Source organism: Canis lupus, chromosome 3, assembly GCF_011100685.1.
Source record: "Canis lupus familiaris isolate Mischka breed German Shepherd chromosome 3, alternate assembly UU_Cfam_GSD_1.0, whole genome shotgun sequence".
Taxonomy (NCBI): Eukaryota; Metazoa; Chordata; class Mammalia; order Carnivora; family Canidae; genus Canis; species Canis lupus.
The window spans coordinates 30,837,196-30,976,069 of record NC_049224.1 but is presented as its reverse complement, the minus strand read 5'-3'; the positions used below and the strand labels follow the sequence as shown (position 1 = coordinate 30,976,069).

At 40.8% G+C, this 138,874-nt stretch overlaps 1 protein-coding gene, 2 long non-coding RNA genes, 1 other non-coding gene and 2 pseudogenes across 14 annotated transcripts; 2 read left to right on the top strand and 4 right to left on the bottom strand.

The window, feature by feature from the left end:
- Positions 1 to 4,169: 4,169 nt before the first annotated feature.
- On the bottom strand, positions 4,170 to 10,230 carry LOC119871178. Its single transcript, XR_005356879.1, has 3 exons — positions 9,896 to 10,230; positions 8,233 to 8,414; positions 4,170 to 4,965 (listed from the first exon to the last, which is right to left on the bottom strand). It is a non-coding gene; the product is annotated as an uncharacterized LOC119871178 (long non-coding RNA).
- Positions 10,231 to 21,885: 11,655 nt separating this feature from the next.
- On the bottom strand, positions 21,886 to 59,232 carry POC5 (POC5 centriolar protein). 9 transcript variants are annotated; one of them, XM_038532522.1, is made up of 13 exons: positions 58,520 to 58,675; positions 55,798 to 55,893; positions 47,962 to 48,103; positions 45,616 to 45,702; positions 42,944 to 43,149; positions 41,384 to 41,560; positions 38,968 to 39,072; positions 37,187 to 37,366; positions 34,569 to 34,722; positions 32,248 to 32,525; positions 25,458 to 25,634; positions 23,233 to 23,377; positions 22,334 to 22,460 (listed from the first exon to the last, which is right to left on the bottom strand). In XM_038532522.1, the coding sequence occupies exons 2-12, from the start codon at positions 55,879 to 55,881 to the stop codon at positions 23,261 to 23,263; spliced, it is 1,707 nt and encodes a 568-aa protein (XP_038388450.1). In that variant the 5' UTR covers positions 55,882 to 55,893; positions 58,520 to 58,675; the 3' UTR covers positions 22,334 to 22,460; positions 23,233 to 23,260. The 9 variants fall into 9 exon arrangements, with proteins under 9 accessions (XP_038388448.1, XP_038388447.1, XP_038388452.1 ...); XM_038532520.1 differs by lacking the exons at positions 23,233 to 23,377; positions 58,520 to 58,675 and adding an exon at positions 59,214 to 59,232 and having other exon boundaries at positions 21,886 to 22,460; XM_038532519.1 differs by lacking the exon at positions 23,233 to 23,377 and having other exon boundaries at positions 21,886 to 22,460.
- LOC102155286 lies at positions 34,729 to 36,255 on the bottom strand (annotated as a pseudogene).
- On the bottom strand, positions 47,475 to 47,579 carry LOC119871390. Its single transcript, XR_005357487.1, has one exon. It is a non-coding gene; the product is annotated as a U6 spliceosomal RNA (small nuclear RNA).
- LOC100682947 lies at positions 58,774 to 80,346 on the top strand. Of its 3 annotated transcripts, none has more exons than XR_005356876.1 (5): positions 58,774 to 58,989; positions 67,887 to 68,226; positions 76,045 to 76,089; positions 78,546 to 78,602; positions 79,049 to 80,346. It is a non-coding gene; the product is annotated as an uncharacterized LOC100682947 (long non-coding RNA). The 3 variants fall into 3 exon arrangements; XR_005356874.1 differs by having other exon boundaries at positions 58,774 to 59,144; XR_005356875.1 differs by lacking the exon at positions 76,045 to 76,089 and having other exon boundaries at positions 58,775 to 59,144.
- Positions 64,481 to 65,622, top strand: LOC100682710 (annotated as a pseudogene).
- Positions 80,347 to 138,874: the final 58,528 nt, after the last annotated feature.

Genomic DNA, 138,874 nt, shown 5'->3' with positions numbered 1-138,874 from the left:
GCAGTGACAATGGTATCACATCTGCTCCCTGGCTGACTGAGATTATGAGGTGCATCCTGATCTCAGATGTGTTAAAACAAGACGGGAGTTAGAATTGGTGGCTTAAGACCAAAAGTAGCAACTGCGGACAACATAATGAAAATGTGAAGATATGAAAGTGAGCCTCTGTGATGCCTGGGCCAAGTCGGTGTTCCCTTTGGAGCAGAGAAGCCCACTGGGCTAGTCCCTGGACCTGTGCACCCAGAGATGAAAAGCCGGTCCCTAACTGTGTGGGTCAGGTCCTGGCTCCATAACTCATCTAGATAGGTGATCCTGGGTTCAGTCCTTAGCCCCTCTTAGCCTTAGTTTCCTCATCTGTCACATAGCTTCATAAGGCCACAGTGAGGTTTATTTTATTTATTATTTACTTACTTCCTTGAGGGAGAGAGAAAGAGTGCGAGAGAGAGCAAGCATGCACAAGACAGAGACAGAAAGAGTGAGTGCATAGAGGGAGAGGGAGGAGCAAGGCTCCCTGCTGAGCAGGGAGCCCAACGCTGGGCCTGATCTCAGAACCCTGAGATCATGACCTGAGCTGAAGGCAGCCACTTAACCAGCTGAGTCACCCAGTACCCCCATAGTGAGGTTTAAATGGGGTGGCCGTATCACACACTTAGCACCGAGAACAGTGCCTGGCACACGGTAAGCGTGCAACATATGGCATCTGTTGTTAATCATTGGTGTGATCTGGTGCAGTATATGAATTCATGGTTATCTTTCATATCAGTGGTGTATATTGTATCCTTGTTTTATTCTCTTCAAGTTTCTGGGAGAAGTTAAGCCAAACTTTCACTTGAGGATCATGGATAAAAATAGAGCCTTCATTTGTTTACTTTTGTGGCATTCAATCTTTTCTGTCCATCTGGCATAATGATGATCAGGTTTAATTGGTTTAAACCTAGTTAAAGAAGATCTCAGGACTTTGGTCTTTTTGAATAAAAGCTATGAGTGATGTGTGAAAACTAAAACAACAACATGAATTACCTATGGTAAATCCTAGTTGTGATTGTCCTTCACAAACCAATATAGAGATCGAGTCCTATAGAAACAGGATTTATTGAAGTCTTAGTCATATTCTGTTCTAATACTTTACTACTGGAATTTGTGCACTTGGATTTCACCCACCTTTTAGCTATTTTTGAGTTAGGGCACATTGGAGAGATCTCATAAGGTCCAACAAACTGTAGTTGCAGATTATGTGAAATTTCATCTGCACAAAATAATGACTAGCAACAATATTAGCCTTCTGGATAAGGCCCATGATACTCATACGGCCTTGGGCTGCCCTGTTTCCTGTTGTAAGCTGTTGCCAGACTAGTTGGAATGACCCCTATGAAGATACTATAGAGGAGTTGTCTCTAAGCAGTCTTGGAAGCAAACTCCTCTATCAGTAAAGAAGGTTTGGGCGTGCATCTGTCACATGTACACTTATGATTTAATTAATACATTACAAAACATATACCAGAAATATACATTTTAAAAATTCAAGGTAAAAAATAAATATAAATAGTAGTTCTTGTATTTTTTCCACACTGAAATGATTATTTTGGAGATATAATTTTCTTTGTGGTCCTATGAATATATATTTTTATTGGCTGCTCAGAGTTCATTTGACTATTTTTCAGCTCTTGGACATTTATTTCCTTTATTTCATTTTTCTTTTCTTAGAAGTAATGCTGTCTTGAACCTTTTGTATAAAAACTGTAGTCTGAATTCCTCACTATTTCCTTTGGGTATATTCCTAGAAGTAGGATTGTTGGGTCAAAGGTATAAATGTGTGTTAGACTCCTGATATTTTAAAGATGTGCATTTTTTCCTTCACATATTTTTGCTAATGCTTTTCCCACTGTGGTTTGCCATTTGGCATCTCTTTTCCTGGAAAACGAGAAGGCATATTATGAGGATAAATTCCTCTGTAACAGACGGCTGTCCCAGGCACTCAGGTAAAGCAGCCTGGAAACCGTTTTTCCGGCTCATTGGGATGGAAACATTGGTTCCATGTTTTTGCATTCCTCTTAACATGATTGTTCATATCTAATTAACTACAAGTAAAACCTTCTGAACTTAACCTAATGCATTTGTTAAGTAGAATAATGCCCAAGGGGGCGGAAATGGTTAGGGGATGGGAGGGAATTCTGCATTTCTTCCCAGTATTTTTAGGAAAGAGTTTTCATGAGGAGGGAGAGTTCTTCACATATTGTATGATACCAGTTTTTTCTTTTTGTGTTTTGGCCTAAACTAAGCTCTTACTTTGTCCTACTAGCATTTGTCATAATGAGTTTCAGGAAACCTAATTACTGTTTTTATTACTGTTTTTTTTTTTTAAAATGACACACATCAGCTTAAATCAGTTTTAAACATGAAAGCTGTACTTGGTATAAATGTGTACCATTTGTATCTGTGTATGTTTTTGTATATTTTGTACTGCATTATGAGTATTTTGTGATTGTCTTGCTCACTAGGTTGTTCCCTTCTTGTGGGCAGAGTTTGTACTATTCATCTTTTCAATCCCAATGCCTTTGCCCAACAGGCAATCAGAGCCTAATAAATGTTTACTGGATAAATTAATAAAGATTAGGAATATAAATGGTGGCTGGAAAGCCTGAAATGAGGCAGCATGACAGGATAGGTAAGGGTGCAGGCTTTGGAGCCAAACAGCTGAATTTGCATCCCGGCTTTGTCACTTTTCAGGTAAGCCTTAGCTTCCTTATCTGTAAAATGGGGTAATATTAATCCTGACCTCACAGAGTTGTGCATTTAACTATGCTACGGCATATAGTCTTGGCAATATAAGTTGGCATAGAGATGCTCAATAAATGCTATCCATTAAGGGTAATGCATAAAAGGTATAGAGAAAGTATGCTGTTTCTCAAGTAATTTCATTCTATGCCAAAGGGCAATTCATTTAAATTTTTTCCCCTTTTTTTTAGAATGGAGAAACACTGTTCTTTCTGGCTGTTAAAGGAGGCCATAAACAGTGCAGCAAAGTGCTTCTGGCAGCAGGAAGTGATGTCAACATTCCAAATAAAGTATGTGGCCCATGGCGTGTTCGCTCACATAGTGGAGGCGGACTCAGAATGTTCTTTGGGCAATCTGGTCCTGAACTGATCCACTCACTAACCTTTTGTAGGATTAATATTCATAATTTGCTTTATTTGAGGTAAGAATTAATGATTTACCTCTGAAATTCCCCTAAGTATTGTCTCCTTGAAAGCATTGCCCTTCTTCCTATTTATTGGGGAAGGAATAATTGAAAACAAGGGCAAAAGGATCAGATAGTTGTTATTACTTCTCACATACAGAGACATTCTCATTCTACCTTGTTTTCTCCCTAACAACCGTCCATGCCTGGCTTATACACAGTAAATGCTGAAAAAAAAGCATTATTGTGTAAAAACCCAAGAGATCAGTCTGGGGCTTGAAGAAGACACGATGGTGTGTTCTAATAAATATAGAATGCTTTTGTGTTTAGACATGGTGCTAAGGTGTTTTATCCCTTATCTTCATTTCTTGAGGAAGCATATTTAGAAAAGTTAAAGAACTCATTCAGGTTTATCCGACTAGTCAGTAGCAATGGTAAGGATTCAGACCATTGTGATGGTCTTGCCTTTCAGGTGGTTTTACTTTCTTTTTCTATTTTTCTGAATAATTTTAAATTACTGTGAAAATACCAAAAAATGTGAATAGCACCAAAGGGTATATTCCAACTACATATCTTAATTTCACCTCCTCAGAACTAATGTGATTAATAGTTGATTTAATCTAACAGGAATTTTCCATGCATTTATATGGACAGTGTGAAGCACACACATGGGTAAGTACTGACACCACATAAATGGTAGCACACTAACTACATGGACCTGCTGCTCTACACCTTGGTGGGGTTTTTTGTTTGTTTTGTAAGTGCCAGTATATCTTAGAGCTTTCTCCGTATCAGCACCATGTACAGGCAAACCTTAAAGATATTGTGGGTTTGGTTCCAGACCATTGTAAAGAGTATTGAAATAAAGTAAAATTAATTTTTTGGTTTCCCAGGGCATATAAAAGTTATGTTTACACCATATTGTGGTCTGTTAAGTATGCAATAGCATTATGCTCCCTCCCCCCCAAAAAAATAAAACAATGTACATACCTTAATTAAGAAAAACTTTATTGCTGAAAAAGGCTAAGCATCCTCTGAGCTTTCAGAAAGTCATAATCTTTTCACTGGCAGAGGGTCAGGCCTTGATGGTGGCTGCCAACTGGTCAGGATGATGGTTGCTGAAGGTTGAGGTGGTTGTCACAGTTTCTTAAAACGAGGCAGCAGTGAAGTTTGTTGCCTTGATTGACTCTTCCTTTTGTGAACCATTTCTCTGTAGTATGGATGCTGGTTGGCATTTTAACTCACAGTAGAACTTAATTAAAAATTGGAATCAGGGACGCCTGGGTGGCTCAGTGGTTGAGCGTCTGCCTTAGGCCCAGGGTGTGATCCTGGAGACCGGAGATCGAGTCCCACGTCGGGCTCCCTGCATGGAGCCTGCTTCTCCCTCTGCCTGTGTCTCTGCCTCTCGCTCTCTCTCTCTCTCATGAATAAATAAATAAAATATGTAAAAAAAAAAAATTGGAATCAGTCTTCTCAAACCCTGCCCCTACTTTATCAACTAAATTTATTCAGTATTCGAAGTCCTTTGTTGTTGTTTCAGTAATCTTTTGTTTTTTGTTTTGTTTTGTTTTGTTTCAGTAATCTTTATAGCAGCTTCACCAGGAGTAGTTTCCATCTCAAGAAGCCACTTTCTTTGCTCATCTGTAAGAAGCAACTCCCCATCTCTTAGTTTTATCACAATATGGCAACTATTAGGTCCATTGTCAGGCTCCACTTCTCATTCTATTTCTCTTACTATTTCCACCACATCTGCAGTTACTTCCTCCACTGAAGTCTTGTGCCTTCACCTTGTTAAAAAAAAAAAAAAAAAAAAAAAAATATATATATATATATATATATATATATATATATATGTAAGATCTGTGCAGTGCAATAAAGCAAATCAATAAAACAAGGTATGTCTGTAGAAACAATCCATTTTCAAAAGGTACAAAGGTAAACACTAGGATTGGTAATAAAGTCCCAAACTGGTAATGTTTTATACTCTTATATTCTGCTGATGGAAGTGTACATTTGTACAATGCTTTTGAAAAGCAATTTGTCTCTTTCCTTTCACCCAGGCTTGAAAAAATTCTGTTAAGGGAATACTCTTAAAAAGGGAAAAATCTACATGGATTAGGATAGATGATCAAGTTACTTCCAATAGCAAATACAACCTATCCGTGCCATGAATTCTAGGAGAAAGCCAAATAAAAGTTTGGTGTACCTTTTTCTTAAAAAAATTATATAGCCATTAAAAATATTACTGATAAATACTAAATATACTGCAATATAAACATGTTCATGATGGAATAGTAACAGAAAAAAACTATTTGTATGCACATCTTCACTGTCTAAAACTTATATACGCATGGACAAGATTGTGAGAGAGAGTAGAAAATAAAGATACTGGTGAGTTGATTCCCGCTGGAGTTGCAGCTTATTTATGCAGTAAATGAACACCACGTTAAGAATTCATGGGGCCCACGAAATACTCCGGTATAGAGAGCTGTGCTGGTTTTCAAGTGTTCACAGGTGCCTCCCTGCCCCCAGTCTACAGCCAGCCTGGAGTTCCTGCAAAGCCTCCCTCATTTTCAGGGTCCTGCTGGCCTCACTCCTTCGGCTAACTCCGTTGTTCTATACACACTCCCCCCTTCTGTACCATTCTCTTTAGCCTCCAGAGAGGTTTTGGTTCGTGATGGCTTTCACATGCTCATAATCTCCCCACCCAACTAGGACTGCAGACACTGCGTTGTCCTTATCCTTACAGCCTCGGCCTCATCTAGGCAGCCTGGAAATTGTCCTGAGTCCATTTTCCAGCTTTTACATTTTCTTGAGTTTTCCCCTGCATTCATCAGCACACTTCCTGGATCAATAGCCTCAGCTCCCACTGATTGTTCATACCTGTCTCCGCCTAACCCGGTGAAGACCTGGGGGGAACAGGGAGTGTGCAACAAGAAGCCAGCAGTATGGACATGTTACTGTGGGGAAGTGTTAGGCTTATTGTGCTCTTCCATCTGTAGGTGACTGCTGTATTTGATCTCAGAAATGCTTCACCTCTTGACAGTGATTAGTCTTTCTGCCTAGGAGATTGGTTTTGTGCCCCAATGCACACAAAGGGAAGGGGTAAAGGACTGGGCCATTTCTGGGAAGGTAATTGGAGATTATGGATTTAGCTGACAGCAGAGGCTTCCACCATTTGTGTTGGATGTTATGCTGCCTGGAGTTTGGGCAGTAGGTTTCCTTCAGGGTCATACTAAATGCTCCTGCTCCAGTGAAGACTTTTGTATGCCCAACAACTTATTTTTGGAGGCCCTGCCCTTACATCTTATCAAACATATTTAAATGCCCCAATATTAAAAAAATTTTTTTTTGCTGTAAATTATTTTTAAAGGTTTTTTATTAGTGCTTTGATAATCATTTGGCCATGATAAAGTCTCCTAATATATGATGAACTCTGGTTTCTTAGAACTCTGCGTATACTTGAGAATTTGAAAAGGCGAAAAAATTTAACCTACAAATTGTTTACAAATGTAATGAATATTTTATGACTATTACATTTAACAACCAATGAGATATGAATATGTCAATTAAACATTCACTTAAATTTCACTGTTTTCTTTTGGTATCTTGGAATCAATAATTTTTTTGGTAAAGGTTTTTTTTTTTTTAAGATTTTATTTATTTATTCATGAGCGACACAGAGAGAGAGAGAGAGAGAGAGAGAGAGAAGCAGAGACACAGGCAGAGGGAGAAGCAGGCTCCATGCAGGGAGCCCGACGTGGGACTCGATCCCTGGTCTCTAGGATCACACCCTGGGCCTAAGGCTGACGCTCAACCGCTGAGCCACCGGGAGGGAACTGCCCTGGTAAAGGTTTTAAACATTTCTTGGCTCTTAACCAAGAGCCAAGGTTTAAAGGTTTAAAACATTAAAAAAAAAAATGTTTAAAGGTTTTAAACATTTCTTTGGCTCTTAAAAAATTCTGTAGCCCTACACATAATGCCTATAATGCCTCTGGGTAAAATGCCAGAGTCCCACAGCTCTTCGTACTACTTCTTGGCTTTGGATTCTACACAAGCTTGTTTCTGATTCAGATTTTTCTCACTGGGGGCACTTGTTACCATTCTGATCTCAGTCCCAATGTCACCCTATCCCAGAGGATTTTCTTGATCACTCATCAGAAAGTAGCCATCCAGTTCTCCTGATTTACTTTGTGTTGTTGCACTTGGTACTAGCTATTCCTCTACTAACATCTAGTTCTAGTAAATGGATTTATTCTCAGTCTACAGATTTACTCATCTGTCTGCCAAGCTATAGGTCAACCGATGGTCACGTCTACTGCAGTGTAATATGGGAGATCTTGTTTACCATCATAGCTACCCGCTATCTAAAATAGTGCCTGGCACATAATAAGTGCTCAATTTTTGTGTGTGTGTGAAGTGAGTAACATGATAATTGATTACTGTATTTACTAGCTCATTTACTAGCTCATTTATCCTCTCAATATTACAATGGCTTGAGGAAAAGAGGTAGGAGGGTACAGTCAACAGAATAAAGCCCCCTCACTCCAAGGATGTCCACATCCTAATCCTTGGAACCTGTGGGTAAGTGATGTTACAGGGCAGACCAGGATTTAGCTTGCACACAGTATTCAGGTTGCTAATCATCTGACCTTAAGATGAGATTGTCCTCAATTATCCAGTTGGACCCAATGTCATTACAAGGGTGTTTCAAAGTGGAAGAGGAAGGCAGGTGAGGAGGTCAGAGTGATGCAAGGTGAGAAGGCCTTAGCGCACCCTTACTGGCCATGAGCCACAGGGTGTGAGCAGCTTCCACAACCCGGAAAGGTCAAAGAAGTGGATTTTCCCAAGAGCCTCCAGAAAGGCCTTTATTTTAGACGGGTGAGATGCAGTTCAGACTTCAGACTTCTAGAATTGTAACATAATTCATGCGTATCATTTAAGCCTCTGAGCTTGTAGCAATTTGTTATCAGCAGCAATAAAGACTAATACAGGGAGTTACATCCTTTTGTACCGATGAAGACCAAGAAGCCCGTACTTGAGAGGCCACTTACCCAGGGTCGTAGACATTTGGTAGCAGCTCAAGCTGGCGTCCGGGTGGTCGCGTGTACGGGTCCTGTCGGCCTCTTAGCGTTGCTCCCGGGCCTGCCCACTCCGTGCGTGGCTGGGACCGCGGCGGGCTGCTGTCGTTCGTGGCTCTGGGGCTTGGGCTCGGCTACGAGGGTCCCCTCCGGGTCTGTTAGGGGTCGCAGTCGGACGTCAGCCGGGACTTCGGTCATTTGAAAGCTCCAACGCGCTGGGTGTGCCTCAGGCCCGCCCGCCCGGGTTCACGGGCCGCGCAGAGGCGGCCTGGCCGGGGCGCTCTCCTCCAGACCCCGCCGGCGCCCCGGAGCGGGCCGGAGAGGCGGGGTCCTGCGGCGGGGATGGGGACGCGGCCCGCGGGGGGACTTGCGGGGTGCGGGGGGAGCCTCGGCCGGGCGGGGGCGCGGGGTGCGGGGGGAGCCTCGGCCGGGCGGGGGCGCGGGGTGCGGGGGGAGCCTCGGCCGGTCCGCCTCGTGCTTCTTAGAAACAGGAAACAGGGAGGTGCCTCGGGTTTGCCTGAGGCGTGTGTTACCCACGACTCTACTCTTATGGGAAGTAACCAGGAGGCTCTCAAAATAACCCAAAACGTGTTGGATTTTCTTTTCTTTTTTTTTAATTATTTATGATAGTCACACACACACACAGAGAGAGAGAGAGAGAGAGAGAGAGAGAGAGAGAGAGGGCAGAGGGAGAAGCAGGCTCCATGCACCGGGAGCCCGACGTGGGACTCGATCCCGGGTCTCCAGGATCGCGCCCTGGGCCAAAGGCAGGCGCCAAACCGCTGCGCCCCCCAGGAATCCCTGGGTTTTCCTTTCTAAATAGTTCTCCTCCGTCACCGCATTCGCTGCCGGGTGATGGGGCCCCCGCCCGCCTCCCGCGGCTCCGCGCAGCTTCTGGCGCGCGGCCCCCAGGGTGGCCGCACGGACCCCGCCCCCGGGGCCGTGGCTCCACCCGTCCGTCCGTCCGTCCGCCGCCCCCGGGGCCATGGCTCGGTCCGCCCGTCCGTCCGTCCGTCCGCCCCCGGGGCCGTGGCTCCGCCGGTCCGTCCGTCCGCCACCCCCGGGGCCGTGGCTCCGCCCGTCCGCCCGTCTGTCCGTCCGCCGCCCCCGGGGCCGTGGCTCCGCCCGTCCGCCCGTCTGTCCGTCCGCCGCCCCCGGAGCCGTGGACTCCTCCCGGAAAGCCGAGCGCCGGGGGCTTCGACCCTGGTGCCGTGGGGCTGGCCACGGGGGGGCGGGGTCCCCATGGGCCCTGCGCGCGGAGTTCACGCGGGAGGAGCCCTTTCTGCTTTTGGAGACTGAGTCTAATTTTGAGAAATAAAACCTAAGGGATGAGTTTTAGAAAGTCATTAAAGTCCCTGAACTAAATGACTTCTTTGTGTTTAAATGCCGAGGCCTGCCGCGGCGGGCCCGCTGGGGTGCGCGGGTGCCCCGCCGCGCACGAGGGTCCGGGGAGGGCCCACGCGGCTCCGCAGGCGGAGCGCTCGCTGCCCCTCCGCCGAGTCCTCTGCTTTCCTCGGGAAGCGCCGCCCTCTCCACATCCCGCATGTGCTTTGAACCACTTTTTCCTCCAGAGCTCTCCTCACAATTTGTATATTTATATTGTGATTTAAAAAAAAAAAAATCAGTATCTCCTTACCCCACTCGTTTTGAAGATTCCTGAGAATGGGCCGTGTTTGCCACCGAATCCCCACCTCCTGAAAAGGGCCCGCCCCCAGCAGGTGTTCGGCGTGTAGTTCAGGAACACGTGAGGGGGACGGGTGGGACCCGACTGCTGGAGAGCAGGTTTGCTGCACGACCTTGGGGTGGAGACAACGGGAACACCTGCGATGGGCCCCGTAGGAGCAGCTCAGCAGGGCACGTCTGCCGAAGGAGCCGCCCTTGCTGTGAATGATGAAGTCAGAATCTTTTGGATTTGAAAACTGTTTCTTGGGATCCCTGGGTGGCTCAGTGGGTTTAGTGCCTGCCTTCAGCCCGGGGCATGATCCTGGAGTCCCAGGATCGAGTCACACGTCGGGCTCCCTGCATGGAGCCTGCTTCTCCCTCTGCCTCTCTCTCTCTCTGTGTGTGTGTTTCTCATGAATAAATAAAATCTTTTTTAAAAAGAAAAGAAAATGTTTTTCTGCAGCAGAGGAGGCCCTTGTCGCCTTCGCCATTGGCAGCGACCGCATCTCGGTGGGAAGCCCCTTGGGTGCCCAGCATCAGCTGAGCCGGGTACCTGGGAACTGGATGTACTTCCTTACAGTTCAGCGCACGATGGGATTAGGGGTGGTTCTGAACAAGTTCAAGTTGCCCTAAAAATTTCCAGGCGGAACGCACGTATTTTCCTTACTCTTTTTCTTCTGGGACCCCCACTCCCACTCGTACACACTGTTGTGCCCAAGATTGTGAATCCCAGAAACCACCGAGGAGCCGACACCTATGCAAACACAAGGGGGTTTATTTACAAGCTTGAGCTTGGGTCCAAGTATACCCCGACCCAGCAGAGCAGGGACTTGGACCCCGAGACTAAGAGGTGTAGCAGCTTTATAGGGGCCAGTGGCCCATGGGATACACAGAAAGTTGCACAGTCATGTCGGTCCACACGCAGGTGGCCAATTGAATTACATCTTACCCTATAGTATCCATTTGAGCTGGCCTATTACTTTGGTCAGAATTGGCACGCAGTTTGGCGCCAAAACTGTGGGCACAAAGCAGGGTTACATTGTTATGAGCCAATTTCCGATTAGGGAGTGCCCAGCGGCTTGACTGTGGGGGGGGGGCAGCGCCTTAAGCAATAAGCAGGTCATGTGGGGGTCATACGGGAGGTGGCAGGTGTAGCACAAAATGGAATCAGTCCTGCTCTGCTTGTCCAGGGGTAGGGGATTTTTGTTAAATTTCCTGGGTCCCACACACGCATGCGGTTCAGACACACACCTGGGGCTCCGCTAGCGCATTGTTGACCCGCTCGCCTTGAGCAGGCCCAGCAGCTCCCATAGAGGAGCAGCGCTCCAGGGCCTGCAGGGCCCTGCGCCCGGGGCCATGCCCTCAGCGTGCCATGCAGTGGCTGGTGGCCCCTTTGCTGCAGCAGGAAGCTCGGTTTCTCCACTGGAGACTGCACATGTGTCTTCCCTTTACCCAAAGGCAAGAGACCTCTTGGATCAAAAAAAAAAAAAAAAAAAAAAAGAATCGCCCACGAATCCAATCCCTGAGCGGAGTGAGGGCCCCGTGAAGGCAAACCGCGGGCGCGCTGGGGCGGGGGCGCGGGGATCACAGCCCGCTCTGGGCCGGGCGAGGGACAAGGGGGACACGCTGCTGCGGGAGCCCCCCCGGAGCCTCTGCCGGACGGGCCCTGCGGCGCCCCGGGCCCCAGTTTCCATCCCTGGGGAGCCGGGCGCGCCTGGGACCCCCGCAGCCCCTCGGTGCCGGCAGATCGGAGACTCCTGCAGCCTCCCGGCCTCCCAGCCTCCACACTCAGGGCACGGGGACACCCTGCGCTGGCGGACACGTGTGTGTCCGAGTGTTTTAACACCCCAGGTATTTCCTCATGGGCACAACCTTTGCTTCACGCCCAGAACTCACGGATGATTTCATCACCAGAAGGGGCTGGATCCCCCGGGGAGATTGTTAGACCGCCCCCTGCTCACAGGGGCTCACAGGTGCCCACAGGGGCCCACAGGTGCCCACAGGGGCTCACAGGTGCCCGCAGGTGCCCACAGGTGCCCACAGGGGCTCACAGGTGCCCGCAGGTGCCCACAGGGGCTCACAGGTGCCCGCAGGTGCCCACAGGGGCTCACAGGTGCCCGCAGGTGCTCACAGGGGCCCACAGGTGCCCACAGGGGCTCACAGGGGCTCACAGGTGCCCACAGGTGCCCACAGGGGCTCACAGGGGCTCACAGGTGCCCACAGGGGCCCACAGGTGCTCACAGGGGCCCACAGGTGCTGTCAGGTGCCCACAGGTGCCCACAGGGGCTCACAGGGGCTCACAGGTGCCCACAGGGGCCCACAGGTGCTCACAGGGGCCCACAGGTGCTGTCAGGTGCCCACAGGTGCCCACAGGGGCTCACAGGTGCTCACAGGTGCCCACAGGTGCTCACAGGGCCCACAGGGGCCCACAGGTGCTCACAGGGCCCACAGGGGCTCACAGGTGCCCACAGGTGCCCACAGGGGCTCACAGGTGCTCACAGGTGCCCACAGGTGCTCACAGGGCCCACAGGGGCCCACAGGGGCTCATAGGGGCTCACAGGTGCGCACAGGTGCAGGCTCGCTCACCTCAGCTTCCTGGCGTCTTGCCGGCGCCCAGCGTGTAACCGAAGGAAAACATCAATAAGCTAAAAACGTACCTTTGTTTGTGATGGCCCCTGAGAAAGACACTCTTGTTGACATTTTTGTTCGTTCCCGGCCCTCGAGGCTCCCAACGCCCGGGTCGGTGGAATCTTAGGGCGGCGTGAGGTTTCGCAGGAGGCGGCGGCGGCTCCCGAGTCCTTGGGCCCGCCCGCGCAGGCCTGTCCCTGCTCCGCGGGGACAGCGCCGGGCTCCTCGCGGCCGCTCCTGTGACCCTGGGCAAGTCGCCTCCTGTGTCTGGTTCAAGACTTGGTGGCTTGGGTCAGACCATAAACGACATATTTCTTTGAAACACTGTGGCCCTCTTGATAAGAAATTCTTACCCCGGAAAGGAATTTAACCATTTTCAATGTACAGTTCAGCGGCATTAAGTCCATCCCCATCGCCCTGCAACCGTGGTCACCATTCATCTCCAGAACTTGTCCATCTTTCTAAACTCCAAGTGTGTACTCACCAGACACCAACTCCTCATTCTCCCCTCCCCGCAGCTCCTGGGAACCACCACTCTACTTCCTGTGTCTGTGGACCTGAGTACTCTGCTACCTCTATTAAAAATCATTTTTACCTGAAAAAGAAAAAATAAATCATTTTTAATGGTTGCCGACTAAGCCAACATATGAATATATCATGATTTTTAAAAATTTTCATTTATTTATGATCGTCACACACACAGAGGCAGAGGGAGAAGCAGGCTCCATGCACCGGGAGCCCGACGTGGGATTCGATCCCGGGTCTCCAGGATTCGCGCCCTGGGCCAACGGCAGGCGCCAAACCGCTGCGCCACCCAGGGATCCCTATCATGATTTATCAAATGAGTCTCTTTGTGAAGCATGTAACCTCCTTTCAGCTTTTCACTGTTAAAAATACCATTGCGGTGCATGTCCCCTGTACCTATTCAAAAATGTGATCTTGGGGCACTGGGTGGTTTAGTCAGTTAAGCACTCTGCCTGTGGCTGAGGCCATGATCCCAGGGGTGTGGATCGAGCCCCTTATCAAGCTCCCTACCCAGCGGAGGGAGCCTGTTTCTCCCTCTCCCTCTGCCCCTCTCCCCACCCATATGCTCTCTCTTTTTCTCTCTCTCAAATGAATAAACAAAATATTTTTAAAAAACAAAATGAATTTTTAAAAAAGTGATCTTAGTCTATTTTCCCTTATGCCCATATGGGACACCTTAACTTTCCCTGTGTCTTTTCATTATGCAAGTGTTGTCCCCTCCTTAATGTGCTTAGATTACATTTTTAAAAAGGATTTTATTTATTTATTCATGAGAGACACACAGAGAGACAGGGACCCAGGCAGAGGGAGAAGCAGGCGCCCTGCGGGGAGCCCGAGGCAGGACTGGATCCCGGGGCTCGGGGGTCACCCCCTAGGCCGAAGGCAGACGCTCAACTGCTGAGCCGCCCAGGCGGCCCTAGATTAAATTTTTGAAATTTTTCATGGCAGAGGCAGCAGACTCCTTTGCATGTTGCTGCTGGTCTTGGCAACGTGGAACTGGTGGAAATCTTGTGAAGACAGGCTGTGACCTGAAGGTCGTTGATAAGGTCAGTTCGTGGGCTTCACTGTGTTCGGCTGAGCGGCTGTGAGGCACTCCCCGTGGGCTGTGAGCCTGGAGCAGGAGCCCTCGCGGGCCCCTTGGGAGATGGACACACGCTAGAGAAACCTCGGGTCCTGGCAGTCAGTAAAACATCCTGATTTTGGCCGAGGTATGTAGGTATTTTACTCTAAATGATCAAATATGTATGTTTTTAAAGATTTTATTTATTCATGAGAGACACAGAAAGAGAGAGAGAGAGAGAGGCAGAGACACAGGCAGAGGGAGAAGCAGGCTCCATGCAGGGAGCCTGACGTGGGACCGATCCCAGGTCTCCAGGATCAGGCCCTGGGCCGAAGGCGGCGCTAAACCACTGAGCCACCCGGGCTGCCCCTCAAATATGTATTTTTAAAATTAGAATTACTTCTTAATCTTTGGGAAAGATTATAAATTCACTTGATCCCAAAACTAAAAAACATAATCAGTAAAAGTTCTACAGTAAAAATGTCCCACCCACCTCTGACCCTATTTGTCTGGTTCCTACACTACTCTTGCCATGTGGATCTATTGTCATAAATTTCTCTGTTCTTTCCAGTTTCTTTACGCATAAACAAGCGAACATAAATATATTCTTATTACATTCCTTATAATTACTGCCCTGCATTTTGCTTTTTTTCCTTTAAGTATATAGAGTGGAAATTGTTCCATATTAGTTCAAGGAGTTTCCTCATTCCTTTTTATATGGTTGCACGTGGGCTGTGGTATGGACCTATCCTCATTTGTTTAGTTCTCAGCCAGTAGGCGCTGAAATTGTTCCAAGGTTTTGCTATTATGAACAGAGCTGCAGTGAACAAACATAAATGTGTCTGAGCTTGTTCTGACTTAAAAATTCTTCAATTGAAAAAAAAAAATTCTTCAATTGTAAAATAAACACAAAATTTATCATCTTAACCATTTTTAAGTGTACAGCCCGGTGGTGTTAAGTCCCTTCACACTGTTCTGCAACCAGTTTCCAGGACTTTTCCCGGCTTGCAAAACCGAGGCTCCGAAGGCCCCGGCTTCCCCCTCGGTGCGCAGCCCCTCGCGCCGTCCTGCAGGTCGGGCCTTGGTGCCTGGCTGCTCTCACCGCCGCTTACCCGCGGGCAGCCGCATGGGGCCCACGGGGTCGCCCTGGCATCTGGGGGCGGGCCCTGGGTGCCTTGCACCCCTGCTCATTGCAGGCACCTGCTGCGGCGGGCCCGCCTGGGTGCCTTCCCGGGGGCGGGGGGCCCCGCCCGGGTGGCGGGCTCCGGGGCTGCAGCACAGCCCGGTTCTCGGCGACCCCCTGGTGCCCCCGCGGCCCGCGCCCCGCGCCTGGTCCTGGGTCGGGCTCGTGGGCCTCACGTCGTGGGCTGGAGGCAGAGGAGGCTTTGCCGTCCTCCACGTGCGGGCCTTAACCGCACCACAGGCAGGGACGCCCGCCCACCGCGGGCAGCCTGGGGCACCGGGATGCTAAGGCGGCGATGCCACCCATGGTGTCCCCGCGGGGACCACCCCTGCACCCCGGTCCTTGACCTCTGGCCCCGGGTGACGTCACCCACGGTCTCCCCCGCGGGGACCACCCCTGCACCCCGGTCCTTGACCTCTGGCCCCGGGTGACGTCACCCACGATCTTCCCGCGGGGACTCCCCCCCCGAGCCCCCCCTCCCAGGCCCCGTAGTGCCCTCTCGCGTCCCAGTTCCCCCACGTGCTCTCCGACCTGCGTTGGCCCCCACGCGGGTACGGAGCCCCCCGGGCCGGTGCGAGCCGGGATCCGCGGGACCCCAGCCCCTCGCCGTCCGGGCCCAGGGCCTGGCACAGGCTCGCCCCGCCGTGTCGTCAAGAGGAGGCACCGTTTCTGCTCCCACGACCCCGATGCCAAGGGCGCGCGGCTGCGACGGTGGATCCACGTGCGGGTGGGACAAAGGGGCCCGGGCCTGGGGTCCGTGGGACGTTCCCCGAGGCCCGTCCTCTTGGCGCGAGGCCCGAGGCCGCCTCCTCCCCTCGGGCGGGACCTGCGTCCCCGGCGGCCCCTCAGCTTCCACTCGGCGTCCTTGCATCCTGGCTGGGGGGCCAGTAGGCTGGCGCCAGGATTCAGGTCCTGCATCCACTCGAGAAGCCCCGGTGCGTATTTGGTGGAATTTATAATCGGGTTGGCGTGACGACAGCAACACTCACAATCCAAACACAATCCAGGGTACCGGTGCTGGCACTAAGGAACCAAGCCCCGTGGGCTTTTTAAGCGAGGAGTGACACGTGGATGGTGATGGTGAAGAATCAGCTTGGCAAGGGCAAGATCAGGAAAGGCCAGGATTCACCTACAGGTACATTCTTCATGGGGACGGTTTGCGCTCCCTGAAACACCTGCTTCTCTAACAGTCTGTCCACCAGGCTCCGTCCCCAGAGCTGGGGCCCTCCTTTTGTGGCACCCCCCTGCTCCCACACACCTTGGCTGAAAGTAGGAGCCTGGGGGTCCCTGGGTGGCGCAGCAGTTTGGTGCCTGCCTTTGGCCCAGGGCACGATCCTGGAGACCCGGGATCGAATCCCACGTCGGGCTCCCGGTGCATGGAGCCTGCTTCTCCCTCTGCCTGTGTCTCTGCCTCTCTCTCTCTGTGTGTGACTATCATAAATAAATAAAAATTAAAAAAAAAATGAAAGTAGGAGACTGTTCTGTTTGTAAATGTGAACTCCTGTTGCCAGAGACCCATCTCAGCACTTCCGCCCGACATCTCTCAGGGGTTAGGGATCCAGCGAGTATTTGCCCAGAGAAGAATCCTGGCCCTGGGATGCGAACTTCCAACAGAAACTGGAGGGGCGAGATGGCACACGTTCGCTGCTCGTAGTGTGGTTGACAGACAGCAGCAGCAGCAGCTGGGTGTGTATGAGAAGCGCAGATCCCAATCCCAGACTGAGTGGGACTCGCACTGGAACAGGATCCCCAGTTGAAACACGCATCTGCCGTGCGGGACACGGCACAGCGGGGCCGCTTGAGCCGTGGAGGAGAGTTGCACACCTCAGCGGTTGTTCCCTACTGTTGGGCAGGGACCCCTTGCTTGATGCCTTATCTGAGCCTCTGGTCTGTGTGAAGCACAGAAGGTGCACGGCACGTGCTGGAGGGAATCCAAACTCTGGTCACCCTAGAGAACTTCCAGGGAGGGGAACTGGAAGGGCTTTCATTCGCTGGGCTTCCTGTCCAACGGCCCTCAGAAGAAGAATGAATCGCAACCACAGTCATACAGAAAATTCAGTTAGAATTAAGATCACAATAAAAGAGACCTCAGCACGTGGTGTCTCACCTCTGACTGTATGTACTTGGCACAGGAAAGTGAAGTTTCTGTGAACACGGCCCAGGGCTCTGCTCATCTGGCTGCACGGGACCCTGATGACACCGGCCGCTCCAGCCAAGCTTCTGTATGAAGAGCTGGTCCACGCACATTTCCCAGAACTACCCGGTGAGTTAGTTTCAAAATAGAAGCTCCTTCTCCCTCAAAATGGTGGGAAGACAGTGAGCAGAACAATATTGTCCATTAACAGCAACAGCCCAGTTTGGGGAGACCTACTGCTCCTGAAGAATATGCAGCTCCTGGGGAGGGATTATCAGTGGATGCTCCTCCAGGGAGGATTATCAGTAGATGCTCCTCTGGGCAGGGATTACCAGTAGATGCTCCTCTGGGCAGGGATTATCAGTAGATGCTCCTCTGGGATTATCAGTAGATGCTCCTCTGGGGAGGATTATCAGTAGATGCTCCTCTGGGATTATCAGTAGATGCTCCTCTGGGGAGGGATTATCAGTAGATGCTCCTCTGGGATTATCAGTAGATGCTCCTCTGGGGAGGATTATCAGTAGATGCTCCTCTGGGATTATCAGTAGATGCTCCTCTGGGGAGGGATTATCAGTAGATGCTCCTCTGGGATTATCAGTAGATGCTCCTGGGGGAGGGATTATCAGTAGATGCTCCTCTGGGGAGGATTATCAGTAGATGCTCCTCTGGGATTATCAGTAGACGCTCCTCTGGGGAGGGATTATCAGTAGATGCTCCTCTGGGGAGGGATTATCAGTAGATGGTGATCCTGGGTGAGCCTCCGTGTTCTCGGCGTCACTCTCCTATTGGGCGTTTGACAAAGTGGAGGAGCATTTCTGTTGCTGTGTATTCGAGGCAGGGGGTGGAAGGGTTGTGTGGGGCGTGGGGAAGCAGAGAGCGCAGGAATCTCAAGGTTCTAGGAGAGTTTCCACAACTAAGCGCGGTCCTGCAGGTCCTGCTCACAATGCCGTTTCCCCTGCTGGGGAAACCTGCCAGTCAGGGTATTCAAAAGCAGGATCTCTAGGTGAAGAGAAAAGAGCAGACAGGCTTTTACTCCGGCAGCTTGGGTTTCTGCTAAGAACTGCTTGCCAAGGACTGCATCGCCAGGGAAGGTGCTTTCAAGACCTATCGATAGATTAGGGCTGGGGAACGCTCCTGTAAGGATGGCCATTCAAGCAGAGTGTAGGCACATCTGCTGTTGCCTGAATTACACTCCGCAAGACTGTCAGGCGTGGTAGGTACAGGGATGACATCTCCTCCCACGACCTTGTCCTCGAGCACCGGGATTGTTCCCTCAACTTTAAATTTCCTGGTTTCTAGAAAAGAGTAAGAATTCTCAGGGGAGACTAAGTGGCAGCCCCCCGAAGTGGTGCAGGATGTGCTTGGGCGAAGACCGTAGGCCTGGGCCTCAACGCCGGCGCTAGCCTCACTGGGCCGGTGCTCTACTTTACGAACTAGAAAATGGTCTACGTCGAAGAGTTGTTGTAGCATTACGTGAGTCATAGTACCTGGCACATAGCAAGCGCTTAATAAATGTTACCTATTAATAATAAATGTTATCCTATTTTTTCCAGAAAAGATCTGTCAATTCAAAAACGAAACGGACTCGAGGTCCAAGAAATGTGCAGTTTCATAAACGCATAAAGAAATTGTATTTGATTTTCCACTCTGCACTGTCTTTTAAAATTCAGTTCATTAATGCCGTAAAATTCCAGTAGTAGTGTGGACTCCCAACTATGAAGATGATGATGACGGAAGCTCTACCAGATGGAAAGACCGTATTAGTATTTGCCAATTACTGAAATGGAAGGTCAATTTTTTTTTGACTTACAGCCAATGGTATGATTTTTGCATTTCTGCCATTTTTTATAAGGTTTTTAAAATTTTTTTTTAATTTATTTATGATAGTCACAGAGAGAGAGAGAGAGAGAGAGAGAGAGAGAGGCAGAGACATAGGCAGAGGGAGAAGCAGGCTCCATGCACCCGGAGCCCGACGTGGGATTCGATTCCGGGTCTACAGGATCGCGCCCTGGGCCAAAGTCAGGTGCCAAACCGCTGTGCCACCCAGGGATCTCTGCATTTCTGCCATTTGATGCAACATATGTGATAGCATAATCTAGGTTTTATACTGTTTGTTGTTTTTTTTTAATGATGGTAGGAGCAGCATCCTAGGATATGAAAAAACCAAGGGATTTAGAATACATAGACATGGTTTTACTCATGGTTTTGCCACTTATTAACTGTGAGCCTTTGGGCATACTAATATTCAAGCTCTCAGATCTTCAATTTCCTTCCTTACAGAGGAGTGTCTCTCCCACAGGAGCGGAGATGAAGGTTGAGTGCCTGGGAAATGCCTACTCTCATGCCCAGAGCCCAGAGTATTGAAATCATCCACTGTTCATTATTTCCCTCCAGTGAGAGAAGTACCTTTGGAAATGTATAGTTACTCTTGGCTTTAAATAACACCTATAAGTAGTATATTGCTTAGATAAGACCAGAAGTGTATACCAATGTTGTTTCTTTTTAATCTCTTGGTTATGTAATTACAGGTGATTTTTATTTTCTTTGTACTTTTTGGTACTTTCCAGGGTTTTTTTTTGACAATCAGCATGCAGTATGTTTATAATCTGAGAAAGTTGTGAAATAAACATGATATCAAGTATCAATGTATATCAGTTTCTGTACACCTATTCATTATAATTTAAGGCTCTCCATTCTCAAATTCTGACTCTAATTCTATAAGGCCAGAGATAAAAGTCTTGAGCAATAGGAGTCCAGTTATTCTATCATAAATTTAGTTTTACATCTCTGTCTCATGTAAATGGCCCCCTTACATTTATGAATGTTTAAAATAAGTAGTATGTTCACACGAGTCCAAAAAGTTTTTAGAGGGACGCCCGGGTGGCCCAGCGGTTGAGCGCCTGCCCTCAGCCCAGGGTGGGATCCTGGGGTCCCAGGATCGAGTCCCACATCAGGCTCCCTGTGTGGGGCCTGCTTCTCCCTCTGCCTGTGTCTCTGCCTCTCTTTCTGTGTCTCTCGTGAATAAAGAAATAGAATCTTAAAAAAAAAAAAGAAAACGTTTTTAAGAAAAGTATTCAGTGAAAAGTCTAGTCCCCATCTGTTTTTCAATATGAATATGGCTGGTTTCCACTGACCATGCTACTTACTTCCTCTTAACAAATAAAATACATACTCTTCCTGTAGGAGTGTTTTAACTGTGGAGTTTAACTTAGGTTAACACTATTTGGTTCTGCCTTGGACAATATACTTAAAGCTTAAAAAGATGCCTATGATACTCTTAATTACAATATTCATAATATGCCCTTTCATTTGTCCATATAGTTATGGCTTAGATACTGAAAACCACTCTCAGTTGTCATCTAGGTTCCTCAAAAAGCAGAGCCTGAGATTAAAGTCTATGAGTAGCTCTTTTTTTAGGGGTGCAAATCCAAGGAAGCAAGAGTGAGTTGAGGAAACAGGGAGAGCCCAGACTGGGGTAAAATACCAAACTGGCAACCATTTGGTGTTAAGCATAACTGATTATATGACTTTCAGGGTACTCTATTCTGACAGAGGCAATGGACACTTCAGGGCAGTTCATACAGGGAAGAAAGAAAGGACTGATCTGTTACCACAACTGGGTGTTAATTCTGGGCTGCGTAGGAGTAGGTGCCAAGTGGAGCCTACAGTCTCCTGTGCGTCTCACAGAGTGCATGGTGCAGTCATAGAGAAGAGTGTGGCTGTGGATGGGTAGCACAAGAAGTGCTGTTGGTTTGCGTTTGTTGAAACTGATGAGGAGCTGTTTGCCACGGTGGTAGCTGGGCAATTCAGAATAAGGATCTAATACGCTAATTCTCTCATTCTTTACTTCAGAAAAGCCTTAGTGTGCCCTCCAGAAAATGGGATGTCTATCTCACATTTATTCTCTGTTCTATTACAACAGAACGCAGTAAGAAAAACTATTTCCTATAATAAAGTTAGAGCATAGATCACGTTCAAAGTCAAAGAGGCTTCTAATTAAGTCCATCTAGTTCTGCTAAAGATATGAAAATTGAGGCTCCGGATAAATCCTTTAGAATTTGTTTTTATGTAACCCAGAGTACTGGGTGAGATAGGAGGGGAAGGTAGATGTCACTGTTTCACAGATGGGATCCTATTATTCATGAAATTAAATGTTTGGCCCAAGATAACCCAGTCAGCTAGCAATAAAACCATGAGAAGCCTGGTCCTGCTTTCCTCAGTCACTTTTACCCAGCTGGCTTCCTCCTATTGGCCAGCCTCTGAAAAGTCTCTGCCAGGCCCAGAAGGTTTGCTGAGTTGCCCAGTGCTATACCCACCCCCATTTAACATTAACATTATTCATAGGTCTCACCAATTCTCATTTTTAATTTTAACAGTCTTAGGAAAATGAAAACTAATATTAATATATTAATAATAATCACAAAGACTTTGTGATACAGTATCATTATTACTCTTTATTTTTAAAATAAAAATACCTTAATTAAATCTGTTTAAAATAATTTTTTTAATAAAGTTCTCAAAATTTATTTAATAACACTGGAAATGATTTAGCCTTTTGGAAATAACATTGAGAAAACAGGATTTATACACTTTTATGGTATAATCAGGGACAGGCTGAACTTATTAAACAAATTAAGTCGCTTTTTAAAAAAGTTTTACTTAATTGCTTAAATTAAAAAATAACATTAAAATAAGCCTACATATAGTTACAAAGGATGGTATGACTTGAAAGAGTCTCTTGTAATTTTGAAAAGATGAACATGATGTATCCATGGTGTTCTAAGAAGATGAAATTTTAAAAGCTAGAGACTTCAAATCCTTGGTAAAACCAGAAGAATTAAAAGATCTCAATGTGCATATTCATTTTAGTCAACCACTTTTATGGAGTGAATGCTTGTGAGAGACTGGGTGTGAGTTGACCTGGTTCCGAGGGACCGAGAAGCTGAGGTACTACTTTCAGGATGAATCGTCCGGGGATATTTTGCTGCAGCAGCTTGAGGAATGGTTTGCTGAAAAAGTTAAAAGTCTACTTTAACAATCCCGTAAGATTACACACATTAAGTGCCATTTCATTATATATAATTTAACCAAACAAACATTTGTTAAGCATCCAGTAGACAGAGGCAGTAAGCTAGGGAGGCAGCCATGAGAACAATTAAGCTGTGGTCCTTAATCCGTAAGTTAGACTCATGCTCAATACTCAGTATAGACCTACCTTGCAGAGGGTCACATAAGGAGCCGTGGGAGTCACTCCACAGAGAGGATTCCAGGGGAATCCTGAAATGTCCACAGAGGCCAAGTACAGAAAGGGACTTTATGGTGTCTGGAAGAAGGGTCAGCCCCAAGCCCTCCCTCCATTCTGGTCAGTTTTCTCCTCCCTGTATCTGTGAACACACGGGGTTCAACCTCAGGGAACAAGGGGGAAGCTCTGAGGAATCCTGCCTGGTCCTTGCTTCAGAAAAGAGCACATGTCTCCTACCTCAGCCTGGCTCACCTGGGAGCTGACTAAACCTTTTATGATCATACAAGCGAAGGTATTTCCAGCAGCCTGGTGCTCCTCAGCATGGATTACAACTTTCTATACAAATAACTGGATGCTAGGGACACACACTGAGAGGAGGATACCCATGCCACGTCAGAGCTCTGGGGAACATCTGGGACGTGAGCATCGAAGACTCAGTCAGGGTACAACCTACACATGTGTTTCACCTACACATGTAATATGTGCAAGTACAGATTTTCTAAGTACACATTACATGCATACACACGCATGAGACGTACCAGTACAAGGATTCCCTATACTCTGGGGCTACAACTTCCAGTAGGCAGCAGTGGAACTCATTATCCAGTCGGCAGGCCACGGCACTGAGTGGTGCAGGCACATTCCTAGTAGAGTCTTCCACTTAGAGGAGTCCTCTTTAAAGTACTTGAAGTAAAATGATATATATCTGACCACAACATTCACTATGTATTTTAAAAAAACCTTTTCTTAAAAAAATAATGAATGAAAACTCTTAAAGCTGTTTGTGACATTCCGCTTTAAGAGTTCCTCCTTAAAGAAACAGAAAAATAATTTCCTGACTGTAAGGTATTTTACAGAACTATTTCACTGTACGTAAGTAACTGGATAAGCATTACAGGTGGGGAGATCTTCCAACTAGTAAGAAACTAGTTGCCAACCACCTAATCCGACCCTGTTCAGAGAGCGATTTCTCCTTGGGGACCTGGGCTACAGGAAATGGAGAAACAGATTCACCCTACCACTGCTTTCATGATCTACAAAAATATGACCTAGAATGAGGGAGCACAGGGAACAAGCAATTATCCAGCAGATGGGGCTAATGTGTCAGAAATCCATGGTTTGTTAGGAACAGCTGTTTCCAGTAGTTACAGCTCCCAATTCTGGGGATAGAGGGAGAGTACAGAGGACTGCTCTAGCTGTCTGTCATATAGTCCCACTTAGGGAATAACGGAAGCAGTTGACGGCTGTCTTGTTCACAACCAGTTGCTGGAGAAGTGTTATAGACAATCAGCAAAGGGCAGCTGGGGAGGGAAGCCTCAGAGGAGTTGTCTTTTATTTCTTTGGTTTTTTTTCCTCGTAGAATACAAATTCCTATCATTAGTACAAAAACAAAAGGCTGCCTAAATTAAAAGTAAGCATATATGTATGGTCTCTTTATGCCTTCATTATCTTATAAATGGATAGTCCCTTCTCTATACACATATGTGCTGGCAAAAATAGAAATTAGTTCATTTCTTATTTCTGATAACTAATCTCACATATTCAAACATATGTCGAGAAGTCACCTAAGGACTTCAGAGTCTCTGCAACCTCTGAAGGCTGATACTCCTCCACCTTCCATATCCATCTGGACTTGGTGCCTCTGTGTCCGTCTTCCACTTTCCTTTCCTATGGCCATTCTTTACCGGAGGCTAAGTTTAAACAATCTCTCCAGCTTCTCTTAATCATCTAGCAACCATCTAGTGCCCAGAAAGAAAAGGATGCAAAATCATTTCACATATATTTTTGCTAATATTTTGACACAGTAAGTAGACAGGAATGTTGTCTAACATTGAAAATTTATGTACGGAGCATTCTCTTTTAAAATCAATTCTTGTTTCTCTTTAAGGATGTGATCTTATAACTTTCAAAAAAAAAACTTTTTGAGAAAATTGTTGATTCATATGCACTGTTAAGAAATAATACAGCAGTATCCCATGTACCTTACTCTAGTAATTTTCAAGTTCAATATGCTTATGATGTTACAATTTATAAAATACCTTTTAAAAAAATCTATATCTCATTCAATTTTTACATTATCTCATTTAATCCTGAATCCAGAAAATAACTGTAGGAGCGAAGTACTCTTAACATTCCCATTTTACGCAAGAGGAAATGGAAGCTCAAATCTTTTACTTGATTTGTATATAATCACAAAGGCAGTAAATAGCAAAACTGAGGCACTAACTCAGGCTTTTTTATTTTTGCTTAAATTCCAGGCATTTTCTCTTATTTCACGTGAATTAATTACAACCTGAATTTCTTTTTTCCCAAACTACAAATATGCTGACAGTTGTACTGAAAAAAGGGGAAGAAGACTTAAAAAGAGCAAAAATTAAAGACTATAAAACTATAGGGAAGTATTTCTTGTAATTAAATACCTGCTGCATAAGTAGCAGATAATGAGTAAACAGTTTTTGTCTCTTTAAATTAATGAGAAATCATGTATAGGTTTGTTTTGGTCACCAACATAGTGGATTACTTTTTGGGTTGATAATTTTTACACTGTTGAGAAGAAATGTTTCTGAAATCAATTTCCTAAAAGAGCAAAGGTAGATTTAGAGCAGGTTTGGCAAAGCAGAAGTTTTATAAAGATGATCATAGTAAAAGGTAGACTAAGAATCATCATAAATTTTCATCTTCTCCTCAACATGTAATTTGTTTATTAGTCTATGAACTCTGAGGAAAAAGATTTTTTGACAAATGTCATCAAATATGTACTCACCACTGTGACTGGATGATGTTTCTCCACAACAACTGAGCTCATGGGAGGAGAAACTCCCATTATAGCTAAGCCGCTGCTAATTCTGTTTTTTGAGGCAAAATCACATCTCCCTGTGATCCGGGCTGTAATTGTTCTTCCAGCTTTCTGTTGTGCAGATGTCACAACTCTGGGCACATACTAAAAAACCAAAGAAATAACCAGCTGGTAGAAAATCCATGGCAAAACATATAGTACTGTTGCTTCTGTAACTTATGAGGAAAATATACAGGCATTAAAAACTAATTGTAGGGACACCTGGGTGGCTCAGTGGTTGGGCATCTGCCTTTGGCCCAGGGCGTGACCCCGGGGTCCCGGGATCAAGTCCTGAATCGGGACTCGTCCCTGTGGGGCGCCTGCTTTTCCCTCTGTCTCTCTCTCTCTCTCATGAATAAATAAATAATATCTTTAAAAATAAAAATTGTATATTTAATCAACTTTAACACGGAAAAAAATAAATGAGACAAAAAGCCAAACATAAAACCAAGCACCCCAAAACACCCCCTTAATCTTGGGTGTACCCACCATTTTATAAACTTTTAAAAAACTCTTTATTTTGAAATAAATACAGATTCATAGTAAGTTGCAAAGATAATACAGAGAGGTCCTTTGTATTCCTCACCTGGTTTCCTGCCATGATTACATCTTATCTAAGTACAGAATTATGATGTCAAAGCCATCATGTGTACAATGCCTTGGCTAACAGATCTATGTCATTTGAACACATCTACATTCCTGTAACTATCACTGTAATCAAGACACAGAACTATTCTAGCACCACAAAGGTCCCCCTCTTGTGACCCTTTAGAATCATATCCATTTCCCTTCCTCAACTGCCCCTAACCTTGGCAACCATTATTCTGTTTTATGAACACTTTTGATCCTTATGTATAATTAATATTATACACATGCTTTTCATTAGACATATGCTTGTGTGCTCTTTTTTCCTATTGCTTTGTTAAATTTTTTTAAGATTTTATTTATTCATGAGAGACACAGAGAGAGAGGCAGAGACGCAGGCAGAGGGAGAAGCAGGCTCCATGCAGGGAGCCCGGCGTGGGACTTGATCCCGGGTCTCCAGGATCACACCTCAGGTTGAAGGCAGCCGCTGAGGCACCCGGGCTGCCCATTAATATATTTTCTCATGAATACAGAGACCTGCTATAATTTTTAATGAGAGGTTTTAATACCAATAAAGTACAGTTTATCTAACTCAGTTCTTTTCCTATTATAGGAAACGAATTTTTGTAAATGAAGATTCCTTTTCTTTTGAGAGCTATTTCTGTAGAATATTTCGCAAAAATGAGATGACTGTATCAAAAGGTAATGTCAGCTTTTACAGCTTTTGTTACTGCTGGATAATATTCCAGAAAGTTCCTATCAGGAATAACATATATATTTGATTTAATTTGTGGTTTCTTATTAATGTTTCATACTTACAGTTCATTTTGTCAACTATCCATGTTCTTTAATTACTTGCCAGGAATGGGTATTACTCTCAAAAATGTTCAATGGCTCCTAATGAATGTTTAAGGGCTCCTGATACAGATACTCATCTCATAGTATTTTTCCTATTTCGTTTTATTTATTTTTCATGCACATAAATTTAAAAAATTATCGTTAATTTTGTCATTAATTTCTTCCATAATTGAATCAACCAGCCTGCTTTGGACAGCTGGGATAATTATACTCTTCTAACGTTTATTTATTTGGGTTTAATTTATTAAAACATTTAAATTTCAGTGTGAATTATGAATCTAATTTTCCCTCTAACCATAATTTTTCCAAAATCATTATGAAATAGTGATCTTTGTCCATCTGAGGTATCATTGAGTTCTTTACATATCTGCATCTAGCTACAGATAGTCATCAGCTATATACTGAAGGATGATGATAATGGGTTCCATAAGAAATGTCTCTGGGAAAATTAAAATGATAGAATATTGATGTGTTGGGAGGACTCTAGGAAAACAGCGCTCAGTGAGGTTTTGTAAATCCTTAGAGTTTGGATTTGAGACTTAATTATAGTTGCACAGAAAATCAAGCAGAGACAAAAATAAAGGAATCAATTCCAAGAAAAAAAAAAAAGTTGTACCAGAAAGGAAATGTAGGCATAGTATACATTTGTAGCTTAGCTATATTTACATATCATAAATTTAACTTAATGCAAATATGGAATATCTGTATCTAAATATGTAAAGTGCAGGAGCACCTGGGTGGCTCAATCGGTTAAATGTCTGACTCTTGATTTTGGCCCTGGTCATGATCTCAGGGTCACGAGATGGATTGCCATGTAGGGTTTTGTGCTGAGCGTGGGCCTGCTTAAGATTATCTCTCTCCCTCTCCTCCTGCCCGTGAGCTCTCTCTCTCTCTCTCACACACACACACACACACACACACACACACACACACACAGTGGATGGGGGAGGGGAAGGAATCAGGTGGTATCAAAAGGCCAAATTCTTTCATCCATAACAGGAAACAGATAATGTCTGAAATTGATGCATGTGGATATAATGATATGAGCATATTTAGGGAAAAAAGGTGAATAGAAAAAACAGCTAATAGAATTTAAGGAAAGGGATTTGGAGGACTGTTTCTCACTATAATACTTGTAGAAATTATTTGGCTATTTAAACTACATTTTTATGGATCTTATGAATTTAAGGAACCAAAATGCAGATCCTAAGATATTTACAAATATATATTTGTAGACTGAATTCATGCTTCTGACCTTCGGGAAACTTTATTCTATTTCTTATTAAATATAAAGTATAAAAAAAGATTTTATAAACTGCCGAAGAGCCTTAAAAAACATTTTAAAATGTAAAATATAAAATTAATTGCTGGTAAGAGTATTTTTATGAAAAATTAAAAACTGAAGTACAATTGAGCTGGTAACCTTATTTCTGCCCAGTCACATTTGAGGGGTATAAACACTCCCAACCATAACAGCTGTTCTTACTTGGAGGATGAAAGAGTGAAAGAAAAACTAAGTAAGTTTTGACTAGGAGATGTGTGGAATAAGAAAATTTAGAGTAGCTGGGAAAATGCTCATGGCTGAAACCTTCACTCAGCCAGTTGAGAACTGCTTTAAAATGCCTTCAAGGGATCCCTGGGTGGTGCAGTGGTTTGGCGCCTGCCTTTGGCCCAGGGCGCCATCTTGGAGACCCGGGATCGAATCCCACGTTGGGCTCCCTGCATGGAGCCTGCTTCTCCCTCTGCCTGTGTCTCTGCCTCTCTCTCTCTCTCTCTGTGACTATCATAAATAAATAAAATCTTTAAAAAAAATAAAATAAAATGCCTTCAGTAAGGGGCGCCTGGGTGGTCAGTTAAGCCTCTGTCTTTGGCTCGGGTCAAGATCCCAAGGTTCTGGGACGCAGCTCCACATGGGGCTCTCCACTCAGTGGGGAGTCTACTTCTCCCTCTACCTCTGCCCCTCCTCCCCCTCTCAGCTCTCTTTCTCTCTCATTCTGTCTCAAATAAATAAAATATTTTTTAAATAAAATAAAATGCCTTCAGTAAGATGAAAATACATACTCCAGTAAAGAAAAAAAAAAGACTTTAAAAAGAAACCTTTATATATTTCTCTGAATTAAAGAGTTGTCTTAAATTGACTTGCATGTTTATCAAGTCCTCTTTTGGTTTTCAAATGGTATATTCTATCATCAGATTGCATTGCAAGTTTTGTTAGATTCTTGCTTTACTTGACAAAGACTGAAATGGGAAATTACAGAAAAATAATCCACTGAGTGTAGCTTATATAAGAGAAGGCTTAATTACAACCTGTAAACCCATACTCAATTTGGCTCCACATTAAAAAGTAGCAAATTAATACACACTTTTGTTTGAGCATAAAATAATGTGTAAGATATATATAATTTTTAAAAATTTCCTGCTTTACCTGACTTTTTAACTGACTTTTTGACTAAATGACCACTTACTGGTCCCAGTCATGTTGAATCTCATTAAATTTATCAGCTTAATTGACTTCGAAAAAATGCTATAAAAACGGAAATTCTAGCTTTTTATACCCTATCAATAAAAACAACAAAAGGATTCAGAAAGAAAAGGGAAATGACATATTTTTAAAACTCAATATTTGTATCTTAATATTTGACAGAGACAAAACCTGATTATTGGTTAAGAAACAGGGCACTGTGACCAAACGGTCAAAAGTCTGAATACCAGTTCTATTACTTCTTATATCCACAGGCAAGTTACTCACTCCCTCTCTCTAAACCTCAGTTTCCATTTATAAAATGAGGAAAGCTGTCCTAGGTGCCTAATGATACCCTCTCACTTTCCATTCAGATGAACAGGAAAGTTAAGAGGGAATCTTTACTGAAGAGCTTAAAAATCCAACTCTCAATTGTTGAAGTGTCAAAAGAATAAAGTGTCACCTACTGTCCAACCTTGTGAACTGCAATGTATTTGCTTGTATAACTGCCTGATGTTTTCTTTGAAGAGTGCTTTCCTACCATGAAATTCTGGTATTTTATTTAAGAGTGAGGGTATCTGCAGAAAGGAAAGAATTTTATAGGTGAAGGGGTTATTTTACTAGGATTACTAGGATTATCTTATACTCCTTTCTCCAGTTGTTTCCCAGGCTCTGTGGTTTATTCTCTGTACACACCTCCTACTAAGTCTGGAAAAAGTTTTTTGAACATTCATAGGAAGACTCTGTGATTAAAATGATAAGAAAGATAAGCAGGCCTAGCTCATAGATCTCTCCTTTCCCACTTCCAACACTCATGGTTTCACATTAGGTAACTTATCCAACTAATGTACTTGTTTTTAAAAAGAACCATAATAACAAAAGTAGGAAACAAGACACATTTGAGGTGAATCGGAATCTGAGTTCTGTATTTATATACGGAAGGAAGAACACCAGCATTACACTGACAGAGTGATTTACTTCTGATTTTCTTCTCCTCCTAACTGTAAAGGCTGTATTTATGGAACAAAAATTGAATGTGTATCTATTAATGAAGAAGGAAGGCTGGAAGGACTCTCTATACAATATTGTATTTTTCAGGTTTCAAAGACTTCAAAATTATCTCAGATGATCAAATTGTTTCAAGAAATAACAAGTAGAGGGGATCCCTGGGTGGCTCAGCAGTTTAGCACCTGCCTTCGGCCCAGGGCGTGATCCTGGAGACCTGGGATTGGGTTCCACATCGGGCTCCCTGCACGGAGCCTGCTTCTCCCTCTGCCTGTATCTCTGCCTCTCTCTCCCTCTCTGTGTATCTCATGAATGAATGGATGAAATCTTAAAAAAAAAAAAAACACACAAAAAAAGAACAAGTAGGTGTTAAGCATATTCATGCATTCTGTTCTTCTGTGCATGTTCAGGTTTATATATAAATGTACAGATGTACAAATGGTGTAGTCGTATTTGAAGGGAATTCTGAAAGATCTAGGTCTATGTATTTTATCTGAATATGCAACAAAAGACAAACCAGAAATTTAAACAAACACTCACTGTGTTTACTTAAATGAGATCATCTGTATAGGATCACACTTGAAAATGTGTAATCATGAAAAATTAACACAGTTGAACATATGCGGAGTTGAATTTTAGTGTCTTATTTCAAAGTCAAAACTCCTTCACATACTCAAATTTCCCTTAACAGCTTTATTCTTTTAACCTCTTTGAATCAAGAGCAAAAATGATAAATAGTAGATCTCAACATATTTCTCCCTGAAGTTAGTAGCTTTCAAAAGGCAGATATTCACGTGAGCTGGAACACCCAGGATGACCAGTTGTCTGGCTGACTCAGTGCCTTCTTTCGCTGCAGAGAGTGGCCCGGGGCAGTGGCACCTGGTGACGGTCAGCCAGGGAAACCGTAAGACACAGAACCCATTCCGCCATCCTCTGTCCTCTCAGTGGTTGGGGTTGGGGAGGAGAGGGACACAAGCAAATCCCAATCCTCTCAGGAGCTTTATGAAACTACACGTGCCTTTGTGCCTAAGCCAAGCCAGAGCAGGGAAGGTTACAGTGTTGTTAAAAAACAGCCCTGCAGAAGTGAGCCCGGTAGGTAAGTTTGGACTGAATCCTTACTCCCTTTGCTTGAGAACCATGGTTTGAAGAATACAGGATTAACAAGAAGCCCAGGAGTCAGAACCCTGACATGCTTTGTCTATAACTCTTCTAAATTAGCTTGATGAATTCCCCTTCAGGCAAGTTCTCACACAGATACTCCGTCCCCATTCAATCTTCTAGCTCTACGTACTTCTCTTGAAAGTAGCTCAGTGACTAGGAAAAACTACTCCCATCTTTATTCTAATGTTTTTCCAAATGAAAACCTAACCAAATCAAGATGGAGTAATTACAGAGTTGTGTTAATGATAGATCTGCATCCAGGAAAAGGGAAAGTTGTAATTGAATACAAAATGTACAAAAGAGCCATTAATCTTCTAAGCCCTTGAAAATACCCACTAGGGTTCCCTTAATAAAAAAGTCCATCATCAACTCTTTCTCAAATTTATTTTTCCTGAATAGTTCTTGAAAATGGGAAATGAGAAAGTTATTTCTGTTTAATTATCACTACTATATTTGAACTTTCAAATATTATTTTCATTTTAAATTGTTTTAGCCACTTCACATATTAAATATTTTCTGTAGCTTGGTCTAAATATCATTAAGACTTTTCCTCCATGAGAAAATATATTCTAAGTTAAAAAATACCCAATATACAAGCAAAGTTTGAGCCCCTTTCCCCATGAGGGCACCTGTATTAACTGTACTAACCATTTCTTCTGGTGCAGCAGTAGCTGTAGGTCCAGCGCCAAGAGCTGCAGAAACGGGAGGGTGAGTAGAGGAAGCGGAAGCAGGCCCAGCAGAAGAGATGGAAGCAGCAGAGGGAAAAGCAGCAGCGCTGGCTGCTCCCATGGCTGCTGGCGGTGGGGACGGTGGCTGTGCAACTACTGAGGGCATCGGAGGGGCCAGAGGATCCAAATGAGCAGAATGTTCTTTTCCTTGAATGCCAGGGCCATACTCTTCCTTTTTATTATTTGTGAAGTCTATCCCTACAAATTACAAATTCATCAAAATTCTTCCAAGCTAAGGTTAGTCTTATGTCCCCCAACAATGAAACTACATAATAGCTAAAATTTGGTTCTAAAGAAAATGTAGAAACTTATCACGTACTGCATACAATGTTTAGCTAATATAGTTTGTCATTATTAACTGATTAAGTCATTATAATAATTTGGTCACATTAAGTCTAAGGATTTATGTTCTTTTACATCATTTCATACAACTGTCCTGATCAATGGTCTGGTATTTAGATCTGTAGAATTCTTTTCTGCTATCACTATACCCTCTCATTTCCATCTAATGCTCCTATTCAAACAAAATCAATGTATTTTAAACTTGATTTTTCAGCAAACCATAATAAATCAGTATGTAACCCTAAAATTTTTACCTTTAACACTGTAAAATATAAAGCACAAAGTAAGGTATATTTGCATACTTAACTGACTTCAGTGACACACTATATAGTAACCTTCTCTCATAACTGAACCTTACCCTTAGATCAGAGTGAGTAACATCGGCTTCCAGATGTTGGAGCAAAGGGTTTCTTCAAATTTTAGATTTGAAGAATTTAGATTTGAAGATTTGAATTTAGATTTGAATTCTAAAACCCCCAGTTTTAGAATTTGGTTAAAATTCCCACTTAAGACTACACCTATGTGGCACCTGACACCAGGGTGAGGGTTTGGAGATTCAGTCACTGAAACGTTTCAGAATGTCTGAACAGAGGGTGTTATACAGCCCTACATTCAAATGGTCTCTTCCCATTGGAAATTTGGGCTTCTGTGTAAGTCCTTCTCTCAGGCTACCTTTACATAAAACAGAGTAATAGTACCTCATTAACAAAGTTTAATGAGGGACTATAACGCATAGATCCTTTGAAATCCTTTGATGAGAGGGACTAATTCAATATAAAGCAGTGTTGACAATTAAAAGACCATTGATTGGAGAAATCAAGCACTTCTTTGGGTATTAGCAGGATAAACTAGTCTGCTCTGAGATTCTAGGATTCTAAGTTTCTAACCTGCATGTGGACCACACACCATGGTTGCTTCAGACAAAAGTTCCTTGCCTTAACGGCTACCATCCACAACACATACAATTTAAATAATAACGTTTGAAGATGTTTTAAAATGAAGGTACAACAACCACAGAAGTTATTCACTGGATTGGAATGTTAATGGTGTTACAAAATGAAACCGACTCATTGATAACTGTGAGTCTCAAATACGATTTAATTATGAGGATATACTGTAAAAAATGATCATGTATTTACATAAAATCGGCTAATATCATTACTATCATTAATATCATTACTATCATCTTACATATCAAAGTATTTTTTTGTCTTTTAAAGAGCTTCCGATTATATTTCACTGCATTTCCACAAGAACCCTCTGTGAAGCAGGTAAGAAAGATTTACATTGTCTTCTTTGTTCAGAGAAGAAAACTAAAACCCAATAAGGAAAATAGGCCTTGGTGCACATTACTGGCAAAGATTCTAGCCACGTGCTAATAATCTAAGCCCTGCTGAACAAACACCCACATAAACCACACAGATCCCAGCTAATACATGGACTTCTCTTCTTAAAATAAATTAATTTTAGTTGAGGCCTCTCTTACATTGGAGACAAGCAATTTTTAAAATGGGAAGCCATGACTAGATAAATCTTTAATAAACAAAATAGCCCAAGGCACTTGGCAAATTAATTAATTAATTAATTTGTACTTGAAGGCATTGAAATTATTAGTTGAAAGAGCTTTAAATTGTTTTACATTCAAAACATCATTTTAACATTGAGCCTAAACACTTAAGAATTGAGAGTTTACTTGATCAAATCTAAGATACCATAAGTAACCAAAATGGAGTGACTTTTCATGGCAGAATTGAATTGGAGATGACACCATCAAGTAAGAACTGTACCCGGATAAGACACAGTCACTGCAGAAAATTAGTACCACAGACCATAATAATCACTGAAATCTCCTCAAATCCTTTTTGAAAGTAGGCAGAGAACCTTAAATAAAATACTAACCTGTATCACCTCTGTTTTGAAATATAGTCATGGCTTCGAGATTTAATGCACAAACTCCCCTCATGAAGGCTTTCTTCATGGAATCTTCAAAATGCTCTTTTTCATGCTGCATTCTTTGGATCTCAGCTTTTGCATTTTCCAAAGCTCCAGATAACTAAATAAGAATTTTTAAAAAGATATGGGACACAAGGAAGGATGTTAATTATTAAAAAAATAGACTTACTCTGTGATGTTATTATTTTTTTTAATAAAAGGCAGGCTGTGTTTTTATTTAGAGTCACAAGCAGTTAACTGACTCAAAATGACTCCAAACACAATGAAAGCATTCTACTTCACTCCATTCTGAGTCCTAGGATGGCCCCGACTAACAGGCATGCTGCTTGGAGCCCATTCACAAGTTTAGTTTCTCAGTGAGGGCAATCTGTGACTATGTGATTGGCCAAGTAGCTATTGAGCATGGTCTCAACATCACTGGGGATTATCTTGTGTACTTGGTTAACCAGACTCATCAAGCAGCAGGAGATATTGTCAGTGGATGCCTTTCCCAACAGCACATCATCTGTATACTGCAACGCTGTGCTTAGGACATCCTAGATGTGAACTGATGCCCGTCCTACCTGCTGCAAATTGATTGACAGTCTGTACACTTGGTTGGGGCTAAAACAGGTCTTCAGGATCAGGTCAACTCCAATGTGTTCAGTGTCATAATATGCATATTCCACTGTCAAGGTGTGAACATCACCCCCATGGTACTCCCAGGGACACCAATTAAAGTGCTGACGTAGGCTTTGGTGCTCATGTGGCCGTTCTGGAGGCTCCTGTCCACAGTGGGGTGAATAGGGACAGGGACTTTCCTGCCGTAGTACCCCTGGATCAGCACAGGGTACTCTATAATGTCATGGCCTGTCGGGTACCAGCACAGGATGAGCTCTTCTGGAGAGACTGTTTAATTCATACATACTCTCAGCGAATTTAATGTCAACAGATACCTCATCTTTTGACTCCTTGTGAGGCACTGAAAAGCAGCTATTAGTGATTTCCACTGAATGCTTGTCAGCGGTTCTCAGCAGGGTCCTAATAACGGGCAGCACCCTCGTTGCATGGTGGCTGTCCATGATGGGAGGCCAAAATGGCCCAAGTGCAGCCAGACCACACAGCTGCAGGGGGAAGGGATAGGCAAGGGGCAAGGATGCCTGGGAGAGCAGGAGTGGGGCCTAGACCAGAGTCACGGTCCTAGCAGCTTTGCCATGGGGTCTACAGATGAGGCTGGAGGCAGCATTGGAGTTGGAACCAGCGCCAGAGTGGGAGCTGAGGCCAGGGCTGCAGCTGGAGTGGTGGCAGGAGTATTTGCTGGTGCTGCTGGTGTGGCCATCTTGTCAAGCTGTGAAGTTATTTTTATGTGACATACTAAAAACACTTTACCTCTTCTGCTCTGTATCTCAGTTTATTTTAAAAGATGCATCTTATTTTTACTGTCTCCATCAACAAACCGTTTTCATTCCTAACCATAAAATCAAGGTTCAAACAAGGGGAATTTCATACCAGTCCCACCAAAGGTTGCTGATGTGTTTTAATTATACAAACAGACATGTCATTTCTTAACATAAAACCTTTTTTTTAAAATTTTTATTTATTATGATAGTCACACACACAGAGAGAGAGAGAGAGAGAGAGAGAGAGAGAGAGGCAGAGACACAGGCAGAGGGAGAAGCAGGCTCCATGCACCGGGAGCCCGACTTGGGATTCGATCCCGGGTCTCCGGGATCGCTCCCTGGGCCAAAGGCAGGCGCTAAACCGCTGTGCCACCCAGGGATCCCAACATAAAACTTTCATAGAGAATATTAAAATACCGATCTCATCTCTTCAGAAAAAAAATACCTAAGTGCACTATTAACAGAATTTTTCTTCCTTTTTTAAAAAACTGTTATCCATAGAATTCAAAGTGCAGAGGGACATCAAGCACAACACTCTTTCCCATAGACCAAATTAGAAGAGACTGCATTTCTTTTGCATGTCATTTTGAATTGCAAAAATTTGTACAGTAAATCTTATTTTTAGCGTTAAGAACTTAGTTCTATAATGGAAAAAGGTTTTTCTTTTAATATTTGACTTCCAGAGACCTACTGCATTCTTCACTATGGTTTTTATTTCATTTTGGGTCTCAAGTATTTTCCCTTGGAAACAATGTTTATTAATAAAAGTCAATGGGAAAATAATTTTAATTTATATGCAACTGCTTTATATCAACCTTATCAGAACATAATTTACTTAAATTAACATAAGGATATACATTTTTGTTTTGGGTCTTTACTTACAGCTCAATAAAAGCCAAATGAAGCAGCAAAGGAAAGCATGCTTTCTTAGAAACATAGGATTCTATAGGTGATTTACATTTCCAAGGGAAATGGATATGCTAGAGATCCAACAGAAGTATGGAGTTCAGAGAATTATGTCTGAGGGTCCAACTTACTAGCGTTCTTTGCCAGGAAGTCTTGTTTGAATCTGTAGGGCATTAAATGGAACTGGAGAAATGGGTTACTCTGCTGAACCATAAACTAACGGGTTTTTATCTTTTTAATTTTTATTAAAAGAAAGTGAAAGTATGAGAAAAAGTTTACCACAGCAACTCTGGTTTCATAATCATTGGAAAGCTGGACACAAACTTCTTCCGCTCTTGCCTGACAAGCTCTTTCCACCACATCTTTCCACTGCTTCTGTACTATGGATCGCCAGCCCTTCCAGACTTTCTTCAGTAAAGTTCTCTGGAAGTACTGGTCAGCCAGTTTACCTTCGTAGACCTAAATGAAAGTAATACGCAACCTCAAAAACACAGTGGTCTGGTAAATATATTGGCAGTGACGTTAAAAACCATAATGTAACACTGTGCTAAGCAGTGTACATATGTTATCATCTAATCCTGTGTAATCACATTATTCTCATCTGCAGACAGGAGGACAGGCTTAGAGAGGTTAAATAACCTGCCCAGGTCACACAAGTAGAAATGGAAAAGCCAGCCTTGTCTCACTTCAGAACCCAAGCTCTCATCCTTATATCATCCTATATGCCACCAATCAAGTTAGGAGTAAAAAAAACAAAACAAAAACAAATGAAGGAAAACTAGTAACTTGCCCACTGGAGGTAGGAATGTATAGCAACTTTTACTTGAAGGCAGGTCTAGGCGAACAACAGAGAATGGCTGCAAGGCAGAGACGGTGGTGGCTGTGGCTTCAGGTGGCCACCACTAGAAGAAAGGCTAATTTAATTTACACACTTTGCCATCATATATAGCACCAAATAGATCCAAATAGAAACCTATGCCAGCCTTCTTTTATCAATGAAGTTAAAGTCTTTGGAAAAAGTAGTTCCAATTTCAATTTTCTTAAATTTAAAAAGCTATTCAAAAAACTGATGGCAGCCGCAACTATTTCAACTAATATTTAAACATAATATATTCTCATTATTTCACTTGGTAAATAACTTTCAAAATATGGCATGCTCATTTAAGTAATTCTTTTCAATATGATTAGCATAAATTAATCTACTGGGATTAATAAAAAAAAAAAAAGAAAGAAAGCACTAGAAAGTATCCTTCAAAGAGAAATCCTATTCCATGATAGTAGTAGCCTTTTCCTTAAGTATTAATCTCTTAGAAGTAAACTCACAGAGCTCACTCCATGGCTCACATGAGCATCAAATAAAACACACACACACACACACACATCCATTCTGTACACTCTTGAGTCTCCATACTTTGTATTCTTGTTGGATATACATGGATTCTCACTTTTCCACTTCTGATACAGTAATTTATTCTTCTTAGTTCATATTTGCTCTGCTACACTGATTTAGCTCTGATTTAATTAAAATAAGATGTTCAAGTGTAAATTATAAACAAACTAAAGATAATTTTTAAAAAGCTATACAGATATGGCTTTTTTGGTTCTCTGAGGCAAGTCTACAATAGACATTTACACAATTTTATAATATATCAATATAGTACTTCCTCTTTATGAAAAGGATATATTCAGGCATTTCTGAAATAACAACAAATAAGAAGTATATATGTTAAAGATTATAAATTCTTTCTCCACATCTGACATTAAATTTGTTGAAGGGGTTCCATGACGAGGGCATCTGTAAGTCAGGTATGATCCTTACTAACTTTATTAAGAAGGAAACCATATAAATCAGTCTATAAAATATGAGGGTTTTTTCCCCCAAAACTATACCAAAATCAAATTCCCTTGAAATAAGAGCAATATTAAATTATAAATTCATTTTGATTTATTAGAAAACAAATCTCCCTTTGACTTTAATAAGAGCGCTAAAATGTGATCCTCAACTGTTTTGAGTTCAGAAGTCTAATATCTATCAGTTATCATTTTGTTTTTATACTTACATCCTGTCTGGATTTAACATGGCCAATTCGCCAGTGGAAGAATGTTCTCATCAACTCTATCCTTTCCTTTTGTTTGCCTATGGCATGCGACAAGCTAGAAATCACCTGAAAACAGCAATTAACCCAATTATTGCGATGTTATAATAACAGTAATTGGTAAAGTAACTTGCTTATATATCAAAAAAATGCCCTAGAGAATTCCTATATGTCACTAGTCTATTCATCCAGTTAACCTCATTATTATCTGTAAAAAGACCAAAAAACTTGACCACATGAATGTACTATGTATCAATGAATGAAGGGGAACAAAAGAGAACAGTAAGAGAAATCTTCATTATGTGTATCATGGTAATCCTCAAAAAGTTCACATATATGAAAATTAATATGGTCATTGACATTTAATTCAAGAAAGATAACTACACATTTGAATATTTTGCTACGTATACAGAAAGTCTTTGTTCACTAGACTTGAGGGTAGGACCAGGTTTTAAACATCTTTCTGGTCTCTAAATACCTTTGGTACCTTGGATTAGAAGTTGTTCAATAACTGTTTAAGGATTTTCTGGATTCAACAAATTCATTAAAGCAAACAATAGTTATCCTATAATGTTCTTTCTCAGGTCTTCTTGTTCTTTAAAAAAAAAAAACCTACAAAGGTGTTTAAATCCTAAGATATCTTGTATCTTCCCTTAAAAAGAACTGAATAACTGAAATATATATTTTAAATTGGCCACCTTAAAGCAAAATTTAGTAAATTGGGCATATTTACTTTATTTTTTTTTTAAGATTTTTAAATTTATTTATTCATAAGAGACACAGGCAGAGAGAGAAGCAGGCTCCCTGCAGGGAGCCCAATGTGGAACTTGATCCTGGAACCCTGGGACCACACCCAAAGGCAGACACCCAACTGCTGAGCCACCCAGGCGTCCCTATTCTGGCTTTTCTTTAAATTATTGTCAAAAGTGGAAAAGGGCACACATTCTAAGACATTAGTAATATTCTATTTCTCGAGCTCTATGGTGGCACACAGCTGTTCATCTTATCTATTTTCAAAAATTGGACACATGTATACTCTTGTGTGTGATACTTTGAAATTAAAAAACATACATTTAAAATATTTTAAAATCTTACAACAGAATTTTGAGGGGAACAGAGAAAATGACTGACATTTAGTATCTACTGCTTCAAAAAAGAGAACTATATAAAATGTTTGATTTTATAGGATACCCTGAACATTAAAAGAAATGCCTCAGAGGCAGAGGGAGAAATGGACTCCCCACTAAGCAAGAAGCCTGATGCAGGGCTTATTCCTAGGACCCTGGGATCATGACCTGAGCTAAAGGCAGACATTCAACCGACTGAGCCACCCAGCACTTCAATAAATACATATTTTAAAAGATATATTATCTTTATTTAGTTCATTAAAACAGTGAATGCTACATCAGCAGACAAGGTACCATCCTCCGGGGTGGGGTTAGGGTAGGAAGCGGAAGCAGTGGATATATTGCCCATTCTGCTTTCTTGAAGGTGCTGTTGGGAGGCACAAAATTAGCACAGATCTGAACCTTACCCTCTCATTCTTAAGAGGCTAACAGAAAATGAAATAAAAAGTATTCTCTGTGTGGGGCTCCTGGGTGGCTCAGTCTGTTAAGCGTCTTGACTCTTGATTTCAGCTCAAGTCATGATCTCAGAGTGGTGACATCAAGCCCAGAGTTGGGCTCCTCACTGGGCATGGAGCCTGCTTGAGATTCTCTCTCCCTCTCTCTCTGCCCCTCCTCCCCTTCACCTGTGTGCATGCTCTCTCTCTCTCTCTCTCAAAAAACAAATGCTCTGTGTCTATAATAAAATTAAAAAGACTTCATCAATGAATAAAGACATATCACAGATAAAATATGAGATACTTAAAATGGCCCCTAAAAACACGGTTTAAAATGTGGGTAATGCTGGTTCCATGATGTTCTCTTAAGAGCAGTTCAGGAAAAAAGACGGAAGGAAAAATTAAGTGTTCTGACATTTAGCATGCACTTTTATTTTTATTTTTTAATTTTTAAAAAATATTTTACTTATTTATTTGAGAGAAAGTGAGCAAGAGAGAGAACATCCCAGGACCCCAGGATCATGACCTGAGCTGAGGGAAGATGCTTAACCAACTGGGCCACCCAGGTGCCTGTAGTATGCACCTTTAAAACTTCAAGCACATTGAAGCTGATGACAAAGATGAAATGACATGACCCTGGAATGTTTAATAGGACAAATATGTCTTATTTCTGTGCATCTACTTTTTTTTTTCCAGTTTCTGAAGCAAACTTCCCTTTGTATCATGTATGACTTGAATACATTTAAGTATTACTTGGCATTTATTACCTAGCAAGATTTTTACTGCATCTCACTTAAAAAGAAATATAAAAGTGAAGACCTCATCTTTTCTCCCAATGGAGACTTCATAGGCTTTCTGCAGCTCCTTCAAGCTGTTGATCTGGTTGCACAGTTGTTTTAAGTGTGCTGCGTGTTTTTCTTTCTCTTTTTTCATTTCCATTCTGTGCCAGTCAATAAAATTAAGTCTCCATTTGCTTAGTTCAGATATGATATTTGTCTAAAAAATAAATATACCAGCAATTAAGCAGTTTAATATTGCTTCTTAAAATTACACTGAAATTAAGAAATATTAAAAATAATCAGAACAAGCAATCACATTAAGAGCTATTTATAAAAACCACTAATGAGAACCTTTGTAAGTTCAACCGTCACGGCTCTTCTCAGTTCATATTTGCCATACTAGGGAAATGAATTTTTTTCCTATTTTAAGTTACTCTCTATGAAACCTGGTTGTCCTTTAAAAAAAAATTCAAGTCTCCTCCACCAGTAAACAGATACTTTATTTATTCAGGACTTTAATGTCCATATTAAGATGGAAAGAAGAAATGCAAGGGTTATGGCCTAGGCTCAGCCATAGGACAGGAAGTTATTTAGATAGAGGCGGACAATGGAAACCATGGGGATTGATGCTTTCCTCCCCCACATTATTTATCACAAAGGCCACCTTACAACAAACTGTTAAGTGTGGTCCCTTTTCACCCTACTAACTACCTTAAGTAAAAATACCAAATCATCATGTTATCAAAGAAACTGGGTGACAATATGATTAACAACGTAGAACAAATTAGATGACTGGCTACTCCAATGGACTTACACCATGACTGGAAGCATGAAACCTGTTCCAATGGAAGAAATGGTAAAAATTATACTAAAGTATTATTTCTAGAATTTATGGTTTCAAATAATAGAGAAATATAAATGCCACAGAACTCTCATTAGAGTAATTTCACTGTGAAGGTGAAATCAGTTTTCTCAAACTGTGTCTCAGAAACACTGTCATCTTCTCCATTATATATTAAATAGCAAAACACCCCTGCCATTTCTATAATACTGTTTTATTTAGAGGCCAATAATATCACCAAAATAATCAGTTTTTATAGACTTCTCAGTTACACACTATGGTTGCTTTAATAAGCAGCTATAAAATGAATATATGTTGCTAAAACTGGATGCTGTGTTTCAGACAAAAAGAGACATGATATGGTAAGGGTTCGATAAGGGTCTCTGCTACACATAGGCTGAGTCTTTAAAAACATGAGAGAAATTCAGTGGAACCTGCAGAACTATTCCAGCAACTGTTGAAAAGTATGCTATTCAAAGTATGGGTCCTGAACTAGCAGTGTCAGAGCCTGTTAGAAGTGCATAACCTCAGGCCCTGGTCAAGACCAACAAGGACAAGCTGTAGCTTAACAGGATCCCCAGATGATTTGTATGGACATTACAGACTGAGAATTGTAAGATTTAAAACACCGGACTAATCTTCTCAGGAAACTAAAGACTTTTTTCACAAAATCTTTTGATTCAAAGAAAAGAACGATAGTGGGATCAAGAGCAAAACTGTTATACTACATATTAAACTGTAATTGAATAAGCATAATACCTTAAGTCCTGAACTCCAAAGATCAAGTACATTTTCCATCTTCTGAAGGTTTTCATCAGAAATAAGAAAATCGCTCACAACGATCTCATGGACGTCTGCATGACTAGAAATAGACCCTGGTGAGGAAGAGTCACCTAAGAGGTTAGAACTGAAAAAATCCATGACTGGGTGTGAGGGCTTCCTTGGTGATGACACTGGTGATGACCCTGGAGAGGAGGGAAAGGTGTGGTGGTCAGGCTGGAGAAAAGATAACCCAAATGTAAGGAGTTCTAATAGAGGGTAAGATGTCAGTTACCTACAGAGGTGGAGCAAAATGCAGAGAAATGACCTTTTAGTGTACTTTTTAAAGATTTTAAAATTTTATTCATGAGAGACACACAGAGAGAGAAACAGAGACACAGGCAGAGGGAGAAGCAGGCTCCTGGCAGGGAGCCCGATGTGGGACTCAATCCCTGGACCTGGGATCACAACCTGAGCCAAAGGCAGACGCTCAACCACTGAGCCATCCAGGCATCCCGTTATAGTGTACTTTTAAATTGAACTGAGCACAGTCTGAAATTAATACTGTAATTTCAGTATTGTCACTGATTCAGGACTAACCAGCACAAGGTGCCTCCTATACTCCCTCCCCACAAAAAAGGACCTCTATCCCAAACAAAGATACTTCATATATCCAGGTCCAGCCTGAGCTAAAGTTATTCTCATCTGCATCACCATATTAACATTTACTAAGTGCTTGCTATGTTCCTGTAATAGTGTTAGAAAGATGAGCTCTGGGCAGCCGGGGGCTGGGGGGGGGGGGGCTCGGCAGTCTGGCGCCACCTTCAGTCCAGGGTGTGATCCTGGAGACCCGGGATCGAGTCCCGCGTGGGGCTCCCTGCATGGAGCCTACTTCTCCCTCTGCCTCTCTCTCTCTGTGCCTCTCGTGAATAAATAAATAAAATCTTAAAAAAAAAAAAAAAAGAAAGAAAGATGAACTCTCCTATTATATGCTGCCAAAAGAGTCAGGCATTACTATCTCCACTTTACTGATGAGGAAACAGGTGCAGAAAGAGGCAACTAACCAAGGTCCTGGTGGTTGTATATAGGTGATTATTACTTCACGTAAAACACTGGTATGGGTTTTAAAACCACCAAAATTCAACTCTATAAGTAGAAAGAGACTAGTAGTTTAGTTGTATCAGATAATCAGCTGTAAGGCACACTGTTAGCCTTCAACATATAGGTGAAAATATATACACATCTCTATATATATCCATATATACATAATTCCCATCCTCTGCCCATAGACATGGTGGCAGAGTGGGGGGTGGAGGTAGGGGTGAAAGCCAGAGCCAGAAAAACTGGCATCTACCTTTAAAAAGCACAAAGTAGGAAAGGTTACTATTTTATCACAAATGCACGTTGGAATTAGAGACCGTTTATCATTTCTCACGTATTTTGCTTTTCTTAGGAGAGTCCTGATAACCAAGATTAAAAGGCCCCCCTGTCTTCCTTAGTGAATGAGATGAGTCAAACAAAGGTAAAGCTACTACAGGAACTTACTTAAAAGTAAACCAAGAATGTTTTGCAAAAAGGATAATCATTCCCTAATATATATTTTTATATAAAAAATTTATCAACAAATGGTTCAGGCTAGTCAACTATGAGACACTACCTACGTATTCTGAAGAATAAACCCAAAGAATAAAGTAGAGTGACTGAGTACATGAATGTTCTCTTTCACTAACAAGAGTTGCACTTGTGGAAAAGCAAGAGGCTCTGCTTTTTAAAAAATTTTTAAACATTTATTCACCTTTTACAAAATAGAATGACCTAAATGAAGTACTTGAAATATCCCTTGGGGAGTACAGTGCCCAAGCCTTTTATTTACAAGTGAGGAAATAAAGGATAGAGGCACTCTTTATGTGGTGGCTTAAATGGCCTATATGTCATATAACATCGAGTCACAAGGCAAGCAAAGTGTCCTATTTTAATTATTTCAATCATTCTATGTCAAAGAAAAAGTTTCAATCTGGTACTAGTTTGCTTTTATAATCTCTGTAACACAAGTTAATCTCTCCTTTCAACAAAGAAAAAGCAAACTTCAGGCTGAACCCACCACCACTAGCAGTATTCAACCAAAACTTAATAATTTTGTCTGAGTTGCTTTTTACCGACTGTTTTCTATTTATAAAAAGGGTGTATTAGTTTTATCCTATAATCAGTAATGACACACACCAATTTTCCTTTTAATGAATTTAAGCTAAAAATAAATATATCTGAAGAAAACCAAAAAATGATAGAACAAGTGATATAAAGATAGGACAAAAATCATTAAGTTGGTACACAAATGCCTGAATGTTGGGAAATAATGCCCTGGTTCATAAAAACACTTAAATTGGCCAAGCTCTCTGACATTCCATTAATTCTTTTAAAGTATTTGCCTGCTAACCTAGCAGTTTTAAGAAAGGATGCCATACACTATAATACACTAACCTGTCTTAATTGTACTATTTTGGAATTTTATGAAATTACTTTAAATAAGATTAGTTAATAGATTAGCAACAGCAACATTAAAGACTCCTGCCAATAAATAATATGGTGAAATTATTCCTCTTACTACACAAATAATATTCACCAAACCATACAATGTTATATATTAATAAAAACAAAGTAAGGCAAAGGCATACCATCTGTCTTTGAATGACTTGAAATATTCAAATCACATCCTTTCCCAACTTCCATCCTTGTTTCTCTTACTACAGGGCTATTTCCTGCTGAAAAGAATTAAAAAAATTTTTTTAATTAAACCAAACTACTCATATCAAAGGTCTAATGACACATAGCTAATTTAAGAAGGTAACAGTGTCTACAACTTTAGAGCAAGCAAAATACAACTGCTGGGGATACAGGGACACCAAGACAAAGAACAAGAAGAAAGAAAAAGTCTGAGACTAGAAAAAGTCTTACTGTATCACTAGTTAAGCTCAAATTGACCCACCAAACAGAGCTGAAAGAGAATGCAGCCTACTGCAGCATTTAGTCCACGCTAAGAGACTAAGTGGATGACTGGCATTAGAACTTAGGAGCTACACTAACAACACTGGTTGTTTCCAGGGGCCTGGGGCTTTTCACTAGCTGCAATCAAACTAAAGTGACACTGGTTCCCCCAGAACAGGGACTTAGTCAATACACGGCAGAAAAAAAAACAGAGGAAAACTTCACTAGAATGGCTGTGCTGGAGGCTTACAAATACTCTGCCAACTTCAAAATACACCCTGCTTATACCAAGTAACAGCAAATGGGATGATAAATGCATATATTCCAACCATGGCTATGTGTGAATTGGGATATGTAAATTCACTGCCTGCTGTGAGCTTAGATCTCGAACTCTTTGTGGAAAAGGCAGAGTATGAATGAATGAATACTAACTTGCATGCTACAGAAGAACAAGGGTTTTATTTTTTTAAGATTTTATTTATTTATTCATGAGAGACAGAGAGAGAGAGAGAGAGAGGCAGAGACACAGGCAGAGGGAGAAGCAAGCTCCATGCAGGGAGCCTGACGTGGGACTCGATCCCGGGTCTTCAGGATCACACCCTGGGCTGAAGGCGGCGCTAAACCGCTGAGCCATCCAGGCTGTCCAGAACAAGGGTTTTAAATTCCAATTGATGTCCCTGAAAGGCTGGCAAGCCGGGGCAAGGAAAGGACTCCCACTTTGTGTCTCTGGGAACAACAATACAGTAGGACTGCAGCCAGTGGAAAAGGAAACAAGCTTTTGGTAGAGGCACAGAGGGTGAACACATGGATTGACTATTTACATATTTTATAAGAGTACGCAGCACTTTGGGTTTGCTCAGTAGGAACTACAGGCTGAGGTCAGGATCATGGTCAAGATCACGATGTAAAATGAACAAATCCCAGTGTCCTATCTCTTGAGGATCAACTAAAATTTAGGCAGAAAATATTCAGTGTTAGAATGTTTCAGTGGCATGTTCTGCCCTTGATCCACTGCAGTAGGCGGAGGACAGACGAGCAATGAAAACTCCAGGTCTACAGAGGGAAAGGAACCAAATATCAGGGCTGCAATTTCTCAGAAACCCAAGAGCCTGCTGACTCCGATTAGGCTGCATCATGTGCCTTCAAGGAGAGATCCTCAGAGTTATGCCTATTGTTGACAACCGCCCATTGCCAGGGCCATCTTAGGGGACCTTTCTGTGCCCTTTTAAGTAATATTTACTTAGTGAGCTGTTTGGAATCTTGCACTTTAGTGAATAAGGAATGGATAGGTGGAAGGAGTTTTACCCTCCTTTCTCCAGCTTTCATTCATCTATCAATATACATTCTGGTTTGTGTTAGCTTTCAGTACTGTCACTGACATAGTCCAAAATGGGTTCACCTTTGTGGTGATTTCAAACAGTCTTCCATACTCACAGAAATGCTACCAACCATGCCCCAGCAAAGGGCAGGTATCAACAATAGGCATAACTCTAAGGATCTCTTCTTAGAGGTTTTTTTTTGTATATTTTTTATTGGAGTTCGATTTGCCAAAAATATGGAACGCTTCACGAATTTGCGTGTCATCCTTGCGCAGGGGCCATGCTAATCTCTGTATGGTTCCAATTTTAGTATATGTGCTGCCAAAGCCGAGCACAACTTAAAAAGTTCTGAGGGCTACTTATGGACCACCTTTAATTTGGGGCCTTGGACATTTAGTTTCCAAGGTAATCCTGGTATCTAACGATTGGAACAAGCAGAGGTGCAGTATACTCCACTGAGGAATGTACAATGACTACTGTGTTGCTTTAATTATTATTTTTCATATAAGTAGCACTCAAACAAAATTCACATAAAAATCCAGCTGTCACGTAAGAGAGAGAAACACATGAAATGGAAAAAGTTCCTCCAGATGATAGTGATACACAGGACTGACTGAGAAGAATCACTGGCGAAACATTTTCACAATCATAGGTCAATAGCATTAATGAGCTCAGTAACATCTTAAATTAAGAGATATCTTAAAAAATATACATAACCTTGATTATGAAGAATATCATCAATTACAGTAGGAACCCTAACATCTGGTACCACTTCTCCCTTAGAATGACATGGCTGTGAAGCATCTGATTCAATGTTTGGAGTCACAATGGCATAACGAAGCAGTTCTTCATATTCTTCCTATGAGAAGCCAATAACAAAGAATATATTTATTTTAACACGTTCAGGCAAAGAACAACAAAGACACAGTTAAACATGTTCTCTACTTCAATTCTCAAAATAGCATTCCCATGTCATAAGCAATGTGTATTCCTTAAAAACAATAAAATCCAACAAATAAACCAATCCAAGTTTCTTCCAGTGATAGTACCTTAGTACACAAATTCCTTCGGCGTGTCTGTCAATTTAGCAGTGGTGACACCAATTACCTAGTGTAGCTGCCTGAAGCCAACCAACAGCTACAAGACAGAAGAGCCCTCCCTCAACTAGCAGCTGCTTGCAGGCCGGCAGAGACACCATTAGCCACTTCTCTGCTTTTCTGAAACTTAGTTTGAAGATGTTGCTCCCAAAGACTCCACAATAGGATAGTCTAGGGATGAAAAGTAGTTTTGACTCTGCTTACTGACAGCCACCATCCAACAACAGCCACTCAGCAACAACTCTGGGTCTCTCTTCACAGTATGAAAAGAGTATAAGGGAAATACTGGAAAAGGACAAATATTGACGATAAAGAGACCATGAATGTAAACCTGTTTCACTCTATCTGCTGGCACCTTCATAGCACATGAGAAAGGAGCGATAAAAAAGAGGATTACGAAGTGTAGACCTTACAGAAATTCCTCAGGCTTAAAAAAAATAAAAAATAAAAAAAAGAATTTCCTAGCGCAAATACTTAGCTATTTCTTTAGCCAAATCAAAAAATGTTATTTGTGAAGTAAAAAAGTATACTGGAATTTAGTCTCTATTCACAAGGTATTGGTATGATGTAATCAATATTCCTCCTAAGAAGCAGTTACTTTTAAGAGTATGGCATGGACCCACAGAATATCTTTGCATTAAAAAAATTGGGGGGAAGATTTTCAAGAATGTTAAATGTTATTATTCCATGGGATTATTCTGTGTTAGTTTTTCTCCATAAGAAGTTTAGTTCAGATACAGAACTATCTTCTCAATAGTCCTAATTGTCTTATTATCTGGATTCATCTTCAGTATGAAGATAACCGATGCTCAAAACTACCTCTTTGAAGGGTCATAGTCAAGACCTGCTGAAGCGAACTGAGTGAATTGTCGAAATCAATGAATTATCTTTAATAAAATCATTATATGGTATATGTATTGGAAATTAGCAATTTTTACTCTTTCCCTATGATTTTCTATGAGTAAGAATATTTAACTGCCCACCACACCCAAGTTTCCAGCCATGGTTGTATCACAGTTAGCTGAAGTAAGTGTCTTCATGTTTCCCAAAGGAAACCAGTCCCTCCCTATGAGAGTGAGAAGCTGTGCAGCAGCAAATGACTTCAGATCATGTTACATGCTTATCATATTACAGAGTCTTAGCACTTATTCCAAGCTTGAATCTTTCAGGTGTTTCTTGCATGATTTTTATATTACGAAAAGTCTGAAGAAGCAACCAATTTTGTTGGTGATTCCACACTGAATCAAAAATTTTCTATAAATTTTTTTTATGGTTTTGATCAGTTTATTTGAAGAGGAGATACATTTTTAAGAACCTACCAATTTTTTTTTCTTTCTTTTAAAAGATTTTTATTTTTTTTCATGAGAGACACACAGAGAGAGGCAGAGACACAGGCAGAGGGAAAAGAACAACAGGCAAGGAGCCCGATGTGGGACTTGATCCCAGGACCCTGGGATCATGCCCTGAGCCACAGGCAGACGTTCCCACTTAACCACCCAGGCGTCCCAAAGAAAGCTACCAATTTTTCATAATGCACAGAGAAATTGAATCACTATGGTATACACCTGAAACTAATGTAACTCTGTGTGTCAACTATACTCAAAAAAACAAAAAAGCTACCATTTTCAACCATTTATGTTAAGAATCAGAATTTTCTTAATATCATGTAGCCCAAATAAAATACAGATGCAAAAAGGTCACTTAGGCTTATCAAACTATGCTGGTCTTCTATCATTCATCAATGTCAAATCTGCATTTATAAAGGCAGCCTCATTGTTTTTGCTAACTTTGTGAGAAGTAAATGTCACAAATTTGGAATTTATAACATAAATCTACACAATTATATTTCTGCTTTAACCTTTTCCTATTGGAATTTGAAGCAAAATTGTTTGAAAACAGGGTTTATGCTGGTAGCTGTTTGAAAGCTGCTGGTCTTTAGGGTAATTAAATGTAAAAAAGTGACTTGGTTTTAGTTTCAGCCTTGATCTGCATATTTAATATAGATTACTTATATACAGTAAATTTAGTTACAGCAAGCTCAAATTTTTACATGTCAAGGCTAATTGCAGAAGAGAAAGAGATACTCCAAAGGGAGAATCATTAGAAAGAAAACTTAATCATCAGATTTTGGGGCACCTGGGTGACTCAGCTGATTAAGCATCCAATTCTTGGTTTCTGCTCAGGTCATGATCTTGGGATAGTGAGATCAAGCCCGAGTAGGACTCTGCTCATGGCAGTGTTTGCTTAAGATTTCCCTCTCCCTCTCCTTTTGTCCCTCCCTCCCCCACCCTCTCTAAAATAAATATTAAAAAAAAGAACCTTTCATATGGCTATAGTCAACTCCTTAGATATATCCCCTTTATGATAATAAACACATGTCTGCTTTTTATTTATTTTTTTAAAGACTTTATTCATGAGAGACAGAGAGAGAAAAAGAGAGAGAGAGAGGCAGAGACACAGGCAGAGGGAGAAGCGGGCTCCATGCAGGGAGCCCGATGCAGGACTCGATCCCTGGACTCCAGGATCAAGCCCTGGGCTGAAGGTGGCGGTAAACCTCTGAGCTACCCAGGGATCCCCATGTCTGAATTTTAAACTTACATTTCCTGACAGAAAATAAAAATATTTCACATTATGGTTATTACTGAGGCAGGAGGCTCTTATTAGAGAAAAAGTAACTTAGAATTTCAGATACATTTCATTTTTATGTTGACAAAAATAACTACAATTCTTTAAATTTAAATATTCTTAAATTTAAAAAATAAATTCCTGAATCACATCAGTTTTCCAGTTATTACAATAAAAGGAAATATCCAGAGAGTTTGATAAATTGAAGCCCTATACAAGATAATCCACTGGTTTCTATATACTCGAATGTATGAGTCAGTCCTAACAACATATATAAAATTTCAAGGGTAATACTCTCTATGACAGAAAAGGCTAACAGTCCAGCAGTATCTGTTTTCCCTTTATTCCTTTAAGTTTCTAAGACCTCAGGGTCTGACCTGGGCAAATGACCCCCCAGCAACATTTCTCAACCTCCCTTTCACAGGTATGGCCAAGAGACCTGGTCTATGGAAATGGCGTGTACAACCTCAGGGCACGTCCTTGGAAAGGAAGCTGCTTGCTCCTACTCGCTCTTCCCATGGGTTAGAGACGGCAGTGAGCTAGCACCCAATGATGCGAACCTCGTCAACACCCTAGGGCATGGCACAGCCACAGGAGAGAAGAGCCAGAGTCTTTAGGTGACCTCAGGACTCCCTACCAGCTCTGACTTACAAGAGACTATGTATCAGCTCACGCTTTTTTTTTTTTTTAAGATTTTATTTATTTAGTATATATATATATATATATATAGAGAGAGAGAGAGAGAGAGAGAGAGAGAGAAGGAGCACAAGCTGGTGGGCCAGCAGGCAGAGGGAGAGGGAGAAGCAGGCTCCCTGCTGAGCAAGTAGCCCGATGCCCTGCAGGGCTTGATCCCAGGACCCAGAGATCATGACCTGAGCAGAAGGCAGATGCTTAACTGACTGAACCACCCAGGCACGACTCACTCAAGCTTTTAAATAATTTACTTAACAATTTTTACTTGGTTCCTGTTAAAGTGGCCAAAATAATACCCTATTATACTTCCCAAACAGCCAAAATAAACTTTTGACTTCGACTAAGAACACATAAAAATGTGGCTGTTACAGATTGAATGTCAGTGTCCTCCTCAAATTCATATATTGATAACCGGAATCTCCAGAGCAGCTGTATTTGGAGATGGGGCCTCTACAGTAATTAAAGTTACCTAAGGTCACAAGGGTGGGGTGCTGATAAGTCAGGATTAGTGTCCTTTTAAGGAGCGCAGAAAATTCTCTGTCTGCCCATGCACACGCACTGAGGAAAAGCCATGTTGAGGACTCAGTGAGAAGGCAGCTGTCTGCAGGCCAAGAGGAGAGAGCTCACCAGAAACAGACCCTGCCAGACCTTGCTTTGGTACATCCAGCATTCAGAACTATGAGAAAATAAATTTCAGTTGTTTAAGCCACCCAGTCTACGGTGTTTTGTTATGACAGCCCAATCCAACTAATACAGTTGGCTATCTTGTACTTATATTTTGATGTCAATTAACTTTTTAATTGGTGACAATTACAACTACATTTAGCCAAATCAGCATTGCTCAATCAGACTTAATTTATTACAACTTCTAGCCTATAACAGGAGGGGAATTAGAAGTCAGTGGCTTTAACTTGTAGCCTCTCTAATCTGACTTCTGCTCTGGATCAGAAAAGGGGGGGAAAAAAAGAGCCAGACATGTATTTCAAAGTCCCCACAACAAGCACTATGACTTAGAGCAGAGGTAAGTAGGTGTATATTAACAGTATTCTATGAACATATGTTAATTTATCTTAGGTAAGACTAAAATATTAGTTATTTAAATAATTATCATACTTTCATATATGTAGATACAGGCCAAATGGGCTATTTTAAATTTAAGGATCAAAATAAATAATATTGTGTTTCTTAATTATTAAAAATAACCTGTCTTCAGGTAAATAAGAATCCTGAACTAACAACCAAAACTTGTAATTTTGCTCCCCACCAACAAAAGCTGGACTGGTGTGACCCTGAACTACAGGTGAACCCATACATACCATGTAAGGTCAGGGCAGCTGGCTGGCAGTTTGGAGTTGTGCTTGGAGGGAGTTACCAGTCAGTAAGCACCACGGATGCTGCCCATCCCACAGCATTCATCAACGAAGTTTTAGGAATCATTCACACAATTGAGACAGTGAAGAAAACTCCCTTAGAAGGAGTACTGACTTGTAAGGGGCTCTTATATTAAATGTTTAGTTTTACATATTTGTTATCTACGTAAAAGCATATAGTTGTTTTATTTTTAACATGTTTTAGTATTCATATTTTGAAATGTTTCCAGGAATGGAAATATAGCCAAGTTTTCAACTGTCATCAAGAACCAATAGGGTCGGGATCCCTGGGTGGCGCAGTGGTTTGGCGCCTGCCTTTGGCCCAGGGCATGATCCTGGAGACCCGGGATCGAATCCCACATCGGGCTCCGTAAGCTGAGGGTTACTAATAAACAGAATCTCAGGTGGGCTGACATTCTAAGCAGGTAACCAGTAACACAAAATTATTTCTGGCATGTTTCTCTCCAATTCTACTCTGGAGATTTATTTTTTTGATATAAAGCTTGGTCTCCAGGCAAAATGACAACTTGAGATCTTACAAGGTGTTTACATTTTAATATTAAAAGGATCTGAACCCAACAATGACAATGTGTGGGGTTTTGATTCCCTCACCAGCAACAAGCTATTCTTAGGCACTAGCTGAGTGTCCTGCAATTCAACTCAATTCTGACACTATCTACTGGAGACAGCATCAGGTTCCACAAAGCAAGGGCTCAGTCCTCTAAGACTTCACCTCCCCCAGCCCAAAACTCAGACACCAGGACCAAGTCCAAGTTACCCCCTGAGCTTATGACTAACCAGCTACACAGACTGGAGGTTCCAAAAATCCCTCTCCCCAGGTCTGATGAATTTGCTAGAGCAGTTCACAGAACTCAGAGAAACATTTTCCTTACCAGATCATCAGTTTATATAATAGAAGGATGCAAGAGACACAGGACAAGGTATAGGGTAGAGGGGAAGAGCTTCCATGCCCTCTCCTGAAAGCCAGTCACCCAGCACCTCTATACAGCCACCAAGCTGGAAGCTCTCGGAACCCCCTCCCACTGGGTGTTTACGGAGGCTTCATGACACAGGCAAGCCTGATTAAATCATTGGCTCCTGGTGGCAGAACTCAATCTCCAGCCCCTCTCCCCTTCCAGGAGCTCAGGGTGGGTGGGATGGAAAGTTCCAACCTTCTAAACCTGTGGCTAGCTCTTCAGCAACCAGCCCCAATCCTTAGGTGGGGTCCAAAAGCCACCTTGCTAGCATAACAAACACATTTATCACTCTCATTATTTAGGAAATTTCAAAGGCTTTTGAAACCATGTACACAAAATGGGGATGAAGATCGAAATATATTTCTTATTATAAATTGCAATATCACAAGTATAAATTAATCAGTTCTCTCCTGAAGCAAGTTTGAAAAAGGCTGAGATAAAAAATGCAGGAAAGCCCTGCTGCCTTCAAAGACGGCACAAGGTAGAAGTACATCCAAAGCTAGAGCAAGGAGGAAACATCTATGTCACAATTCCACACTATCTTTATCCTAGTAAATATTCACAGTATTTCCCCAATAGCTTCCCAATTTCTAAATCTGTAATTTCAATTAAAGGAAAACATATGTTTCATAAAATATCTTCCTAAAGTTCTTCTCATATTATACACTTTCAAAAACAACTTACTCTATTTAGGCATAAACATAATGTCCAGCTTTTCCCCCTCTTAAGTGGTACAATTCTAAAACTCAAGACATACCATGTCAGACTCTCTCATTTAAAATCTACTCTAGGGATCCCTGGGTGGCGCAGCGGTTTGGCGCCTGCCTTTGGCCCAGGGCGCGATCCTGGAGACCCGGGATCGAATCCCACGTCGGGCTCCCGGTGCTTGGAGCCTGCTTCTCCCTCTGCCTATGTCTCTGCCTCTCTCTCTCTCTCTCTGTGACTATCATAAATAATAAATAAAAGAAAAAAAAAAAAAAAAAAAAAAGCCCAAATTTAAAAAAAAAAAAAAAAAAAAAAATAAAATCTACTCTAGAAATCTGAATCCATATTTCTGATAATAAAACATATAGCAATAAAAGAAATTTAAAACAGTTCATGCAAAAACCACACCATCTATCTGTCACCATCCAGGTCCTGGGCAGCAGAATGTGCTGAACGTTGTAGCAACAGGGACTAGAATCTAGAGTAGAACTTTAGGGAATCTAGGGCCCCAGAACTCTGGGCGGTTTGACAGCGTATTAATTTGCATTAAAGTGAAAGCAACATTCAGCAGCGATGGCTACAATGAGAAAATCTCAAGGAAAAAAATGTTTCTTGGGATTTCCAGCTTCACTTGTTATGCTGTTTGAAGCTTTTGCAGAGTATTTGAAGAGCTCATGACTGTTTTCTGAAAGGTTCAAACAATGTAAGGCATGTATGTCCCAAAGTTTGTGCAATAATTCTCGAAGTTTGATTTTATTATAATTTGACCTACATCATATGCTATGAACAAAACGTAATTATAAAATGTACGTGGCGTGAATAAGTGAAAAATGTATTCCTAGTTTTCCCTCATATTGTCACTTGTTTAAAATAAATCACAACAGGGACGCCTGGGTGACTCAGTGGTTGAGCATCTGCCTTCGGCTCAGGTTGTGACCCCAGGATCCAGGATCCAGTCTCACATCAGGTTCCCCGCAGGGAGCCTGCTTCTCCCTCTGCCTGGGTCTCTGCCTTATGAATAAATAAATAAAATCGTTAAAAACCAAAATAAAATAAATCATGACAAACTTAGACATGTCTTCCTACCTGAAGATCTGAAGAGACAGAACTGTGCTGGTCAGAGTCTTTCTGCATAACGGGAAGTGAGCATTTCTCTTCATCTGATGACATTCTGCACAAACACTATAAAACAATAAAAACTCACTTCAATTTTCTTCCCTTGATATTTAAACATTTTAGTTTTCTATATACATACATCCTAACCTGTAAACAATAATCCTGTTAAAATCCTTCAACATATTGAGCACCCACGGACAAAATAAGTAGGCAAGGAAGGAAATAGTAAAAGACTCAATTCTCAGCATCAGTGAGTTTTTAATGTAGTCAAGGAGATGACACAAATACATGAAACGTTAAAGAGAAATGGAAGCTCCTCAGACACATCCACAATGGGGTCTGTTGAGAATAGACTGCGACCAATGTTCCTCAGCAATGTGTGGCAACCTGTATGCTGTTCGTTGTCCTATAAGATACTGAACCGAGAGAGAATGAACAATGTAGGCAAATTCTCTGCTTAAGGAAACTTACCATTTGGGAATATTATTTTAAGAAAAGCAAGACTATACAGAACGAAAGATTCTTATACACCATAGAAAAATTGTTAAAAGTCTTAACCAAAAAAATAAAACAAGTATTTTTAATAACAAGTAAATAAATTTAAAGGGCAAGTAGTAGGGAGCCCGGGAGGCTCAGTCAGTTGGGCATCTGATTTTTGATTTTGGCCCAGGTCATGATCTCATGTCCTGGGACTAAGCCCCATGTGGGCTCTGCGCTCAGTGTGGAGTCTGCTAGAGATTCTCTCCCCCCCCCCTTCTTTCTGCCCCTCCCGCTATCTGTTTGCACACACATGCACTCACTCTCTAAAATAAATAAATCTTAAAAAAAAAAAAAAGACAAGTAGTGACTATTCAAATTCCCTGAACAGGAGTTACATATAAAACAGTGGTGAGGAATTAAGATGAAGTTCTGTCCTCACAAACTTTAGAATCTGCAGAGATAGCCAGACACACATAGAATATGAATGACAAAATGGAAAAAAAAAAAAAAAAAAGCTAGTAGACCCCAAAACAACAGCAGTACAAAGCAGGGAGTAAGGAGTAACTATTTTTCATGGGGTGGGATTATGAGGGTGAAGAAATGGGAATGGAGTCAGAGAATGTTTTAATTAAGATGAACCGGGTATTGAGATCTGAAAGAGAGATAGATGTAAGGACACGCTAGGCATTAGAGCAGCAGAAGCAAAGACACAGAGGGGCATGTGCGCCGGCCAGGAACATAAGGAGTTTGCATGGCTGAAGCAAAGGGTGCAAAGCGAGGCTTGGCTAAGGATGCAACAGGCAAGGTAAGGAGCTGCTAGAGTATGGAAGATCATTGTGTCAAGTCAAAAAATGTGGGCTTCCCTCTAGAGAAGTTATTGAAATGTTTCAAACAAGTCATGACATGCTCAGCCTCTTCTTGTAAAGCCTCCAGGTTTCTAGCTTGGGCAATCAGACGGATAGTAGTGCCACTCACCAAGGTGAGAATCATAGGAAGATAAGCAGGTTGGGAGGGCAGACAATGGGTTCAAAATCAGACCAGCTGGGTGTGAGGCACTGCAGTAAAGCTGTGTATACACCCTTTACAGTGCACAACAAGGACTATGTCCACGATGTGAATGCTGCTTTCTGGAGTTAAGCAATGAGGGAGCTCTTCTGCCCTGGAGGTACAGTAAGAGGAATCAGCAGCATAATGGGAAGTGCTGAAAAAGGGAGGGGGAAAAGATCACCCAAGAAGAGGAGTGTGAGAAAGAGTTCTTATTCTGAGGTCCATTCACCCAACTTATTATGCAGTATTTTTAGTATAAATGCACATGTGTATTCATCTAGTAAGAGGATCCTCAGCTTCAAATGTGTTCAGAGGGGCCTATAGCCCTAATCAAGTTAAAGGCCTACTACTGTAATGAGATTAAAAACTAGAAACACACGCACAGAAAAAAAAAAAAAAAAAAAAAAAACTAGAAACAGGAACATTTAAAGGCAAAGACAGGAAAGGAAGTCAGGGGAAGCTCGGATGGTTCAGCGGTTTAGCGCAGCCTTCGGCTCAGGGCGTGATCCCAGAGTCCCGGGATCGAGTCCCGCGTCGGGCTCCCTGCGTGGAGCCTGCTTCTCCCTCTGCCTGGGTCTCTGCCTTTCTCGCTCTTTCATGAATAAATAAAATATTTGAAAGAAAAGGAAGTCAGAGTGGTAGAATTATCAGAAAGAAAAGCATCATAAAAACTTGGGGAACACCTTGCCCTTCAAGTTTTTATGAAGAAAGATGAAAACTGGGGGCTCCTGAACATGGAAGGAAGTAGCTGACGTCTATCTAAGTAATTTCGGCGGAAGATGAAGCAGGTGTCCATCACAGCAGCCTGAAACATAAATGAGACCAGGACATCGAGGTGGAAAGCGCAGAGCAGGGAGGTCAGGCCCCGGCTCGGGACGCGTCCGCCCCCCGCCCCCGCCCCGCGCGTCCGCCGCATCCAGGGGACCAGGCGCGGGGGGGCGGCAGGGGCAGGGGGCGGGGAGGACGCGCGGGGGGGCTCCACCGGCCCTGGCCGGATCACACTCCCTGAAGAAAGCGTCGGCCACGGGGGCCTCTCCCCTGCGTCTTCACGGGCCGGAACCGCCCCCCCGCCGCCCCGGTACCGCCGGCTCCGCGGCGTAGGAGCCCCGGCGCAAACACACGCGGGCCGCGGCACCCCCAGCCCCGCACGGCCTCCGCCACCCACCGGCGCGGCTCTCCGCGAAGCCGGACGCTCCACTCCGCGTCTCGTCCCGCGGCACCGCCGCCACAGCAGCCGAAGCAGCGGCTCCCGGCAGCAGCCCGACAGTTGCAGCCACAGGAACAAAGGACGGCGCTGTTCATTGGCCCCGAGCTTCAGCAACCTGCCGCTTGATTGGCCGCAGCCTCGGGGGCGGGGCCCTGGCCGCCGGGGACGCACCCGGCGGGGCGGGGTTCTGGAGGGAGAGCCCCGCCCCCGGCGCCGGCGGCAGCAGGGGGCGGGGCCGTGGGCGGATGAGGACCCGCGGACCTGAGCCGCGGGCTCTCTCGGCTCGGCCCTGGGCCCGGCTGGGTGAGAGGGCGCCCAGCTGCGCTGATGACCTCCGATGACCCCCAAAGCCCGTGCTGGCCCTTGTGCATAAGAATCCTCTTGTCCGTAATGCCCTGCCACAGGATCGTTGGAGGTGCTTTTTAAAAGTACGGATTCCTGACACCCACCCCTCTGCTTAATTCCTTCCGTCTTAGCGCCAGGGAATCAGAATTTTTAACGAGGACTACCAGTGATTCTGGTGGAAGAGTCAGCGGACCACACTGTAAGAAACTGCTGGACGGCGTGTTACTAATGACCTCAGGTCAGGCCCTTCTGGCGAAGTGACTATGAACCTTAGAATAATCGGGTCATAATTGTATCCTGGCTCTACCAGCTATTCACTGCCACCTTGGGTAATGCTGCCCACGTTAGGATCCAGGTTGCAAAGGGGGAGCCCCATCTGGGGACCAAGTAATGAGCTCTGGCTGTTCTCAGGCTCCCTTTGTTACGGGAGGATGAGGTGTCTGCGTTTTGTTAGTTTCTGTAGATAGAAATGGCATAACCTGGGCCCCGTCTACCTTCCCGTTGGCAGAGCCAGACTTCTACGTGTACAAACAATGAAGTCAGAGGAGCCAGCAGTTTCTTTGGCATGAGCTATGCTTGTGTTCCTCTCCCCCGCCCTCTCCCGTGGTTATCATAAATAGAACAAATTCCTACTAATGCATATGAATTCATACCTGGTTGAAATATGTTTTTGAATTGAAATGCAACTAATGACTCCATACACTGTAATTTTTACTGCTGGACTTCCCCCTTTCTCTCCTGCCTCTTGGCCCCATGTTGCTCTTCTCTGTCTTCTCTGTCCTGGGGGGTAGATTTTCATAGAAAAACATTGGGTAGATCATCTCCATTCTTCTGTGAGGGTACAGAGAGAAAGAGACCAAACCTAATATGGATATCAGGAATTTAAAACTGATTCTTTTCCCAAGATTCTGAGAGAAGGGGAGAGGGGGAGAGATGGAGAAAGAGAGAATCAAACACCTGCAAATTCATAATTAAATTGCCAGCTTGAACCTTCATAATTATTCATTCAACAAATAATAATCTAACATTCATCAGATGTAAAACATTTTGTTGGTGCTAGGAATAGAGTGGTGAACAAAATAGACACAGTCTGCCCTCTTGGGAAAAAGGACACATCAAAGAGGAACAAAAAACCCCACACATGTGAATAAAAAATTATGAATTATGTTTGAAGAGAAGGGATAGCAGGAAATGCCTGACTGAGAAAGTTTATTTAAGCTGAGACCTGAAGATGAACACGTAAAGAACTTATTTTATTAATAAAGACACATATGTTACTATGTTCTGGGCATTATATTCATTAACTCATTTAATTCTCAGATTATCTCTATGATATAGATGCTGTACCCATCCTTGTTTTAAAGATATGAAAACTGAAGCTCACAGAGTTTATGTGGCTTGCCTAGGATCACACAGCCAATAAGAACAGAATTGGTGTTCAAATGGAGGCAGTCCAGACTCCAAGTCCATGTTCTTATCATTCAGTATGCTCTGTTGGGAACTGCATGTCAGTTATGTATTGGATGGTGTCCTCCAAAAAACGATATTTAAGTCCTAACCCCTTGTACTTGTGAATATGATCTTACTTGAGAATAGGGTCTTTGCAAATATAATCGAGTTAAAATGAGGTCATTTTGGATTGGAGTAGGGCCTATCCAAAACTAGTGTCCTTTTGGAGAGAGAGATATAGGGAAGAAGATGAAGGCATTACAGAGAGTCAGATGGAAAAGTTCAGTTTTATTTTTTTATTTAAAGATTTTATTTTATTTATTCGTGAGAGACACAGAGCGAGAGAGAGAGGCAGAGACACAGGCAGAGGAGAAGCAGGCTCCATGCAGGGAGCCCGACGTGGGACTCCATCCTGGGTCTCCAGGATCATGCCCTGGGCTGCAGGCGGCGCTAAACCGCTGCACCACTGGGGCTGTCCAAAAGTTCAGTTTTAAATATGCTATCTGGAATGCCTAGAGATAGCCCAGTGCACTGTCCTTTAGGCCATTTGACATACATGTCTTGAGCCCAGAAAAGAGATCTGGACTCATAAAAAAAAAAAGGGGGGGGTATGCTTTGGATATAGATATGTGGAGGACTCCAAAAAGGCTCCAGTTCTTCATATCTCCCGTATCAATGTCCTTTGCCATGCCCTCTCATTAATGGCCAATGGGATTTAACAAACGTGGTGGAGGCAGAGGCTTTAAAGGCACTTGTGTGATTGACTTGGCTTATTCTTGCCCTCTTTTTTGATCATGGGGACATGCCTAGACTAGCCAGCTGGAAGATGAAAGACATGTGTATTAGACTTGAGGTGCCTTGTCATCCTGGTGGAGGCCATCCCAGATCAGTCTGTAGCCTACTGACATTCAGACAGGGGTGAAAGTCCAATAAAAAATGGTAAGACCACCAGGTAAACTTCCAGAGCCATGAACTCAGTGAATGTTGATTGTCTAAAGCCACTGTGTTTTGGGTGGTTTGTTATGTAGATTAACTCATAAGAGAGAACTGATAAGATGCAATTTAAAGCTAAGGAACTAGATGAGACAGCCCTGGGGGAAGCAGGGGTTGGGGAGAGTAGGCTGAGTAGAGAAGAGGGTTCAGAACCAAACCCTGGAGTCAGCTACTGGTTAAGGGCTGGTATCCTTACATGTCAATGGAGAAGCAGCAAAAGAGACTGAGAAGGAGAGGCCAGAGAAGTGGGAGGAGAACCTGGAGAGGCTTCAGTAAAATGCTAGTGAAGTGGCTAATGAGTTTAACGATATGGAGACCTTTCCGGGCCTTTAGGTGCCCTAAATTCTGAACCTCTGCTCTAATAATCTTTCATCTTCTTTTAATCATCACTGTTTTAGATTTGGCTGTTGGTGAATTTGGCTTGGATTGTTTCTATAGTTGCATGTTTTCATTTCTTCTTTCTACAACTCACGCTTCTTCTTTCTACAACTCACGCTTCACAATGCTGACACATTATCTTCTTAAAATAACATTGCATTGCATAACTTCTCCCTCAAAAACCTTCCATGGTGTTATATAGCATTCAAAGCTCTCCTAAACACAGAAGATCTAGGCTGGAATCTTTAAATTGTCCATGTACTAGGTATACAACTTTAGGGAAGTTCTGTATCTTTTATGAACATAAGCCACATCTTTTTTAAAGTTGAGAAAATAATAGAACCTACCAAAACTAAATCTAAATCTGAACCTGAATCAACCCGTCTATCTACCTATGAAAATTATCCCTTTTGAAGCTGGGGAGATATCAGCCTAGTTAGATTACGCGTCCTAGTCTACTTTGCAGTTTAGTGAGGCAATTGAATATGTGTGCAAGTGGAATGTACCATTCCCTGAACTAGTTTTTAAGACTTTAGGTATGTTTTTTCTGAGCCTTTTCTTTCCCCACTGTGTTGAATGATCATGTGAAATAGAACTCCTTTGCCAGTTCTGTAATATTAAAAAAAAAGTTTTTTCCCTTTAAGTACTTGTTTTTGGGGGTCAGTCTGTTACAGCCATCACTAATATAATTTCTAGGTGTGTATAGATGGATACGACACTGCTGGGAGGCAATGTATATGAAAGTATTTTTTAAATTTTTTAAAGTGAGGTAAAATAGCATAGGGTTTGGAGTCATAAAATCTGGTGTTTAACTTTTTTCCAGAAGTTAGCATCAAGTTTTACGTCTCTCTAAGGACCCCATGGGAACATTTACTATCAGTGGTGGCAAGAGTTGAAACCCGTGTCATTTTTGCTAGACCTGGGTTAGGGTATTGATTTGAAACTTGTTTCTTTTTCAGGTCATCTGTGACTCATCTAAAAACGTCTCCTGGGATCCCTGGGTGGCTCAGAGGTTTGGCGCCTGCTTGCGGCCCAGGGGGTGATCCTGGAGTCCCGGGATGGTGTCCCACATCCAGCTCCCCACAGGGAGCCTGCTTCTCCCTCTGCCTACGTCTCTGCCTCTCTCTCTGTGTCTCTCATGAGTAAATAAATAAAATCTTTTAAATAAATAAATAAATAAATAAATAAATAAATATTAAGAAAAGGTCTCTTCACCCTATTTGTTTAGCTGGGACTTTAAGGGAAAGATCCTCAATCTGGGAATCTAACACAAATGACTTGTCCTAGGGTAGCAACCGTAATTTAGTCTATCACTGTGATTTTATGGAGGAGTAAATTAGATCTAGAGGAAAATAGATTTACTTTTCTTGAGTTGCACATCTGAGGAGAGAGAGAGAGAGAGAGAGAGAGAGAGAGAGAGAGAGAGACATGTCCAGAGGAAGGGAAAGGAATAGCGGTGGAGATGGGGAGATTTCAGAGTCACAGCCCTTGCCAGGGCCTCTGTCTGGGTAGAGGCTGCCATAATCTTACCTATCTTTCCACCAGACTGCCAGACTCAGATTTTCTTCCCTTCTTTTTCATCTCATCTACTCCTCAATTCAAATGTACCTAAGGCTGGACTTTGTTTCTCCAGGTCATAGGTGGTTGACATAATAATAATTTAATCTATACAGAGAGAGGAACCAGCCTCCAGAGTGCTCCTCTCCCTGTGAGTTATGAACACTGGCCTTCTGGAAACAATGTTTTGGTTTTTCTGAATCAGATAAATGACTTGATGGTGAGATTTGAGTTCCAGCAGGAAGGTGCGCAAAGAACGTGATAGATTATTTTTGGGTAAGAGGCTCACAGTGTGTGTCCCCAAATAGAACTTCTGTAGCTGAATTCATAGAACACATTTACCTGAGGCAGAGCAAAGGGAGAAAGACTGTCACTTAGCCAAGACACAGGGTGGTAGCAGGCACCACGGGCGCTGTGGTCTACAGACATGGCACCATGGCAGTGCTGTGCAGGGGCAAGTATTTGCTGTGGAGTAAGAGCTTGTTCAGGATATTTTGATTCCCTGGATTCCGCAGTTATATTTTGTTACCCAGCACTCCCTGGCTCTTTTATAGTAGAGGGGGGTTAATTTCTTAGCTTCCTCATCAGCCTTCTGTTCTTCCTAATTATAAGGACTCATCCGGGACCCTCTCCATTAGCATCCTCCAGCCATGTGAAATCTTCTTCACCTTTCATGTTTCTTTGGATAAAGCCATCTAAGTCTAGCTGTGAGAGGCAGGATTAATTAGTTTTTCAGAGAATAAGTTAGTGAGTCCCACTGATGTTTTGAATACTACACAGATGCTGTATTCTTGGGTCTTTAGGGTTTCTGAGATGGGTTTGCAGATCAGGGTAATTCAGCCCAGTGATGAGAACCTGTGCAATTGGAGGTTAGGGAAGCATATGCAAAACCGACCAGAAGCCACTGCACTTATCAGCAAATTTCATATGATTGTTTGGTAAAAGCTCCACAGGTCTACACAGGTCACCTCTTTCAGGACTCTGCAACCAAATGAGCCAACTGTGGGCCCCTTGCAATCAGGAGTTTACAGCTACAGGAGCCCTGGAGACAGAGGCTGGGCCCAGGGAGGAGCAGCAGCACTCAGGCTCCTGCTCCCACAGAACTCACAGGAAGAGTTCTCTCATAAAGACGTTTGTAGTCAGAACTTTATGCTGCATTTTTATTCAGGAAAGAAGCAGGAACAGAAGAATGTCACTTCCTAGGAATCCAGCACTGGAGAAATGAGGAAAATTCTTCCAAGGCTGGTCTCCCATGCAGAATTGAGGAAACTTTTCTGTTCAGCTGATGCAGTATGGTTTGAGGTTGATAGCACAATCATCAGAGAAGATGGAATTGATGAGCTAGCCAAACTGTATGGAGTTGAGGATACTATGTCAGAGATGGCATGGCAAGCCATGGGTGGGGCATGCATTTCACGGCTGCCCTCACAGAGCACTCAGCTCTGATCCAGCCTGGCAGGGATCAGGTGCCATGGCTGATAGTAGCGCACCCCTTACACCTGACCCCGGCATAAAGGAGCTAGTAAGTCGCCTGCAATAGGTTTTCCTGTCGCCTGCAATAGGTTTTCCTATTATCCGGTGACTTTAGGAACATTGTAGAGCATGTTGCTTCAAAACTCAATATCCAGGGCACCTGGGTGGTTCAGTCAATTGACTGCCTCTGGCTCAGGTCATGATCCTAGGAGTCCTGGGATCGAGCCCCTGAGTCAGGCTCCCAGCTCAGTAGGGAGTCTGCTTCTCCCTCTCCCTCTGCCCCCGCCCCTGCTTGTGCTTTCTGTCTCTCTCTCTCCATTTCAAATAAATAAATAATTTTAAAAATATTTTATTTATTTATTCATGAGAGACACACAGAGAGAGGCAGAGACAGAGGCAGAGGGAGAAGCAGGCTCCCTGCAGGGAGCCTGATGTGGGACTTGATTCTAGGACTCCAGGATCACGCTCTGAGCTGAAGGCAGACAGACGCTCAACCACTGAACCACTCAGGCATCCCAAATAAATAATTTTAAAAAAAAAAGCTCAGTATCCCATTAACCAATGTACTGGCCAGTAAGCTGAAATTCTACTTTGATGGTGAATATGCAGGTTTTAATGAGATGCAGCCAACAGCCAAATCTGGTGGGAAAGAAAAGTTTTTAAATTTGTGAAGGAAAAATTTCACTTTTAAGAAAATGGTCATGATTAGAGATGGAGCCATAGACATGGAAGCCTGTCTTCCTGCTGGTGTTTCCACTGAGTTTGTAGGAAATGTGATCACACAACTAAAAGACAACTCGGAATGGTACAACTCGGAATGGTATATCACTGATTTTGTAGAGCTTTTGGGAGAATTTGCAAAATAATATCAATTTTCATGTAGTTCATAACAACTTCAGGTTAATTTTTTTTAAAGATTTTATTTATTTATTCATGAGAGAAAGAGATAGAGGCAGAGACACAGGCAGAGGGGGAAGCAGGCTCCATGCAGGGAACCCGATGTGGGACTCAATCCCAGGACTTCAGGATCATTCGCTGGGCTGAAGACAGAAGCTTAACCGCTGAGCCACCCAGGCGTCCCAGGATAATTTTTTAAAGTTAGAATTTGAGGGGTGCCTGACTGAGTCAGTTGATAGCACGTGCAATTCTTGATCTCAGGATCATGAATTTAAGCCCTATGTTGGGTGTGGAACCTACTTAAAATAAAAAATTTTTTAAAGTTATAGTTTGATACTATTTGCTTACAATTGTCTATTACAACGAAATGTATAGATTTGGTACTGTTTATCTGTACTTCCAAGTAAACTATGGAAAATTGCTTTTTTTTATTTTTTATTTTATTTTATTTTTTTTGAAAATTGCTTTTTTTTAAACTGTGGTACCAATTTTATTATGATGATTAATTACTTGGAGAGTTTTATAATCTGAATTCTTTGTGTGTTCTCCTAGCTATATTTTCTTTAAAGCCTTTTAAAAGTAGATGGAAAAATAAATAAATAAAATAAAATAAAAGTAGATGGTAAATTGTACACCTTCACTATTGGAAATATAGGTAGGCAGGTTTTTGTGAACATTGCTTTTCCTTTTGGTAGGTAAATAAAAGCTTGTCCATGTATCAGAAAAAAAAAAAAAACTATGCAATTCTAAATTATGGCTCTTCCCTTCCACCTTCCCTTCCCTTCTTTTTTTATTCCCTCTGTTTTCAATGGAGGGAAGGACAGAGAAGCTAGATCCAGCAACTGAAAGCAGATTTGGAATGTTGTGGTAGGTAGAACTTGTTTCATCTCACTGATAGTACCATTTGTATGGATTTTTTTTCTGTTCCAGTTTGTGAGAGGTGATGCCAATCATTCCGCCTCCCATCTACGAACACATTCCAAAGTTCAGTTGTAAATGTATTGTTTGTAAGTTGAAATGCATCTTTCTACAGAAAATTGAAGATACTGTAACTCCAAGATTAGCTCAGTTATGATTTTCTAATGGGGCTGAAACGTTGTTCACAAGCAATAAAATAAAGTAGAAAATAATACTGTTGCAATACTAGTGAGCTGGATAAGGAGGACAAATAACAGTGAATGAAACAAATTTTTTACTGTGTTTATCTTGAATGCTGATGAGAAGGACAAAGGGTGGCATGGTTGTGAAAGCAGGGCCATGCGGTGTGCCCAAAAGGGGGCTAGTCGAAAGCATATTGAACACGGGACTCAATGGGGTGATGGCAGATGAGGAGACACTCAAAGCTAGTGTGAACCCCTTCTATTTTTCCGCTCTCAGATACCACGGGGGGGGGGGGGGGGGCTGCCAAGCTCCCAGCCCCTTGTGAGCATGTGTGCCTGCCGATCTCACACAAGTTTATGGTGTAAGAGGAAATGTTAGTCTCACCTTATACAGTCTGTGTCTGCGTCTTCATGGGTCTCCCATTTCCAAATCTGTTGAAAGATAGGTGAAAGGAGGTTGGGAGTCCCAGATCGTAGCCTCCATCGTGTTGCTTACCCCTCCGGGTCAGTCTTCAGTCTGATATTAGTTCCCATTATATACCCCCCTCCAATCCCTCGGGTCTTCTTCTTTTATTTATTTATTTATTTATTTATTTATTTATTTATTTATTTATTTTTAAAATTTATTTATGATAGTCACAGAGAGAGAGAGAGAGAGAGAGGCAGAGACATAGGCAGAAGGAGAAGCAGGCTCCATGCACCGGGAGCCCGACGTGGGACTCGATCCCGGGTCTCCAGGATCACGCCCTGGGCCAAAGGCAGGCGCCAAACGGCTGCGCCATCCAAGGATCCCCCCTCGGGTCTTCTGAGTCCCTAGCCTGCATCAAAGTCACCTGAATCATTTACCAAAAACGTGGATTGCTGGGCTCCACCCTCAGGGGTTCTGACTAAGTACTCTTGGGGTCGAACCCAAGACTGCGTTTCCAACAAGTGCCCCGCTGACTCTGGGGCTCTGTCCTGGGCCATACTTTGTCCCAGGTCAGTCCAGGTCCTCCGCCGGGAGCAGCATCTGTTGGGCCCCAGGCGTCAGCCTTCTCCACCCGCGTCACAATCGGACCTCTCTTAGGGTCTGCGCGGGCCCCTCCTAACTTCCTACGTGGTGCTCTGGAGGTTGAAGTCCATTTCTTTCCTAGGTCCCGAAGATACCTTTCCAGACTGAGGACTATGGAGCCCTGTTCAAGAGGAGACCTCTGGGGTTCTGGAGCTTGGGGGTCTCCTCTCTTCGACTCAGTTCCTCTGTTCTCAGTTGCCTGCCACATATTCACCCCCAGCAGATCCACTCGCTGAAACTCCCCTAAGTAGCACCAGGTCCTGATCTGTCCTCTTGGCAAGTGGGTGTCTGATCCTGAGAGCCAGTTTGTGTCGCCTCCAATAGCTTTTAGCAGACATCTGGTCCCTGCCTCAGAGCTGCCATCGTTGAAGCTGTGAAGCGGCTTCTGGGGACCCAGTGCCACAGTCTTGGCTCCCTGACCTGTAAGTTTGGATTCTTCCCATGTACTATCTCATCACTCACTATCTCATGGTGACCTTTATCCTCGGGAAACATATATTTTGCTATTAGTTTGTTACAAAATTCTGTGTCGTTAAATCATGGGACCAAGACTACATTCCCAATAAATTTAGTTTGATAATATACAGGAAATTGTGATGATTTTTCAGACTTTTTTTTTTTTTTTTTTTTTTTTTCAGTTTCAAGCTCATGCAGCCTTGGAGTAAAGCCAAAGTCTCTATAATATTTCCTTTGTTTGGTCCCTAACAACCTATCTTAAAACAAGCCTTCCCCCTGACTGCTTCCTGGTGAATCATAGTGGCTAGTTCATGCACAGTCACAGAGTGTCTTCTCAGGTCCCCAGGAAATGTCCTCCTTCCCTAAGTGACCTGCTGCCAGGACCTCAAATAGCTCCAGAGACCCTGCTGATCCTGCCTAAGGTGTCTTCACCTCCCACATCCACCAAGATGGCTCTGCTCTCTCAGTCAGCTGCCAAAGGCATATTGCTGGCCACTCTGCCCTGTCAATAATTAATGTGTCTGCTGAATGTATCGGCACCTATTGTTAGCAGATTGCTAGTGTTGTGCACTGTTGATAGAGACATCGATGATAGAGCCTTGACCTGACAAAAATGTCATGGCACCAATAGGTTCTCTAAGAATGTGGGAAGGATCCCTGTATTCTTCTGTGTTTTTCCTGGGTTCCAAAGTAGTGCTTCTGGTGGTGCCAGTGACTAGAGAGAATTTAGTGAGAAGGACCTTCCTGGCAGAGATGGCCAGCTGTCTACCGGAATTCCATTATGTAGAATTAGTACCAAGAAACAGCTGCCTGAGATTTCAAAAGTTTTTGAGTCTCCCACCCCACCTGTGCATTCAGTGGAATCATGGAATGAGTTCACCACAGTTTCACATTCACAACTTCACAGAGCTGATGTGTATCATTTCCAGGCCAAGGAGTTTAAGGAGTAGATGTAACTCCCTTTCCTTTCTTTCTCCTTCAGCTGACTCTAAGACCTGAGGGAATGTCAGAATGTAGGATGGAAGGAACTAGAACACCTTGGACTCCTCTATAAGCAAAAATACATTCTCTGTACACTTAAAAATGATTAAAATGGTCAATTGTTAATAATAGTTTACCACAATTTAAAAACTACATTTCTACTATTCTAAATTACTAAAAATTTGAGGCTTATGTGTACAGGAGCTAATGTTACCCTAATTAATTCTCATCTAAGTTCATTCTCATTTAGAGCTCCATTTCCCAGAAACTTATTTCAGGCCACACACAGGGTGCAGTAGAAGCAACACTCAAAATTCCTTTCTTCTTTTCACATTGGCCCTTTGTCCTTGACAAGTCTTTCTGTGGACTACTTTAATACTCCTTTAAAGACCTTTCTAGAAACAGACTCTAGTTATTATAGAGTAATAGTTAAGCTCACAGACCCCAAACACAATTTTGTTGGGTTTGAACATCACCTCTGCCCTTTACTAGCTGTGTGACCTTTGGCAAATTACTTTTAACCTCTGTGTGTGTCACTTGTGTTAACTGCAAAATCATCGGGCAATAATATTACTTATCTAGACATCCTTGTGAGGATTCCATGAGTCAAAAGATGTAGAGTACATATACCTGGCTGAAGAACAGCACATCACTGTTACATTATTGATGATATTCATAGCCCCATTAGTCACACATGTGTGAATCTTGGATAAACAATTTTAATTTGAACTGAGCTTCTTTCTACAAAATAGTAAAATGCCACATTAATAAGAGATGTGATTTCCACTCTGAGAGGAAGGGCATGTCCTTATATTTTGCGGTGCTAAACTCAAAAGTACTTGAGTTATGTATCAAGCAATGTGCGAGGCCACTTCACATATTTTGCTCCTAATTGTATCAAAATTCTGCATAATTAAATCATTAGACCAGAAATACATTCAATAGTTGGGTGGTATGTGGGGAATTGTGATAAAATGTTAACCATTATTATAGGTACAATACTGTATTATGTATTTACCTGTAAGGTATAAGAATTAATTTTTAGAATGTTATTTGCCCTTTAGAGTTTTTATTAACAAGAAAAAAAGCAAATATATAAACCAAGTCAATTAAAAGTTATTTATCTTCTAGAAACACCAGAAAAGAATGACTTTAAAAAGTGAGTTTTTGCAAATCTCAAGTGTCATCTTTATCCACTAAGATAAATAAGATACATAATCCTGATATTATATAAAGCAAGCTCTATCATAAACCCTCTAAAAAATATGTAGATTCTAATAATTTGAAAAAAATAAAGGTTTTTTTTTTAAAGTTATGGGTTGATAGAATTACATATTTAAAAAGAACTTTGTGTTGGTTATCATTTAACTGACGTGAGTCATTCTTTTCCCAGGATGTGTGGGTCGGTATTTGAAACTATTTTAATGAAAATTTAAATGTCATTGGTTTATTTTCTATGACATTGTACACTCATCAAATGTGTCTAAACACATAGAATTCTAAGAACATATGCCAAAACATGTTCTTCTGCAAAATCAAATTTAAATAAGATTGCAAAATACCATGATAACCCTATATAGACTATAATTCAAATAATTGAAATCACAACTGAAGATGCTGACAGAAACATACACAGTATAGAAGCATTAAGTTTACTATGAGAATAATGAGAAGATGTAATCGATTTGGTCAATTTCTAAGAATCAAGTCACATAGATTACCCACATTTCTTTAAAAAGAGCTTTATTTTTTTTTCTTTTTTTTTTTTTTAATTTTTATTTATTTATGATAGTCACACAGAGAGAGAGAAACAGAGGCAGAGACATAGGCAGAGGGAGAAGCAGGCTCCATATACCGGGAGCCCGATGTGGGATTCGATCCTGGGTCTCCAGGATCGCGCCCTGGGCCAAAGGCAGGCGCTAAACCGCTGCGCCACCCAGGGATCCCTAAAAAGAGCTTTAAAAGTGAACAGATATAAATTCACTATGACCAGTGAATATATGATATATATTTATATAATGTAAATATGTAATCTAAATTATTTTAAAGTATAGGGCAGCCCAGGTGGCTCAGCGGTTTAGCACCTGCCTTCAGCCCAGGGCCTGATTCTGAAGACCGGATCAAGTCCCACACCAAGCTCCGTGCATGGAGCCTGCTTCTCCCTCTGCCTGTGTCTCTGCCTCTCTCTCTCTCTCATGAATAAATAAATAAAATATTTAAAAAAATAAATTATTTTAAATTATAAATAATCCAGTCTTAATAAAAGTATGGAAAATATATGGGAGGGTTTTTATCTTTTTTTTTTTTTTTGAGGCAAAAGGGATTTGAAGAAAATTCAATGGAAATATTGCTATCCAACACTGTCATTTAGAAATTACTTTTCAAGGAAAAAAAGTTTAATTGTATTGCTAATTAAATATCTTTCACCCTCCTAATAATAAAATTCTAATCATAGGTGACTGTGAATACTTTAAATTTTCTCTTGTACACTTTGCTGATGAAAAATAATAAGATTTTATTCATGTAGTTATTTATTTATTTATTAGCAAGTGAGAGAGAAAGAGAATGCATGCATGCGTGCACAAGAGTGTACAAGAGCTGGGGGAGGAGCAAAGACAGAGAATCTCAAGCTGACTGTGCACTGGTGCAGTGGGGCTCTATATCTCGACTCTGAGATCATAATCTGAACCCAAACCAAAAGTCGTTGCTTAACTGACTGAGCCACCCAGATGCCCCAAGACTCCTTTTTTTAAATTAGAGGTTTCATTATTTTATTATTTTTGGCATGTATTTTTTCCTCTTCTTCCTCAGTTCCCTATTGCAGCCCATAAAATCCCAAATCTTATTCAAAGCCTATATAAAATACTACTTCCCCTAAGAAGCCCAGTTTTGCTTTTTCTTTTGTTTTTTTTTTATTTTATTTTATTTCTTTTGATGTCTTCCCACCTCATGCACTCCATCTGCTTAACTCACATTGCATAATGCTGTGTATCTGCGGTATATTGCTGGGTCCTCTGGGCAGATTGTGCCTTCTTCCTTTTTGTGTCACCTGGGGGACCAAGCACAGGCCTATGTGCAGTGGGCCCTAAATAAATACTTGCTGAATTAAAAATGCTAAGTAATTATGGTTTTTCCAGTACTCTGTACAATAATTTGTGTTTGCTGTTGATCCAAACCTCTGTTCACTTAGGTAGGTCTGCAAATGCCTTCCGAACAAAGCTTAGCCTGCAGCATGACTCAGCAATGCAGTCTGTGTAGCTTCTACAGAATGAAAGGAAGATTCCTTCAGCCACACCAGGGGGCAGTGTGATACACATCTGCATGGCCATCAAGGCTCCTAAGCGAGGAAAAAGGATGCAGTGCTTCTGCAAAGAAAACATTTAGAAAATAATACAAAAGGGGTAATGAACTTAATTTTCTGTACTTTAATCAGACACCCCAAGATTGCCATGCTGTATATCACTGCTGCCGACAGGGAAAAGTGGAAAAAAGTTTTATTATTTGTGTTGTCAACAGGTACACAGAGAGAAATAGACCTGTACCTAGACAGACAGGAGTCCATCTTTGCACTTATATAAAGGTATAGAAAAAAAGAGGTATAGAAGTGATCATTTTGAAAGTTAATGTTGTTATATTATTGTGTAAATATGAGAATGGCTATAAAAGGCACAATTATTATTTGCAATTCAAATGGTCAGAGCATCTTACTTATCAATTAAGAGATTAATCTGATTCTCAATACATGCATTTTTTGAGTTACAAGATGGATGAATTTAGGAGCAAGTGACTGATTTGTGCAAATTTTTTTTTCCATGCTTACAAATAGCATTTTTGCCTCAAAGTTGGGATTTCATCTGAAGTCCCACTGCATCTGACATATGTAGAATGAGGGACGATTGCATTATACTGCTCTCAGTGCCGTGCCGTCGTCTTCTGTGCAGTAGCACACTACGTGCTTGTTAGGTATCATCACTTCCACATTTCAGTTGATGAGTATTTACTGGAACTGTAGGATAAAGGAAGCACTCACTAACAAAGGCAAATGTCTCCTTTAGGGCTTATTGTGGACATTTGTCATTGTGGGCATTTCTGATTGCCCAGCACCCTTTGAACACTTTTCTAATGTTTGCAAAACATCCTGTTTTATGAGTCCCCCCTCCCCCCACCGCCCCGGGGTTGAAACTGAAAACTGGCTTTCCTCGATTCCCTCGCAGCAAGGGTACAGGTGTGTGGCCTAGGTTCCACCAATCAGTTGCCCTTGCATGTGGCTGACTGGGAAGTGGGCAATGGGAGGAAGGAAGCATGCGGAATCTGTTATTTGGCAAGTGCTGCAACAAAAGTGTTGGGCTCTTTGGGGCGTCACTGTCAGAATTTCTGGTATCCACTCCTGAGCAGCACTCAGCATGAGCTGGGCCCCATCCACGCAAGTGGTGGTAGAGGGGCTGACCGGTGACAGCAGGGGCGTTTGAGCTGTAGTGGCTCCTGCGGAGTGTTGGACATTGTTCTGGATGCTCAGTGTCCGAGTCTGGTCTTAGCTTCTGGGAGCTACTTGCTGACCTTTAATTAATTCTTTTTCCTCTTCAGCCAGCCAAGGTAGCTTTTGTTGTTTGCCATTTAAAACTTTGACAGAAACAAACAATGAAAGGACATACTTTTTTTTAGACATAAATTTTGGGATAACTTGTAAAAAAATGTCTCCTATTATGAATCTGGGGAAATGTTCTTAGGAAAACAAGAAAGGAAGAAAGAATATAATACAATACTTATATCCTGGACCTGATTACAGATCCAATAAATGAGATAAAGCAGGGACACCTGGGTGACTCAGTGGATGAGTGTCTGCCTTTGGCTCAGGGCATGATCCTGGGGTCCTGGGATCGAGTTCCTCATCAGGTTCTCTGCAGGGAGCCTGCTTTTCGCTCTGCCTATGTCTCTGCCTCTCTCTGTGTCTCTCATGAATAAATAAATAAAATATTTTTTAAAAATGAGATAAAGCAACTGCAACTGAGTGAAAATAAAGTCATTTTAATATTCATATCTATAAGTACCTGCTTTCTATAAATAGGGGAGAGAAAATCTTAATGTTTAGAAATAGGATTATATCATGTCAGGAAACACTTAAATTTGATATCAAAGAGTAATTGAGCAAAGTACCAATCTTTTAGAAAAGCTGAATAGAAAACTGTTGTTTTTGTTTGATTAGTATCCCATTTTCCTTCAAGTTACAGAATCCTTCTTTATTCCTGGGAACCCTTGAGAGGATAAGAAATAATTCTTGAGAAGAGTGGGGCAAGAGGTTATAACATGATAAAATTTTTATAACTTATCCCCAATTTATGAACCAGGAAGTGTGCTCTCACCAGATACTGAATTGATCAACACTTTGATCTTAGACTTCCAGCCTCCAGAACTGTTAGAAATAAATGTTTATTGTTTAAATCACCCCGTTTATGGTGCTTTGTTGTAGTATCCCCAATGGACTAAACATTCCCCCAATCTTCACCTCAACAAAACGCCAGTCTGATTTTTTAAAAATCACTATAGATGACTTTTAACTTATTCTGGAAATTCAAATAAGCGGTATCAGAGTATGTACCCTCGTCCTGGCCACTTTCACCCAGTGTTATGTTTGTGAAATTCATCCATGTTATTTTGTTTATCAGTATAATTTGTCCCCCTTTTTTTTTTTTGTTTTTTTTTACTGAGTACCACTGCATTTATTCACCTGTGGGTGGACATTTGGGCTGTTTCCAGTTTGAGGTGTTATTAACGTTCATATATATGTCTTTTTATGGACACGTTTTTGTTCTCTTGGGTAAATACCTAAGACTGTAGTTGCTGCTATGCATTAATTATTTTTACATATTGTTGGATTTGATTTGCTAATATTTTATTTATGGCTTTCATGTCTCTATTCATAAGGCCAAGGGAAGTCGCCATAACTATCATTCAAAGAAGGAAACATTTAGTCCTTTACTGGGAGGTTGACAAAATACAAACCCTTTGGCTCCTTACTTGTGTCAGAGCCATCGGAGCATCAGTCCCTTAATCCTAAGCAAAGGTCAGTGGAACCAGAATACATATGAACCCAATGGAATCATCCATTACCACAGGAAGAAAGGTATGAGAAATGAATAATATGGCCATGGCAATAAGGAGTCATGCTGAAATTCAGGTGCAGCAAGACTCCATTCTCAGAACTCTAAGTAAACTTGCTCTGCACTCCTTCCAATCTCTCTCTTTGGGAGTTGATGTACATATGTTCTTAGGAAACCAATCCACAAGTCAATAATCTTATGATGGAAAGATAGAGACTCCCCAGAGGGGAGCTGTACATTTTTGGGGGGCTACTGATATAATTTAAAATGTCATCATGAGGCCGACTGTTTTTAGTTGTGGTGGTGTCACTACTGTACTACTGCATCCGAAGGTGGGTTCAGAAAAAGTACAGTTGCTCTGAATCCATGGAGTTACAGTTACAACATCAGATCCAATGTCCTCTTTCTTAAGTGTGGATTGTCTTAGGAGTGTTGCTGCTTTAAAAACTGTCAGATTCCTAAAAAGTAAAGATTTTTTTATGAAAGTGAAGATTTACAATGAATTTACTGCAACTTCTCTTTCCTATATACTTTTAAAATATCTGACTGAATCTTTGGCATGTACTGAAGCAATCAGTAGGTTTTTAAGAACCTTATTGTTCCAAAATGTTTCATCACAAAATTAGGAATTATGTAAAGATAATTGAGGTAAAAGACGAACATATTGTTCTCCTGACTCATTTCAGTTCTTCTGACTCATTTCAGTCCTTCCCCGACAATGAATTTTCATGAGCTGCTTGGACTATTAAGGTAAATTGATATTTTAAAGTGATTACTTGTGACAGGAGTACAACACTGGTAGGCTTTTGTTTACATATTTATATTTATATGGAATATCTATGACCCAATTGTGAGTAAAATACCTCCGTTTTTATTTTTATTTATTTATTTTTTTTTAAATTTATTTTTTATTGGTGTTCAATTTACTAACATACAGAATAACCCCTAGTGCCCATCACCCATTCACTCCCACCCCCCGCCCTTCTCCCCTTCTACCACCCCTAGTTCGTTTCCCAGAGTTAGCAGTCTTTACGTTCTGTCCCCCTTTCTGATATTTCCCACACATTTCTTCTCCCTTCCCTTATATTCCCTTTCACTATTATTTATATTCCCCAAATGAATGAGAACATATAATGTTTGTCCTTCTCTGACTGACTTACTTCACTCAGCATAATACCCTCCAGTTCCATCCACGTTGAAGCAAATGGTGGGTATTTGTCATTTCTAATAGCTGAGTAATATTCCATTGTATACATAAACCACATCTTCTTTATCCATTCATCTTTCGTTGGACACCGAGGCTCCTTCCACAGTTTGGCTATCGTGGCCATTGCTGCTAGAAACATCGGGGTGCAGGTGTCCCGGCGTTTCATTGCATTTGTATCTTTGGGGTAAATCCCCAACAGTGCAATTGCTGGGTCGTAGGGCAGGTATATTTTTAACTGTTTGAGGAACCTCCACACAGTTTTCCAGAGTGGCTGCACCAGTTCACATTCCCACCAACAGTGTAAGAGGGTTCCCTTTTCTCCGCATCCTCTCCAACATTTGTGGTTTCCTGCCTTGTTAATTTTCCCCATTCTCACTGGTGTGAGGTGGTATCTCATTGTGGTTTTGATTTGTATTTCCCTGATGGCAAGTGATGCAGAGCATTTTCTCATATGCATGTTGGCCATGTCTATGTCTTCCTCTGTGAGATTTCTATTCATGTCTTTTGCCCATTTCATGATTGGATTGTTTGTTTCTTTGGTGTTGAGTTTAATAAGTTCTTTATAGATCTTGGAAACTAGCCCTTTATCTGATATGTCATTTGCAAATATCTTCCCCCATTCTGTAGGTTGTCTTTGAGTTTTGCTGACTGTATCCTTTGCTGTGCAAAAGCTTCTTATCTTGATGAAGTCCCAATAGTTCATTTTTGCTTTTGTTTCTTTTGCCTTCGTGGATGTATCTTGCAAGAAGTTACTATGGCCGAGTTCAAAAAGGGTGTTGCCTGTGTTCTTCTCTAGGATTTTGATGGAATCTTGTCTCACATTTAGATCTTTCATCCATTTTGAGTTTATCTTTGTGTATGGTGAAAGAGAGTGGTCTAGTTTCATTCTTCTGCATGTGGATGTCAATACCTCCGTTTTTAAATTGCTCATTTAGTATAATACTTGCCAAACATCACTTGAACAAATACTTAATATATGTGAAACACAAGTGCTATAAGACTTGCCTTTAAAATATTTAATTAAGATGGGACGCCTAGGTGGCTCAGCGGTTGAGTGTCTACCTTTTGCTCAGGTCGTGACCCAGGGGTCCTGGGATCCAGTTCCACGTCGGGCTCCCTGCGTGGAGCCTGCTTCTCCCTCTGCCTGTGTCTCTGCCCCTCTCTCTCTCTGTGTCTCATGGATGAATAAGTAAAATCTTTAAAAAAAATTTAATTAAGAAATGGGGGAAGCATCTTAGATATAATATAAATAGCTTATATGACTTTGTGGGGAAAGATCTATTAGAAGAATTTTTCTGGACTCCTTTGAGAGCCGCCTTTTTCCTTTAACCAAGTAAATAATATTCTTTCAAAATGTATTGCTTGACTTCCTGCCATCTTAGGCAGAACAAATAGAATATGATCTGCACCTTCTATAGGTGATAATTAATGTATGTCAGTTAGACAAGGGGTCTTGCTCCGCGGTATTAGAGTGCAGACACCAAAGGAAGAGATCAGAAAATGAAGCAGCGCAGCAGTTTGGGGCCATATAGTAAATGATGGGGCCCTCTAGTAAATGCTTCCTGTCTCCTGTCTCATACCTGTTGACTTCTAATCTATTCATTTCAACGCAGGAAGATTGAGAGTTGATACAAGAAACCAGATAACTTTAGCTATTCCCTCACTAACTTTATTTTCTATTCTTTTTACATTGTTGTTTTGGAGGGGGGGGGGCCTAAATGCTGTCACGCAGTTATCAAGTGTATATATATGTATATATGTATATATATGTATACATATATTTTTAAAGATTTTATTTATTCATGAGAGATACACAGAGAGAGGCAGAAACATAGGCTGAGGAGAAGCACACTCCCTGCAGGGACCCTGATGTGGGACTTGATCCCAGGAGCCCGGGGTCATGACCTGAGCTGAAGGCAGATGCTCAACCACTGAGTCACTCAGGTGCCCTCAAGTGCATATTATTCATAGACCTTTTCCTCTCTTTTTTATGCCATAGGTCTTCCAGTTTGGTCAAAGAGTGACTGCTGGAAACATGGCACCTTACTGGACTAAGGTATGTGTGCTGTACAAGCTTTCAGTTTGTAAGGTAAGTATGTTCTGGGGATCTAATTAATGTACAGCATGGTGACTGTAGTTAATAATACTGTTTTATGTATTTAAGATTTGCTACAAGATCTTAAGTGTAGTCACTGCATGCACACACGCACTGTATGCACACACACACATGCACACACACAGACAAATGGTAATCCTGCGAGGTGATGGATGTATTAACCACTTAGATTGTGGTGATCATTTCACATATGTATGTGTGTGTGTGTATATATATATATGTAATCACGTTGTACACCTTAAATATATACAATTCTTATTTGTCAATTATAATAAAGCTGGGAGGAAAAAAGTCCTTATACTAAAGTATAAGGAAAGCATTGGATGGCCCTCTCAAGACATGCTTTAAAACTTTTTTTTTCTGTTTCTGTCTTTTCTGGGACAAAGATTCAGATAAGAGAAGTTCATCTGACAGGTGAAGGACACATGGGCAGTGAAGGCACAGGCTCTGTGCCTCCATGGACAGCTGGCCCAGCGCAGACTGGAGTGCACCAGGGCCACTGGGAGCACCAGGCCCACTGGGAGCATCGGGACCACTAGGAGCACCAGGCCCACCTGGAGCACCACCACCACCGGGAGCATCGGTCCCACTGGGAGCATCGGACCCACTGGGAGCACTGCCAGCGGCGCCAGCAGCGCCAACACCGAGCCCACTGGGAGCACCAGGCCCACTGGGAGCAGCACCAGCACCGGGAGCACCGAGCCCACCGGGAGCACCTCCAGCACCGGGAGCATCGAGCCCACCGGGAGCACTGGAGCGCCGATCCGCCTCAGGAGCCTCTCCCTCGGCCTGTGCCTCTGCCTCTCCGGGTCTCTCATGAATAAATACATAATATCTAAAAAAAAAAAAAAAATTCATTTGAGCGGAAACCAACAGGAATGCGGCAGGGCCAAGCGAAAATGGTCAGAGCGCTTTGCCATAGGCGGGAGCCGGGGAGAGATTTACAGCCTAAAGCCTAGTTGACTGTGACTGGTCGAACTGAGCTTTCAATTTTGTGACCTTCAGGCATTTATAAACTTAGATTTCGGCTTGCTTAGGAAGGCTGCCGCAGCGTTGGAACCGCCTGTCTCAGGGCCTCCTTGTTTCATGAATCCAAAGGGCTTCTTGTCCTGAAGCGGCCATGGGGAGGGGGTAAAGATGCGGCACCTCGGTGTCCCCTGCAGCTAGACACCTGGACACAGAGGGGCCCCTGTGGCTTGTAGACTGGCATTTTGAGAACAAATTGGCAACCTAAAGAAAGAGGTAAATTGAAGGAAGCTCAAATTATCTGACATTGAGTTTATTCTGCAGCAAAGGAATTGCAATTTGAAAATATGAACTTATAGCAAGCTGTAGGTGCACCCCTTGAGGCTTTGCAGGTTTGTATTTATGGGCAAGGAGTACGAAGAAGGGGAGTCCAGCCAAGAAGCTCATTAGCTTGAAGATAGGCAGAGATTCTTGATGGATGTTCATTGCTCAGGAGTATGTTTCCATCTTTTATAAATCAGGCATTTATGGGAAATCAGTCTCTCAGTTCTTCCAACAGCACAGGCATGAGATTCTCCATTTCATATCCTCTGGTTCCATCTTAGGTTGGAATCCTTTCATAAAATCAAGATACAGTTGTGAGTTTCCCTTATACTAGTATCTAGAAACACTGGTCTGTAATGTTTCTGGAGGAAAAACTCAATTCCTATTAAGCAGATCCACATTGCCTGTCTTTTCTGATGGACTTCCTGAATGACTTATCCAGTGAATTGTCTAACGCAGCCCTCTACTTTTATAATAATTTAACTACTGCCAATTTGAATTTATTCTGTCTTGAATAGTCCGCTGTGGTGAGATGAGTGAGAGGTGATTGATTTTCTAGTGTCAGTTTACTCTAATCCCTCAAATCAGACAGTTTTTAAAATTACAGAGTAATGATTCTGAAAAAGATTATGTCAAGCACTGCTTACTTATGGAAATTTTATCCTGTCTGTGTAAGATGCTCAGCGACGGGAGCAGGGAGTACAAATGAACAGGGATTCTGTATATGGCAGCAGAAAGCTCTTTTTATTGGCTGGCATTTTTTTGTGTGTGGATCCATTTCTCCTCAAATCCATTTGTCCCTAGAGGTATGTCTATAATGGAGTCTCACACATCTGCATACCCTTACAGGGTTGGCACATGTGCTAATTTTATGTGTCAACTTGACTGAGCCAAGGGGTGCCCAGATGGAACGTTAAACCTCTAAGTGTGTCTGTGAGGGTGTTTCTGGATGAGATGAGCATTTGAAAGCATACATCCAAGTGGATTGCCCTCCCCAGCATGGGTGGCTCTCATCCAATCCATTGAGGGCCTCAGGGAACAAAAATCAGAGCAAAAGAGAACTCATTCCTATCTTGGCTTCTTGCTTGAGCCAGGACATCAGTGTTCTGCCCCTGGACTGGGATTTACACTATCAACTCCTGTGGTTCTTAGGTCTGTGAGCTCAGACTGGAACACCACCACCAGCTTTCTTGGGTCTTCGCTTATAGGCAGCAGGTCATGGGACTTCTCAGCCCCCATAGTCATGTGAGCTAATTCATCATCATGAATCTATAGTATCCCTGTGGTTATATTTCTCTGGAGAACCCTGATGAAGGCAGCATGTGACCAGGGCTGAGCCAATTAGTTTACTATCTGGTTGAGCACACAGAGGTAGAAACATGATCCAGCCATGGCCAACCTCTGTGTGTGTGTTTGTGTGTGCATGTGTGTGTTGGGGGGGGAGGAGAAAGAGAGAGAGGTAGGGGGAGAGGAAGTCGGAGAGAGAGAGAGGGCGGGAAGGAGAGAGATTGATTAAAGATGCTGGAAGAATGAAATTCCCTTTCTGCCTCATTTGTTAATCTGATAAGAGACCAGGCATGATTGTGACAATGCAGCCAAGTAGAGACAGGTAGTGGAGACAAAAAGTCCTAGAGACTTTAGTCCCTAGATCTGGCTGTGCTTAAGCTCAACATCAGGGCCTCTGTTCTTCTTCTTCTTCTTTTTTTTTTTTTAATTTTTTATTTATTTATGATAGTCACAGAGAGAAAGAGAGAGAGGCAGAGACACAGGCAGAGGGAGAAGCAGGCTCCATGCACCGGGAGCCCGACGTGGGATTCGATCCCAGGTCTCCAGGATCGCGCCCTGGGCCAAAGGCAGGTGCCAAAGCGCTGCGCCACCCAGGGATCCCAGGGCCTCTGTTTTTCTGTGAGCTAATTCCTCTTCCTTTTCTTCCTCTTTCTCTTTTGTTTAGTTTAACTTAGATTTCTAGCACCTACAGTAGAAAGAGTTCTGACTAAAACACATACTGAGAACTGGTAAGAAATTGAAGATGAAAATGAGAAAATGTACCAGGAAAATTTTTTTTTGAGAAATTAGCTTGACGATTAAAAATATCCTTAAATACGATAAAAACTGATTTAAGGGCAGCCTCAGTGGCCCAGCAGTTTAGCGCCTGCCTTCAGCCCAGGGTGTGATCCTGGAGACCCGGGATCAAGTCCCATGTCGTGCTCCCTGCATGGAGCCTGCTTCTCCCTCTGCCTGTGTCTCTGTCTCTGTGTGTCTCATGAATAAATAAAATCTTTAAAAAAAACTGATTTGATATCAATTAATAAGATGTTTTTCTTGAAACCAGAAGATGTGCGAAATTATGTTTTCACTGGCTGTTGTATTACAACACTCCTGAGAAAGAGCGCTAATATTTATGTTTACTTGCAGAAAATTACTCCTGAATATTTTTGTTTCCTGGCATTCAGTTTCAATATGTTTGTGAAAGCTGGTGAATAAATACGTATATTCTTTTATAGTTTTAGTTCCAATGTGGAACTTTATTTCTAAGGTTAAGGGATTACAATGTGAAGTGAATCCCAAACACAAAAAACATTTCTTGATGTGCAATATTTATGCTTTCCAGCAAATCAAATAGTACTCATAATTCTTTTGAGAAGTTGTCAGAAAGCCATGAGATTTCAGGTGATGTCTGCTTTGGAAACCTCTAAGGTTCATTATAGGGTGGTCAATCTTGTGGCAAATCCTTCTCTCCTGATCACCAAGACCTCTCGGTGCCACCGAGCCATGATCTCAGCTATAGTTGCCTTACCTTTAAAGTGACTCATAGGGGCAGCCTGGGTGGTTCAGGGGTTTAGCACTACCTTCAGCCCAAGTCCTGATACTGGAGACCTGGGATCAAGACCCACATCGGACTCCCTGCATGAGGCCTGCTTCTCCGTCTGCCTGTGTCTCTGACTGTCTCTCTCCCTGTGTCTCTCATGAATAAATAAATAAAATCTTTTTTTAAAAAGTGACTCTTAGTTGTACAGCAAAAATGAATAATCTATAGAAGGGCAGTGGGCTGGAGCCTCTCAGTGCAGATGTTCAGAGTTCCGCCCGTAACTATCCATGGAGGCACCTAGGTTGTAAATATGAGGACAGTTGCACAACGATTGACACAAATCATCTGTTCTCAAACTTTGTTTACAGGACCCCTTAAAGATTGTTGAAAAACTCAAAGAGTTTTTGTTTATGTGGGTTACATCTATTTATATTTACAGTATTACAAGTTAAATCAGGAAAATCTAAGTAGTGGGAAGCTTAAAAGCGCATGGTGCAGGATATGAATTTCCAGTATTCTAATTTATATTGAAAGATTAGAGTTTGTAATTGACAGCAATTACTGTGTTCTTTTCCTTAAAGTAACTAGAATGTGAAGTGAAAATGTCCACCAATATGCAAATCCAAATAACCATACAAATAACCATACCAACCCAGTATCTTTTTAAGACAACCTGGTGTTCTATCAAAAGGTGTCTAGTTCAGCTCACAACTTAAATACTCTCACACAGGTTGTTTTCCTTGAACGAGCCAATGCACTTTGGTATACAGCAGAAGCACTTTATGAGGACCTCCTGTTTCAGAACATAGAATATTAAGCAGGAGTATACTTAAGGATTGAGAACTAACACTTTTTTCCGTGCTTTATCCAGGGCATTCTTATGCAAAACTGACTTTTCTTTTCTTTTTTTTTTTTAACTGCAAGCACAGGGCAACGAAGAACAGTAAATGACGATGAGAATAATTCGGTGCCACTGCTTTGGTCAGTGCCAGCAGTTTTAGCCACGTTGTTTTTTGCACCATCAGCACAAGTGACAATACAATAGAAAATGCAATTATCACCTCAATGTCATCATGAAAATCATTTTGACTTCTGGGTTCCTGGGAGGGAATTGGGAACCCCAAGGCATGGCAGAGCTTACTTTGAGGATCACTGATTTAAGAAGTGCCATCATTCTGTCATTCAAAGAAAGCCTTATAAGTACCTTAAGTACCTGCTTATTGCCAGGCACTTCCGGACACATGGGATGCGTCAGTTATTGTTATTGTCTAGCAGGGTGGGGACAGACAGTATGACAATAGATGTGATGAATAGGTGACCTGGGAGATGCATGAGGACATGGTAAGTGCTGTGGAAACAGAAGTACGGTGAGGTAAGGGTGATCGGGAATGTTCGAGGTGACAAGCAGCAAGTGGAAATTTTAGATTGATCTGGGAAGACTTAATTGCAAAGGTGATATAGAAGCAAAGTCTTGTCTTTTTATATTTTAATTCCAATTTAGTTAATAGTGTTATATTAGTTTTAGGTGTACAATGTAGTGATTCAACAGATATATAACCTGGTTTTCACACAAGTGCACCCCTTGATCCCCATCAGCTATTTTCTGCATGCCCCACATACCTCCTCTCTGCTAACCACGAGCTTGTTCTCTATAGTTAAGAGTCTGTTTCTTGGTTTCTCTCTCTCTTTTTTTCCCTTTTGTTCTTTTGTTTCTTAAATTCCACAGGTGAGTAAAATCCTATGGCATTTGTCTTTGACTAACTTATTTCACCAGGTTATACTCTCTAGCTCCATCCTTGTTGCAAATGGCAAGATTTCATTCTAAAAAAAGATTTTATTTATTTATTCATGAGAGACACACACAGAGAGAGGCAGAGGCCCAGGCAGAGAGAAGCAGGCTCCATGCAGGGAGCCCGACGCAGGACTCGTTCTGAGACTCAAGGATCACGCCCTGGGCCGACGGCAGATGCTGAACTGCTGAGCCACCCGGGCTGCCCCTTCATTCTTTTTCATATCTGAATAATATTCCATTATATATGTATATCACTTGCTTCTTTATTTATCGATCAGTGGACACGGGCTGCTTCCATAGTTTACTATTGTAGATAATGCTGCTATAAACATAGGGGGGCATGCATCCCTTTGAATTAGTGTTTTGTATTCTGTGGGTAAATAGCCAGCAGAGTGAGTACTGGATTGTTCTATTTTAAACATACTGTTTTCCACATTGACTGCACCAGTTTATATTCCCACCAATAATGTAAGAGGTTCTCCTTTCTCCACATGTAATGTGCCCATTACATCACAAGCCCTCCTTGGTGTCCATCACCCAGTTACCCCATCCCCCCTCGCCCCAGCCAGCGACCCTCAGTTTGTTTCCTATGATTAAGAGTCTCTCGGGGATCCCTGGGTGGCGCAGCGGTTTGGCGCCTGCCTTTGGCCCAGGGTGCGATCCTGGAGACCTGGGATCGAATCCCACGTCGGGCTCCCAGTGCATGGAGCCTGCTTCTCCCTCTGCCTGTGTCTCTGCCTCTCTCTCTCTCTGTGTGACTATCATAAGTAAATAAAAATTAAAAAAAAAAAAGAGTCTTTCATGGTTTGTCTCCCTCTCTGATTCATCTTGTTTTATTTTTACCTCCCTTCCCCTATGATCCTATTTTGTTTCTTAAATTCTACATGTGAGTGAAATCCTATGATAATTGTCTTTCTCTGATTGACTTATTTTGCTTAGCCTAATACCCTCTAGTTCTATTCACATCTTTGCAAATGGCAAGATTTCATTTTTTTGATGGGTGAGGAGTATTCCATTGCATATATACATACCACCTCTTCTTTATCATCTATTGATGGACATCTGGCCTCTTTCCATAGTTTGGCTATTGTGGATACAGCTGCTATAAACATTGGGGTGCAGATAACAGTTTGGCAGTTTCTTGTAAAGTTAAGTATCCACTTACCATTTAACCTAGCAATCCCACAATTAGATATGTATCCTACAGAAATGAAAATTTATATTCAGTGAAAACCTGTAGATGAATATCCGTAACAATTTTATTTGTAATAGGCAAAAATTAGAAATAATCCAAATGTCCTTCAACAAGTGAATGGATAAATAAACTGTAGTATTTCTATATAACTGAGTACTGCTCAGAAAAAAAAAGGATTCCATGCAACAACTTGGATGGATGTGTCAGATGTATTATATTCTGCTAAGTGAAAAAAGCACATCTCAAAAGGTTACATACCATATGATTCCAGTTATATAACATTCTTGATATGATAAAATTATAGCATTGGGGAACACATCTGTGGGTGCCAGGGGTTAGGGCTGGAGTAAGGAGGATGTGACTATTAATAGGTAGCCCGAGGGAACTTATTTGGGGTAATACTGGAACTGTTCTTTTTTAAAAATTTTTTTATTGGAGTTCAATTTGCCAACATATAGCATAACACCCAGTGCTCATCCTGTCAAGTGCCCCGCTCAGTGCCCGTCACCCAGTCACCCCCACCCCCCGCCCACCTCCCCTTCCATCACCCCTTGTTTGTTTCCCAGAATTAGGAGTATCTCATGTTCTGTCTCCCTTTCTGATATTTCCCACTCATTTTTTCTTCTTTCCCCTTTATTCCCTTTCACTATTTTTTATATTCCCCAAATGAATGAGACCATATAATGTTTGTCCTTCTCCGATTGACTTATTTCACTCAGCATAATACCCTCCAGTTCCATCCACGTCGAAGCAAATGGTGGGTATTTGTCGTTTCTAATGGCTAATATCCCATTGTACACACAGACCACAGCTTCTTTATCCATCATCTGTCGATGGGCACCAAGGCTCCTTCCACAGTTTGGCTGTTGTGGACATTGCTGCCATAAACATCGGGGTGCAGGTGTCCCAGGGTTTCACTGCATCTGTATCTTTGGGGTAAATCTCCAGCAGTGCAATTGCTGGGTCGTAGGGCAGGTCTATTTTTAACTCTTTGAGGAACCTCCACACAGTTTTCCAAAGTGGCTGTACCAGTTCACATTCCCACCAACAGTGCAAAAGTGTTCCCCTTTCTCCACATCTTCTCCAACATTGGTTGTTTCCTGCCTTGTTAATTTTCCCCATTCTCACTGGTGTGAGGTGGGATCTCATGGTGGTTTTGATTTGTATTTCCCTGATGGCAGGTGATGCGGAGCGTTTTCTCATGTGCTTGTTGGCCATGTCTATGTCTTCCTCTGTGAGATTTCTGTTCATGTCTTTTGCCCATTTCATGATTGGATTGTTTGTTTCTTTGCTGTTGAGTTCAATAAGTTCTTTATAGATTTTGGTCTTTTTTTTTTTAAAGATTTTATTTATTTATTCATGAGAGACATAGAGAGAGAGGCAGAGACACAGGCAAGGAGAAGTGGTCTCCATGCAGGGAGCTCAATGTGGGACTCGATCCCTGGACTCTAGGATCACACCCTGAGCTGAAGGCAGATGCTCAACCACTGAGCCACCCAGGCGTCCCTGGAACAACAGTTCTATGTACATTGTATCTACTGCTGGTTACAAAAATCTAAACATGTGATAATATTTCATAGAGCTATATATACCAAAGTGAAAAAGAGCAAATGTTGGGGCTCCTGGGTGGCTCAGTTGATTAAGTGTCTGGCTCTTGGTTTTGGCTCAAGTCATGATTTTGAGGTCATGGGATTGAGCTCCTTTCTAGGCTCCATGCTCAGAGGGAAGTCTGCTTGAGATTCTCTCTCTCCTTCTACCCCTCCCAACCCCCCACCCTAAATAAATAAATAAATAAATAAATAAATACATAAATATTTTTAAAGTGTGTGTAAAAACTAGTGAAATCCAAGTAAGGTCTATATTTATTTAATAGTATTATACCAATCATAATTATCTGCTTGTTATAATTGTAGTATGGTTATGTAAGATGTTAGTTTGTGGGGAATCTGTTAGTTCTCAGGAACTCTATACTATTTTTGCCGATTCTCTGTGAGTCTAAAATTACTTCAAAATGAAGAGAAAAAAGATAGCATTTCCATTAACTGGGAATGAAAGAGGCTGCATATAGAGCAGATTTTAGAGGAGATGGGTTCAATTTTGGATATCCTAAATTGGAGATGTCTATTTTATATGATTATGTGTACAAATCTGGAATTTGGGAGAAGAATCTGAATGAGATACACACTTGGGAAAGTGTATATCATTTAAGACCAGGAGATTGGATAAACTCATCTAGGCAGGAATATAAATCAAAAAGGGAAAGCAGAATCAGGATGGAGCCTTGCGGTACTCCACTATCAGACAACTGGAGAAAATAGAAGTCCAAGAAGGTCATAGTTTCAAGTTTTTTTATTGAAAACTCTTTGGTGCATGTGCTTGTTTGCGTGTGTGTATGTATGTGTGTGTGTGTGTTTGTGTGTTTGTGGCTTGACAGAGTTCTGTTCCAAGTAGGCAGTTTTACTGATAGGTTCGAACCTCTTTCAGTTATTATGGCCTTTTTCTCTGTTACTCTGTACTTCATCAATTTCATTAAAATTTTAGCGAGTATTGGTAGGAATGCCCCTCCCTTCCTGTCGCATATTGAACTCTGGTCAATGATTTTGCAACCTGTTCTCTGAATGCCTGCTACTTCAGGGATAGTGGTAATCTCAATGCTTTGTGAAAAATGAGCATTAGTCCCATTAAAAGAGGATGGAGCATCTGTTGTGAGACTACTTTCCTTAATGAGGAAGTAAAGACAAAACCTGATTCACATTTAGGAGAAATTTTCTCGTTATCTTCTTATTTTGTTTTCCTGAAATCATGGCTCATTTATCGTCAGTCTCTGCTCTTGCCATTTTTGTCTTTGAGCAAATGTTTTATCTCCTTTGTCACTATCTCCCATTATTACTATTAAAAATTAATTCACTTAGTTAACTGTAGCTTCATGTTTAGGCAAATCACTGTAATTACTTTATAGTTTAGGAATGCAGCCTTGCTTATAAGGAAATTCTAATCCCTAATACATATGTTAGGAAACAAGAAAGGATGAAAATTAATAATCTAAACATCCATCTTAGCAAGTTGGAAGAATAGCAAACTAAACCCCCAAAAAGGAAAAAGGAAGATACAATCAAGTTAAAGGCAGAAATTAATGGAACAGAACAAACATATAGTAGAAAGGATCAACTCTCATTGATTCTGTCCCAGAAAGATTGACCAAAAAAGAGAGAAGTACATATTACCAATATTGGGAATTAAAAATAGGATGCCACTTTAGATACTATAGACATTAAAAATATATGAGAATATTATAAAAATTCATTCCAGTGAATTAATAAATAGTGAAATAATTTAATTCCTAGTAAACATAATTTACCAAACTGACATCTATTTCTAACATAAATAGAAAATCTAAACAATTCTTTTACAATTTGCTTATTCATACTCCGCCCATATTTCTTTTTTTTAAAGATGTTATTTATTTATTCATGAGAGACACAGAGACACAGAGACACAACACAGGCAGAGGGAGAAGCAGGTTCCCTGTGAGGAACCTGGTGTGGGACTCGATCCTGGGACCCTGGGATCAAGACCTGAGCCAAAGGCAGATGCTCAACCACTGAGCCACCCAGGTGCCCTCTGCTCATATTTCTATTGAGATTTTTGTCTTTTTAAAACATTGATTGATGGAACTTCTTTAAATGTAAATACATTAACTCTTTGTCATACACATTGCACATATTTCCCCGTGTTTTTATTTTCACATTTTATTCATGAAATATAGAAATTTGTATTATAAGTTAAATCTGTTGAACTTTTTCATTATATTTATTTTGCTTTTATGCTCACTCTATTGCTATATGGTTTCTTCTAGTTTATTTAAATTAATTCTTTAAAACTTGTGGAACTTAGTCTAGTAGGTGACCTGAAGTAGGGGCTCATTTTTTTCTCTTAAACCAGTCAATCTTCTTAGCATCATTTGAAATGTAATAATTGATTTTTCTACTGGTTTGCAATGCTTCCTTGACCAAATATTAAAGATTTGTGTATGCTAGGGTTTGTTTGTTTTTAAATGTCTCTGTTCATTCTTCTTTGGCATTAATTACTCTTTGAAATTTTTGTCTTTCCCTTCACACCTTCTTTCAGAAGAAATTTAGAATAATTTTGTCCCGTTAAATATTCCATGCAATTTATGTAGGTATTTTGTTAAACATAAAATGCTCTAGGGGTGAAACCTAGATATTTTATTTTATTTAACTTATTTTTTAAAAAATATTATTTATTTATTTACTTACTTGAGAGAAAGAGAGAGCGAGAACAAGTAGGGGGAGTGGCAGGCAGAGGGAGAGGGAGAAGTAAATTTCCTGCTGAGCAGAGAGCCCAATGTGGGATGTGGGACTCAATCCCAAGACCCTGGGATCACGACCTGAGCCAAAGGCAGACTCTTAACTGACTGAGCCACCCAGTTGTCCTGAGACCTAGACATTTTAATAGATATGTCAAAGTGTTTAAAGGATATATTTTATACTCTGACATACATTATCTGTAAAATAGGGATAACAATACTTGATAGATTGGTTGGAGAGATGAAATAAAATGAAAATAAGATATAAAACACCTTGAACAATTCTTGGCATAGAGTAGGTGATCATTAACTAAAATAACTAAAATTAGTAATTCCTGTTATTCTATGCCTCTTAATAAATGATGCTTTTTTTTTTTTTTAACTGCAGCGCTTTATTTTCCTCACATGATGACACATTGCTGGGGCTCAATGTTCTCACATGACAGTAGAAAACCAAAATTTGTTGTCATCTCTTAAAGAATTGAGAGTTGTGTACAAAAACCTTACATAAATTCAAAGGATGAATAAATTAACAGTTGTAAATGCAAACTGTCTTCCAACTCAAGGCAATTAACCATCATCCACAGTGTTCTAGCAGGTAAATGATGCCTTTTATTACCACTAGTAGTATTGGTGTTTCCTTTGTTATATGTAGAATGTCTCTCCTTTTATGTAAATCTTAAATCTTTCACCAAAATTCCGATCTTTTTTTGTATCAATCACACTTTTTAAGGTTAGTTTTATTCTTAGGTATTCTATGGTTTGTATTGTTGTTTTGCACAACTTGGTTTTCTCCAATTACATCTTTTTGGTATTGATGCTCTATAGATGACTTTGAAAGTGTATATTCATCTTATTTAAATTTATCTGATTTTTTTTTTGCCAAAATTTGAAAAAAATTAAGAGCTTTTCAGTTGATTCTCATATGGGCTACAAATAATGGTGTTTTTGTGTCCTTACTTCCAGTAATTAAAGTGCCACTTCTACTTTCAATTTCTTTCCTTTTTAATTGGGTTCAACAGAAGAATGATAGTAGCAGATTTTCTTGTTTCAATCTTATTTCGAATGAGAATGCCTCTAGTTTCTCACTGTTAGTTATTTTGTTGGCTGTTAATTTAGAGTAGATACTTGTAATGTTGAGAAAGCGTACTCTTGCCAGTGTACCAGGTATGACTCTCAGGCCACAAACTCAGATGAAGAAGAGCAACTCAAATAAATCTGTATTTGGGGGCTTCATTCTGCCAGATGGCAAGACCTTAAGCTCAGTTAGCTAGTGTTGCTCCTCTCCTTTCCCAAAGGGCTTCCATTGTGTCAGGGTGTACACAGTGGGACCTGGTGGGGGGCAGCGGGAGAGCATCTTACCCTGTGCCTCCTCTGGTCTTTTCCTCCATTTCTCTCTCCTCCCACAGTCAGCTTTGAGGCCAGGATACTAGGAGCTAGGCCATGAGGAGGAGCAAAGGTTGGGGAATTCCCTCCATTTTCTCTCTCAGAGATATGGCAAAAGCAAGGAGTGTTCAGAGAAGTTCTGCTTGCCTTGAGCTGCCTGGTCTTCCCTTGACAGCTTGTCCTCCTATTGTAATTTCCATGACTTAGCAGCCATGAAGTGAAGCCAAAAGTGAGGTGCAGAATGTGGAGTGGTGGGAATGAGAAGGCAGATGGGCAGCAGTGGGAATGCAGGAACAAAAGGAGAGAGAAGGATGGAATGAAGGAAAGTTCCAGTAGCAAGTAGAAAGAATAGGTCTGGGTCAGCATAAGTTGGCTGCTCCTACATATAAGCAAATTTGCCAGCTGTTTCTAGTGAAGGACTTTCTGAATTTTAATTAGAAATAATGAAAAAGACAGTAGGCATAACCCAAAAAACGTCCCTTTTCCAATTTTTTTAAAAAAGATTTTGTGTATTTATGAGAGACACAGAGAGAGAGAGAGGCAGAGACACAGGCAGAGGGAGAAGCAAGGCTCCCCGCAGGGAGCCCGAAGTGGGACTCGATCCCGGGTCTCCAGGATCAGGCCCTGGGCTGAAGGCGGCGCTAAACCACTGAGCCACTCAGGCTGCCCTCCAATATTTTGAAATACAAATACACACACATTTTCAGTTTTGTATCTAGATATGTATAAAGCTTTTACAAAGGGCAGAAAATTGAGGTAGTAAAAAATGAAAATGCAAAGAACAAGATTTTGACTTATAGTTTGATTTTGGTACAACATAGCTTGCGAGACCAGAGATGAATTTTTTTTTTTTTTTTTTTTTTTTTTTTTTTGCTGCAGTGTGTTTAACAAGAGAATTTTTTTATTTCCTTGGGAAAAAAGGTCTACTCTACATTCTTTCCATTATTCGAAGAATGCAGCAGGCAGGGCAGCCAGTGGCGGGTAACTGTGATCTGTCCTGCAGCCTTCTTTCTCCAGATCACAGGTTGCCAGTTAGTCCTTAAGCTGCCTCTTTGTGCTGTTATTTTTTTTCTCCGTATCTGATTCATTCTGAGTCATGGGGAGCACAGTCTTCTTGCAGCGAGGTGCACTGCGGAGAGGGCTGGCCTGCTTGTTCTGCACCATTAAATGCCTGCTTTAGGATTCCTGTCAGAGATGGTTGGGAGAGTTACAACACAGGGAAAAGACCATGGGAGCCAGGCTTCTGCCTGGGAGGACTTGAATTAAGAGAAATGGGAAGAACAAAGAGTTTTCTGGGGTTTTCCTAGGAAAAAAAAAAAAGGACTAATGTGCTTGAGTGGCATCCATGTCTCTCTGTGTGTCATGCTTCTCCAGCAACCAAGGTACCATGTCACTAAGAGCATGCTCTCCTGAAGAAAGAGTCCATTTGAGCAGGTCCAGCTCCAGTTGCAGGTTGAGGTGCGGAAGTCACCCCAGTGGCAGGACAGCAGTACCCAGTGTCAAATCTCCTTGGTCATTAGTCTTCCCCAAATGCATTTACTTGTGACCTCTCAGTGAGGACTTGAAAGATACCATCCCAGCGCACTGAAGGGACATGACTTTCTGGGATGCAAGAGGCTTCTGTTCATTAAGAATCTGCTGAAGCTGAGCATAGCTTGAAAAATGTAATCTGAACAAAAGTGGCTCTGTACTCAATGAGAGTTTCTGCCAAGGAGGTAGGACAAAGGCTTATTCCTTGAGGATATTAAAAGCCACAGTAAAATGCAAGGGTGGTACACTTCCCTTTCCTCTTTTCTGCACTTGATACAATTATTTTTATGTTACATTTAAAGCTTGGAGACCATGAATCAAAACCTCATTCTTTGACCTCTCTTTTGTCTCAAAACATGAAAATCCAATTGATTTGCTGTAGCAGTGGTACTTCCATTCACCAGAGACAAGAACCATACACCAATAAAATGATAGAAAAGTGCAATTGATTGCATTAGTGGCAAGCAATAGGAACAAAATGTATTAGTAGTTTAGGAACCATTCTGAGCGTGATTGTCTGGGTGGTTTGTACGAAGAAGAAATACTCCTACAGGACGGACATGGGGGGACAACCATCTTTTCATTGACACGAGAACTTTTACTTGAGAGTCCTATAGTTATAAGTTATAAAAAAGCAAATTTGCCTCTGAAACAGCACAGCTTGCAGTAAAATTCATTTTCAGCACTTCTGAATTCAGCTCACAGAGCCTTCTTGAAGGCTTTAAGGAGGTTCAAGCTGTTCTCAAACAGTCATCACCATCCATTACACTTTGTTCCCAGTTGCATGTGATACTGTAGTTGTGAAAAAAAATTTAAAATACATGCTGGCTTTACATATGGAAAGATTATAGTTTTGCTTGTTCAAAGCATTCTCAAATATGCCATCTAGAATCTAGTATGAACAACCCAGGGCAAAGATAACATTTTGAAAGAGAGTATCAAATTAATATTCCTTTCATGCTAAAAGAAATATCTTAGGAGAAAAACACTTCTCAGGTTTGTGGCTTGGTTTACATGTGGGAAACAGAAAATTCAAGCCAATAATTTAAGCCCCAAAGGTTTACTGCAGATGCCTATGTCACTGAAGCAAAAGCATTTTACCTTTTGAAAAATTAAAAAAATTTTAAGTTATCCCTTATTAGAGATTATATTGATTCCATTTCTTTTTTTGATTTTCCATTTCTAATTAATGCTAAAGGTATCATATAATATTTTAAGTTATGTTTGAATACAATTATTCTCTTTTTTGGGAGTTGCAGATTATGGAGAAAGATCTATTTTTGAAATGATAACACTAACTTTCATGCTAGTTTATCCCTTCTAACTTTAGGAAAAACTCAACATTTTCTTCCAAGAACTGGAAATTTCTAGTCATTTAGTCTTCTTTGAGATCGCTTTTTTCCTTCTCTGTGTAGTTGTTACGTCCTACCAACTGTTCTCTTGTAAATAACATCTCAGAATTTTATGTCTTTTTTAAAAAAGATTTTATTTATTTATTCATGAGAGAGAGAGAGAGAGAGGCAGAGACACAGGCAGAGGGAGAAGCAGGCTCCTCGAAGGGAGCCCGATGTGGGACTCAATCCCCGGAGCTGGGACCATACTCTGAGCCGAAGGCAGACGTTCCAACCACTGAGCCACCCAGGCATCCCAAAATTTTATGTCTTTGAAGGAGGTTCTTGGAGTCCAGTTTTTTCAAAACTTTTAAAGTAGCATAAACTTTTCTGCAAATGATATCAGAAGCCCTCAAACCACTACTACTATTGCTACTACTATAGCAGCTGATTTGGCTGAAGCAAGAATGAATGGGAGGGTCACATTTCTCTGTTTGGTCCATTCTTCCCAGCTTGCTGTTGCCTTCAGAGATGCTTTATTTAATCCCAAGGGATCCTTAGAGTGGAAGAAACAAAGGTTCAGTGATTAAGTGGCTTGTCCAAGATCATTAAGCCTGTTAGTGTAGAGCTCAGTCTAGAAGTCAAGTTAAGGTTTAGTGCCCTTTGGTTCCATTATTCCTGTCATCACTGTTACCACCTGACACCTGCTGTAGTTTCTTTTTTTTTTTAATATTATTTATTTATTAATTTAAGAGAGAGAGAGAGAACGCAAGTGAGCCCAAGTGGTGGGGATGGACAGAGGGAGGGGGACAAGCAAGCTCTCTGCTGAGTAGAGAGCCCAACATGGGGCTCGATCCCAGGTCCATAAGATCATGATCTGAGGCAAAGGCAGATGCCTAACCCACTGAGCTACCCAGGTGCCCCTAGAACCTGCCTTATTGCAATATGTTCTTCATAGTCTTTGATCTCTCCTATTTTACTTCTCCATTTCCATAAGCTATTTTGTATTCTTTATATCTTTCCTTTGTGCTACAGCCTCCTGTGGCTCTCCATTACCTATAAAATCAAGGCTTAGTCTTTATGGGGTCCCTTCAGACTCTTTATTATCTGAGTTTTTTCTTTCACTCTTCCCCAATTCAAAGCCACTGTGCTACTCTGGTTGGCTTCTTTTCTGATCCTTGAATCACTTCTAAGTCTTTCCTTATATTCTTTCTTCTATCTGGAATGCTGTCCATCAAGACAAGATCCTTGAAACCTGTTCTGACTATACCAGTTGGGTTTTCCCTTTTGTTTTTCAAGGACTGTATTCTGTATCATTTTATTTGCCTTTTAAATTTCACATGGGTAAGAATATGTACTGTTTCATCAGTAAAAATGTAAGTTTCCTAGGACATAGACCATACTGACACCATACTGTGTGAAAGCCAGCTATATTTTGTGAGTGAATTAAATTGGACTGGGGTCATGAAAAACTAATGCTGCTTTTAATCCACACAGGGTTCCCCTGCAACATTTTACATGAAGCTGATGATGGTTACTCCAGTTGACTCTTAACCATTTCCTTTCCCGCCATAAAAAACTAGATCTAAGATTTTCTATTTGGTCACATTATGTAACTATGCCATCAGCCTAATAATCAAACAATTCTAATTGAATATAAACGGATGTCAATAATAATAATTTGTGAGTGTTTTATTACAAATACCTAACTCTATAAGTTTCCAATATATGTATTTAAACTTGCATAGTATAATAAATATAATTCCTTTTTAGATTAATAAACATCACACCAAAAGCCATCTTTGCTCCTAGAGTAGACGCTGTCCATATATGTCTCTCATATCCAGCTGACAGACTTAGGCAGGACTCCATGCCTTATCTGTCTGTATATCTACAATTGGAATTCAAAAGGCAGGGTTTTTTGAAATGAAAAATGGAGTCAGAATTGTTTAGTTATTGGTTTGACAAAGAGGGATAATTTTGCTAATTAGGTTATACAATGTGGTCTTTTTTTTCCAATATACTTTTACTAATAATTTTTTAATAAAGAATGAAAGCTACAGAGTTAACTCAATTTATTGAAAGTGTGTTAACAATAGTGAGTATCTTAGTTTTCCCAACCTGTTGTAAGTATATCAGGCCAAAGAAGATACCTCTAAATGAAAGAGTAAGTGGTGTAATTAATAGTTATTTGATCAGGCTTGGCAAAGTCTTTTTTATATATTCCCAGAAATTGAGAAATTGATATCTTTAGTGATGGGTAACAAATCTCTTACCAATTCAAGATGATTTCCATTTCTTTGCTTTCCACAAATTTGAGGAAGATCTAATTGAGTTGTCAGCTGATGGATCACAAAAATAGTATTTGAAGATATGCCTTTGTGTGGTTTTGGCATGTAAAGTGGAAGATGTTCAAGGAGTTGAATGACATTTTATAGCAAAATCTGCTCTAATACCATCTATTTATATGTTTGAATAAAGATTCTCAGAGGTCCCAAAAAACATATTAGAGTTGGTACTGAACCCAGTCTCATTATAGCAATGAATAATTACCCAGGTTGAGGAGGGGCAAGATGGTGGAGGAGTAGGGTCTCCAAGTCACCCGTCCCCACCAAATTACCCTAGATAACCTTCAAATCATCCTGAAAACCTACCAATTCGGCCTGAGATTTAAAGAGAGAACAGCTGGAATGCTACAGTGAGAAGAGTTCGCGCTTCTATCAAGGTAGGAAGACGGGAAAAAAGAAATAAAGAAACAAAAGGCCTCAAGGGGGAGGGGCCCCGCGAGGAGCCGGGCTGAGGCCGGGGCGAGGGTCCCCAGGACAGGAGAGCCCCGTCCCGGAGGAGCAGGAGCTGCACCAACCTTCCCGGTACAAAGGGGCTCGCAGGGAGGTGGAGCAGGACCCAGGAGGGAGGGGGATGCCCTCGGGATCCCTGGGACAGTAACAGACACCTGCCCCCGGGGAGAGTGCGCCGAGCTCCCTAAGGGCTGCAGCGCGCACGGCGGGACCCAGAGCAGCTCAGAGGAGCTCGGGCGGCGGCTCCGCGGAGGGGGCTGCACGGCCGGGAGCGCGAATCCAACAGCGCAGGCTCCGCAGCACAGGGCGCCGGGACACAGCCCAGGATCCTGCCTCCCCCCGGGACAGGCAGAGGCCGGGAGGGCCCAGGACAGCAAGGACGCTCCTGCCCCGAGCTGAGCAGATCAGCGGCCCCGCCCCGGAGCCTCCAGGCCCTGCAGACGGAGAGCTCCGGAGTTCCTGCCCGAGCTGAATCCAGGGCTCTAGAGCTGGCCTACCGCCACTGGGGTTGTTCCTCCTGAGGCCTCACTGGGTAAACAACCCCCACTGAGCCCTGCACCAGGCAGGGGGCAGAGCAGCTCCACCAAGTGCTAACACCTGAAAATCAACACAACAGGCCCCTCCCCCAGAAGACCAGCTAGATGGACAGGGGAAAAACAAATTATTGACCCAGCAGCACTGGAAAGTTCCAGGGGAAGTCAAGGGACTTAAAGTATACAGAATCAGAAGATACTCCCCCGTGTTTTTTTGTTTTGTTTTTGTTTTTGTTTTTTTGCTTTTTGATTTCTGTTTGCTTCCCCCACCCTTTTTTCCCTTTCTTTCGTTTTCCTTCTCTTTTTTTCTTTTTTTCTTCCTTTTATCTTTTTTCTTTTTCTCTCTTCTTTCCTTCTTTCTCTCCTCTCTTTTTCTCCTTTTCCCAATACAACTTGTTTTTGGCCACTCTGCACTGAGCAAAATGACTAGAAGGAAAACCTCACCTCAAAAGAGAGAATCAGAAACAGTCCTCTCTCCCACAGAGTTACAAAATCTGGATTACAATTCAATGTCAGAAAGCCAATTCAGAAGCACTATTATACAGCTACTGGTGGCTCTAGAAAAAAGCATAAAGGACTCAAGAGACTTCATGACTGCAGAATTTAGATCCAATCAGGCAGAAATTAAAAATCAATTGAGTGAGATGCAATCCAAACTAGAAGTCCTAACGAGCAGGGTTAACGAGGTGGAAGAATGAGTGAGTGACATAGAAGACAAGTTGATGGCAAAGAGGGAAACTGAGGAAAAAAGAGACAAACAATTAAAAGACCGTGAAGATAGATCAAGGGAAATAAACGACAGCCTGAGGAAGAAAAACCTACGTTTAATTGGGGTTCCCGAGGACGCCGAAAGGGCCAGAGGGCCAGAATATGTATCTGAACAAATCATAGCTGAAAGCTTTTCTAATCTGGGAAGGGAAACAGGCATTCAGATCCAGGAGATAGACAGATCCCCCCCCCTAAAATCAATAAAAACCGTTCAACACCTCAACATTTAATAGTTAAGCTTGCAAATTCCAAAGAAAATATCCTTAATGCAGAAAGAGACAAGAAATCCCTGACTTTTATGGGGAGGAGTATTAGGGTAACAGCAGACCTCTCCACAGAGACCTGGCAGGCCAGAAAGGGCTGGAAGGATAGATTCAGGGTCCTACATGAGAAGAACATGTAGCCAAGAATACTCTATCCAGCAAGGCTCTCATTCAAACTGGAAGGAGAGATAAAGATCTTCCAAGACAGGCAGGAACTGAAAGAATATGTGACCTCCAAACCAGCTCTGCAAGAAATTTTAAGAGGGACTCTTAAAATTCCCCTTTAAGAAGAAGTCCAGTGGAACAATCCACAAAAACAGGGACTGAATAGGTATCATGATGACACTAAACTCATATCTTTTAATAGTAACTCTGAACGTGAATGGGCTTAATGACCCCATCAAAAGGCGCAGGGTTTCAGACTGGATAAAAAAGCAGGACCCATCTATTTGCTGTCTACAAGAGATGCATTTTAGATCTAAGGACACCTACAGATTGAAAATAAAAGGTTGGAGAACCATTTACCATTCAAACGGTCTTCAAAAGAAAGCAGGGGTAGCCATCCTTATATCAGATAAACTAAAATTTACCCCGAAGACTGTAGTGAGAGATGAAGAGGGACACTATATCATACTTAAAGGATCTATCCAACAAGAGGACTTAACAATTCTCAATATATATGCCCCGAATGTGGGAGCTGCCAAATATATCAATTAATAACCAAAGTGAAGAAATACTTAGACAATAATACACTTATACTTGGTGACTTCAATCTAGCTCTTTCTACACTTGATAGGTCTTCTAAGCACAACATCTCCAAAGAAACGAGAGCTTCAAATGATACACTGGACCAGATGGATTTCACAGATATCTACAGAATTTTACATCCAAACTCAACTGAATACACATTCTTCTCAAGTGCACATGGAACTTTCTCCAGAATAGACCACATACTGTGTCACAAATTGGGTCTGAACCAATACCCAAAGATTGGGATCGTCCCCTGCATATTCTCAGACCATAATGCCTTGAAATTAGAACTATATCACAAAAAGAAGTTTGGAAGGACTTCAAACACGTGGAGGTTAAGGACCATCCTGCTAAAAGATGTAAGGGTCAACCAGGAAATTAAGGAAGAATTAAAAAGATTCATGGAAACTAATGAGAATGAAGATACAACCGTTCAAACTCTTTGGGATGCAGCAAAAGCAGTCCTAAGGGGGAAATACATCGCAATACAAGCATCCATTCAAAAACTGGAAAGAACTCAAATACAAAAGCTAACCTTACACCTAAAGGAGCTAGAGAAAAAACAGCAACGAAATCGAGACCAGAAGAACTGTGGAACAGATCAAAAAAACCAGGAGTTGGTTCTTTGAAAGAATTAATAAGATAGATAAACCATTAGCCAGCCTTATTAAAAAGAAGAGAGAGAAGACTCAAATTAATAAAATCATGAATGAGAAAGGAGAGATCACTACCAACACCAAGGAAATACAAACGATTTTAAAAACATATTATGAGCAGCTATACGCCAATAAATTAGGCAATCTAGAAGAATGGACGCATTCCTGGAAAGCCACAAACTACCAAAACTGGAACAGGAAGAAATAGAAAACCTGAACAGGCCAATAACCAGGGAGGATATTGAAGCAGTCATCAAAAACCTCCCAAGACACAAGAGTCCAGGGCCAGATGGCTTCCCAGGGGAATTCTATCAAATGTTTAAAGAAGAAACCATACCCATTTTCCTAAAGCTGTTTGGAAAGATAGAAAGAGATGGAGTACTTCCAAATTCGTTCTATGAGGCCAGCATCACCTTAATTCCAAAAACAGACAAAGACCCCACCAAAAAGGAGAATTATAGACCAATATCCCTGATGAACACAGAAGTAAAAATTCTCAACAAGATACTAGCCAATAGGATCCAACAGTACATTAAGAAAATTATTCACCATGACCAAGTAGGATTTATCCTTGGGGCACAAGGCTGGTTCAACACCCGTAAAACAATCAGTGTGATTCATCATATCAACAAGAGAAAAACCAAGAACCATATGATCCTCTCATTAGATGCAGAGAAAGCATTTGACAAAATACAGCATCCATTCCTGATCAAAACTCTTCAGAGTGTAGGGATAGAGGGAACTTTCCTCGACATCTTAAAAGCCATCTACGAAAAGCCCACAGCAATATCATTCTCAATGGGGAAGCACTGGGAGCCTTTCCCCTAAGATCAGGAACAAGACAGGGATGTCCACTCTCACCCCTGCTATTCAACATAGTACTGGAAGTCCTAGCCTCAGCAATCAGACAACAAAAAGACATTAAAGGCATTCAAATTGGCAAAGAAGAAGTCAAACTCTCCCTCTTCGCTGATGACATGATACTCTACATAGAAAACCCAAAAGCCTCCACCCCAAGATTGCTAGAACTCATACAGCAATTTGGGAGCGTGGCAGGATACAAAATTAATGCCCAGAAATCAGTGGCATTTCTATACACTAACAATGAGACTGAAGAAAGAGAAATTAAGGAGTCAATCCCATTTACAATTGCACCCAAAAGCATAAGATACGTAGGAATAAACCTAACCAAAGAGGTAAAGGATCCATACCCTAAAAACTATAGAACACTTCTGAAAGAAATAGAGGAAGACACAAAGAGATGGAAAAATGTTCCATGCTCATGGATTGGCAGAATTAATATTGTGAAAATGTCAATGTTACCCAGGGCAATTTACACGTTTAATACAATCCCTATCAAAATACCATGGACTTTCTTCAGAGAGTTAGAACAAATTATTTTAAGATTTGTGTGGAATCAGAAAAGACCCCTAAGAGCCAGGGGAATTTTAAAAAAGAAAACCATATCTGGGGGCATCACAATGCCAGATTTCAGGATGTACTATAAAGCTGTGGTCATCAAGACAGTGTGGTACTGGCACAAAAACAGACACATAGATCAATGGAACAGAATAGAGAACCCAGAAGTGGACCCTGAAATTTATGGTCAACTAATATTCGATAAAGGAGGAAAGACTATCCATTGGAAGAAAGACAGTCTCTTCAATAAATGGTGCTGGGAAAATTGGACATCCACATGTAGAAGAATGAAACTAGACCACTCTCCTTCACCATACACAAAGATAAAGTCAAAGTGGATGAAAGATCTAAATGTGAGACAAGATTCCATCAAAATCCTAGAGGAGAACACAGGCAACACCCTTTCTGAACTCAGCCACAGTAACTTATTGCAAGATACATCCACGAAGGCAAAAGAAACAAAAGCAAAAATGAGCTATTAGGACTTCATCAAGATAAGAAGCTTTTGCACAGCAAAGGATACAGTCAACAAAACTCAAAGACAACCTACAGAATGGGAGAAGATATTTGCAAATGACGTATCAGATAAAGGGCTAGTATCCAAGATCTGTGAAGAACTTATTAAACTCAACACCAAAGAAACAAACAACCTAATCATGAAATGGGCAAAAGACATGAACAGAAATCTCACAGAGGAAGACATAGACATGGCCAACATGCACATGAGAAAATGCTCAAGCCACAATGAGATACCACCTCACACCAGTGAGAATGGGGAAAATCAACAAGGCAGGAAACCACAAATGCTGGAGAAGATGCGGAGTAAAGGAAACCCTCTTACACTGTTAGTGGGAATATGAACTGGTGCAGCCAGTCTGGGAAACTGTGTGGAGGTTCCTCAACGAGTTAAAAATAGACCTGCCCTATGACCCAGCAATTGCACTGTTGGGGATTTACCCCAAAGATACAGATGCAATGAAACGCTGGGATACCTGCACCCCAATGTTTCTAGCAGCAATGTCCACAAGAGCCAAACTGTGGAAGGAGCCTTGGTGTCCATCGAAAGATGAATGGATAAAGAAGATGTGGTTTATGTATACAATGAAATATTCCTCAGCCATTAGAAACGACAAATACCCACCATTTGCTTCAATGTGGATGGAACTGGTGAGTATTATGCTGAGTGAAATAAGTCAATCGGAGAAAGACAAACATTATATTGTTCTCATTCATCTGGGGAATATAAATAATAGTGAAAGGGAATATGAGGTAAGGGAGAAGTGTGTGGGAAATATCAGAAAGGGAGACAGAACATAAAGACATAAATACTCCTAACTCTGGGAAACGAACTAGGGGTGGTGGAAGGGGAGGAGGGCGGGGGGTGGGGGTGAATGGGTGACGGGCACTGAGGGGGGCACTTGAAGGGATGAGCACTGGGTGTTATTCTGTATGTTGGCAAATTGAACACCAATAAAAAATAAATTTATTATAAAAAAATTATCCAGCAAAACATGAAATGAAAAATCCTCTTCCATTCCATTAACAAAAGAATTCCCAATTTTAATATGTCTAAAGTTTACAATGTATTTATATTGATTTTAATAAAGAATATATTAATAATAATTATAGTAATAACTTAATCGAGAAGAAAAATTTTTACTTCAAAGAATGAAATGACATCAGTAAAGAGTTTTCAAGTTTAAAAATATTTTCCTTGAAAATATTCTGTGGGGAAGGTGGAATGGAAAAATGGCTTCATGGAGAAAAAAAGAATGATATAAAGTTTCTAAGTCTTGAAGAGCAGCTTGTTCATATATATATTTTTCAATGAATGGTATTGGGTATCAATCAATAGCTTTGGTATTTTCTTTGGGTACACTATTCCATTATTTTAAGATGTCAACATTTTATAATATACCTGAAATAAAATCCTTTATAACTACTTAAATTTAAAATAAAAGAATTTAGATGTGACTTAACAGTATGTTCATTAACAATATGTTAATTAACAGTATGTGAATAGGTAGGTACATAGTTTCCCAAATTATTTAATTACAGGGATACATAAGCAGAATCTTGGGAACCCCTTTGACCAAGAAGTACAGCCTCTGTAGCCTTGTCTGGTGCCTCCCACTCATTTACTTTCTGCTTCTAACATATACTGATCCTTATTCAGTTCTCTGAATGCTCCTCATGGCTTCCTGCCTAGGGCCTTTTCCCCCTTTCCTATCCTCTCAGGGGCACCAATCTGCCCCAAGTACTAGCTCAACCACCCTTAACTGGATGATGTCCACTTGGTCCATCTGAACCAAGCTTCAGCGGTAGGTCTTAGAGAAGTATTCTCTAAGATTACCAAAGTTAGGTTCTCTAGAAACTCCCCTAACCCCGTAACGCCTTGATCTTTTTCTTTTTCACAATTAAGATTTTAAAATCCATGTGAATCCAATAAAAGCAGGGACTGACTCTGTCTTACTGCTGTGTTCCAAGAGAGTCCAACAGAAAAGTACTTTTTTTAAAAAAAGATTTTGTTATTTGTTTATTCATGAGAGACACACAGAGAGAGAGGCAGAGACACAGGCAAAGGGAGAAGGAGGATCCCTGCAGGGGAACCTGATGTGAGACTTGATCCCAGGACCCCGGGATCATGACCTGAGCCAAAGGTAGACACTCAACTACTGAGCACCCAGGCATCTCACAGAAGTAGTGTTAATGAAAAAATTATTCACAAGCCTTGTTAAAGATGTTGAGGCGACTTGGTTCAGTACTACTGCAGTAGGCATAGAGACCACTTTGACCGAATTTTGCAGTGGGGGAGAGGGTTGGATTTAACTTTGAATACCCCACGGGCAAGTGGGAATTTATAGCCAAGGAATAGGGTGGGAGTTGGTGGATGGAAAACTACTCAGAGGAAACTCAGGGATCAGGGTTTTTTTTTGCTAAACCAACCTAACAGTATTCTTACTGAAGATAGGCCAGGGTGATGGGACATGAGATATTGAGAATGAGAGGTTCTGGTTAAACTGACTAAGCAGGGTACTTGCTAAGACTGGATTTTACAAGGAAGTGCACAAATGGATCTAGGAGAAAGTTCAGGAGCCTGAGTCATGTTTGGTCAAGCAAAGACTCTGTCAGTGGGTGTATAGAAGTAATTCAGTATTTGTTAAATAGATGAATAAACAACACAATGTATCTTTAGTAGCTGTATGTGGCCACAGATATTTTTGTAGAGTATTGTTATTAATTTAAAAAGGAAAGAGGGCAGCCCGGGTGGCTCAGCGGTTTGGCGCCGCCTTCAGCCCAGGGCCTGATCCTGGACACCTGGGATCGGTCCCACATCGTCGGGCTCCCTGCATGGAGCCTGCTTCTCCCTCTGCCTGTGTCTCTGCCTCTCTCTGTGTGTCTCTCATGAATAAATAAATAAAATAAAATCTTAAAAAAATAAAAAAATAAAAATAAAAAATAAAAAGGAAAGATTTCTTTGTTCATGAAAGATCTCAAGGAAACCTTACAAATAGTTCCATGAATCCAATAAGATTATGTATAAGAAAGACTTTGGAGGCATTAAAGTCAATATCCAATGTTGACTGTTTTGTATAAACTCTCAGCATCAAGTGATTTCTCTGGGAAACAGTCACCAAGCTGGGCTTAGATATACAGGAGATTTGTTGAGGAAAATGCCTGTGAAAGTTATGGGGGAAAGAGAGTGGAAGGAGGTGGGGAGAGCTGCAGCCTGTGAGGCAAGTCTACTACCTGAAGGAGAGGCGGAAGCACAGAGGATTTGGTAGGGAGTCTCAGGCTGTGGTACAGTTCTAAGAATGTGTCAGCCAGATCAGTAGAGTTCTCCAGCCCAAGTCAGGAGAACTTACAGTTACAGGAGTCAAAGCCACATGATGGCCTGCACTAGTATCCCTGCCATGCACGCTCAAGTCTTGGGGCAGTCTGGAGGAAGCATGGTCTTAGTGCATACATGATGATGGATCCAGAGGGATACAGCTGGCGCTTTAGGTTCATTCTGCTCCTGCCAACAGGAGATCTGAGTGATGAATTCTCGTGGCTACCACACACAGAAATTTGGAGGAACATCATTTGCGGTATCATATTCTAATGACCTGATACTTATCTAGCAGAATAGAATTCTACACAGGGCTGGGGGCAGCAGGGCTTATAATCTCTGATTTCCAGTCTGTAAAGGTAGGCCTTTAGCAAACAGTCTTCCATTGTTGGAAAAGCTCTCTGTGTTAACCATTTCCTAATTTTATAACAGTGGGAATTCCAAGGAATAGAAATATAGCAGCTGCTAAGTGTTACCTGGCAGTAAGTTCCTCTCTGGAGATGTATGGAGACACAGGGCATAACATCTTAGCACTCAGAAAAGGCCAGAGAAGACCAGCTCCTGTGTTCTCCTCAAGGATTCATCTGTCCCCAGTAGTTATAACTGAGCTATCATTTCCATTTGCCTCTAGAGGAATTTTGTTAATGGTTCTGCTACAGTCTGTCGTCGTTGTCACCCTTGAAGTACCAATTTTGGTGATGCCATGGTGATGCCACATGGGTCAATTTGCCCTCTGCATGAGACTTCATAGACCTTGATATTAGGCCCAGCTATGTAGTCACTTCTGGAGATATATAATTATAAATCAGTCATGTAGAGCAGTAATAACTAATCACATGAAGGCCTAATATTAAAATACTATTGAGGGCTAAAAACCTTTCAAATTTATGCTGTCTCTTTTATCTGATAATCCCTCCTTAGGGCAGCCTAATTTTGAGTGGCTACATAATTGCATGGTAGTTTGCTGGGTTTTCCTTTTTTCTTTCCTCTCTCCTGATTTTTTATATCAAACTTTTTGAAGCCCTTTATGAAGTAGAATACTGGTTAAGAAAAGCAAAAATATACATTTTCCATATATGGTAACCACCTATTTTCATTATCAAAGGAATAAAAGGGTCTCTGGTCAGGACAGGATCAGAGAAATGAGTAGAGGGGTTCAAAAGGAAACAAAAATTAAAAATACACACATACATACATATATAAAATCCATCGAAAGATGAGTGAATCAAGAAGCTGTGGTCTCTGTATACAGTGGAATATTCCTCAGCCATCAGAAAGGACGAACACCCACCATTTGCTTCGATGCGGATGGAAATGGAGGGTATTATGCTGAGTGAAGTAAGTCAATGGGAGAAGGACAAACACTGTATCATTTCATTCATTCGGGGAATATAAAAAATAGTGAAAGGGATTAGAGGGGAAAGGAGGGAAACGAATGAGGGGCTGTGAAAAGGGAGGTGGGCAGGGGGTTGGGGTGACTGGGTGATGGGCACTGAGGAAGGCACTTGACGGAATGAGCACTGGGTGTTATGCTATATGTTGGCAAATCAAACTCCAATAAAAATATACAAAAAATATGTAAATCCCCATAGTACCTTGTGCTTAAAAAAACAACACAGGATCAGAAACTTCTGATTTCTCTTTTGTTTTAGGAGTTGTCATGGTAATAGGAGGGGGAAAGAATTATGAGAGAACTAGAACCAATTATAGTATTTGAGGCTTATAAAAATCCATGTGAACATTTATTTCACTTGGGTATTGACTGATCCCTATTATGTGAAGGATGCCATCTTTCTAAAAAAGTTTCATTCTAGCACCCACCTAGGCCTTCCAGGACTTCAGAGATTGTGGTTGATGGAGAATAGTTCTTGTATCTATAACACTTTTTGGGTTCCCCCCTGCAACATTTGGCATGAACAATAAAAACTGTAATATCTGGAGTTGTCTGAGGCTGCTTTATGGTGTCAGGCAGGAGTTGGAGAAGCTTAAATGGTAAGTCCCTTTTCAGCATGCAGAAAGAACCTGTGCTTTGGAGACTACGAGGCACAGGCTTCCTCCTCTCTGGATGGGGGGCCGTGCTGGGGTCAGGGTGGGGCACAGACCCCTCTGAGGCCCTTTTGCCTTGTAGTCCCGCAATCCTGCCCTGCCTGGGCTTTGGTATAAAGCAGGTGTGAACCTGGGCCCCATGGTCTCCTGGGGCACAGGCCTGGCTCTTGGCGGGTGGCTGAGGACAGCATCATGGTAGGGGGCTGGGCCGGACACCCAACCATGACCAAAACCCGCTTCTGCCCCACACAGCCCCTCTGCTTCCTGTCCTCTGCCTCCCCATCTTCCTCCCTGAAGGCCACAGCCTTTCCTCTGGGCCGGCTAAAGTAGAAGGGAAGCAGGAGGCCTAGAGAGGGCAAGGCGCTAGCCTTGGGGCCCGCAGCATGCCCCTGACTACCATTCAGGGCTTTCTGGGCACTGCCTGCCAGCCTGGGCCACCTGCCCATGCCCTAAGGTCAGTTGGGTGGGGTGAAGGGTGACCCCTTGGCAGTTCCTATGTCCTTCATTTGCCGGGGTTGAGTTTTGCATCCTAATTTCTGTATCGTCCTTGAGTGTTAGAACTATAATTTATTCATTTTTCTCTATGTCTGTGCCAAGAAGCCCAGGCTCTGGGCCTGCCTTCTTACCCAGGAGGCCCTTGCAAGCCTGCGTGCTTGTGGGAATACCTTGTACGTGAGCTTACAGGTACTGATAAAGAGGCTCTATTTAAAAAGAGAGAGAGAGAGAGAGAACACATGCTAATCATCACAGCCGCATTAATACTGCAGAGCTGACCAGAGGGAAGCAAAACCTTTCATGCTAATCAGAAGTGATGGTTTAATCCTCAGTGACTATGCATCAACAAGTGCATGGGCCAAGAGCGAGGGCTGTCTATGACCAGAGACAAGGGGCTTTAAGGAAACATCATAGCACTGCAGAGAAAGGGGAATGAGGGATGAGGACAATGGGACTCAATATCCTAGATATTGTTTCCTACTCACTCTAGTTAAGACAGATCCTAAACAGTGCTCTATAGGACACCAGTTCTATGGGATGTTGAGATAGGACATACCAAAAAGAGGATTCCATGGTCAAATAAATTAGGGAAGTGCTACCTACCATATTTTCTGAGGTTGAGATGTGTAATGTACATTAGTTATATGAAGTAAACATTCTAACTTTATTTAAATCCAGTGTTTAAGCCTTTTCGAACATATATCCTAATTTTTATTTGCTCTTTTAGATATATATTATTAGCATTTCAAGGCAAGTATGTCCTGTTGAATACAGTATGGAAATCCTGTGTTAATGGTTATTAGTTAAAGTGCGGAAGCAGTGAGAATTAGATATCAGAACCCAGTAAATGACCTTTCACGTTCTGGCATATGTGCCCAACGCTCATTGTGCATCAGGACTGTCTGGTGGAATTTGGAAAAAGAAATGCCCGTTCTACATTTCACCTGTAAGAAATCTGAATCCAGGTGATAGGGCCTTAGCATCTGTATTTAAAAAATGTTTTCCAGGTAATTCTTTTGAGCCAGCCTAACACTGTTCTATGGATTAACATTTAGAAACCATTAAATGACAGAGTTTGGGTTCAGTTATTCCAATAAAGCTTTTGTTGCCCCTGTCAAGTCCAGGCTATATAATCCCTGTAGGTAGTGTCATGTAAACTGAATATAGCCTACCTGATGTATATTAGAGTCAAAATTCTGGAGCCCAAAGTGGACAAAATGAGGTAATTTTTTACCTTCTAGAATTCTGCTTTAACAAACCTAATTTTTGTCTAAATGTGTTGTCATTTATTTTTAATTTGAAAGAAAAAGTGTTATTTGAAGGAATTGAGTGAAGGGTTGATGAAGACAGGATAGCATAAAAAACAACCTTATAAGTCTTTAGTATGGGAGGATTTCAGCTAGGGAAGTATGGGCCAAGCTGCCCTGTTAGCATTTCAGTAGGAACAACTCTCGTTATTGAACGTGGAGTGGCAAGTAAGTCCAGAGAAACCAGGCATCCTTTAGAGGGAAATCTATTCCTACAGTCAGCTCCTGAGCATCCTCTGTAGAAGTCTGTATCATTCTCACAGTTTGGCTTGACCATTTACTTGAAGGTCATGAAGCATGAGTGCTGATGGTTCTGATAGATTCCTTAAACTTAGAGAAGGTACAGTTCCATGGTCAAAAGCGACTGTGTCTAATAACTGTGTTGTTGCCAGTAATGATTCAGAGTAGTGATAGCTACAGTAGAGCAGGATCGGTACATTAAGAAAAATTCTAGTGAAATAAAAAATCTAGAACATTTCTGCAGTATGAACTCATTTTATCATCAAAATAATCTGAAAATTATGATTAAAAATCATTTTGGTCTAATATATTGGAGAGTAATTCACACTGGTAGGCTATTCAGAGTAACCTCCAATGTAATGTTTTTTTCCTTATGATCTTTTATATATGAGAATTAATTCCAAGATAACAAACCTAGATTAGAAGACCTTGAACACTATTAGATGAGAATTTTGCTTCTGAAGCAGAAATTGTAGAAGAGGTATGCAATACTTTATTTATTTATTTATTTATTTATTTATTTATTTATTGAGGAATGCAATACTTTAAACAGTGCTTCTGAAACTTTAGTGTATGTAGTAATCACCTGGGATCTTCTTAAAATTCAGAGTCAGGCTGAGGAGGGGAGAGTTGGGGCCTGACATTGGGCATTTCCAGCAAGCTTCTGGGTGATCCTGTTGCTTTCTGGACCACAGTGGTTTTCAGAAGGCTTTCCTCTTCAGGGGCATGTTTTATGATTTGGCTATCAGGTTGGTAATACGTGGTATGAATTTGTGACAATATATTGTTAATCGCTTTATTATGTGTGGAGACAGGGTGGACACAGGAATAATTAAATTTATATTGAGCTATTATACATTAATTTTGTTGTTACTGATGGTATAAAAGAAATTACTCTCTCTCTGTGTCTCTCGTGAATAAATAAATAAAAAATCTTAAAAAGGGGGTGGGGGGCAGCCCGGGTGGCTGGGCGTTTTAGCGCCGCCTTCTGCCCAGGATGTGATCCTGGGGACCCAGGATTGAGTCCCGCCTCTGGCTCCCTGCATGGAGCCTGCTTCTCCCTCTGCCTGTGTCTCTGTCTCTCATTCTCTCTCTGTGTGTCTCATGAATAAATAAATGAAGTCTTAAAAAAAAAAGAAATTAGTCCTATCAGACACATTCCAGATTTTTTTTCACAGTTTGCCTTTTTTCTTTGATTTTATTTAATGTCTTTATCCAGATACACATTTTAAATTTGTATTGCCTTCTGGATTCTGTGTCATGTTTGGAAGGGCTTTCAATTCAAAATTCTACAAATATTCATCCATATTTTCTTTCAGTACTTCCGTGGTTTCATCTTCTACTTTTATTAAAATTACATTTTTAGCAACTTTACTAAGTATGATGCATGTTTTAATTGTGGATATGGTAGTTTTAATTATTACTTTTTTTTCCAGATTTTCCCCAAGTATCTTATATCTCTATTTTTAGGTTGTTTGTTAAGTTTTCCCATTTCCCCACAAAGTATAATTTTTTGTTATTTTTTAATTGCTGTCACATTGAATTTATAAATTCAATAGGGAGAATTGACCTCTGAATTCCTATCTAAGAACAAAGTGTGTCTTTTTGTTTAAACAGTATTCTTTTTTTGTTTCTGAGTTGAGTTGAAAAATGTCCTCATTCAGGACTTTAGCGTAGTTTTTGCGGTTTGTTCCAAGGCATTTATTTTTTTATTAATATTCAAACTGGAATTAATGTTTATAAAGCACTTATGATTATTACAAATATTATTTGTACCTACCCACCCTATAGATCCTCTTTTTTCTAATTTTTTTTCAGTTGATTCTCTTGGGTTTTCAAAATATATAATGATATAATCTTTAGGTAATAATATTGGTGGCTCTTGTAGGCATCTTTATTTTATTCTTGAATTTTTTAAAAGATTTTATTTATTTATTCATAGAGATGCAGAGAGAGAGAGAAGTAGCAGAGACACAGGCAGAGGGAGAAGCAGGCCCCATCCAGGGAGCCTGACATGGGACTGGATCCAGGGTCTCCAGGATCACGCCCTGGGCTGCAGGAGGCGCTAAACCGCTGTGCCACCCGGGCTGCCCTATTTTTGAAATTTTTAAAAAAGATTTTATTTATTTATTCATGAGAGACCCAGAGAGAGAGGCAGAGACACAGACAGAGGAGGAAGCAGTCTCTGTGCATGGAGCTCAATGTGGGACTTGAACCCAGGACCCCTAGATTACTCCCTGGGACGGAGGCAGATGCTCAACTGCTGAGCCACCCAGGCGTCCCTTATTCTTAAATTTCCTAGGAAGGTTTCTATCTTTTACCATTAAGCATGCAGGTGAATGTTGGTGGTTTATATTAATATCTATTTCACTTAAGATTTGTTTCTTTTCTTTTTTTTTTAACCAAGAAGAAACACTGAGCTTTATGAAACACTTGCTTTTCTCTTTATAATTTTTTGGGGTGCAGCCCGGGTGGCTCAGCAGTTTAGCGCCTGCCTTTGGCCCAGGGCCTGATCCTGGAGTCCCGTGATGGAGTCCCACATCGGGCTCCCTGTATGGAGCCTGCTTCTCCCTCTGTCTGTGTCTCCGCCTCTCTGTGTGTCTCTTGTGAATAAATACAATCTTTAAAAATAAAAAATAAAAAAATAAAAAATTTGAGAATATTATTCTATTCCTTTTAGGAAAGTCTTCTTTGGGATCTCTTTGTTAGTATATTTTGCAGAGTGATAGTTCCTTAATTTTGTCCTCTGTGTCAATGACATCAAGTCACATGTTGGCTCTCCTTTGTTTTTCTCTTATGCCTATTATCCTTATGTCACTTTTGTCTCTCTCTTTTGTCTCTTCATCGCATGATTTTTCCCAAGGCTCTCTTACAGATCACTAACTTGATTCTCTCCTATTTTGATTGTGTTTCTTTTTACATTTAGCTTATGGCTAGATCCTTAATATTTTTCCTGAGATGTACAAGTTTACTCAAAAAGTTAAATTCTACTGTTTTTATTTCCTTTAATTTCTTCAGGTGTGGAGAATACCTTTAAGGGAAGGAAAGATTTGTTGTCCTGAAATTTGTTGTGTCTTGGGGTCTATCTTCTCTCCAAGTGAATTATGTATCTATTTTTTATGCTATATTCAGTTTCGTTCTTTGTTCTTCTTTTTCCTCCTTACTTTATGTACTATTATGAATATTTAAAGAATAATAAGTATTCATAAGTCATGTAAGGAAAATAAAAATAGAGATCTCAATCATCCCTTGTATCAGGTGGGAATTTGTGTTTCGCTGCACCTAACCCAACTGGACTATATTTGGCTTAAACAAATAAGGACTTCACATTTTAAACCTAATGAGAAGTCTAGAAATAGGCAGTTTGGGAAAGTAAGTGATGCTTCCTCCCTGTCTTCATAGCTACAGGTTGTGCAATTTTTAAACTTTATTATCACCTAAGTATTGCAAGATGACTGTGTCTACTCTAGGACCACTTTGGAATTCCAGGTATAAATAAGGGAAAAGGCAAAAGACCTTGCTGCCTAAGTGGCTCCCTTTATAGTATGTTCTTCAGAGCTGTGCACAGTGACTTGTGCTTTCATCTCATTGGCTAGAACTCTTGTCACCTAGACACTTCCAACTTTGAGGAAGACTTGGGAATGTAGTTTATCTGCTGGGCACATTGCCATCCCATTCAAAACAAGGATATTGTTGCTAGGAAAGGAGAATGGCTATCAGCAGACACCCAGCAGCCCCTGTCACTTTCCTATTCTTAGAAGTCTGCTGACAGTGATGAAACCAATAGCATCTCCTTTTCTTCTTGTTCAGTGTAATACCAGTGTATGTTCGCACTATCCAATTCCCATCATCGTCCATTTGGGTAAAGACCAATTCTTACACAAATGTGGGACCTGAAGATTACGACCGTCCCAATAAGAATGAAAGTATCTGTTATCTTTCTGTGTGGAAATATTTGGGAAAAAACTAAGCTTTTTAAATTTTTCAAATTTTACCCAGTGACATTCTAACACACGTCTGTTGTTCTACTTAATGTGCACGAGTTGGTGATTGTAAATCTGATAGACGTGAGAGAGGGGCAAAGGAAATGGGAATAACAAACGTTTATCGAGGATGGATACCAGCACTTCATTGTTAAATAGTACTGGTCACAACTTTACTGCATAATGCTTTGACCATAGGATATGGTTGAAGGATAAAGTAAATGTATACATGATGTTAAAGCAGTAATGTGAATAGGTGTGTTGCCAGTACTGACTGAGTAGCATGCACTAATATTTGGGAAAATGCTATGTTATTTTCCTACATAGCCATCCCTTGGGAACATATGATTTTCTCACTGTAAGGATTTTTGTCTTGAAAGACACTTTAGCAGAGAGCCATTATAGACTTAAATGTAGTAATAATGCTATTTTGTTTATTTTAAAAAGATATTTTCAAAGAATGACTTTTACAGGTTGGTTTAGGTTTTTGTAGGGCCTGAAGATTAAACAGATTCTTAGGCCTTCTTTAAGAAAAGAATACAAAATAGGTACAGACATGGAAATTTATTTAAAATGAGAGAAGATAATCAAATAATAAATTTAAAAATCTGACAAATAGGGGCAGCTGGGTGGTTCAGTCAACTGAGGGTCTGACTCTTGATTTTGGCTCAGGTTGTGATCTCAGGGTTGTGGGATTGAGCCCTGCGTCAGGATCCTGAGCACAGAGTCTACTTTGACTTGAGCTCCTACTGAGCTCCTTCTGCTCCTCCTCCCACTCTCTCTTTCTATCTCTTAAAAAAAAAGAAAGAAAAGAAAAAAAAGCTGACAAATACACAAGTATAAAAATCCAGAAAAGTAACATAATATTAATTAAAATACTAATTGCTTGACATACGTTTCTAATACTTTTTAACTCCTACTGTTTTTTTTTTTTTTTGGCTGTATAATCTTTGATCATACTCTTCATATGATAATGGTTTTGTAGTATATTTTATAGAGAGAATTTAATCTTTCCTCTAATGTAATTGATCAACATTTATTTCATAATAGTTTAGAAAAGTTTTACTACTCATTGGTAATGTCATGTAATAATTAGGGTTCTTGTTGAACTCTGGAAAAATCTCTGTTAAGTTTCTTTTTTATATGAGTGATAAAATCGCAGGACATTTAAAATTTTCTTATGTAGTAACTATTCTTATGTACTTTTTAAAATAATGACATTCATTTACCAGGACATCATGGATTGTCCTCATTGTCTTGGCACATCATGAGTTTTGTTATGTGGCAAGAGAGAAATTCCATTTTGACTAAGCATTGACGAGAGATCTTTTACCTATTTTATGTCTGACGTTGAAAGTATTGTCCACAGACTAGCTTCTGGCTCCTTACATATCACATTGTTGTACCACTACCCACAAAATTGCTGTGCTGAGCACCACAGGACGCATTCCCATCTCAGTAGGACCCCTACCTTTGTACCACTGCGGTCCTAACACTGAGCTGATAGGGTGGAGTTTTGCTGGATGCTCCCCGCAGCGGGATGGCTGCCCAGAGCTTGTCTCTGCAGGAAGCGTCTCTGTGAAGTCACATCTTTATGCCAACTCAGATGAAATGTATCCCCCGAGCGAAATCAGACTTACCTGGATCTCCAAATGCCCGTGGCCGCTCTGATATCACACAATATGATCAGAGACACGGAGAATGAAAGTTGAGTTGGAAAGAGTCAGCAGTCTTAACCAACTGCACTGGAAGGATCTTACTTTGGCAAATCTTACAAATTTGCTGAAAGAGTAGCTATAAGACTTCTTCCCTTCTCTGGGAAGTTGTTTGCACACGTCATGTTTATTAGCAAGGCCCCTGGGGTCAGTACCCATGATATAAAATGGAAGAGAGCAGGGCTGAGCAGAAAGAGAAGGTGAGCTGCCCCGGGTGACTTTATGACCTCTGGAGCTAGCATGGCCTTTCCAAGATGTCCAGTTTTTCATTTTAATTATTTTTTTTAAGTTTATTTATTTATGATAGGCACACAGTGAGAGAGAGAGAGGCAGAGACACAGGCAGAGGGAGAAGCAGGCTCCATGCACCGGGAGCCTGACGTGGGATTCGATCCCGGGTCTCCAGGATCGCGCCCTGGGCCAAAGGCAGGCGCCAAACCGCTGCGCCACCCAGGGATCCCTATACTTTTCTAATTCATTTTAATTATTTTTGAATAAAGTACTCACATGGAAAAAAAATCAAAATAATCAAAAAGAGCAGCCAGAGGCAATCCATTCTCCTACCCTTGACTCTCAGCCTCCAGCTACTTCCTCCAGAGTTAACCTATGCTACCAGTTGTGTATGTGTGCTTCCAGAGGTACCGTGACCATATAAAATCACATCCATGCTTCTATTTATTTTCTCTTCCTTTTATACAAATGGCAGCATACTCTATGCAAAATCCTTGTTTTTCTTTTAAACTTTTAGATTTAACAGAAGAGTTGCAAAAAACTTCCCGTTATGTTAACATTTTATATAACAATAATTAATTAGAACTTGCTAAATTTCTAAATACACTAGGTCAAATTTATAGGGGCAAATAAGAGAAGCAACAAGGCTTGGGATAAGGAAGATGTAATTAAATAAAGCATCTAAGAAAAAGGTCTCTTATATTCTCAGACATTCCCATTCCATCAAGTCTATTAAAAAAAAAGTGGAGGCAGAGTTAACATTACTGATGGTTAGATTTTATGTGAACAACTATACATATGAATATGAAGCATATTTTGTCATGATTTTGCAGTGCTACTGTTACAAAACAAAACTCAATTGCATAAATTTGAAGATCAAAGTAGCTTTATTCAATGATTAATGAATTGGGCAGGATCCCATCTAACAAGTAGAAAAGAGCCCCCAAAAGCTGTTTAAAATGGAAGACTTTTATAGGCAGAAAGAGGGATAAGACAAGGAAAGAGTTTCTTGTTTCAGACAAGGTCACTTGCCTTTAGGGGAATGCTTGGGTCTAATCAGTCAGATTACCTCACTAGTGCTAACCAGGCAGTTTCTGGATACCTCACTTTACTCTGTAGTTTGGAATTTATATTGCAAATATTCCCAGTCTTCGTGTCTGGAATGTTCTTAAAAGACATCTCGCCTCTCTGTCCACTATCATCAGAACTGTCACCAGCCCATCCCATGTCTCTCACTTCCACCTCTCATGGTTTACAAAGATGGTTATTTGCTCTTTAACTGTCTTGGGTGGTTAACTTCCAGTTCTTCTGAGTCGCAGCTGAGGTGAGTCTCTCCCTCACCAAAGACTATTTCATTCAACCAGCATCTAGTGCAGTACTTGAAATGGAGTAGATGTTCAAAAAATTTATTTTGTTCCTACTTTTACTGATGACTGATACTTCAGCCAACATCACATGTCTCCATCCAGATTTCAGCTTGTTTCCTCAGGATGCATACCTAGACATAACTAACTGAGTTATGTATATTTAAAATTCTAAATATATATATATATAATAAAATGTATACATATCACAAAAATGGTATATACATATATATTGCAAATTGCTTTCTAGAAATTAGAACAATTTCTACTCACACTTTTGATGTGATTCTTTTTGCATCCTGACAAGGAAGCAATTAAATTTGGGGATCACTGTTTTTAGGCTTCCTAAATTCTACACCTTTCTTTGGAATTGACTGAAAATGTATTTTCATTCCCTTTTTATTTTTGTCTGTTGCTGGCTTATTAAAAAAAATCTCATTTCAGTGATCAGGCATTTTATTTTCATACAATTATTTATTATCTTACAGTTTTCTTATTCAGTATCACATGATCTCTGTTCTGAAAGGCAATATATTATTTTTTGCCAAAACCACAAATGATTCCCCTAAAGGTTTTTTCAGTGCCTCAAATTGAGCTGTCATCTAGTTCACTGATCCAACAAAAGAGTGATAATACATTTTATATAAATAATTTAGGAGGATTCCTCATGCCAAAACAAAAAGTACCTTTAAAAATAAACCAATATTGGGGAACCCTTTTGCACTGTTGGTGGGAATGTGAACTGGTGCAGCCACTCTGGAAAACTGTGTGGAGGTTCCTCAAAGAGTTAAAGATAGATTTGCCCTATGACCCAGCAATTGCACTGCTCGGGGTTTACCCCAAAGATACAGATGCAATGAAACGCCGGGACACCCGCACCCCGATGTTTATAGCAGCAATGTCCGCAATAGCCAGACTGTGGAAGGAGCCTCAGTGTCCATCGAAAGATGATGGATAAAGAAGCTGTGATTTATGTATACAGTGGAATATTACTCAGCCATTAGAAAGGATGAGCACCCACTATTTGCTTCGACGTGGATGGACCTGGAGGGTATTATGCTGAATGAAGTGTATCAGTCGGAGAAGGACAAACATTATATGGTCTCATTCATTTGGGAGATATAAACATTACTGAAAGGGAATAAAGGGAAAGGAGAGAAAATATCAGTGAGGGTGACAGCACATGAGAGACTCCTAACTCTGGGAAATGAACAAGGGGTGGTGGAAGGGGAGGTGGGTAGGGGGATTGGGGTGACTGGGTGACGGGCACTGAGGGGGGCACTTGGCAGGATGAGCACTGGGTGTTATGCTATATGTTGGCAAATTGAACTCCAATAAAAAAATTAAAAAAAATAAAAATAAACCAATATTAGCAGTAATAAGTCAGAAAAAATATTACAGCAAATCCACAAATGATATTTCACATTTATCTTAGGCTTTATGTGTGAAAGCCATACCATATATTACAAGGAGTAAACTTTATTTTAATATCAGGTTCTTAATTCCCAATATTATATAGCAGTTGAGGGGACACAGTAAGTGAATAAGTGTTCTTTTATAGAAAATATGGCAAAAAACAATCGACAAACAGATAAATGAAATTTTCCTCAACTAGCTAGTAAATTAACAGTACAAATTAGAATTTGAATATAGGTCTACACAGATATGTCGAGAGGTCCTAGAGATGCTGCCTTCTATGTGGTAAGCCCTCCTTCCTCACCCACTTGCCCTCCCTTTTCCCTGTCACACCTCATAGTGGTGCCCCTCTGGCTGATGGCCGCCATGTTTTGCATGGCATAGCTGATCCCCCACTGCCTCAGGAGAAACGACAGATTTTTTTTTTCTCCTTGTAGAGATGGTATTCAACTCTGATCAAACCATGGTGGCTTAAATGGATACAGATCTGTTTTTGTCACAAGACAAATTCAAAGGTGTGTAGCCTTGACTCCTTTTGTGCCACCATTCTTAGCCTGTAGGTTTATCGTCATGTTTGCCAATGGCTGCTTGCACCCCCAGATCATGTCCACAGTCTGGGCAGGAACAAGGCAGATGGGGAACAGTTGACACTAGCTGATCATTACTTATGTAATTTTGGCCAGGCTTTGTCAAATGGCCTTATTTGATTGCTACTGAGTCTGGGGAATTTACATGTATATATTTATGTTATATATATACATGGTGGTTGGGTCAGCCAAACTGTGCTGAATTATCAACTTCTTATCTATTTTATTGCATGGACAAGGACAGGCCTTTCCCCTAAGTTCCCCGAAGTATGGTAGAGATCAGGCTATAACTTTTGAAAAATAGCTTATTTCAAATGGTTTAAGACTCCAAAGAAGCTGCAAAAATAGTAACATAGTTACTATACTTTATCCAGCTTCCCAAAATGATAATACCTTATATAAGCATAGTGTATCACCATAACCAGAAAATTGATGTTGGTACGATACCATTAACTCAGGTACAGACCATATTTGAATTTTACCAGTTTTATATGTGCTTTTTCTCTTTTTGTTGTATAGTTCTATGATATTTTATTGCATGTCTAGATTTGAGTAACCATTACCACAATAGGGATACAGGACTGTTTCATCACCACAAAGAAGCCCCCTGTGCTACCCCTGAAGAGTCACACTCTTCCTAAACAGCTACTTCCCTGTTCTCTATCACTATAAGTTTTTTACTTGGAGAATGTTATGTAAATGGAATAATAGAATATGTTGTCGTTTGAGATTGCCCTTTTTTTTTCATGTAACATATTGTCCATGAGATCCATCCAAATTTTGATTGGAGCAAAAGTTCATTCCTTCTCTGAGTAATATTCTGCTGGAAGGATATACCACATTTGTATGTTTGTTTATCCATTTACTCCATGTAGGACATTTGACTTGCTTCCAGGTTTTGACTATTGCAAATCAGGCTACTACAAACATTCATGTGGAGTTTTTTGTGAATGTAAGTTTTCATTTGTCTAGGATAAGTTCCAGGAATGCTTTTGCTGGGTTACATGTTAAAAGTATGTTTAACATTAAAAGAAATAGTCAAGCTATTTTCTAAAGGGTGTATACCATTTTGCATTCCTGTTGTTCATAATAGCCAAAAGGTTGAGGCAGTTCAACCCAAATATTCACCAGTGGATGAATGGATAGCCAAAATATGGTATATTCATACAATGGAATGCGATTTGGCTATTAAAAGAAATGAAATACTGATACAAGATAATCATAGGATAAATTTAAAAATATTATGCTAAATTAAATGAGCCAGACACAAAAGACCACATTACATATGATTTTGTTTATATGAAATGTCTAGAATAGGAAAATCTAGAGAGGACAAATTGATTAGTAGGAGAAAGGGACTCGTTGCTAATTAGGCATAAAGTTTGAATTTCAGGTGAGAAAAATCTAAAAATCTGCAGTGACAGATGTACAAATTTATAAATATGCTAAAACCCATAGAATTGTACACTTAAAATAAGTGAATTTTATGGTATATAAGTTATGAATTCAGTAATGCTATTAACATTTACATGAAAATGTAAAATACTTAGAAGAGCCCAAAGATCTCTTATAAACAAGAGTAAATTTAGAGGACTAGCACTATACTTAAGACATTATAAATATGTAGTAATCAACACAGTGTGGTATTGACATACAGATAAATATATCAGTGGAATCAAATGGTAAGTTCAGAAACAGATGCACGCATATACTGACACCTGATTTTTGTGACAATGGCGCACAGACAATTCTGTGAAGAAAGTATAATCTTTTCAAAAAATGGGGCTGGAGTAATTAGATATTCATATATAAAGAAGTGAACTTGAAACCTCATACAAAAGTTACTTAAATCATAGACCTAACTGTAAAACTTTTATAAAACTTTTGAGATAAAGCATAAGAGAAAATCTTTGTGCTCTTGAGCTGAGTAAAGATTTCTTAAATATGACACTAAAACATGATTCATAAATTAAAATATTGGTAAATTGGGGAGTGCCTCAGTTGGTTAAGCAGCTGCCTGAGCTCAGGTCATGATCTCAAAGTCCTGGGATTGAGCCCTGCATTGGGAGCCTCCCTTGGCGGGAAGACTGCGTTTCCCTCTCTCTTTGCCCCTCCCCCTGCTTGTGCTCTCTCTCTCTCAAATAAATAAAATCTTAAACGAATAAAATAAAATATTGATAAGTTGGAATGCATCCTTAAAATCTTCTGCTTTTGAAAGACACCGTTAAGATAATGAAAAAGTGAGCTACATATAGCAAGAAACATGTTACAAATCATGTATCTGATAAAGAACTCTAGAAGTCTCTATGTATCTAGAATATATAAAGAACTCTAAATCTCAATGAATCAACTTTCGAATTTAAAAAATGAGCAAACAATTTGAACAAACATTTCACCAAAGACCTATGGATGGCAAGTAAGTACATGAAAATATGCTCAACATCATTAGGGAAATGGAAATTAAATCCACAAGGAGGTACAACTCTATATCTTATAGAATAGCTAAAATGAAAAGACTGACCATACCAACTATTGATGAGAATATGACAAGAACTCTCATACACTATTTATGGGTATGTTAAATGGAACAATCACTTTGGAAAATGGTTTGGCAATTTCTGAAAAATTTAAACATATTCTCACCATGTGATCCAGCCATTCCATTCCTAGATATTTACCCAAGAGAAATGAAAACACTTTTTCCATACAATGACTTGAACACAAAAGTTGATATCAGTTTAGTACTAGCTGAGAGCTAGAAACATCCTAAATGCTTATCAACAGGTAAATGAATAAACAAAATGTGATGTATCCATGCAATGAAATACTATCAGCAATTAAAAAGGAATGAACTAGGAAATCATGTGGCAACACAGATTAATCTCAAATTGGTAATGATGGGTAAAATAAACCAGACAGAAAAGGGTATATACAATGTAATTGCATTTATATAAATGTTAGAAAAATGTAAATTATTCTATAGCGACAGAAAGCAAAATAGTGGTTGCCTGGTGTTATAGGGTGTAGGGTGGGGCAATTTAGATGTGGGAGAGAGATTACAAAGGGACACATGGAAACTTTTTGAGGTAATGAATATGTTCACCATCTTGAAGCTAGGTTTACTTATTTGTGGGTGAGATTCTAATTGACCAAGAGTGAGGAATAATACCTGCTATTTTCTCACTGCTGAGAGTGCTCACAACAACACCAACAAAAATTGTATTAAATATATTTGTGCTACTCTTTTCTCCAGGGATTTGACAGTCTAAATAATTGATCAATTTGTATTCTACTTGGGAACGCCTGGGTGGCTTAGCAGTTGAGCCCCTTTCTTTGGCTCAGAGTGTGATCCTGGGGTCCTGGGATCGAGTCCCTCATCGGGCTCCCTGCATGGAGCCTGCTTCGCCCTCTGCCTGTGTCTCTGCCTCTTTCTCTGTATCTCATGAATAAATAAATAAATTCTTTTAAAAAAATGTATTCTACTTTATTTTATAATCGCATTGTAGCTTCTGAATAAGGAAAGGAAAAGATTGCTTTATGGCTCACAAAAAAAAAAAATCAAAACATTGATGTGCCCTCAATATGTGTAACAAATGAATCACTGAGCTCCTGGCTAGGAGTTTGGATGTGTTTCTTTGGTTGTGGAATGCTAGGAAGTCATTGATGAGGACTAGATGATAAAATGGAAGAGGCCAAAGTCTTACTATTTAGTGTTGACTCTAATGATTAATTCTGGATAAAGCATTTTACCTTTTTGATATCAGTATCTTTTCATCAGTAAAACATAAATTTCAAGACTGTCTCTAGCTTTCTGATTAAGAATTTCTTGACAGGGCTGTACTTGAAATATTCTAAGGACTTAATTCAAAAAGATGGATTCATATGGCTTGGGAATATATGAAACTGCTAACAGTGGAGGTATCATAAATGATCTTTATCTTCAGGGTGCCTAGGTGGCTCAGTGGTTGAGCATCTGCCTTTGGCTCAGGACATGATCCCAGGGTCTGGGGATGAAGTCTCACATCAGGCTCCCTGCGAGGAGCCTGCTTCTCCCTCTGCCTGTGTCTCTGCCTCTCTCTGTGTGTCTCTCATGGATAAATAAAATCTTTTAAAAAAATCTTTATTTTCTGTAATTCTTAAAATTCTACTGTAAATAGGTATTAATATTATAATTAGGAAAATTAAAAAATAATTAGGAAAATTAATACATATAATTTAGCTGAGAAAAATGGATCCAAACCTCCTTGGTGTCCAGATAGGCTACTTAACAGAAAAGAGTACAACGTGACTACCCGCCTGTCCTGATGCCCTTCCCTCTTCCCTTTTCTATGCTTTCCCTTTCCCCACATGCCCACCTTTATTTTGCTAGTGTGCTGAAGGCTGGCACAGTCACGTTGGCAGAATGGTAGGCAGAATAATGGCTCTAGTGGAGATCCAGTTCCTAATCCCTGGAACCCATGAATGTTAGACTTTGCAGATGAAATTAAGGATTTTGAGATGGAGAGACTGTCCCAGATTATCCAGTGGGCTCTAATGTAATCACAGGTGTTCTCATAAAAGGAGGGGGCAGAGAGAGATTTGACCTCAAAAGGAGGCAGCAATGAGCAGACTAAAGCAAGATGCTACTCTGCTGTCTTTGAAGATGGAGAGGAAAAGACCACGAACAAAGGAATGCAAAGGCATGCAGCTCTAGAAGCTAGAGAAGGCAAGGAAGGGCTTCTACCCTAGACCCTCTGGAGGGAGAGTGCCCTCCAATATGTTGATTTCAGCCCAGTGGAATTGATTTCAGACTTCTGACCTCCAGAACTGTAAAGCTCTATCTATGAGAATAAGTGTATGTTGCTTTGAACCCCCAGTTTATGAAGATTTGTTATGGGAGCTGCAGGAAGTGAATCCACTGGTTATATCCTGAACAAGCCATAGTGGGATCTTGGAGTCAGCAGGCCCTCAGGTCCTCTGTTGTAACAGGAGCACCCGAAACACAACAAAAGCTTTCTCTTGCCAATAAAGATTAAGCTTCATGGCTTAACAGTGACTTAAAGACTTGCAACTACCTGGAAAGGAATGACACAGATGAAGGCGACTGAAGACTCCATCCTGCTGTAATGTGAGCTGGGTACCTGTGATCCCATGCTCCTCTGCTGTGTGTTAATGTTGATCCTGGACTAGTTTGTATGGCCTAGATAAATGTGCTGTTACAGACTAATCTGCTCTAGTTGGCAGGTTGGCAAGTATGGAGAGGTTATCAGTTCTGGGATAGTCTTCTCTAGACTATCCTAGTCTTCTCTAGAATGTCTCATTTGCTGTCAAATATTTGTTATACTTCTCTCTCCATGCAAGACATAGGTCCATCTCTGCGCCCTTACTCACTAAGCCAGCACTGGGTCTCCGAATGCCTCTCAATACGCAGCTCCCAGTGGCTACTGCTGAATAAGGGACATGGCTCAAGCAGTGTTCTGTCCTAGTCCTAAGGGTGTGCCAGGCCTGAGAACACTGGTGACAACTCTAAGCAGACTGTATTTCTCCCACCAGACTGAGGGCCGAAATGACCTGATTTGATTTATAACTGTTTCTTTCCTTTTAAGAAATATTACTTAATAATATCTTCTATGAATCATGAATAGCATCCATGGAAAATCATCTCAATTATGAGAAATCTCCAACTGTGAGGGCTCATTAATTGTTCTGAACTAATCAGAGAAAGAGGTGTTATAGAGATTAAAAAAAAGATTTTTAGCTGTTTTTCTTTTAAAGTTACAAAATCTTTAATATTTGTTCTCTTTGTTGGTTAGTTTTTGCATGTTGGATATCAAATATCATTCTGTGCTGCTCTGTCTTCAGCACTTTGCTTTCAATTTCAGGTCACATCAGACTGCAGTTTGGTTTTTACCTAAGGTGTCCAGGGTCCTGCTTGTGCCTCTGGATGGTCTTGAGCTCAGCTTTGCATTTTCCATCCGATTGCGTCACTATCATCATTGATATTCAAGGCAATAGAATATTCATTACCTCTTCTAGGTCCCCAAGAGGCCAGTGAACAAACTCTTTGGATCTTTCTGACTGCCATAAGCCACTCTCTCTTCTTGAGATTTGAGCTCGGCAAAAGTAGCTTTTGTTCACTAGTAGGAAAGACAATTTATGAGCTAGGCCTTTAGCATATGGTCTAGCTGAGAGGGAGCAGAGCTAGCTTAACTGAATCTCTATATAATATATTTTGTACATTTTGGGGGTTCATAAGTAGTTTAAACATAAGTGTTTTTTGTCACAAGCTATGAGATGGAAATCTGAAATGTAAGCAAGCTTTATAAATTTGGAATTGATTTACTGCAAATGGTATACTCCTAGAGGTCACCAAAGATGCTCATTTGGTTGGACAACTTTTCCTTGTGCCTACTGTTTGTACCGTCATAGCTACTATTCCAGAAAGCTGTTTAGAGTCATCCTGAGAAGTGTAGGGATCCAATAATTAAAGCTTACAGAAAAGAGAAGCTGAAATTCTAGTTTTAAGAGGAAAAAATTCTTGACAGGTTGACTGCTAGTGTTGAGGCCCCTTCTATTATTGTTCTTAAAGACCCACATTTTAGGTTGGTAGGAAAAGTGAACACACATAGTTCTGGGAGGAACACGCAAAACTAAGTGGCCATCAGTTGGTCTACTAGAAATATCTCTGAATATTTTGTTCTTGTTTTTGTTTTTTCATTTTTTAGAGAGAGAGAGAGAGAGTGTGTGTGTGTGTGTGTGTGCATGAGCACAGGTGGAGGTGGAGGGCAGAGGGAGAGAGAGAATCCTAAGCAGGCTCCATGCCCAGTGCAAAGCCCAACGTGGGGCTTGACCTAAGACCTGATATTGTGACTTGAGCCAAATTCTCTAAATTTTTCTAAAGGAATTATCACCTATTCTGCATATTCATATAAACAAACTATCTGTATATCCTATAAATTGCTAAATGGAAGCAGCTTACTTTTCTCCACAGGAAAAGAGAATCTCTTAACTCTCTAGTAACACAATTTCCTCTCTATAGTGTCTGGTTGAAGCCCATTGCCATTAGGTATTATTTTATTTCCTGCTCCAGGTTGCTGCCATTCCAAAGCATGGATCTTAACCTGTGGCATTGTTCTATGGGCTTTTGGATAAGTGAAAATCAACACAGTTCTGAAAATCCCACCCTTCTTGGAGTTCATTCATAAATCTCTATTTGTATAAATAACTTCTAGTCATCTCTGCTTTGCTGGTAAAGGGGACTATTTCTGATAAATTGCCATCTGCCATTAAACTTCCTTCAGATTTTCTAGGCTGCATGGGGAAACTTTCATTGGCTGAAGGTTTCTTTCCTCTTCTTTGTTCATCCTTGTCTGTCCTCCTCCACCATTACTAGATATGCTAAGGAGATGACCAATATTGAAGACTAGATTGAACAATTCTGGTGGCCATCACTTTGGGGAGTGTGAGGACCACTCTGTTCAGAGGGAAGAAGTGGATCCTTCAAATGAAGGACTGAAAGATATATTTCCGCATCACACGTAAAGCCATGGACTGGGGTCCTGAGTGTTTATACACTGAGAATAGTAGTGATTATGCTGGTAATGCTTACTGTCTTAGGTCATATTTCTCCAGATGGAGATTTATGTGTATGACATTTTTTAGGAAGAGCTCTTAGAAATATTACCTGTAAGGGAGTGAGGGAGGCAGGATAGGGCAGAGGAAAAAATTATAATAAAATGCATCACAACAGTCAGTTCTACTGATTCTACTTATGGCTCAGGAGCTGGGATGACCCTTCCCTTCAGAGATGTCCTGAATTGGGGCAAGGGTGCTTGGCATTAATAGTCATTATGTGCTGGTTGATTCCAGTGACACCCTATGAGAAGAGTATTATTATTGTTATTCCCATTTAACCTCTGGCAAATCAGGGCCTAGTGAAATTAAGAAATGGCTAGTATGTAGCAGACAGATTTTGAACCAAGGGCTCAGGTAAAGGGCTTGTAATTATAACAGGTCTCTGCGTGTCTAGCGTTTAGTCTCCTAGAGATAATCACTTAGTCTTTTTAGTTCCCGAACTTCCTTATATTTAAAAAGGTGACATTAATGGTGCACCCCCCCCCCCCATTGATAAAATGTCAGGACATATGGGAGTAAGTCTGGATTTCTTGGCTTAGTTTTCCCAGTAGCCTTTTACAGTTAGCAGTTGGCATGGTGCTATGGCTAGAATTTGTTTGCTGTGCAGAGAAGGAAAAGAATTATACTTTTCTCTTCCCTTAAATGTAAGCACTGTCTCCACACAATTATAAAAGTTCATGGTTCACCTCTAATAAGGCATGAACCATGGAAACCAAATGTCTCCCTAATTCCCATGACAGAACTATTCTATATCAGTGAAATCCTGTATAATTGAAGGCTTACTTGTTCTTGCCATTAAATAAATTTGTTACTGGAACTCTCATGTACTGCTGGTAAGAATGCAAAATGGTACAGCCACTTTGGAAGACAGTTTGGCTGTTTCTTACAAAGCTAAACATAGTTTTACCATATGATCCAGAAATTTCACTCTTATGTATTTACACAAATGAGTTGAAAACTTATGTCTATACAGAATCCTGCTCATGAATGTTTATAACAGCTTTATTCATAATCTCCAAAAGCTGTGTGCAACTAAAATGTCCTTCAATAGGTGAATGGAGAGACTGTGGTACATTCATACAATGCAATATAATTCAATGATGAAAAGAAATGAGCTATTAAGCCATAAAAAGACATGGAGGAAACTTAAGTGTATATTGCCAAGTGAAAGAAGCCAATCTGAAAAGGCTATATATTGTATGATTCCGACCATATGACATTTTGGAAAGACAAAATTGTATACAGAGAGTATCAAGATCAGTGGTTGCCAGGGATTTGAGGGAAGAGTGAGGGAAGAATAGGGGAAGTGCAGGAGATTTTAAGGTGCTGAAACTATTTTGTAGGATACTAGAATAGTAGATACATAACATTATGCATTTGTCTAAACACATAGAACTTTACAGAATGAGTAAACCATAATGTATGAGATTTAAAAAGAATTATTTAGGGGGTCAGGGAATTCACTCATGGAATGGAGACTATGATAAGAGAATCCAGATGTATCATACTTATTTTAAACAATCTCACTCAAGTGGGTAGATCTAAGCAACTTTGGAGGGGAGAAGTTTATAAGACTAAAGGCAAAGGAAACTATATATAAGCACTGTATCCTAGTTGATAAAGGTGTGCCTCCTGGGGGTGCAGGTTAACATTTCTTTCTTTCTTTCTTTCTTTCTTTCTTTCTTTCTTTCTTTCTTTCTTTCTTTCTTTCTTTCTTCTTTCTTTCTTTCTTTCTTTCTTTCTTTCTTTCAAGAATGAGAGAGAGATAGAGAGGAAGGGATGGGGAAGGGGCAGAGGAAGAGGGGAAGAGAGAATCTTAAGCAGGCTCCACACTCAGGGCGGAGCTCAATGTGGGTCGCCATCTCACAAACCTGATATCCTTTTTAAAATTTAAATTCAATTAATTAACATATAATGTATTATTAATTTCAGAGGGAGAGGTCAGTGATTCATTAGTCTTATATGATTCCCAGTGCTCATTACATCACATACCCTCCTTAATGTCCATCACTCAGTTACCCCATCCCCCCACCTCTTCCCCTCCAGCAACCCTCAGTTTGTTTCCCATGATTAAGAGTCTCTTATGGTTTGTCTTCCATCTGATTTCATCTTGCTTTATTTTTCCCTTTTCCCCTATGAAAAAGAAATCTTGTTTTATTTTTCCCTTTTCCCCTATGACCCTATTTTGTTTCTTAAATTCCACATATGAGTGAAATCCTATGATAATTGTCTTTCTCTGATTGACTTATTTTGCTTAGCCTAATATCCTCTAGTTCTATCCATATCATTGCAAATACAATCCTGAGATCTTTACCTGAGCTGAAATCAAGAGTTGGACGCTGAACCAAATGGGCCATCCAGGTGCCCGAGGTTCAAGTTAACAATTCTGATACTACTCTATATATATCCTGGAATTGAACAACTAAATATCTCCTATGCAGAAGAATTGCAAATAATTTAAAGGAGGGGGAAGCATAACTCCTCACTTCTTAAGTGTGGGCTCTGCATGGTGACTTCCTTCCAAAGAGCCTAGTATAGAAAGAGGAAGGAGAGAAGAGTAGAGAAAAGTAACTTTCCAGTGGAGAAACCTGACAAACACTACTTCAAGCAGATGATCAGGATAAACCTCAGGGGCCCCAAATTATATTGATTGTATATAACTGCTTCTTTTAGGACTATGAGTTGGCTTCCAACAGTGTGCCTCTCATTAGCATCATCAGATTTACATTTCACAATTAGAATCAAAGGTGATATATGAATTCTTATATCACTGTCTCAAAACTCTCGTTAGAGAGTCTTTTTCTACTTTAATATACCAGAACACCATTACACTGGCATTTTTCATGTGTAAGACACCATACACTCATAAGATAGGTTATAGGGGAACTTTCTGAGCAGTGTGGTAAATCCTTCCAGTAGCAGCTGTCACCAAAATGATGCACTGAATCTACTTCCAAAATCTCAGCCTATCTATTATTTCCTGTGTCTTGACTACAGCATCTCTTGACCAAGACAATGCTATTGTTCAAAAACTGTGCGCCCCAGTTCCCTGATATGGAATTCAGGGCAGATAGTCATTCAAAGGGCAGTTGTTGAATTCAAAGTATAGAGATCTTCTTGGTGATAAAAAAGTCCGATGTCAGTACGTCATATAAAATAGCAGAGAACACCAGCTCTTCACTGGCAAATGTGAAAATGCTGGAGATGCATGCATGGCAGGCTACTCAAGTGTTCCAAATGATAACCCATGAGAAAAATGTGAAGGTTCCACTCTCATAGGAAGCATCTTTTACCACTTTACCAAATTTGATGTTTATCATGGCCCAACAAAAAGTCATAGCCAGACTGTCATTAACAAGTGCAGTGGAATAAACAAATTGAAAAAATCCTCTACCTCTGCCAGTTCTCAGGGCAATCACATAATTAGAGACAATTCTGATGTGGCAAAATTTATCATCGGTTAATGTAGGATGCTCTCTCATGTAACAAGCAGGATCAAATATTCTCATAATAAGGCTCTGATGTTTTTTGGTATTAAAAAACATCAAAATTATGCTATGGATTTGCCATGTGGATTTGAGGGTGCAAGTTAATCCTTACGGTGACAAGATGTGTTTAATGTTTTAGATCCTCTAAAAAAGAATGTGGTAGGTAGAGCCCAGAGTAGAAGATTCCTTCCACCCCTCAGTGTGCCCTTTCTCAGCCTAGAGCGCGTTCCCCTCGGAAGAGCCATGGAAGTGGATTCCTGCATTCAGAATGTTCAGATGCCTCCTACTAATATAAGAAAATCTATGTTATGTTCAACCAAGAACATGTTAGTTATTGTATCCATCTTTAAGTTCAGGCTTTCTGGGTGAAATCTGTTGCTCTTCTAGTTCTATTGTGATTCTGCCTCTGATGTTCTAAGGTCTGAAACTTGATTCTTGTTTTCTTACTCTATATGTAGGAAAGTCATCTATATTGACATGTGACTCTTCTCATTACTATAGGAATATGCTAAGATTTATTCATTTTTTCCATGTTTTAGTTGAAGAACATTTGAATTTTTCCTTTTTGAGCAATTATGAATAATACGATGGTAAACATTCTGTGTGTGTCTCTTTGGTCACATGTACAAGAGTTTTTCAAGGGGACGTACCTAGGAGACAAGTAGCTGACTCGAAGTATGTGCGTCCCTAACTTTTTCTATTGTTAAATTGCCTCCCACTTTAATTCCTATCAACTGTGCATGAGAGTTTTATTTCCTGACCTCCTCAATACTTGTTATTGGAGATGAGGAATTTTACTTATCTAATGCGAGTGATATGGTACCACATTATATTTCTTGTTTTCCTCCCTCTGTTGTCACCTTTTTTTGTAGTAGATATTGTTATTAACCCAATTTTATTGATGGGGGATCAAAGACTTAGAAAAATATATTCACAACTTCACAGCTAGTAGGGGGTAGGAAGTTAGAAACTATCCTGGAGCCATCATTTTAGCTTATGCTTCACTGTTATTCTAATACAGACACCATGTAGGGAGTCATATTTTTCTCTTCATTCCATACTCTCCCAGCAGCCTGCCCACCCTCTGAACTTTTTTCCTTTTTATCTTTTTATCCTTTTTCTGTTTCCCTTCTCCCATCTTTTCTTTTCCTTCTCTTTCTCCCTTCTTCCTTCCTTCCATCTCTCTAGGTTATCCTTCATTGCTACGCACAAAACTGAGAAAATAAAATGGATGTGCATAACAAAATCTTGACAGATTAACTGATTTTTCTTTACAGTATGTGTGAGGGAATTACCAACCCACACATATCAAGGATGAAAGGCAAAGAAACAAAGGTGAATGCGTTTGTGTGTATGTAATTTGGAGATAACTGTTAGCAAAAACTCTCTGGAGCAACTGCTTCTGATACACACCACTTGCCTCTTATAATTAGAACAAAATTTAAGTTTCCTTAGGAACTGAAATTATGTAGCCAATGTATAATTAGCAGTAAAATATTGAATGGAGAATTGCCCACCCTTTCATTCCTGCATCAATTTCTCTGTTAAATTTCTTTGGCATATTTTATTTTTAGCTAAAAAAGAATAACCATCTAAGCAGGTAATGTGAGGAATATGATTGTTGAATAAAATACAAGCTCAAGATAGTCTAAATCTTGCAGTTGGAAGAGCAATGAAGCAAATTGGACTCAGTCACCAAAGCACAAAGTTCAGCACATTTCCAGGCCTCAGGGTTTGTTAGAAAGAAGATACAAAAAGTTAAATCAGTGTTCTTATACAGATGTTAAAGTTCTCATTCCCATTGTGTTACTCTTTTTCTTATCTAAATAGCAAGTTTGTCCTCTGTGCCTACACAGGCCTTATGCATCTGTAGGACATTTTGCCTTCTGTGAAGCTGTTCAGTTTATGTAGTTGCCACCATAATAGAGAGAAATATCCTTGACAACTGGGCACATGACTTGTTCATCTTTGACTCCTCATAGAGATTAACACCCTGTCTAACACATAGGAGGTACACAATACATGATTTACTGATGAATTCAGTTAAGGTAATAGACAGCCTGCTTTCTAATTCTGATCCTGTCTGTGAAGAACCGGTATTGAATACATGATGAGCTATTACAGTTGCAATGAATCCCATCATCTCCAAAGCTACAGATTCTGGAAAACAACTATGTTAGTAGAAAAGTTAAAGTGTCCTAAGTGACATATAAGGAGTGAGGTTTTGCTATGGGTTAGCAGATCATCAATAGGAACAATTCCATTTCCAGAGGTGCACATGAATACATGAAGATGAGGACTTATCCTTGAATAGGTAGATTTGATTTTGTACAAAATTTATTTCCTTTGAATTAAGACTTATAGGAGTTTTGTGGGTGAGGGATTAAAAAGAATAATCTAAAGTTATTTTGGAAGTAAAGCATGCAAGAATTCAAGAAAAAATTTCTGAAAAGGTAGTGAGGAGTGAGACTTGCCATGTGAAGTATTAGAACGTAGACACTACTATAGTTTTATTTATTTTTTATTTTTTTCATTTTTATTTATTTATGATAGTCACAGAGAGAGAGAGAGAGAGGCAGAGACATAGGCAGAGGGAGAAGCAGGCTCCATGCATCGGGAGCCCGACATGGGATTCTATCCCGGGTCTCCAGGATCGCACCCTGGGCCAAGGGCTGGCGCCAAACCGCTGCGCCACCCAGGGATCCCCGACACTACTATAGTTTTAAAAAACACAGTGTCACTGGGCAGGAGTGGATCGAATTTGTTTATCCATTTACCTATTGACAGACATTTAGGTTGTTTCCATTTTTCATCTAATATGAATGGAGCTTCTGTGAACATTTGTGTACAATTACTTGCATGGACAAAAAGTTGGGAGTGGAATTGCTGGATCTTATGGTAAGGGTGGTTTAATCTCATAAGAGATTGTCACATTGTTTTCCAAAGTGTATGATTCTGCATCCTACCAGCAGAAAATGGATTTTTAGTTGTTCCAGGTTCTTGCCAAACTTGGTATTGTTGATATATTTTTAATTTTAATTTAATTAGCCAATATAAATTACATAATTAGTTTCAGATGTAGTGTTCAATAATTTACCAGTTGTAACACCCCGTGCTCATCACATCATGTGCCCTCCTTAATGTCCATCACCCAATTACCTCATACTCCCATCCCCCTCCCCTCTAGGAGCCCTCAGTTTGTTTCCTATAGTTAAGAGTCTCATGGTTTTTCTCCCTCTCTGATGACTTCCCATTCAGTTTCCCTCCCTTACCCTATGATCCTCTGCACTATTTTTTTACATTCTACATATGAAGTGAAACCATATGATAATTGTCTTTCTCTAATTGACTTATTTGACTCAGTATAATATCTCCAGTTTCATCCACGTTGATGTAAATGGTAGTAGGTATTCATCCTTTCTGATGGCTGAGTAATATTCCATTGTATATATAATCACATCTTCTTTATCCATCATCTGTCAAAGGACATCGAGGCTCCTTCCACAGTTTGGCTGTTGTGGACATTGCTGCTATAAACATTGGGGTGCAGCTGTCCCGCCGTTTCACTGCATCTGTATCTTCGGGGTAAATCCCCAGCAGTGCAATTGCTGGGTCATAGGGTAGCTCTATTTCTAACTCTTTGAGAAACCTCCACACAGTTTTCCAGAGTGGCTGCACCAGTTCACATTCCCACCAACAGTGCAAGAGGGTTCCCCTTTGTCCACACCCTCACCAACATTTGTTGTTTCCTGTCCTGTTAATTTTCACCAATCTCACTGGTGTGAGGTGGGATCTCATTGTGGTTTTGATTTGTATTTCCCTGGTGGCCAGTGATGCGGAGCATTTTTTCACGTGTCTGTTGGCCATGTGTAGGTCTTCTTTGGAGAAATGTCTGTTCATGTCTTCTGCCCATTTCTTGACTGAATTATTTGTTTCTTGGGTGTTGAGTTCAATAAGTTCCTTATAGATCTTGGATACTAGCCCTTTATCTGATGTGTCATTTGCAAAGATCTTTTCCTATTCTGTAGGTTGTCTTTTAGTTTTGTTGACTGTTCCTTTTCTGTGCAGAAGTTTTTATTTTGATTAAATCCCAATAGTTCATTTTTGCTTTTGTTTCCCTTGCCTTTGGAGACGTGTCTAGCAAGAAGTTGCTGCAGCTGAGGTCGAAAAAGTTGCTGCCTATGTTTTCCTCTAGGATTTTGATGAATTCCTGTCTCACATTTAGGTCTTGTCAATATTTTAAATTTTAACTGTTCTAGTGGGGGTACAGCAAATCTCAATGTAGTTTTATTTTTATTTTATTTTTTTAAAAGATTTTATTTATTTATGAGAGACATACACAGAGAGAGAGAGAGGCAGAGACACAGGCAGAGGGAGAAGCAGGCTCCATGCAGCGAGCCTGAAATGGGACTCCATCCTGGAACTCCAGGATCATGGCCTGGGCTGAAGGTGGTGCTAAACCGCTGAGCCACCAGAGCTGCCCTCAACGTAGTTTTAGTTTGTGTTTCCCTTATGACTAATAATGTTGAGCATATTTTTTTTTCATGTGCTTACTGGCCAATTTTTACTTGGGTTCTTTGTCTTCTTATAACTGAGTTGAAGAGCTCTTTATTATTCTGGATACAAATGCTTTGTCAGCTGTGCATTATATTAGGGTTCTCCAGATAAACAGAACCAATAGATCATATATAAGAGAAGATTTGTTACAGGAATTGGCTCACATAGTTTGAAGGCTGAGAAGTCTCTGGATCTCCCATATTCAAGACAGAGAACCAGGAAAGCTGGTAGGATAAATCCAAATCTGAAAGGAGTGAGAATCAAGACTGATGGCTTAAATCCCTATCTGAGTCCAAAAACCTAAGAACCAGGAGTTCTGATAAATGTTTCAACTCAAGTGGAGAGAAAGCAGACTAATTTCTCCTTTGTCTTTTTGTTCTTTTGGGCCCCTAAAAGGATTGGGTGATGCCCACTCACTTTGGGGTCCTCTAAGAGTTCACCAATTCAAATGCTAATATTTTCTGGAAACATCCTCACAGACACACCCAGAAATAATGTTTTATCAGCTATCTGGGCATCCCTTAGCCCAATTAAGTTGACACAAAATTAATGATCATATATATATTGCAAATATTTTCTCACAGCCTGTTCTCACAACAAACCTGTTGTTTTGTTTTCTTAATGGTGTCTTTAGAAAAGCAGGAGTTTTTTATTTGATGAAGTCCTTTTTATTCTTTAATAGTTCATTATTTTTCTGTCCTACTTAAAAATTTCTGCTAACATCAAGAGTGTAAAGATTTTCTTGTATGTTTTTCTTCTAGGAGTTTTATAACTTTTACTTTTATGTTTAAGTCTTGTCTAGTACAAGATCTATAGCTATACATTTCCCTTTAAGCTTTGTTTTAGCCTTATCCTACAAGTTCTGATATATTGTATTACTACTTGGTTTGAAATATGATCTAATTTCTTTGTAACTGCTTCTTTGACCTATGTATTACTAAGAAATATGTTGTTTAATCTTCAAATATTTGGGCATCTTCCTTATACTTTTCTGTTACTGATTTAACATTAAATTAATTATTAAATATTAATTTAATTTCCATGGGTTGGAGAACATACTTTATATGATTTCAGCCCTTTTGAGATTTATCTAAGGGCCCAGTAAATAGTCTATTTTGTTAAACTGAATGTGTTTGAGAAATAATATTTTCTGGGTGGTATTGATGAAGTTTTGGAATATTCTTTTTCTGGGTGGTATTGATGAAGTTTTGGAATATAGGTGAGGTTTGGTGGAGTGAGGTCCAGAGCCGACAACCAAGAAAGAATTCTTAAGATGTCTCTGGTGCAAAATGGTGGTTTTATTAAAGCCCGGGGACAGGCACTGTGGGCAAGGAGAGCTGCTGCCCTGAGCCTGGGAAGGGAGGCTGATTATATCCCTGGGAATGGGAAGGGGTTTGAGGATAGCATCCTCTCTCAGGAGTTTTGGAAGCCAGGTTTCCAGGACCTTGAGGGGCCAGCTATTGTTGGGAAAAGGTCACTTACTACTGTCTAATGAGACCTGAGTCATGAGACCCTACAGATCTGTATCCGTGGGCCACGTGCTTGGGGAAGATTGCCAGCAAGTATCTTGGGGGGTAGAGATAAAGGAAATCTCTAAAGGAATTTTTATACATTAAAGTTACAGGCTCCTGGGGGTTGGGCTAAGATTGCCTTTTGCCCTTAGCAAAGTCTGAACATCAAGGCACTTGAGTCCGTAGAGGAATGTCCCTCTGCCAGGTTCAAGGACTTGTCAATGTGCCACCCCGGGCTGTGTTTTGTCCTCAGCTAGCCCTGTGTTCCCCATCAGTATATTCTATATTTCTCAGTTAGGTCAAGTTGATTGTGTTTTTAGAGTCTTCATCTGTACTGATTATTTTGTATACCTGCTTTGTCAATTACTGAAAGAAAACCATTGAATTCTCCACTTGTATTTGTATATTTGTCTATTTTTCCTTAAATCTCCATTATAAGGTACAAATACTTATAACGTTTCAGGGACCCAATTTCCAATGTATGGAGGGGTTGATTTCCCCCCCCACACACATCCAATAATTCTTTACGTTACACTAAGTATACCATAATTTGATTCAATTCTGACACTGTCCACCTGGAAATAGCTTCAGATTCCACAGATTAAGAGTTTAGTTTCACAAAACTGCTCCCAACCCTGAACCCACAGCTTCAGATGCCAATCACAAGTCTAGACTGTTACCTGTGTTTCTGACTAATCAGCTACAGATTGGAAGTTCCAATGACTCTCTTCAACTCAGGATGCCAGTGCAGGTCTGGGTTGTTACCTATACTTTTGACCAACTAGTTAGTGAAAGGAAGCAGAATTTACCACCCCAAAATAAGCTTCTTTGGCATAAGGAGAATTTTGAGCTGGTTATTTTAAAGAAACATCAGACACAGGAAAAGTTCTGAAAACCGAGTAGTAGTTTACCCATTTGTAAGAAGAATTTACATTTATAGAGGAAATCTCCATATGTAAGGATGTTTCTTTCCCTCTCTGTACCAGGAAGAGGATGACTGAACTTCTAAAACTCATCAAAGGAGAAGGGCATGACTTAAATCTGCATAACAACCATGCCCTTGTTTACTGTGCTTTTCCTGGTAACCTTCCATTACTGGACTTCCCCCCAACCTCCAACATCTTTCTTTTGTTTTTAGCCTAAAATAGTTTATGAGGTGATGGTTTGGGCTATTTCTGAAGTTACTTGGTTTTTCAGTATCCGCCTTGTATACAGGAGAAATATATGTTACTAAAGTTCTGTTAGTTTTTTCCCTGTAAATCTGTCTTTTATTATTAGGGAAAGGGGGCAGGTCTCAGCCAAGGACCTGGAAGGATAGAGGAAAAGTTATATTACTATCCATACATTTTAAATCAGAGGTTCCCATGACCCACTCCCTGGGTTTGATTAACTTGCTAGTATGGTTTACAGAACTCAAGAAACCTATTTACTTAGTAGGTTACCAGTTTATTACAAAGAATATTAAAGGATACAAATCAACAGCCAGGTGAAGAGATGACTTTTGGAAAGCACCTAAGAAGGGGGGGCTGATAAATAAAAATTAAAAAAAAAAAAAAAAAAAAAAGGGATCCCTGGGTGGCGCAGCGGTTTAGCGCCTGCCTTTGGCCTAGGGCGTGATCCTGGAGACCCAGGATCGAATCCCACGTCGGGCTCCCAGTGCATGGAGCCTGCTTCTCCCTCTGCCTATGTCTCTGCCTCTCTCTCTCTCTCTCTCTGTGTGACTATCATAAATAAATAAAAATTTAAAAAAAAAAAAAAATAAGGGGGGCTGGTTGCCAGGGGAACCAATCATGAATAGAAGGTTGGAACTTTCAGTCCCACTCCCAGATTTCCAGGGAGAAGGGTCATAGGTTGAATCAGTCTCCAAAGGCCAATGATTTAATCAATCATGTCCATGTAATGCAACCTCCATAAAAAGCCAAAAGGGGGGGTGTTTACTGAGCTTCCAAGTTCAGAAACCAGAACCCTTCTATGTGCCATAGTACCAGGCCCCAGACTCCATGGGAACAGAAGCTTCTTTGTTTGGGACCTTGCTCTACGTATCTCTTCACCTGGTTGTTGATTTGTATCCTTTAATATTCTTTGTAATAAACTGGTAATCTAGTAGGTAAATAGGTTTCCTGAGTTCTGTAAGCCATACTAGCAAGTTAATCAAATATACCATATTTTGGGTATTCACCTGTCAATGTTTATTTGGGTTGCTTCCACCTTTTGGCTATTATAAATAATGCCACTGTGAATAAGGGTATACAAATATCTCTTTGAGACCCTGCTTTCAATTCTTTTGGACCTATATCTGGAAGTGTAATTGTTGGCTTATATAGTATTTCTATTTTTAGTTTTTTAAGGAACCACCATACTGTTTTTCATAGTGGCTGCATCATTTTACATTCTCACCAATCATGCATACAGGGCTTAATTTCTCCACATCCTTACCTACGCTTATTATTTGCTATAGCTGTTATTATTGTTTTTTATAGTGGCCTTTTCCCCAATGATTAATTATATCAATCATCTTTTTATATGATTGTTGGCCATTTGTATATCTTCTTTGGAGAAAGAAGACCTTTGACTATTTTTAAATTATTTGTTTTCTGTTGTTGAATTTTAAGGAATTCTTTATATATTCTGGAAATTAATCCCTTATTAGATATATGATTTGCAATTATTTTTCTCCCATTCCTTTTCATTTTGTTAATTGTACCCTTTGATGTTAAGTTTTTTTTTTTTTTAAATAAAAACTCTTTTGGTTTGTTGATTTTTCCTTCTTTTAATAGACTTCTTATTTTATGGATGTAGTATTTTCTATTATCTGATTAATATTTTAATTACAAGATTTTGCTTTGTTTTGTTTATTTCTTCTCTTTGCCTTTTCTCTTTCTTACCAGAGTTCCTTTTGTTTGTGACTCTTTTTATTGGTTTCCGTGTTAGGGTTTTCCTCACATATCTGGTAATTCGTGATTTCCCACTAATATTTAAG

What these genes read in the sequence shown, in the direction of transcription:
- POC5 (XM_038532520.1), bottom strand. Translation starts at nt 55,881, where the DNA reads ATGTCATCAGATGAAGAGAAATGCTCACTTCCCGTTATGCAGAAAGAC. An exon ending in ATGTTAAATCCAGACAGGAT is followed by an intron (nt 37,367 to 38,967) that starts GTAAGTATAAAA and finishes ACTTTCATTTAG; the next exon opens with GTCTACGAAGGTAAACTGGC. An exon ending in AACATCATCCAGTCACAGTG is followed by an intron (nt 22,461 to 25,457) that starts GTGAGTACATAT and finishes TAACTTTTTCAG; the next exon opens with CAAACCATTCCTCAAGCTGC.